The sequence below is a fragment of the Xiphophorus maculatus genome, chromosome 4 (assembly GCF_002775205.1).
Source record: "Xiphophorus maculatus strain JP 163 A chromosome 4, X_maculatus-5.0-male, whole genome shotgun sequence".
NCBI lineage: Eukaryota > Metazoa > Chordata > Actinopteri > Cyprinodontiformes > Poeciliidae > Xiphophorus > Xiphophorus maculatus.
The window spans coordinates 20,713,947-20,855,900 of record NC_036446.1 but is presented as its reverse complement, the minus strand read 5'-3'; the positions used below and the strand labels follow the sequence as shown (position 1 = coordinate 20,855,900).

At 40.0% G+C, this 141,954-nt stretch overlaps 9 protein-coding genes and 1 long non-coding RNA gene across 19 annotated transcripts; 4 read left to right on the top strand and 6 right to left on the bottom strand.

Moving 5' to 3' along the window:
- Positions 1–11,800: 11,800 nt before the first annotated feature.
- Positions 11,801–16,226, bottom strand: LOC102216512 (fibrous sheath CABYR-binding protein-like). Its single transcript, XM_005806765.2, has 2 exons — positions 15,993–16,226; positions 11,801–14,071 (listed from the first exon to the last, which is right to left on the bottom strand). The coding sequence occupies exon 2, from the start codon at positions 14,061–14,063 to the stop codon at positions 12,393–12,395; it is 1,671 nt and encodes a 556-aa protein (XP_005806822.1). The 5' UTR covers positions 14,064–14,071; positions 15,993–16,226; the 3' UTR covers positions 11,801–12,392.
- A 5,081-nt stretch (positions 16,227–21,307) lies between these two features.
- On the top strand, positions 21,308–34,627 carry dync1li2 (dynein cytoplasmic 1 light intermediate chain 2). 3 transcript variants are annotated; one of them, XM_023332547.1, is made up of 13 exons: positions 21,308–21,453; positions 22,203–22,276; positions 22,711–22,827; positions 22,947–23,177; positions 26,730–26,890; positions 27,639–27,732; positions 27,867–28,002; positions 28,161–28,272; positions 28,386–28,445; positions 28,744–28,788; positions 28,862–28,976; positions 29,994–30,119; positions 31,376–34,627. In XM_023332547.1, the coding sequence occupies exons 1-13, from the start codon at positions 21,368–21,370 to the stop codon at positions 31,483–31,485; spliced, it is 1,467 nt and encodes a 488-aa protein (XP_023188315.1). In that variant the 5' UTR covers positions 21,308–21,367; the 3' UTR covers positions 31,486–34,627. The 3 variants fall into 3 exon arrangements, with proteins under 3 accessions (XP_023188315.1, XP_014327138.1, XP_023188314.1); XM_014471652.2 differs by having other exon boundaries at positions 29,991–30,119; positions 31,381–34,627; XM_023332546.1 differs by having other exon boundaries at positions 29,991–30,119.
- Positions 34,628–35,975: 1,348 nt separating this feature from the next.
- On the top strand, positions 35,976–53,822 carry cmtm4 (CKLF like MARVEL transmembrane domain containing 4). Its single transcript, XM_023332517.1, has 4 exons — positions 35,976–36,669; positions 46,097–46,273; positions 52,756–52,854; positions 53,149–53,822. The coding sequence occupies exons 1-4, from the start codon at positions 36,484–36,486 to the stop codon at positions 53,311–53,313; spliced, it is 627 nt and encodes a 208-aa protein (XP_023188285.1). The 5' UTR covers positions 35,976–36,483; the 3' UTR covers positions 53,314–53,822.
- Positions 53,823–55,235: 1,413 nt separating this feature from the next.
- LOC102238058 (CKLF-like MARVEL transmembrane domain-containing protein 3) lies at positions 55,236–63,038 on the bottom strand. The gene is made up of 5 exons (XM_005806763.2): positions 62,786–63,038; positions 59,182–59,337; positions 59,005–59,100; positions 58,435–58,552; positions 55,236–57,383 (listed from the first exon to the last, which is right to left on the bottom strand). Exons 1-5 carry the CDS (start codon positions 62,900–62,902, stop codon positions 57,355–57,357), a joined length of 516 nt encoding a protein of 171 aa, XP_005806820.1. The 5' UTR covers positions 62,903–63,038; the 3' UTR covers positions 55,236–57,354.
- Positions 63,039–63,321: 283 nt separating this feature from the next.
- Positions 63,322–65,913, bottom strand: LOC102237799 (chemokine-like factor). The gene is made up of 4 exons (XM_005806762.2): positions 65,120–65,913; positions 64,632–64,787; positions 64,411–64,506; positions 63,322–64,070 (listed from the first exon to the last, which is right to left on the bottom strand). Exons 1-4 carry the CDS (start codon positions 65,204–65,206, stop codon positions 63,960–63,962), a joined length of 450 nt encoding a protein of 149 aa, XP_005806819.1. The 5' UTR covers positions 65,207–65,913; the 3' UTR covers positions 63,322–63,959.
- A 73-nt stretch (positions 65,914–65,986) lies between these two features.
- galns (galactosamine (N-acetyl)-6-sulfatase) lies at positions 65,987–87,274 on the bottom strand. The gene is made up of 14 exons (XM_023332300.1): positions 87,131–87,274; positions 86,853–86,976; positions 85,857–85,931; positions 85,450–85,552; positions 84,300–84,443; positions 83,515–83,581; positions 82,297–82,424; positions 81,800–81,939; positions 81,598–81,701; positions 78,287–78,429; positions 77,783–77,885; positions 73,099–73,220; positions 67,950–68,067; positions 65,987–67,115 (listed from the first exon to the last, which is right to left on the bottom strand). The coding sequence occupies exons 1-14, from the start codon at positions 87,245–87,247 to the stop codon at positions 67,029–67,031; spliced, it is 1,575 nt and encodes a 524-aa protein (XP_023188068.1). The 5' UTR covers positions 87,248–87,274; the 3' UTR covers positions 65,987–67,028.
- On the top strand, positions 87,231–89,056 carry trappc2l (trafficking protein particle complex 2 like). The gene is made up of 6 exons (XM_005806739.3): positions 87,231–87,323; positions 87,664–87,754; positions 88,017–88,189; positions 88,307–88,394; positions 88,726–88,805; positions 88,894–89,056. The coding sequence occupies exons 2-6, from the start codon at positions 87,722–87,724 to the stop codon at positions 88,937–88,939; spliced, it is 420 nt and encodes a 139-aa protein (XP_005806796.1). The 5' UTR covers positions 87,231–87,323; positions 87,664–87,721; the 3' UTR covers positions 88,940–89,056.
- Positions 89,057–89,081: 25 nt separating this feature from the next.
- Positions 89,082–93,065, bottom strand: pabpn1l (poly(A) binding protein nuclear 1 like, cytoplasmic). Of its 2 annotated transcripts, XM_023332301.1 has the most exons (7): positions 92,882–93,064; positions 92,685–92,781; positions 91,542–91,668; positions 90,982–91,049; positions 90,786–90,892; positions 90,585–90,672; positions 89,082–89,701 (listed from the first exon to the last, which is right to left on the bottom strand). In XM_023332301.1, the coding sequence occupies exons 2-7, from the start codon at positions 92,754–92,756 to the stop codon at positions 89,372–89,374; spliced, it is 792 nt and encodes a 263-aa protein (XP_023188069.1). In that variant the 5' UTR covers positions 92,757–92,781; positions 92,882–93,064; the 3' UTR covers positions 89,082–89,371. The 2 variants fall into 2 exon arrangements, with proteins under 2 accessions (XP_023188069.1, XP_005806795.1); XM_005806738.2 differs by having other exon boundaries at positions 92,685–93,065.
- A 2,196-nt stretch (positions 93,066–95,261) lies between these two features.
- Positions 95,262–138,205, bottom strand: cbfa2t3 (CBFA2/RUNX1 translocation partner 3). 7 transcript variants are annotated; one of them, XM_023331966.1, is made up of 12 exons: positions 137,373–138,205; positions 113,821–113,976; positions 111,247–111,488; positions 111,030–111,119; positions 109,648–109,829; positions 108,052–108,335; positions 106,584–106,669; positions 105,019–105,307; positions 104,479–104,547; positions 103,790–103,843; positions 101,673–101,863; positions 95,262–100,389 (listed from the first exon to the last, which is right to left on the bottom strand). In XM_023331966.1, exons 1-12 carry the CDS (start codon positions 137,578–137,580, stop codon positions 100,012–100,014), a joined length of 2,229 nt encoding a protein of 742 aa, XP_023187734.1. In that variant the 5' UTR covers positions 137,581–138,205; the 3' UTR covers positions 95,262–100,011. The 7 variants fall into 7 exon arrangements, with proteins under 7 accessions (XP_023187734.1, XP_023187737.1, XP_014327146.1 ...); XM_023331969.1 differs by having other exon boundaries at positions 105,172–105,307; XM_014471660.2 differs by lacking the exon at positions 137,373–138,205 and adding an exon at positions 128,443–129,526.
- LOC111608356 lies at positions 114,372–115,603 on the top strand. The gene is made up of 2 exons (XR_002752620.1): positions 114,372–114,735; positions 114,847–115,603. It is a non-coding gene; the product is annotated as an uncharacterized LOC111608356 (long non-coding RNA).
- Positions 138,206–141,954: the final 3,749 nt, after the last annotated feature.

The window sequence follows — 141,954 nt, the reverse complement described above, 5'->3', positions numbered from 1 at the left end:
ATTTGTAATCAGAAAGATGAATTTACAAACATAATAGAGGCTGGGAGGTCTGAGCAGTGCCTGAAGGGATTTCTGTTTCATGAGCCTATTTCACTTGACGAAAATTAAATTAAATTGAAGCCTCTAGCAGAGCCTGCTTCACTTCAACAACACCGACACTAAGTTGGGTGATTGTTTATAATTGCAATTTTTTCCATTTCTCTTCACAGACAAAAACTGTTAACATCGAGGCATCAAGTTAGCTCATGTTTGACGGGATGGGGCATAAAAGTCTAATATTTACATTTCTGTTCTGTACTAAAATGTTCATGGCTGTTTTGTATAAAACAGGCCTTCCAACCCACTAGAGAAAAGTTAATCAGTGACTTGTTGTTGCCAGAGTTTCTGTGACACTTTGAACTGCCGTATTGACTTTAGATCATTCGATTATTTAAAGTCAAAAACTAAACCAATTGTTTGAAGAAAACAGTGCTATTGCAATCTTTTAAAATGTTCTGGGTGTTTTATAACTGTAGTAATACTGAGGGGTAAGCCTCACATATTAAAGGAGGCGTGTATCGCGTGTGTGTGTGTGTGGGCGTGTGTGTGTGTGTGTGTGTGTGTGTGTGTGTGCGTGTGTGTGTGCGTGTGTGTGCGTGTGTGTGTGCGTGTGTGTGTGTGTGTGTGTGTGTGTGTGTGTGTGTGTGTGTGTGTGTGTGTGCGTGTGTGCGTGTGTGTGTGTGTGTGTTCAGAACAAAGCAGAGCGGAGCTGCCAGATCCTCCATGGTGGACATATGGCAAAGCATTAGGCCTGGGGCGTTATGGGGGTGCATGCACAGGGCATTCTGGGTTATATTTATATATATGTGTGTGTTGAGATAAATCTATGAGAAAGTTAAGAAAGGATTAAATATAGCATGCAAGAGTTAGGCGACATAAAAGGGGGCTGAGGCCTTTCATTTGAATCTTTGTCCTTGTTTCTCTAATAATGGGACTTCACCAGGGTCGCTTTTCCTGTGTTTTTTAATCTCCTTTTATGGACACTTCTTTCCAAAAGTAATTATTACTTTGAAAAATTTGATTCACTTTGATGTTTAAGATTTTTTTTTTTAGCATTATTTTGACCAGAAACAATTAAACAATTTGAAGCCAAAAAGAAACCACCTTGTTGTGCTGTATGGTTTGTGTTTGGTATATGAACCAATTAGGATTCCTTTTTATGTCTAATCAGAACTGAACACCATAAAAATGTAGAAAATGTCAGCCTTCAGCAGATGAACACTTACATTGAGTTTTCTGATGCAAGCTGTCACATGACATTGCCCTTCTAAAGCCTGAGTGAGTTACAGCAATTTTACTTTATACACCAATATTTTCCAAATGTGTGGGAAAATATCTTTAGTGTTATTGTTCATTCTTATAGTAGTGGTCATCAAAAAAAGTCATCTCTCATTTGCTGAAAAATATTTCCTATTGTTTATTTAGGAATAACCTTTGATTATCTCTAGTATAAAGTCTAACATACATAGATTAGTCAAACCTCAACAGGATTAACGTACCATATGTTTTTTTATATACATATTTAATCTTTTTAATAATTTATTAAATTTAAAAATAAGCTACACAATTTTTTTTCTTTCTGCATAATAAGCTTTGTCAGGGTGGCTGCTTGCTGTGTTCGTATGTAGAAGAGATAGTGATGGGGGGTTGAGGATAGAAGGAGAAACTCGCCCAAGACCCCATTCATGCAAGAGCCAATACTGCCTGTCACTGTTCTGAATAGATTTCAATCTCTGTTTTCACTTCTTTGTTGCCAGTCTGGAGGATGATCGGTCACACTGCTTCAATGTTCCTTCAGAGAAACGCTCATGCTGGCGAAGTTAGATCAAATGAACACAAAGATCATACAGTGCATCCAGAAAGCATTCACAGCGCTTCACTTTTTCAACATTTTGTCATGTTACAACCTTATTCCAAATTGTATTCAGTTAATTCTACACACAAACTCACATCATGACAATGCTGGTTGTCATATCTACAGTTTAAAGGCTCTGTGCAATACTTTGTTTCTACCCGTCTTCTGGCATGTCTGTCTGTCTGGACTCTTCTCACACAGTATGATAAGTACAGTATATGCCACTGTGTGAAGTCAGCTAGCTGAGCATCATTTTGTAAACATGCAGAAGGAACGTAAGAGGAGACCCTCTGCTTGCTGCTGTCAGCGCATCTTCACTGGAGGTGAAAAATGAGTTGAGCTGCTATGTCCAGTTAGCTCCTCAAATCAGGAGTTTTAACATCTACCTGCCAAAGATACCCTTTCATTCTTCATTAGATTCAGTTGTATGATCAAGCAGTGTAAACAAAGACATTTTTCACTATAACAATGGTACACGGTTGTGTGTGTGACCCAAAATGTAAAAACTGGGATTAAAGAAAACAGTAGCATTTCAAACTGTCATATTGGAGCCACTCTATTTTTCTTGTTAGAATATTGTCATGCGCTGCTCACTTCCTTCTGTTTTCCTTCCTTTTATAGATTATTTGACATTAAGTTTGGTATTTAGTTAATGCTATGCAAACTCTTTATGTAGCTCTTTAAAATCTGGAATTATTCAAGGGATGTAAATTATTTTGTAAGCAGAGTGCATAAAGATGCAGTGGTTCTTGAGAACATTTGTTGATTTGTTGTCGTTCTGGCTGACCTATATTCGTCAACACTGAAACAATTTCGAAGCACTGACATAAGATCGATAAGAGTGATCTGCTGCCTGTAAAGCTGTCTTTCAGTTTCAGCAAAATAAATCAGAGCATGAGCGCTTACTCTAACAAGCAGTCGTCTGAAAGGTTTGCAGGCAGTAGAAATGTTCGATGGCTGTAAACTGCCATGCCTTTAGGTCTCCAGCCTGCTTACATTTTATTCCTAAGATTTCTTAGAAAAAACTAAACTAAAACAGCAACGTAAGGCAAATTTAAAAATCATTAGGTGTAAAAAAGCTGGTGTAAGAAAAAGCCACTCAACTTCTGTCACCTTTCACCTTTCCTGTGCAGCACAAACCCCCAAACAGAAACAAATATAGAGAGAAATGCTTCAAATATCTAAAACTCCTGCAGGTTTCTGGTGAAAGCTGAGCTATCAGTTTCTCTATAAATGTCTTCCTCTTTCCTCTCTGCCAGCTGTAGTTCTGCTCTACAGCGTGTGCAAAAACAGATTTAAACTATTTGTTTTCCCTGCAACCTTCTGTCTGCCTTCCCCCCTACCCGTCACTCAGTCCGTTTTGTCCTTGCCCAATCTCTACTGGCTTAAAAGCGCCAGAGGTCATTTCATTTCGCATATAAATAATTCACCAGGAGCAAAGTGTGGAGGGGCAGCACTAAACAAGAAGAGGCTTTGATTTAGTTTTGTTTGTAACCAAAGGCAAAGTGAAGGTCGTCTGTTCTCGGTGGACATTCCTCGGCGGCCATAGTGCCTGGCACCGAATCAATTTAATATGGGAATTTTATTTCAGCTGCACAGAAATTACATTAGAATGTGTTGTTTTAAGTAGAATGTCGTAAAGTGCTTTCTGTCTGCATTATTAGATTTCCCTTTCCACTGTGAAATGACAAACTCCCATGTCAGAGTCACAGTAGAAAATGTGTTTTCTTTTTTATTTCACCTTTTTATCTATGGTATACACTTTGGAGGGCTCAGGTTGATAGCGCACAGATTAGTTTTTATCTTTATTGTAAGACACAAACATATTCTTAATCAGAAACTCTTCACTCTTTTAATGATTATTTAATTTTTCAATTAGCGCTGAAAACATAAATGTCTTCATGTCAGATTTCAGTAATGAACTCGGTCTTTGTTTTGTCATTAAAACACATTTAGTTTTGCCTTTGAAAAAGTTTCTTTGGTTATCCCTTATGATATTATGAGTTCACTGCTGAATGGAGAACTTAACTTTTGTTTTGAGGGTTTTATTGCTTAATAGTTATTTTAAGCTAGAATCTATTTGTCATAAATGGCAATAAAGGTTTAGTTTGTTGCAATCAGGAAATGTATCTTTAAAGGGACAAAATATTGTGGAGCACAGAAACACCTCAGATAATCTGGTTTTGATCTTTTTATTTTTCAGATTCAGCTTTACTTATTTAAAACAGGGAGAATGCATGCACAGTATTTGCAAGTATGCCAGATTGCAGCCCAAAGCTACTTTCCTTCTGCCTAGCAGGTTGAGCTGAAGACATGACATATATAAATAAGACTGAAATCACAAAATCAACATAAAACAATGAAACAGAAGGTTAAACATCGCTGACACTGACAATAACGGTCACAGGGCAAGTGAAGCCAATGAAGGCCGGACACTTTCACCATTTAAAACATGATCAGTGAACATATTGCCATAGATCAGGGGTGTCAAACTCCAGTCCTCGAGGGCCGCTGTCCTGCAACTTTTAGATGTGCCTCTGCTGCACTACACCTGAATGGAATAATTAGGTCATTAGCAAGGCTCTGGAGAACTGATCTACACAAGGAGGAGGCAATTAAGTCATTTCATTCCAGTGTTTTGTACCTGTGGCACATCTAAAAACTGCAGGACACCGGCCCTTGAGGACTGGAGTTTGACACCCCTGCCATAGATACTGTGCATTTAAAGTGTTTCAGATTTATGCTATACTAAATGTATTGGACATGTGAAAGACCTTCTGCACATATTAAGGATGATCTAAGGACTTCTGCACATTTGGAAAATGCTGAGAGTAGATTAGTCCCTGCCAGTTGTACATATTAAACATTGTCATGTTTAATATGTACAACTAAATATGTACATTTTAGATGTTTATAAAATTATAAATATCCTATAAATTTAGATATTAACTGTTATTGTGTTAAGCACTGAATTTCCAGCTCCATCTATTCAGTGGATAGATGGGAATGTGAAAGTAGTCCCAGTTGGGTGGAGGTAAAAGACAATAGCAATAGTTTTTCATCTTTCGGTATAATGAATTTTTATTTGCTGTCCAGAGAGCCGGAGCTTTAATGCCACTCAAGGTCTGTCTCTGATTGGTTTATCAGGCAGTCAATGACTTCCCTCATCCTAAAAGCCGGCAGTGCTGAGTGAGAACTAAGTGGAAGTTGATTATGTATGAATGAACCTCAGAAGTCTTCAAGAAGCTTCATCAGAACGACGCTTGATCAGCTTGTCAGATTTGTAGTGATACATTTTTTTGTGTGTAAACTATTTTTGTTTCTGTGAGACTTTTGAACATTGTCCTCTATGACGTGGAGGTGTGCTTATAGGCTCTGTAATTATCAAGTAAAGTCCTCTCCAAATCCAAGCTGATTTTTAATCCCTGTCTGTCAGATCAAAACAATGGCTGCTTATTTGTCAACCCAGCTTAAAGATGGGGTGATATAAGTAGGAGTCCAATTGGGTTTGTGAATGAGACAACTACCCGATTTCAGAAATAACCTCACCTGGTTATTTCTTTAGAAACCGAAAAACTTTTTATTGTTTGATCTATGATGGGTTTAATAATATTTTGAGCATTCAATTTCCTAATCATGAACCTTCATTCGTTTTAGTTGCAGTTGTAGCTTAGAGTTTACACTTTTCTCTAAATGAGTTGGTGTCTCTAGCTTGATTAAATTATTAGTAACGTGTGATTATGTTGACTATCAGTTCCAGATTATTTGGCATATAATCATTAGCTGAAATGTTCATTTTTGAGTGAATCCTAAATAAATTTGTAATGCTGAGAAACTTACAAAAATCTTAATTCATTTTATCTGTAATAAATACCCTGCTCGTACAAATATAGTCACACCATTAGTTTCGATTACAGCATTGATTACACCCTGAGTTGTCTTCCAATCTGGATATGAGTGTATGAATATGCTTACACTTATGACTCTAACTATGCTCATGTGTTTCTAGTGTAAAGTGCTTTGAGTGCTTCTAACAACTAGAAGCACTGAACAACATATTAAGCAATGGCTGTAAATACTTACACAAAAGTGATTTCTTGTTTTTTTGCTTTTTAAATACATTTTCAAAATACTCAAAACTTTTTTCAACATTGGGAAACTGGGCTATTGGCATGTCAAATTTTTGAGGAAAGAGATGAATTTAGTACAAATTGGAATAAGCCTGTAGCATAACAAAATGTGGGAAAATGGAAGTGCTATGAATACTTCCTAGATACAATATAGCTGTCCGTTTTCCTTCTCACTCGTGATTTCCAGGTTCAAACGACTCTCTTTGTACAACCATACAGCTACTCCGAGATATGAGAAATACCAGGGAGTTATAAAAGTAATATCTTAAATTGGCAGGGTCTCTAAAGAATAAAGCAGAAAACAAATTCATAATAGAAGTGCTTTGAACAGCATATTGTCCTCCCACGAGTTCAGAGCTGCATTGAAAGGCTGGGCTGGAAATGAAGATATTTTCCACTCTGACCAAAGGATGGGCGCAGAAGATGGATGCCATCTCAGCTTTCATTTTGGAGCTGTGCTCTGTGTACACTGCAACACCGAAAGCTTGCTGATACAACACTTAACTCTGGAAATCTCAGCAGGGGTTGAGCCAAAGTGAAAGGTGAGCTAATGACCACATTGATACTTGCTTTGTTTTGTGATCTCAGCACCAGAGCAGGGCTCTTGGAAAACAAAAGTCTCTGCTAACCCCAAAACTAAGACTGTACTGAAAGCAGTACTCTGCCACAGCAGAGTGGCAGGGTGTTTTGGCTGTTCTTCTCTTTTTTATGATATTTTATTACATTTAGTGAGTAATTTATCAGCACAACCTGCTTCCACAGAGTGTAATGTGTAGTTTCATCCCTGTCTCTCAAGCACACGTTCACGGATGCAGAAAATGGGCCGCTTTAAGTGCTCACTCTCTTCAGCAGCCGCAGCTTCAGCAGAATTTGGACACAAGTGCCTTTGTGTGTGTGTGAGAGAGAGAGTGTGTGTGTGTGTTTGAGAGACAGGGTGTGCATGTGTAAGGAGCTAAAGGTGATGGGATCTCTGGACAGACAAGAAGGAATCAGCATCCATTAGACCAGCGCAGCGGATCAATATTGATTCTGACCACCACCAGGCTCTTTCTAATAGGGTTCTGCTCTCCCTGATACAATGACAGCATTAGCACACATGCCCACATCAATGCATCCAGGGCTCTACTACTGTCAGAAGTAGAGATAAATAGTCTAATTTACAAATTAGTGGAAACATTAAAGCCTTAATGTGTGTAAAAACAGACATGAAGAAAAAAATAGAAAGATTTAAACAGAAATCTCTCTTTTTGCTTCTGTCAGCACAGGAAATGAATTTATTTTTGCAGATCTTAGTGCATCACTTAGTGAATCTCCTGAATGTTTTACAGAGAAGGAAGGAGAGGAACTTCCTGCAGGCGCAATAACAAATGCCACATTTGTGGCATTTGTGTGTTTGTGTAGGAAGGGAAAGAGTCCCCCAAAAAAATGTACAGAGAGTTATTTGTTTTTGGCGATGCCTTGCTTGTGCTCTGCTCTGCCACCCTGTTGTCTCAGTAATAAGTGATAATGTGCTATAATTTAGCTGCCTGACTCTTATTATATCCTAAAGCTGAAATGGTGCACACATCACGTTGGAATATGTGTATTGTTACTTGTCTTTACAATATGCAGTTTTGCATATTTTTTCTAACAGGAACATTTTATTTAATTGAATGAAATTGAATTTAAAAATACTTGATTAATCCCGAAGATAAAATTTGCAACTCATCCAAGATTTTTCATAGAGCTGTTGTAGAGCCTGATGGCCGTGGGCATGTAGGATCTCCTGTAGTGGTCTGTTCTACATCAAAACTTAAGAAGCCTCTGACTGAAGACACTGTTGTTGGATGAAAGTCTCATGTAGGGGACGCTCAGGGTCGTCTGTAATCTTCTTCATGTCTTTGCAGAATAATTTCCAGAGGGTCCAGAGCAGTGCCAAAACAATGCACCAGCTTTCTTTTGCTTAACCTTTCTAAGTCACTGAGTCGGATGCTCTTACACCAACAGAGGCTGGCAGAAGAGATTTCATGCTACACAACATATTTAAAGAAGGTATCTGGCATCTTGCTGCAAACACTGAAGGACCTACATTTTGTTCCTCCACCACCTCTCTGATACTCCTGAAGACTGCAGAGTCATCTGAGTATTTCTGCAGGTGACAGGACTCTGACTTGTGCTGGAAGTCGGAGATGAACCGGATGAAAAGAACAGTGAGAGTACAGTGCCCTGTGGTGCTCACCACCTTAATGAGAGTAAGTTTAGAATGAGTACATGAAATACGTTGGTGACAAATCTATACAGACTGAAAACAACTGTTCTTCATTAAGTTGTCATTTTTGAAGCGTTGTCCTTTTAACAACCACAAAACAGCAGTTTTCTAAATATGAATTTGAAAATTAAAAAAAGCAAAGAAGATAAGATCTCATGATTTTAGTGGGTTTTGCAACATGACTGAATGTGCCTGTATTACCAAAATCATTCATTCACTCTTCTAGATCACTTAATACAAGACCATGTGTATAATTTCTATCTCTGTTTCAAACAAAAAACACGAATGGGTCACAGTAAAATGTTCCAGAGTCAATTTCTGGTGGTATTATAACAAAGTGGAAGTGACTGAGAACAACAGCAAGAAGAGGCGCGTTGCGCACAAAGCACGTTAACTTTCTGTGTCAGTACAGGCCTTCAAACTTCATGTGGTCTTAAGATAAACTCAAACAGCTTGTCGAAAGCTTTTTTTTTATTATTATTGAATTTTAAAGGCTGAGCAGCTGCATCCAGGAGCTCTAAATCCTTCAGCAGACCCGGACATTTTCAACAATTTCCTGCTCCCAGCTTTCTGGTAATAGTTTGCGGATGCCCCCTTCTTGTTCCAGTCTGGCTGTGCACCAGATCACATTGCAAGGTCCATAGAGACATTGATGTGTAAGTCTGGTGTGAGAACATGTTAATAAAGCTAAAGAGGGAGAGCTGGCATTATTCAAAATCGTGTTAATACATGTGGAAGAGGACAGACTAGTGAATATCCTTCACAATGTAAGGTACTGCTTCTTTTGTTGCCTTTAGCTGCATTGGCTACTGGTTATATTCAAGGCTCTGCTTAGACAGACAAATGTAAAGCGCTTAAATTGTGACACACTGTTAAAGATTAAGCCATGTTAAAGAGGAAGAAGTGAATAAGTTGTTTATGAGGAGGACCTAATGGAACGAAAGATCAGAAACCTGTTTTACAAAATAAATAGAATTTTCTGCCTTCGTGTTTGCACAGTAAAAGTTGAGAATTGAGTTGAAAAAGTTGAGAAAAGTTGAGTAAAAGGTGAACTCCAACCCTCTCTTTTATCGACAAATACAACTTGAATCAATAGTTCCGTGCCTTCAAGATTCGACCACACACACGCAAAGTTTGGATTTATTTCACATTTTCTTTCCCCCTTTGCTTCTCCGAAGCATCAGTTGGGGATAACCAAAGCCTTCAGGCTAGTCCTCTCACAGGGAGAGAGAAGCTGAAACACAGTCTGAGCGTTGTGCAGGAGTGTGGCTATAGAGCACATAGTGTCAGGGTAACCAGGCAGTGCAGCTGGCCTTTCACAAACATGCAACTTTAAGGCAGTGTGTAAATCAGGATCCAAAGGACAAGGACTCTGTTCTCCTACACAAACACACACACTATTTCTAAAGAAAATGAAGCCAACTGAACTAAGAAGTGTTGAAATTATACATCTTCAGTAATCAGAAATCTATTTATTCTAAAACAAAAGATGGCAGAATAAGCATATTAGGATTCTATATAGATTTTTGATTGGTGTTCTGTTTTGCTTAAGAATTTTCATTTGTTTTTTTTCTACATTAAATGTTTTACTAAAGGGAACTTGAAACAGCTTATAAAACTAAGCTGTCTCTCTCTTTTCCTATAAAGAATTAAAACTGATATAATCAATATGTTTTAGTATTACGTTCTGCAGCAATTACTTGAAAACAGAATGTGTCTCCAAAAAAATCCTCAAACAATTGATGTACGTGCTTTTAGTTCATGAAAAGTAACTGATTTCAGTTTTAATCATTTCAAAATCAGGATTCTCCGAGTGAAACTCGCAATAAAGTCTTTTTAAAAGCAAAACAGAAAACTTCCCAGGAAGTTGAGCGTCTCTGGCCTCAGACCCTCTCCACAGCATTCCTGTCGTAAGTATGCAGTGCCGCATATTTTTCTATGAAAGAGGAGAGAGCTGGTATGCGGATGGGCCCATTATGGAGCTGCTTATGGGACATTTGTATCATCACTATCAGATCTCTTTGGCAGAGAAAAATCAACACTGTGCCGAGTCTGTTTGGGGTTTTTTCAGAATTGGTATTAATTGGTATTCAACAAGAGATTGAGTAGTTTTAACTATTTTTATTTAACAAGTGTTGAAATGACTCAATCTCATGTTGAAATAACTCTGAAAGACTTAAATTAGCACCAGTTCTGAGAATGACCAAATAGACTCAGTGGCACAGTGTTGAGTTAATGCTGATAAAATTGATGTGCTTACTTTATGGTTCAGTGGGATTTTCAAGGTTGGGTTACAATACTATTTATTATGCTCAAACTCACTGTAAAACTGATTTGTAATTGTTATTTCAATAGATTATTCCGTAAAGGTTTAACACACTGTGGATAAGAAGAAAGTTAAAAAATAGTTGAGCATGTCTTACCGCAAAACAAAGCGCATAATACAGGGGAGATCAGTAATATTCAAACAAAACACTTTAGTCAAATATTACATATCAGTCAACGGGCTAAACACAATTGTGAAGATTAAATAGATTCAGAGTTAGTGTTAAATGGTTAGTTATAAAATCCAAATCAATCAAATTTACACACCACACAGGACGTTTAGGTCACAGAAGTAAGTTATTATACCAAAACATGTTTCAGCTGAGATCATTTGTAGGGGCAAGGCACGACAATATACTGGATTTCGTTACGTCCAAACGCATGATCTTAATTCAGGGTGTGAAACTGTGTATAAAGTGACCTTTTTTTTTAAACTCTATGCTACATCAAAGCCTTTGATCCCCTAAAGTCCCTCCCCATCCCAGCCTCTTCATTCTTTTCTCTGCCTCCTGCATGCATTCCTGCCCCTCCCCCCCTTCTTGAGTTCCCCTTCCCCAGTATGGATCTGTGAAGTGTTAGTATCGTGTGGTTCAGCTATGAGGAATGGCGATGTGACAAAAAAAAAAAAAAAAAACTGGTTTTGCTTCTGAAAATCCAAACATTCTGCTCAGTATGGGCACATCTTTCCGCTTGCTCATTTTTGACATGCAGGTTGCAGAACTCTCTCCCTTCCAGAGGTCTGACAGTCGGTGTAGACAATAATCACCTTAACTCTATCCATTAAGGCATTTATGAGCCACAGTGACAGCAAATGCCAACATGTTGTGTGAAATTACTAGAGGTGTCATCTTCGACATTGCTGCTTGGGCTCTGTCCTTTCAGAGCCCAAGGAAAAACACTGAGCTCATTGCTGCTCAACAGCCTTAAGTAGTCCACAAATAGAAAAAAAACTATTGAAAATTCTGATCTGAACCTCAAACTTCTGATGTTATTTGAGAAATTAATATATAAAATAAACAATAAATACATGTATTGTCATTTGGGTGGTCAGAAAAATAATGTCAAGAACATGTGGTGTTTATGTCACTATTTGGGTGACTTGAAATATATCAAATTCTAAATTGTAAATCTTTTTTTGATTTGGTCTACCAAACCTTTTTGCCTTGTCGCAAGAAATCATGAAATAAAAAATGGAGATCACTGTGGACTACAACAATCAATCTTTTTATTTTCTGTTCTGAACAATCATTTCAAAATTAACAGTCCTTACAAGTACAATTATTATAAAAGGCCAAAACATTTACGTCATGTTGCTTCATATAGCAATAGAAAGGATATATGAAAGTCTAAGTTCAAGAATATGCTACTAATGAATGTTTTTTTCCCCAATCACCCTTATCAGGTAATTAGAAAAATTACCAATTTTTCCAATTGCAGTATTTATTTGTCTCAAACACAAATGTATTCATTCATTCATTAATACCATATTTAATGTGTGTTTTTTGCCATGCTGTCCAGCTCCACTGTCTGTCTGCACCAAAAACACCGACTCAAATCTCTTCGTTGCACTTCCATCTCCATTGCGACATGTTCGTCACTCTCTATAAAGTGGTTGCTTTACATTTTTGGTGACCCAAGAGGGAAAAAAAGCATTTTTTTTTCCTGAGTTACCATTAAAGACAGTGCAGTGGTTAAAGCATTTCAGAAAGCGTAGCTGTCTGTGATTCCTTGGTGGTTTTCTCTCACCATCAAGTGATTGAACTGATTCACAGTGCCGTAACAAGGAGGCTTCAATTTAGACCGCCTGGGTGACCTCAGTGCCGAGACCCTCCACCATGTCTGAGACTGTGTCGGGAACTTCCTGGACATCCCCACAAAGGTTCACATCCTTTTTCAGTTCAAAATCGCGCTGCTCCTCCAAAGGCTTCTCCTCTGACTTTTCGTTCCCATTCACAAATTCTTCTGCATGCGAGGCCACGACATTAGTATTATCGGTGCACTCCCCGTTCACCGCTATAACTGGATCTACCCCGTTCTCCGTGGAGGAAGGGCTTCCTAAATCTCCGTTTTCCATCTTGCTTTTCTTCTCTTGGCCAGGCACCTCTTCCAAGGACGTCTCAGCTGTCTTATCAGATTCCACAGTCATGCTGTTAGCAGACGCAGACTGTGAGATGACAATCTCAGGTACAGGTTCTGCAACTTGTGACTCAATTGGATCATCGGAGCCCGGGGCTTCTGCTGAAGCGGATTCTTCTTCTGCATGATGATTTTCTGCGGAGGCATGCTCTACCACAGCCTCAGATGATTCTGCTTCAACAGTCTCAAGTTCAACAGTGTCAGGTGCTGCCAAAGTTGGTTGGGGTTCAGGCTCTTCTAACTGTTTCTTCTCTTTGAATTGCTCAGGTTCTGGCTCTGTTGTCTCTTTTGACTCTGGTTCTGTTGTTTGTTCTGGCTCAGGCGTTGGTGCTTTCATAGACTCTTCCTCTGTAGTTTGAAGTGTGTGTTGCTCAGGCTCTGGTTGGGAAACTAACTCTGCCACTGGCTCGGCCTCTGGTTCAGGTTCAGGCACTGCAGCAGCAGAAACTCTTTCTACCTCAATTGCTTCTGGCTCAGCCACAGTCTCTTGTGCAGGGCCTAGCTGTTGATCCTCAGACGCTGCCTCTGTGCGGACCTGAGCAGCATCTGGTTGTGGCACAGATCCTAGAGCAACAGGAGGCTCCTCCACTGGGGGCTCTTCAGGTTCAGCCTCAGCTTTCACAGGTTCCTCAGATGGAAAAGATTCTTCCACAGCCACTGGTGGCTTCTCTGTTTCCACTGCTGGAGCAGTTTCAGCTGCAACTGGTTTCTCTGCAGCTGAAGCTGGCTCTTGTTCTGCCAAAGGTGCTTCTTCAGCTGGTGCTTCTACAGGAGCTTGTTTCGCTTGAACTACAGCTTCTACTGGAGTTACTTCCACTGCTGTTACTTTCTGCTCTGTGGCTGCTACTTCCTCTGGTGGAGCAGATTTAGGCTCTTCTGGGACTATTTCAGCCACTGGAGATGCTTTCTCTGGAGATACTCCCTTTTCCTCTCCATCAAGTGCTTTGTTCTCTGATACTGCAACTGGTTTGTCGACAGCTGGAGTTGTTTCCACTGCCACAGCAGCTGGCTCTTCTTTTACTGGAGCTGCTTCTGGTTTTTGCTCCCGAACAGCCTCCTCTTCAGCTGCAGGAGCTTGTTCCTCTGTGTGGGCAGATTTAGGTTCTTCTGGAGGTACTGCAGCCTCTGTTACTGCGGCGTCTGCTGACACTGCAGTTTCCTCTACCACACCATCTTTCCCAGCACTCTCCTCAGCTCCTGTGGGTGGAGCTCCATCTTCCACTTTAGCAGACTCTTCTGCACCAGCACCACTTGCCGGACTCTCGTCTTTTTTGTCTTTGGGGTCGCTCACGTCATATCCTTTCTTCTTCTTGCTCAGTTTGCCTCCCATGGTGACTCCTGAAAGAAGAAATAAGACAAAGGTGTTTTCTCCTTTGGATTTCTTAAAGCGCAACAGCATTTTAGCACGCTTGTTATAAGTAAATTTAAGTTGAAACCAGATGACATTCAGCAACTTTCGTCCCATAAGATGCATCACAATTGTCCAATAGGATATTAAAGTATATCGATTCATCAAGAATATGATGAAGAAATAAAATAAAAGTAACATTTCCTCTTTTTCATCAAAAATGAAAACTTAGTTCCTTTAAATATAAAGGGTGTTTTTTCCACTTCAATAGAGAAGTGTCTTGGCTGGAAGAGAACCAAGAAGTTTAATTAGGAAACGGATCTCTGCCAAAAGGAGCCTGGCTTGAAAACAAATGTTAATGTATGGGAGCCTAAGGGAGGTCAGACAGCTCTGCACTCTCTGCAACCTTTCAGGAATGTCTGGTGAGGGTTGGTGCCAAATAAGTCCATGAGTCTAAGTCGAAAATCTATGATCTACATCCACAAATATTTCTTTCCTCCCATGAAAAATGTAGAAACTACTTAGCGCTTGGTGACCATTCAAATGCTGGCATATCTTGAACAACTGTCCCTTCTGTCTGAGCAGTGAGTCCCTGTTTGTGAATGGGAGCAAATGGGAAAGTTTTTTTTTTAAAGTTAATGTCTCAACACGGTGTTTCCTCTAGAGGAAGTGTATAGTGCAGGGATTGCCACAGAGTGCAGCAAAACCTCCAAAGAGAACAGGAAGTTCAACTTTGTTTTAAGGATAGTGTTTCAGCAAACGTTGAACAAGCAAGTCTGGATGTGAACTAGACAAAAACAAACCGAGTTGCCCATTGGTTCATTTTGTACCACAAAACCAGCAACTGTGTATCATCTTTAAAAGCTAAGTTTCTTATGTTTCAATGTCAGAAATGACAGGAACCACACAGCAGGGGGTGGAAAAAATGGGGAACTGTCCATAGTGCTGTCATAAAGCAATTAAGACTACTAAACTGGAATAAGCTTGTTCAAATATTTACCATATTGAAAACCATTAGTTACGCATAGTTCATATACGTTTCAGTGGATTACAAATCCTGCCGTTTTGGGGTGCACTCCATGTTAAACAAAGCAGTTTGGTGGGTAATCATTTCATCTTGCGTCTTTTCAACATTTAAAAAAAAAAAAAAATTATTCCAATTGATGTTTGGATAATTTTGGTCACTAAATTCAAAATGTAGACCCAGCTCATGTTGGCGAGATAGTCACATGCAAAATACAAATGGAGCCTCAGGCAGTCCATGCCGGCCGGTAACAAAGGATGAGGCCCCCTCCTCACCAGTATAGCTGCTCCCACTTACAAAGGCAGATAATCTGGCAGGGCGTGGAGGGGGGGGAACTCTGGCTTAAACATACTACACTACCATATATAAGCTAAAGCAGGTCTAGCTAGTGAAATTAAAATACGCACTCGCCATGAAATACATGAGGGTTGAAAACCTGTAACAGAGAGGTCTCCATCCCTCCCCCCAACCACTTCAACCCCCCAACCCACCCACCGCCGCTTCCCTCAGCTGCTCTGCCCTTTTTTTTTTTTCCCTTTCTTTTTTTTGTTCACGAGGGTCTGGAAATGCGGGAGCATAAATAATAAACTCAATTGTGTCAACTTTTATTTCAGGTTTGCTTTATTTCTATAAGGTTTGCGGTCGCCTGAACATGTTTGAGGAAGAAGAAAAAAAGCGCAGCTGGAAAGAAGAGGCTCTAATAGGTTCATTGTAACGGTGAAAACTAAGGAAAAAAGATACTGTCTATATACCTTTCTGATTCTCTTTTTCTTCTAACGTTCTTTCTATCTTTCTTTCTTTTCTGTCTGTTTTTCCTTTTGTTTCTATCTTAACATTAAAAAAAAAAAAAAAAAATTAAAAATAAATCCAGTTTCGCAGTGACTGACCTGTGTCTTTTGTTGGGGAACCAGTTGGGCTTCTTGTCCAGTCTCCGGGTGGATGTGATAATGGAGGTAAGCCTTTGGAGTGACAGCTGCAGATTCCGCCCCTCGCTCCTTCTCTATGAGGTGCAGTGCGCTGTTATGGAGGAGTGCCCTCTCTCGCAGTTTTCTGGACATCTGTCGCTATCACAATCCAGCCAACCCCAGGTCCGCTCTGTCTGCAATCTATACCTCCCAGTCTTTAACCCCTCCTTTCCCCTTTCCCTCTCTCTCTCTTATACACACACACACCCACTGCAGCGCATGGTTCCCTTTTTTTTTTTTTTTTTTTTTTGAACAAACACAGGGACTATAACAAAGTGACCACCTCCATTTTCTTTTCTCATACAGCAGGGGTTTTTTCACGCGATCTTGCTTCTTTTTTTTTTTTTCCCCAGCACAAATTAGTCTGGAAATTGTGTTAGTTGTAAATCCCCGGAAGTATTTGTGAAATGTAAATTATGCATGAAATGAATCATGTCAGGAAAAACCCTTGAGGACCTTACCAGACAAAACACAGGCATACTCATGTAAATTACACTTCCCCTGATGCCTTTGGCTTGCCTGTTGTGTAAGAATATAATAATGAATAGAAACAGAAAAAAAAGTGGCATTAGCTAACAACAGCTACAAGATGCTAAGGAATATTCTAATTCTTCCTAAACATTCTTTAAAATAGTTCAAAATGAAATAATAAAAAAGTCCACTGCCACAGTAAGACGCTTTCAATTTAAAAGATCCATATTAGATTGTATTTTTTTTCCCAGATAATAAAAGAAAGGGCTGTATGTTTGTCACAACCATTCTTGTGTTCTTAATCAATTGCACCTCTTTGCTATTTGTCTTCTGTGTGTTAATGGGACAAGCTGTCTGAGGGTGAGACCCTATGAAATTCAACAGCTGACCCTTCCAGATAATTATGTTGTCATCTTTGAAAATGTTGCTTTCCTGCTGCACGCCATGTGACGATGATGATAATCGGTCTTTCGGAAACTGTTGAAGCGACGATCGGCGTTCAAATTAAAACAGGAGACGCTGAAAACACCTCATGTGACCCCATTTAAACTCCTGGAAAATACCTCAGAAAATGCCACAGAGTCTTTCATCTGTCCCAGGACGGGGACTTTTGTGCGCAAACAATGGGAAAAGATCAGCTTTGTCCATAACCACTCACCCATAAGTGTCTGTCTTTTAAGATTTCTTTCAGTGGAACTGGAAGGAAGACAAAACAACCGGGTTAAGGTTTTGATTGGACCAATCAAAACTGCCACGGCTTGTATTTAATCACAGGTAACGGCAGCCAGATACCTGTATTGGTTTAGCTTGGTTATAGATAAATTTCAGGGTCAAACAACTGTAAGACAGTAAAAAGTAAGCATGTTTTATTAGAACTATATTTGCCCTGGTTCAGATGTAAAAGCTACATTTTGACTTAATGACCGAAATGAAAATGCCTTTGAACTTTCCTGAACAAGTGTAAATAAACTAAATAAACTAAACTAAAATAAACTAATAAACTAAATTGATTTAGTTAATATATTACAAATTTTTAATAGATTAGGCATTAAGAAAAAAAAAAGTTTATCCGTCGTTGTGGTTTTGGTTAAACATGTGATGAGTATTTTTGAGCAAACAGCACCCTCTTCTGTTCGAAGGTCAAAACTCTGAATTTGATGTATATTTTATGGGTTAGGGGGGACTCTCCATCTCCCTTTGTTGTCACTTTTGTTTTATTGTATGAATTTTTAATGAATCAACTTTATTGATCTCCTGGAAGTCCTTTGATGGATATCTACTACAAGTACCAGAAAAAGCATGAATATGTGACTGAACAGTGTAAATTTAACTTAAGAAAAATCTTTTTCATTCCCCATAAACAATCAGTTTTTTGGAAATAGAAGTTTTGACAGTTTATGAACATTTCATCTCCTTCAGTGAAGTTGCAGATGGCATGCATTTGTTACTTCAGTGTTTAACATACAACTATCACTTTCACAGAAAGTATCAGTTTTTATTTGACAACTCAGTTTGTATACATTGCACTTATTAAAATACAATGCATCTCGTTTTCAATTTACTCCCTTAACAAGTAAAAAAAAAAAACAAGAAAAAAGATTGATGTTTGTTTTCCCTGCTGACAGCAGGGCTAAACTTTGTCAAAAAGGGCTGAGAAGGCTCACATTCACATGATGCAAAAGCTCTGGAATGCACTCCCATGAGTGCAGCCTCCATCCCAGCCAACCATTCTGCTCCACATAGACAAGACTCAAAAGACGCTAGAGTAGGGTGGGGGCAGGCCTTGGAAAATTAAAGTGTAAAACTCGTCTGTTAGCTGCTCCTGGTTCAGATGGCCCTTACAGTACAATGGAAAAAGGAAAGACAAGTGGAGAAACAGGTGTTTGTTTCTACAAAACACATTATAGGCCCACCAGCAGGATCAGTGTGTGCAGGAATGTGGCAACTTGTTCTGCTTGTGTGCTGTTCCCACCACAAAACAGGGTATTTCCCTAACAAAGAGGTGTATTTCATGATGTTGCATTGAACAGAATGAAGACAAAATACATCTGATTTATGACAAAAGCAAAAATAGATTCATAATAAACACTCCATAAAGGGACCAATGCACCTTTCAGTCATTTACAAGCTCTAAGAAGCATGTATCAGAACAGAACAACGGTAGAGACAATGTGATTTGATAAATTCATGCCACATGTTTAAGATATAAAGAACAAGGACAAATCAGTAGAGTTGTTTTAATGATCAAAAATAACAGCTGTTTGGGGAAGTTTTCAACCTTTAACTATGCACTGAATCATGCATGTCTTGTTTTGAAGTTTTTAAAGATCCTGTCAGGTTTAAAATAAAAGAGTCATTAATATACATGACTTTCATCTGTCAAAGAAAAGAACACGAGGCATATCTTTGCCAACTGTTCCTGAATAAAATAATCATAATTTCTGTCAATATTATTATTTGATTCATCCAATCTTTTATTTAAAAAAAAGACATCTTAAAGTTAATGAAAATTTGGTCTACAGGAATCCTCTTCCTTTCTTTGCGTTCCAAAATGCAGAAACACTGCCATCTGCTTGTTATTTATTGTTTCACAGCAAACAGAGAAGGATCATGCATTAAATTGAAATGAAATAAAACATAAATAATAAAAATTAAAGAAACTTGGTTTAGGGTTGAAATATTCAGTGAGATTCACACATACATGTCCACGCTGTCAACCGCTGCACACACTAAACAAACTCACATACTTACATCACAAATTTATTATCTTTGTTTGGATTTTGGTTATACTTTACGATAGACTATTTCAATCGGCCTATATCTTTATCTGCCCTCATTTTAGTTATGAACCATAAACCGGCCTGTTACAAAAAGAACGCAACAGCTGCTGCTTATCAGAGAATAAAATAATCCCAGTGCTCCTTTAGTTATATATGCACACTGAGAGTAAGATATGTTATTTACTTAGAAAATTAAGTTATCTCAGAGATGAATATGTTTTGGTGCAAAATGTTCAGATCAACTCCAAGACCTTGTGATGATTAGTCCAGTACCAACACGGGCTGAAAAGCCACTCAGAAAGGAAGAAACCATTACTTTAAGGGGGCTGGGAGGGAGGAAATTATTCATAATAGCTGACTTGCAGGTGAACCTTGATATGAGCTTGTCATATGAATAACTTCTCAGTCCAATGTGCCAAAGAATGGTTGTTAACGGCATAATGAGAAGCATTATTGGAAAGAGTAGAAGCTTCTTAAAGAGACAGGGGCATGATTTTTTTTTAAGTCATATTTGATATATAGAGTTTTTTTTTAAACAACTGGAGGTAACATAGTTACTATATTGTGATATAAAATGACAGTATGTGGCTGGAAAATGCATAATACCAACCCTTTAAAAGCAAAATAAAATCCAGATTGCAATATGCACTCAGGGACATAGATGTTCAATTTTGGAGACATGTCTTCTGATTAAATTACATTTTTTTAATCCATAGAGATCACTCTTACATTTGGAGGAAAAGGGGCAACTGTAGCAACCCTGAGAACAGTATCTGATATGGCAGCGTCATGTCACTTGGAGGGACTTGCTGTCGAAGGAACTGGTCTTCTGCTTTTCCATTCAGTGGTCACCACCCACAGCAAATCTTCTGTCTGCAGGAGGAACTGGTGCACTTCACAAAGTTGATGGCATAGGAAGGACAAGGAAATAAATAAGCAAAGTCGCAAAATATCAGTCAAGAAGTTAGACTTTGGGTAGGATTGGACATTTCAAATGCAATGGCCCCAAGAATACTAAAACATTTGTTTCAATTGTGTTTAAGGCAGTAATCTCAAAGGGACAAATTCCTGCAACTTTTAGATGTATGCTTTGTCCTTCACACTTGAAATAATTGGCATAACTGCCTCACTAGCATGCAGTCATTAGCTCTGCTAGTAAGCTAATACTGGAGCCATGAAGACACCTAAAAGGACATCGGCCTTTAAGGACTGGAGCTTCAGACCACTGCTGTAATTACAGCAAAGTGAATCTTTTGGAGTGGCTTTTACAAAGTTTTGATCTCATTCCTGGTTAAATGTATGGGCAGAGCTCAAAAGGTTTGTGTGTGTGTGTGAGCAAGGCGGCCTCCAAACTTCACCCAGTACAGCAGTTTGGTCAGTGGAAGTTGTCCAAAATTCCAGCAAGCTATGACAAGAAGGCTATGAAAAAAACAAAAAAACCACGACACAAGCTACACCGTTTCAAAGATAAGTTGTCAAAATACTATGGAATTGTAAACTTCTAAATATGAAGAAATTAATAAGAAAGATTGCAAAAAATATTAAATAAAAACAATCAAAGTAATACTAACTGGACTGAAACAGGAAAGGTTTAACTTGACAGACAGTGACTGATTAAAGGTGTCTTTTTATGTCGTGCACGTAAATATCTGGTTGCCCTGATTGGCGCCCCAAATATATTTCTGCTCAGGGCCTCATACAACCTTGGGAACATTGAAAAGGTATCCGCCATCAGCTGATTAACATAAATGACATCATTTGTTGGCATATGGCCAAATGCTTATTAAAAGTTTGACCTGACATCTTAAGATGAAACATATACATATGCCTGTTAGTATATCGCAGAAAGTATTTATTCTTTTTTTAATTATTATTCCCTGTTATACTGTTAACTTTTTAAAATAGTGAAAGAAATAGCCGTGCCCTCTTGCTCTCTGTGCGGCGACGCAGTCAACGGATGTAACGTACAGACGGTTAGTTGGATGAAGGCGGTGCTAGCGGTGCCCAAGCAGCAGGGCCTCGCCTTTGTGGGTGTAGAAAGAGAAGATGGCTCCCGTTCTGGAGAAACAGCTCCCGGGTGCAGCCGGACTGGGCGACAATAACAAGGAAGACGAAGAAGGACAAACTCTTTGGCAAGTCGTGCTGTCTTTTAACGACTCCTTGTCAGCACAAGAGCGCCGTGGGACTATCGGAGCCGCGGCGGTTGTGCTTTGTCACTGCCGGTTGCTCCCTCTCACACACCGGCCCGGCTAGCTTTGTAGCAGTAACTTTAGCAGCAGCTGAACCTGAATGCTAACAGACGAGCTAACGTCAGCTAGCATAACTACCGCTACATTTCACCAAACAGGCTTGGCTTTTTTTTCTGATTGTGTGTGTATAGCGAGTGTATTTAGATCGGTCAGGTTTCATAGGTGTTAGTAATATTAAGAGCTTTTATTTAGAGTTTAGCCAGATGGAAGGGCTAGACACTAAATAGCTTCTTTATGAAGGGGACAACTATTGAACAGGAGAATATAAATGTTAGCAAACAAGCCTTAACCAACGAGATTAAGAAAACCTGACAATGTTTTGGGGTAGTATTGGTCAGTGCAGATCATACTAAGGTCTTGTCAGTTTTAATGATTTCGGATTCTTGCCTGCTCTTTTTCAATCTGCTGGTCAGTGGTGATAAATGATCATTTCCTGATTTTATGCTGTCGTGGACTCGTCTCTGGACTCCCGTTCCAGAACAGCTAAAGTGTCAATAAACTGAACTGTTTGTGAAGTCAGCACAGTCATAATTTCAACTATATTTTTTTTAGAAAGATACGGAGCTCTTGTCATTGAACAACATGACAGACATCCAGACCGTCCTGTTTTTGACTCGTTTTCTGTTTTATAGGTCCTCAATACTTAGTGAAGTTTCAACCAGGTCGAGTTCAAAGTTGCCATCAGGAAAAAATATCCTGGTATTTGGTGAGTATTTGTTGTGTCTGATCTTTCTTCTGGGCTGTATTTTCTTTTTTATTGTTGTCAACCCTGAGGTGAGTGCAGATAAAACATCTGAGGTGCTTAGAGCTGAATCACTGCATCTGTAATATCAGACATAACATGACATGGCCTTGTGATGTTTTCTTGGGTGGGGTCATCTATGAATAAGCACTCCTTAATTGTGAAAAAAAATGAGCAAAGATGGTTTTTAACACTGTTATCTATTCAAATGAGACCATGATTTGCATTAAGATTTTCACTCTTGAGTTTTTCATTTCTGCATCAATAAAATATTTTTAACTTAAATTTATGGGACGACGGCGAGTGACAAAACAAATGGAGAATACCAATTGCAAATGGACATATTTACTCTTCCAATACAGCTACTGATTATGATACAATGGTTAAACATCTTGCAGGTGAGGATGGGTCAGGAAAAACAACGCTTATGGCCAAACTACAAGGAGCTGAGCACAACAAGAAGGGGAGAGGACTGGAATATCTTTACTTGAGCGTCCATGATGAAGACCGAGACGGTGAGTTTACATGCTGCGACTTTTCCATACCCCTTCCAGAACAACACAACTCCACAAGCTCACACCCAAAGTATTGGAAAAGTGTTTAAGATTTGTGCTGTTTTTTCTTTTGTCTGTAGACTTGACTCGCTGTAATGTGTGGATCTTGGATGGAGACCTGTACCACAAAGGCCTACTAAAGTTTGCTGTCACACCTCAGTCTCTACCTGACTGCCTGGCTGTGCTCGTTGTGGACATGTCGCGGCCCTGGACCATTATGGAGTCGATGCAGAAGTGGGCCAGTGTGCTTCGTGACCATGTGGACAAGCTAAAGGTTCCTCCGGAGGACATGAGAGAGCTGGAGCAGAGGAGTGAGTTGGCATCTTTCCCCTTCCTATCCCAATAGAATGTAAACATTAAATGTAATGTGTTGTGAAACTGATTGCAAATCCAAATAAGGCATTTTTATGAACAAAACCTTTAGACTGACAAAGGAAACAATAGCAATTAGCTAAAAAAAAATGCAAAATCTATATGAAAAAAATTACATTTTGTTTAGTTTTCTATGGGAATTCTTTCCAATAAGTGAGACAAGCAGCAGTAAAGGTGCCTGAAGCATCCGAGGTTGGGAGCAATGTGAGTGTTGTGTAATGAGAGTAAGGCTTCTTGCTGACTGGGTGCCGAGGGGAGAAAAAAAAGGAAAGCTTGGTAAATGTGCTCTTTGGAAGGCAGATGCTGGATAACATTACACATTGTCATGGCTGATTCTAGGTCATCATCAGAGAGGCCCATGATCCTCAGCTGTGTGTTCCTTGCTGGAGGCGAGTTCTGCAAATCAATGAGTGTGATGCACTCAGATGTTTTCCTATTAATTTTAGATCTGGTCATCTCTCACTTATGAACTGTTCTTTTGTGTTTGGAAAGATTGTTGCTTTTCAGACTCCTTAGTTAAGCCTTTAGGGTTTTGTACAAACATTTGTTTGTTTAAAAAAGTCTCAAACTTGCTATTACTCTAAAGTCTAAAACAATTTCTTACACAAAATGTCTTTTTTTTTTCTTTTAATTACTAAAACTAAAATTCAGATACGTTTTTTGATTTATTTTCTGTGTATTAGATGCTAAAATAATACAACAGCAATGAGGAAGTTGTGTGATAGAAAGAGGAAGCTGTTGAGGGTTTGACCAAACTATACTTAAAGCTAAACATTTTGAATTGGTTCTCATCTCTGTAGTTTCATGAAGAATTTCCTTCAATTCAAATATTTTAATCATAAATGGTCATAAATAGTTACCTTCACATTTAGGTCTTTCATGTTTGATGCCAGTTTCAGGTTTTCATTGAGATTGCTGGTTCTGATTTTGACAGATTATTATTATTTTTTAATTTTGAGCATCCTTAGGGAAGGAAAAACTCATCCTTAATCTCATCCGCTGTAGTTGGTAGATTTTCATCTTGAGCCATAATTTCACGGATAGTGGAGAGTGATGGTATTAGTTTGCGCTGTTGCAGTCTTTGGTGGTACTAATACTGTGGTCAGTTCTTTGACAGTTAAGTTTCAGTGTTTTGTCAGGCCCTTACAGTGTATTTTCTAAAATAAAGCATCATTGTCATGTCAGTAACACAGTGGTGAGACCAAGTTATGCAGGCGGGCCAGCTGAAGTCTGGAAAAGTGTGTCAGTGGCTTTTGTCCAGGCAGTCTTGCACACGTCTTGCATCATGGTTGCCTCCCTTCCCAACAGCAACGTCAAGGAAAGGAAGTAAACTGAGTGGGTTTGAATTCAGTCAGTGGGCCGGATATTCTGACTGCTCTAGAGCCGTGACTGAAAGTAGGTTGGGCTTCTTGGGCCTACTCTTGTCAAATTACAGGATCAGCCTTTTTCTGCAGTACGGTGTTCTAAAACGACAATGTTTTTGCCCAGCTATGCTGATAATGGAGGGATTTTTGCTTCTTAAGAATATTTGAGAATGCTGCATGCACATACTTTCTGGCTGTGCAGTTTTGACAATGCAGATGAGTGTTCTTGTTTTGGTATTTAAATGAGTTACTAAGATTCCTTTAGAGTACAGATGCGTCTTGGCCTCACCTTTGTTTGTTAAACAGATAAGTAGGTCTTGATGGGCAAAGTCTGTCAGTTTGTGCTACCTTCAAATAATACTCGGTGATATAAAGTGAAGTTAAAAACAAAGTAACTATTTCCTTAAGAGTGAAATGAGTGCATGATTCCTGTTGCCTTTAAACCATGACCCATGAAACTTGTGGGTCGTGGTAAAAAGCCATGCACTCTTGATGCAAAATTGTAAATACTATTTATGCATGGTTTCTGGTTGTGTGTAATCCTTAACTCCACGAAGGATTTGCTTAAAGAGTGATTTGAGCACCAGTGCTTGTCTGATGTTCAGAATTCCCTGTTCATAGGAAAAAAGTTTGACCAAAACTGACAAGCTTGTCTGTTTTAATGGGCTCTTCCCAAACTGCATTCTCTAAGCGCCTGAGGAAGTAAGCCAAAGCTTCCTGCTTCATAACCCCCCACATCCCCAAACTCCTGCTGCAGCTTTGAAAATATCTGCACAGCTTTTCCAGCTCGACAGGGGATGAATGTCATTTCTAATTTTCTTCCCCAATTCTCAGTCTGTTATGAGTAGAGCTGTGTGATTTCATGAAAATGTAGATAATATTCACAAAACTTTTTCCAAAAGTCTTGGGGATCATCAAGACCATTTTTGACAAATGTGAGACAGGCCTTCGTGTCTTTGCATTTTTTTCATGCCCACAAGTTTCAGTTCATGATAATCCAATCATTTCATTGATAAAAACAAGCTATCTAAAACATGGTATGTGAAAAAGTACTGATAAAAAGTAATTCCCTCCTAAACCTAAAAAGTGTTTGTTCCACCCTTGGCTGCAACAACTACAATTAGGCAGTAGCGAGAACTGGTTATAAGTCTTTTACACCACTTCTTTCCATAATTATCTTAATTTAGCTGAATTGGGTATGTTTTGAGCATGAATGAACTGTTTAAGGTCATGCCACAACATCACAATCAGATTTTAGTTCAGACCTTCACACACAAACAGCTTCACCTTGGTCTTTCTGTGAGAGTTTTAGATCGTCGTCCTTCTTCACAGCCGAAGTGTTTCTGAACTTAAGGTCACAAACTGATTGTCTGACATTCTCCTTCAGGATTTTCTAGCACAGGTCAGAGTTCATGTTTCCATAAATTGTTGATATTGTTCATGTGCTGAAGATGCTAAGCAGCCTCTAACAGTCACTCTACTATTGCCAAATATGTCAGTATGTTATTTTCTTTTCAGTCTTTTCAGTTCACTCAATATTCTCTCAAAAGTTTTAGGCATTATTAATATATGTTTTTGTAAATCTGAGGTAGACCTTTATGGTGGTTAGTTGGCCAGCAGGTATTTTAATCATTTTAACCAGGGATTTTATTCATGGATTTATCCCTATGGATAAAACTCATTAACATTTACCTCAACTGAAGTAAGAGTCCTGCAGTGCTTTAGATGTTGTTCTGGGTTCTTTAGGGAACGATGTTGGATGAGTTGTTGTCGCACCCCTGTAGTAATTTTAGAGTAATTTTAAGTTTTGCACAATCAAAACATCAGTTTAGGTTCATAGATTGTTAGAAACCACAACAAGTGAGATTAAACTTAGCATTTGTATTTGGTTCTTTGGACAATATCTTAAAATTTAGTCAACTAAGCAAAATATTCATTCAAAGCCAGAACCTTTGAGTGCCCAAAAGAAACTCAGTCCAGTTTTGTGGGCAGCTTATTTCACTGCACGAAATAAAGACGTCAGACTACTGGAACTTTTGTGAGAGTTCAAATAGTTTGTTACTGACTGCTTAATTTCAGTGCTGTGTTCACCAATTTTGTACTTTGTTTCTTTTTTTCCCTCCCAAGTGGTGAAAGCCTTCCAAGAGTACACAGAACCAGAGGACGCCACCCCATCCTCCCCCCGACGGGCCCCGACATCAGGGGAAGACGAAGCTGTTGTGTTACCACTTGGGGACAACACACTCACACACAACTTGGGCATTCCAGTGCTAATAGTTTGCACAAAGGTAAACAACCAGTACAAAAACCCAGGTTTAATAATATGATGGCACTATAAGGTTGTAGCAATCTTATCTTCCAGACCATTTAATTCTGGTTTTAAGCGTCCTTTTCATATCTATGAATGTGATCATTTGTCATAGCCCTCTTCACAGTGTTTATATCTTTTTAAAGATACCGCTTTTATGCTACGTTAAACATTTAGCAAACTTTATATGTTAACTTTCTCCAGGAGTCCTATAAACTGAGGTAGAAAAAAACATTCATTAACACTAAAATTTAATCACCTCTTGTTGAATTATCCTTGCACTAAATGTTGCCATTATGCTTTGTTTTGATAAATTTTCCTACCAGAAAAGACATGTGGTTGCCGCAAGCGGAAAGCAGTGCATACTCCTTTTTATTGGTGTTGCTTTTGTCCCTTTTTTATTGTTGAAAGAAGCCAAATTACTCAAGGGAGGCCAAAAAGAAAATAGACAAAATTATGTGTTGTCTTAGCAGTTAATTTACATTTTTATGTGGTCATTAGGCAACACACTGTTTTTACTTAGAGCTCCCTAATATCTACTTTACATGTATACTGAAGTAGTTACCATCAGGGGAAAATAAGTAACAACAAAACATGTTTTTGAGGCCCTGTGATGTTGGAAGTTGGGTTTTTTGAGGACTAAAGGGAGAACGCCTTTAAAGATTCTGTGTGCTCCACCTCTAATGCTGCTTTTCCTTTTATTTCCATCTCTGTTTAACTTCATTCAGTGTGATGCCATCAGCGTATTAGAGAAGGAGCACGACTTCCGAGACGAGCACTTTGATTTCATCCAGTCCTGTATCAGGCGATTCAGCTTACAGTGTATCCTTGTTGTATTGGTTAATCATACAAATTTCTCAATTGTACACAGTTGTTTTGGGGGTGGTGGATTGTTTTATATGGGACTCTTTATGACACTTTTTTTTGTCATTAGCTTCCCTAACTAAATTCAACAGATGGCGCTGGGCTGATCTACACTTCAGTCAAAGAGGAGAAGAACCTGGATCTGCTTTACAAATACATAGTCCACAAGCTGTATGACTTTCAGTTCGCCACGCCCGCCTTAGTGGTGGAGAAAGATGCAGTGTTCATGTAAGTAAGGCATGTGATTGTTTGCCTGTTGATCACTGTTGTACAGCTGCTCATTTTATCACAGTCATTTAAAGTGAAATTGGATCGTTTGCTACCAAATTCTTTACGCCTCTCATTTTTCTTTCCGCATGTAAACGATCTTCTCCTTTTGTTCTCAGTCCGTCTGGATGGGATAATGAGAAGAAAATTGGGATTTTGCATGAAAACCTCACAACGGTCAGACCGGATGATCCGTTTGAAGATTTCATCACAAAACCTCCAGTACGAAAGGTATGGCAGAGCAAACGCTGGCACAATGACTGGTCAGTCAGGAAAATAAAAGCACTCTGTTATGACATTACAAGATGTCATAACAGATTTTATGACTTTCTTTTTTCTTTTAGTTGGTTCATGACAAAGAGATAAATGCAGAGGACGAGCAGGTATTCCTGATGAAGCAGCAGGTGAGCTTCAGCTCATTCTTTGTATTTGACATTTACATTTTTACTTAAAAATTGCAGCTCGCATTGCATCATGCTCACTTTGTATCCACTCATAATTTTACCATATTTTGTCCTTTGAGTAATGCCACACATACTTCCCTTTTTAAGGACACATAAAGCAGGAAGCAGTTAGGAGAAAAAATATTTTTAAAATGAGTTTCCTCCATTTCTCCCTTCTCTGTCTCACATGAAACAATCATGAATTCAGATGTATCAGTGGTTGTTGGAAGCCATTAATTCCTATTTCTGTTCCCCGCAGTCTTTGCTAGCAAAGCAGCCAGCAACACCAACCAGAGGAGCAACAGTGAGTGTCTGAAAGTCCCACCTATGTTTGCTGTGCTTTTATTTTCCTGACTGACCAACTAATCTCTTTTTAGGAATCTCCTGGAAGGACGATGTCATCGTCCCCCAGGCCGGCGGGTCGTGCTGGCCAACCAAGTGTAACCAGCTCACCAATGGCCTCTGTCAAAAAGCCTGACCCTAATATGAAAGGTTAGTGTGTGGTGTTTATTCCTCATTACTAAAAGAATAATTTTCCTAGAGTTATCGCCATTTTCACAGGATGACAGTGGTAGGAGTTTGTCAGAGGCCTTGAAAAGTGTTGAATTTCTCCAGATTTTTCCTCATAAGTCTTATATTTCCTTTGGCTTTCTAAAATTTGAACATGTTTCCCTGAACAGCAATCAACTGTTTAAAATGTTGTGACCTGGCACAGTATTTGGAGGAATTAAGGTTCTTTAATAAATAGCCCAGTGGGAAGGAATTAATCGCTGCCATTCCTGTAAAACTGTAGAAGAAATCTGCTCATAAAACTCTCTTATTTTTGTTTGAGTAGGAGTCATCTAGCTTTGCAATGAAAAAAAGTCTTTGTTTATCTCATTCGTATTGAATGAAATTCATTTGGAGAGCTGGAAAATGCAACTCACCCCTCAAAAACAAAAATATAGGTCAAAGCCTCAGATTTAGGAAGTTAAAAAATTTCTTTCACATTAGAAACCAGAGATTGTATTTAACAAAATCTGTGTTCAAAGGTGAATCTAAATAGTTATCCAGAACATATGTCCAAGATGCTTGAAACAAAAACACCTGCATAAGTTAAACATATTTGACTGTAGTTACCAAACATGTAACTGAATAAATCAGTCGACTTATTTCCAATAATTCTGGCAGGCCTTAAATTACATGTTTCTTAAAATGTTTTAGTCTTGAATTTTACCAATTAAAAGCTGCAGAATTCCAGTTTTACAATCGTCTGGTTTGATTGTAGAAATCTCTATAGCATTTCTCCTTAGCTTGGAAAATGTCATTTAATATAAATGAAACACAATGGATATATGTTAAAGAAGTAAATGGTCAATATTTGGAATCAAAAATAAACATTTGGTTCAGTTTAACGTTCCAACTTCAAATGGTAATAATGTAACATATAGAAATGTGGAGGATTCTAGCTTTTGTCAGGTCAAAATGTGGAGACTCTGCTGTAATGCAGAAACATTTCTGTTGCAGCAGGGGCTGCTAATGAGGGAGTGCTGGCCAACTTCTTCAACAGTCTGTTGAGTAAAAAGACTGGATCTCCAGGAAGCCCTGGATCTGGAGCAGTCGGAGCTGGAGTGCAAGGATCTGCCAAGAAAACAGGTATAATCCATCACTCCAGTGCTGAACATCTCTTTGCTCTGGTATTTTACTGTTTTTTTTTTTTTAACTTCTCTCACAGTTTGCAGTTGTCACTTTTGAATGTTGACACAATTAAGACTTTTCCACTAAAGAGGTTCCGGTTTTTAACCAGGAATAGCACTTGAGCCACTTTTTAAGCTGGTTTTTCATCTTGTTGATAATAAACTAGAAACTAGAGCAGAGGTGGGTAGAGTAGCCAAAAATTGTAATCTATGAAGAGTAGCACTACTTTCAAGTAGAAGTAAAACATATGGTGTAATAAGAATTCTACAATTTTTTTTTCTAAAGCAAGTAACTCAAGTAGTTGTAACTCTTTGCAGCGTACCTCAGAGACCGAGCCAAGTACCCCAATAATTACCTTAATAGTGGATTATTGGGTTGAATTATTGCTGTGGATTATGGAAAAGTGTACTGAAAACACATCTTCTTCAAATCTCCACTCATTCTGCTGCCTGCCCAAAAAGTGTCTTCACTAAGAAACAGGGAAAAAGCGTGTTTTATTAGCAACATATGACAATACAGTTCAATTAACAAGATATCGTGCTATATGGGATAAAAGGCGTTGACTGGCTTCACAGTATCAGCGGAATGAGGGAATCTTGTTCTGTGAAGCTGTGAGCCGCTCTGCTGTCTGAAGCTTTATGCCTCCAGCCTGAGTCAGATGGTTAAATCAGGACAAATGAAAAGGTGTCAACTTTGACCTGACATCTGACTGCTGAAGAGACAGGCCTGTATCCACAGAAAACATCTGTCACTGGTGTGTGCATGGAAACTAATAAGTCCTGCCCAACTAATCCACCTTTTGTTTTTAAGCCAGTTGAACTCACCAAGTTGCTGTATTTTCAGCCCTCTTCCATTTTATTATTGCTTTTTTTTCCATCTTTCTAAGATAATGGAGTCAAACATTGTGATATGACTAAAGTCACTGCATTACTCCTTGCTGCCTCAGATCATTTGTGTATGTTTTGCTCTAGCTCTGAGCACCGCTAACATCTGAGAGCAACCTGAAAGAAGTAGTGCATGAGTACAAGTTGTGGTTTTTATAAGTTTTGCATGGGTGTTAATGAGTTGCCAATCACTATCATTGTACTGCATCCCCATTCAAACTCTAAATCATCATCTTGCTGATTGTAGAAAATTTGCTTTTGTTTTTCATGAAAACACAGAAGCTACAGGAGATTACTTTTGGGTTTTGTCTCTCTTTCCTTTTTCCCAAGGGCAGAAGCCGGGTTTGACTGACGTCCAGGCCGAGTTGGACCGGATGACTCGCAAGCAAGACTCCGTGGTTTCAGCTAACAACATACCGCCAACAGAGAACGAAGCGTGAAGGCAACAAAACGGCTGCGTCGTCCACTGCGTTAATACTCTGGAAACAATACATGTACATGTGAGCATAAACAGAAAAGAAAAAAAAAATTTGACCAAATTCCCAACGCCTGTATCAGTCAGCACACACTGTCAGTTTCACCAAATGAGCTTCCGTTGCGATCAGACGGTGAGATGGGATGAGCGGTAACACAGACGGGTCTCTTAGTGAGATGAGGAAGTGCCGAAAGGCTTGGCTTTATTTCTGTCTTCTCTTCAACTGTAAATGCTATTTTGTGAGGGATGTCAGCTTTTGGAAATGTGTGCAACTCTCCCCGGCAGCCGGTCCGAGGCGCTGGGCTGCAGGCCTCTCCGTCTCTGGGATAGAACACTGTCCTCGCGGACTTTGAAGAGTGAAAACACACTCGGCCTCGTGGCCCCTGGTTCAGCTTATCTCACGGAAGAATCTTTGGTTGCGATTGGAAAGATATTTAAACATGAAATGTTAGGAAAAGTAATTGAAATACTTGCAAACAAATGTAAAAAAAAAATGTTGGATATGATACTGATGTATTTATACAAAGTTCCTCCTTTTATTTTCTGCACCATTTCTTGGTTTAAGGAAACATTTATCTGTAACATGTTAAAATGTCACTGACATCAAGACACTAATATGACATGTCCACACCGCTGATAGCATATCATTTGCCCTCGCTCATCTCGAAGGATTCTGTAGATATAAAAGCATCACAACAATATTCAGGTTAACTTAATTTTGTACAAAATGCATTTCTGTCCAAATAGTGAAAATAGCTTCTTTGACTAAATGAGACTGGATGGGATTTTTTTTTTGAAGGACTTAGAGGTTGCAGCAGCGTTGCTTCTTTAGGTAAAGGTTTGTATATTTTGGGAAGGGGTTGGGCAGCATCTTTCCTACTATAACTCCTAAGTGCCTCGCACAGTTAGCCGTTTGTGTCGTAGTAGAGGTGCTTGTCTACACTAGAGGAAATGCACTGTAGCACCACTGGTTCTAGGGCTTTTGTTGTTTATTTTGTTTGTTTTTTTGTTTTGTCCCCCAATTAATTTATTTTGTTTCATGTTTTTTTTTTGTTCTTTGTCAGCTTTTGAATTTTTTTTTTTTTTTTCAAAAATAAGCTGTGGCCTCTTTAATAACGTTTAACAGAGTAATTGCCTTCAAGTACACTGGCTGCTTATATCAAAAAGGAAAGCGGTGAGAGCGACTTTGGCTGAAACCACTTTATTGCAGCCAACACACATTCAGTTCTATGCTGTGGTTTGAACAAAACTAAAGATATCTTATTCTTCAGTGTTAGACGGCACTTGTTCTCCTCTGGTTTCACATTTTCTTCACGCTGTACTTTGCATTTCGGTTAAAAACATTCCTGTTTTCTACGTGAAGTCTGTGGAGAAACAAATGCATCCCTGTAGGAAACCTGTTGGTTCACTTGTTTTTTGTTTTTGTTGCTTTGGTGCCCATTTAAATGACGACCTTTTGCCTTCAATGTGCGACCTAGTTCGCTACACTAGGCCCCCCTTGCCTTCACAGGAAAGATCTTAACTTTGCGTGTCCTTAAGGGGTTGCTTGATTGTTTTCTGTCGTTACTGTTTTGAACTTTTACTTGCAGCAGGTAAACTGTACCATATCATAAAGTCAGTAAGTTTGTAGTTTGATACCATAATCCAAAAATGTTAGCGCAACCTCGTTATGCAAGGCCCTGCTTAATCCTATGGATAATATCTAGTGTGGAGTGGCTTTTATAGAAATAGATTGGGGAAAGCAGCCGATTGCTATTCAAGTGAGGTGAAGGGAGGAACGAACCGGTGGGAACTGGAACATGTAACCAAAGATGCTTAGTAGTCTTTACTTTCTGCATTTGTATGACTTCCATTAGATTAACCAGTGGCCTTTTTTCTGCTGCTCCTGCATGAAGCTCTTTCATTCCACTCATCAGACCTGCCTTTCAACTTTTATTAATATTCTGTAAAGTGGTAGAAAAAGCTTCATCTGTCCAACTGCATCTATCATTCTTTTGGGGGGGTTGGTTTAATGGGCTCTACAGTATTTTGTTGCTGTAGGTTAGGGATACATTTTGTAAACCACTTAAGTAACTTTTGGCACACAGGGTTTATCTCTGAATTTACTATTTTCTAAAAGTGTAATGGAAAATTTAAAAAACAAGTATCTACATTGGCCAACAGGCTTGTTTTAGCAGCGTCAAAAATTATCATAGTTATCTACTTTGCATTTACTTTACTAAAGATGAAGCTTTTAAAGTTTTTTCTTCTCTGTAGTTGGACTGAATGAAGCACAATTTGTAATCAACCAGAAGCAGCAGACATGTTTAATAAGCACTTCTCCTTGGACATTTATAGAAGTTCCTTTATCTCTTATTTTTGGTATATCTAAAAATAGGAGTGAATTCCCCTTTCAGATAAACGAATAAGGAAATTGTCAGAATTTGAAAAGGGCAGCATTATTAGTATTATGCAAGAATAATATGGAGTTATAGGACATTTCTTGCAAGTCTGCTGGTAGTTGATAAAATGTACTTGTTTGGATCTTTGCTCAACACTTGCCCTTTGTGCTTACTGTCAAATTAAGCATGTTTTTGTTTTTCTCAATGGTTTTGCCTTTCTGAATTTTCAATTTAAAATGCCTCCGCCCTGACGGACCACCCTGATTTGTTTGGATGACACACAGCCACATCAGCTTAATTTAGGCACTTGGCTGAAATTAAGCCACTTGGTTTCAGTGTCGTGCTTATTCTGTGTTGAAGATCGGATGTCGCTTTGGTCGATTGATTTGAATAAAATACCGAAATTAACTTTTGTACTTGGATGTGAGTGGAAATCAGCTGCCTTGTCACATCCTAACTGAATGGCCTTCAACCACTATTGACTGTCTACATCTATGCGAGACTACGAGCTTCTGCTTCCAGTCCTTTTATATTTAAGATACTGAGACATTTTTAAGCACATGGCCGGCTCTTTTGTGTCTGGAGTAATTCAGAAGGTTGATTGTATATTGTCTTTAACACAATTCTGTAGCCTCTAAGCTGCCATGTGGATCCTAGCTTCTTATGCTGACAAAGATAAGGAAAATGTTTATCAGACCCCTGGCTTCAATAAAACCAAGAATCCTATGTCTCTGTCTGATTTTTTTATTTTTTATTTTCTTATAAAGCTATTGCTTCAAAAGTAATTCTTCAAAATGTGCATCTACAATAGATCATTTGAATGTACATATCCAGTCAAATCTAAGCACATTTTTTATCCGGTGTTAATATTTTTGTATAATGTTTTAACTATAGTTTGTAAACAGTGGGGGAAATAACTTCTTCACATCCTACCAATTTTTCAAATATCCAAAACACGGAGAGGTCTGCAATTGTCAGGTACACCTTAACTGTGTGAGACAGTATCCAAAAATTGTATAAAATCCAAAAATATCTAATTGCATTGTTTTTAAATAACCAATGTGCATTTTATTGCACAAAATAAATTGACCACCTACCAACCAGCAGGTGTTCTGGTTCTCACAGACCTGTTTGTCTTTATTTGTTTTTTCCTGTTTCAACTCGTTCCTCCCTGTATAGATCACTACCGCAGACCCTTCCTGCCCATCAGCATCTACAACAACTCTTTCAAGTACCTTGAATAATATGAGTTGCAACATTTAATTTCCTTTTGGGATCAATAAAACATTTTGAATTTATTTGCTTCTATTTAATCAAATATCTATAATATTTCAAAATGATATGTGGTTTCCTAGATTTTTAAAATTAGATTTAATGTCTAACACTTAAGAATGAAAACTACAGAGCTCTCCAGGTTGTTGTAAGTGGGACAAGTAAATACTTATTTTCCTCTTTGCAAACAAAACTCCACCCCAAAGGACCGATTTTTATTTATGTATACATTTTAAACATGTCGATAATAACGGGGCAGTAAATGTGCAAAGACTGATTTCTTGTTTGACATATGCAGGTATGTTTCACATTTACATGGTATTTTAAAGAAACATTATCGGCGTTCTAGTTTCAGACTTTTAAATTTTGTAGCTTGTAATACCTGCTTTCACCACGAGATGGCAGAAAAGCGCAAGCAAACTGAACTTCAATGAGAAACTTGAGACTATTTAAATTCTTTAAGTGTGGTGTGTTGACAATTGCTTACTTTAACTTATTGGAGAGAAACCAAAATGTACAGAGGAAAATGTAGTTGTTTTCAAGTATTACATGAAATCAACTCTTTGCTTAGTAGGCCCCACAGATACTGCCATTAAACTAGGAGTTACAAAGAATTCAAAGGACAAAGAACTGGGGCAAAAGACTCCAGAATCAAACTGATAGTTTAGTAGAGAGATAATAGTCTGCAGCTATGCTCGGCTCCTTCGACGTGATCCAGACTGAAATGGTTTTACAGGCTGTTTGGGAATAAAACGGGCACTGAGCCTACTCAAGAATGTGCAGATTTTCAGAGGGGCGGGGACAAGCTGGCTTTCCATCCACAGCGAGCAAAGCGGCGACCAAATCATTGCGCGCTTCTGTAATTGACTTAGTTAGGAAGGCAACCGGGATCTCCTAGCATTCTTCAGCACCAAATTTATCGGATGTTTTTCTCGCTTATAAGTGGCACATTATCTGTGACCTGAATAATAACCAACCTCGCCCGGACTAAACGAACACTGGGACTCGAACTAGTGACCCAAGAAATAAGTGCGGCTCTCTCAGCCAGAAGGAGGAAACGCTGCAGCTTGCTTTCCCCTGCGCGTCGTGTTCCAGAGCATCTATCCCAGGATGAGGCAATGATAAGCGGACCTTCTGGTTGGTTCTCTCCGTCCACCTCTAGCCTGCATGAAACAAAGTCTGTTCTTCGCCACACAGCCTGCGCCGCAACGTAAACGCCTGGCGTGCTGTCACCGCCGCCCGTTTTCCCCCTTTTTATGCTGTGAGTAAACAGTTCTGCTGCTAAGGGTCCAGCCTCTCCCGATATCACAATGAGGACCACGGAGGAGACCGAGGGCTTTGACGGCGAGGCCTCCAACACGTCCATGATCTCCGGGGCCAGCAGCCCGTACCAGCCCACCACGGAGCCCGTCCTTTCACGCAACGTTTTGGGGGCGATGAGGTGCGACATGGAGTACCTCATGTCCTACTTCGGGATTTTGAAGGCGGTGGAAGTGGTGAGTTCAAGCAAACGTTGAGCTGCGCCGCTCACAGATGTGTATCTGAATATATCAAACTATGACGCACAACATAAGCCAATAACGCACTGAAGTTGGATGAAACATCCAGCTTTATAGGAATTTTTTTAAGTGTTACTGAAAGAATGCAATGATTCCTTGTCACCTCTCCTAGGAATTATTTAACTCACACATGCGATCAACTCAAAGCTTATTGCCAGAAGAATTTGTGGAATAACAAGAGCACGCAGAAGTAGTTACCCACATCAGGATCACCAGCCCATGAAGAAGCAGAGGTCACTTTGCAGGATCATGGAACTGCATTCCACTGTTAACAATTTCCCCGTTTCTATGTTAGGATTTTATTGTTAGGCTCTCCCTCAATGTTAAGCTGGACTTAGTTTGATAACATTTGGTGGGGAAGCTGTTCGTTAGTGTCACCAGAAATACTTTTGTAGACCAGTATGCTGTAACCAAACGTCTGAACTGTGTTCAGAGGGAACAACAAAGTAAAACGAGTTCTCCCAAAGATCTGATAACTCAGTAGTGGAGGAAATATCTATGAAGGCCTGACCATTTCTCTTCTTCTGGTGCCAGACAATTCGAAACAGCACACACTTGTGCACATAAAGTGTTGTGTGTCCAAAACAGGAAACATGGAGTAGTAATTACCTCAGCCAGTGTTTACCTACAAAACAAGTGACCTAAATAACCAAACGGTTGGTGCAGCCATCTTTTGTTCACTTTTAGAGCTTGGCTTGCAGTAAAACAAAAAAACAACAAAACGCTTAAATTCTCTGGCAGCTTGCTGGAGTGTGCGAGAAAATTACAGAAAGTCTCAGCTGTTGCACACACCTGCGATGTTTACCTTTGTGCATGTGAGAAAGGTAGTATAGGAAGCCATCTGTCATCAGTGTGGGAGAAGTTTGGAGCTTGCTAAGTAGATTTATGCTCAAATACCACCTGATTTTGACTCAGCTGCAGCACAAGACATCAGTTTATTTAGTTTTGCTAGAAACGCTTAAGTGGTAATGGACTGCAACACCAGACAAACAGCATTATTGTTTTTCATGAATATAAACAGGGTCGTGCTTGGATGCATAGTTATTACGTATTGCCCAGAACTGTGCATACATATATATGCAGCAAACATCCTCTCTTACAAGGCAAGCAGGACTTAGGAAGAGCTATGGATTTTTTTTGCATGCCAGACATAATGTCAATATAAACTCATGCACTGAAAGGCAACCATAATAGTTATTTAGCAGTATAAGCCTACACTGAAGTCCAGTCCTTCATTATTGTAAGATAAAGATTGGGGGTATATTTGTTGATGCTTAAAGTTGGATAATCTTGATACGAAAGTTCGGAATGTCAGTTTTAGAATAATAACCTGCTGCCAAAATGATGTAAAGGTGCACTTTCTAGCTTGAAAGGCTTTGCCTGTATCTATAATTCCCTAAATACTTTTAGGTAGATGCAGTTAAACTTACTAATGTCCTAAATGTACTAAAGTTTTCATATCTATGGGGATATTTTACATTTTGTCACATTACAAACAAAAGCTGGGATTTTTCTGTGGCCAACCCAAGAGAATGGTTTATTGAGAAGAGAAGTAAAAATAAGTTTTTACAAATATGGTGTGAGAATTGCAACAATATAGAGTCCTATCTAATTTAACCATCTTTTGTTGCTGTTACAGCTCGTGGTGTCCTGACTATCTTTGCACATCTAATGAATAAATTTTTGGCCTGTTCTTCCTTTCATAATATCTCATGTGTAGTCAGATGGAAATCATCAAAAGTCACGTCCAAAATTTCTCAGCAGGGTTAATGACTGGACTTTGACTAGGAAATTCTAATGCATGGATATACTCTGATATAAACCATTCCGTGGAAGGCCTGGCTATATGCTGATGGTATTTGTTTTTCTGGCATCTAGCATGTTTTCTTGCTGGATTGCACCTTTTTTTAGCCCCATTTGTCTTCCCTTAAACTGTACCCAGCTTCACAGTTCTCACAGCATTATGATGATCATATTTCATGGTGGGCTTGGTGTTGTAAGGATGTTTCCACAACATTGTGTTTTTTCATGCAGGCCAAAAAGTTCTTTTTTATTCACATGAGAATAATCTGTCATATGTTTTCTTTGCCTTCACGTAGCTTTTGGCGAACTGTGGAAGGGGAATCTTTTAGCATTCTTTTAACAAGTCAACAGTCTTACTATTCTCTCATAAAAGACAGACTTACAGAGTGCAGGATTGATACTTGTTCTGTGAATAGGCTGTTTCACTGGATATTAAGTTTTATTCAGGGGTATCAGAGTAAAAGGAGCTGAATACAAAGTTGAAACCCACTTTTATATGTAAAAAACCCCCAAAGTTATTGAAAATAATGAACTGCTTTTCTTCCACTATTGGTTCATCAGGAAAAATAAAATGTATTTAAGCTTGTAATGTGACATAATGTGATAAAATTCTGGGGTTGTGAATACTTTTTAAGGTAGTAGTGCGTATCCTCCTGCTACACTTTTGTCTTCGTTTGTATCAGTGGTTTGTTCCACTGCGATAATGATTTTTCCAGCTGAGGTGGTCATATTTGTCCTCCACCGACAAAGAGAGGACCAATGAAAGTCTTTCAAGATTACACTCAGTATCTCTGAGGAGCCTTACCGACTTCTAGCCAAGCGCTAAAAGCGCCATTGGCCTGTAATTTAAATTCTCTGTGAGCAGTCCAAGGCTACATGATGACCATGTTAGAGCTCGTATCAAACAGTGCAGAAATGGCTGCATGCAATGAAATGCAGGACTGTGATTTGGAAAGAGATCCTTGAGGCTGTGTCATTTGTAAATAGGTAAACTTTATCCAGTTACAAGAGGAAGTCATTACCATCCCCACAGAACAAAATAAAAAGTATTTCTTTACTAGGCATTGTAGAATATGAATCGTGAATCTGCATTATGAATCATAAACTCGTCTGGTTTTTAACCTTTTACACTGAGAAAGGAGTGTGATGGAATACCTTGTCCTCTCCCCATTTCAGTGGCTACTTCCAAGTGACTTGTTTCAAATAAATGTGTATTAGACTCAGACCTTTTAGACAAGGAGTTATAAAAGAAACAAATAAACAAATCAGTTTTTGAAATTAATCAAATAAATATAACTATTGCAATGCAGAGGGAGTTTCAGGGTTTGCAAATTAAAGCCTTTTCCTCATAGCACACAACACCATAAGAATTATTTTTCTTTTGTGCAGAACTTGTAATAATGCTGTATAATAGTGACTACAGACACATCAGAAAACTCATCCTATCACTTGTTTATAGTGCTTTGTTAGATTAATTAATGTTGAGTCAATGGAAAAACCTGTCTTAGTGATATTATGCTAAATTTTTCAAACCTACATTCATACTGTAGAACTATTTCAGTGTTTTATACAATATTTACTGAATGCTAAATACCCCAAGTGTACATCTAGTTGTATTTCAATGCAGCTTACTAGTCCATATCTGGACTGGACTCTTACATTTTCTGAAAATTTCTTGATACAGAGACAAACAGGAGAGGCTCTAGAAGGAGATAATGTGAGCAGCCAAAATTACATTCATGCAGGAACTGACTCTGCTAACATGACAAGCACAATGAAAGATTATCTTGGAATGCTCAATGAGCAATCAGAAAGATTTACTAATAATTTAGCATTTTTCCTTTCACTGGGGTTTCATTGACCAAACCTGGATTTTATGTAGATGCTGCTTTATGAAGCTGACCGGAGAGCATTTGTGTGTATTTGCATATCCCGTTGTGAAACTACAGCATAGGCTGCAGGTCTACAGTAAATAGCCTTTATGAACTTCATGTTCCAGTAGTAAAAATGTCTCAGTTGAATAGCATTGGCAGCACATTAGTAACAATACCTAATTATGATATTAGCTAGGCCCCGTTTTAACCTAACATAATACCACATATAAAAGCAGTGGTGGTACTTGCATCAGTGGGTCCCTGGGGAAGTTCCTTCATTGTACCCCAAGTTACTATACCTCTCAGAATTTGACTATATAAAAGGGTCTATGTTTGATATAGAATGATTCAGATCAGGCTTAAACCCTCTAAGGATGTTAAAGTTTAGACTACTTGACCGTGAAACGATGATGATAGCAATCATTCCTCTCCACGTACTGCACATGCAAATAAGCAACAGAAAACTAATTCAGGAAGCAACTGGCAGCATTTGTGGCGCCCCCTGGCAAAGCCACCCAGGGTGATGAGCCACAGAACTCATACTAAAAATTGCCACTGCACTAACGGCACTGGTTGTCTAGGTTGATGCTCAAACAGCTAAACTAATCAACATGTCATCATGCTAGTCTGGAGCAATTGAAATGCATCTGCACCAAGATGCTCAACAATCCCCTCGACCTCTCTGGTCTTCCTAAATGAATACATGGACTGAACCTGACCCGGGCTGACTGATGTAATCTGACCAGGGTGTGACTAGCGCGGCAGCAGGCCTGTCTTTGTCTTTGGGCTGTGACTGGGTCAACAAGCCAATATTCGCCACGTGTCCCTACACATACTGTTAAGAAACTGAAACCCCTCAGAGCCTGACAGTGCTCCCACTGAGCTGGAGCCCTCATGGCAAAATAGACACCACTGAAAACATTGTTTGAGATCATATTTCCACAAATTCTGATATCATATTGTGGTAAGGTTCTTTTCTGTGGATCTAAAGAAACTATTTACAATGAGAGAGACTTCTCTAGCTATCATTTGGTGAACATTTTATTTTCAGAGGTTGATATATTCCATTAAGACAGTAAACATGCACTGAAACACACTGAATTTACCAGCTTTCGTATCTTCAATAACAGCAGAAGAACATCATCCCAGCCCATCGAGGTGCAGCCTATAACGTAGCTTAGTAAGACCTCTTCATAACAGATGGTGTGTAACAAGAGGATCAGCATCCAATACGTCTATATACACAACTAGTGTGTTTAATCCTACAGATTAGTACATGCCTTCAAGTATAGGAGGCAAGAAGGAGACAGCTGGTGTGGATAATCATGTGTTTATACATGATGAAAGGAAGCTGCATATCAGTGAAGGTCGATATGAAAATCATTATAATATAATTTAGCATGGTCCTTGTACACCTCCTCCACCTCTCCTGCGATCGCCTGACACCTGCTACACAGAGACCTTGTGGAAGCAATATGCTTTCCTCTTGAGACATGACATCATCTCTCAGCTCAAGCAGCTCTCCACTTTTCTTTGCCTGCACTTATGCTGCAGTCACAGACGGATTGCCGTCCAACTACACACACAACTTCAGGCCCGAACAGATGTGCTTAAGAAGCTCTTTATCCTCACAATTGTTGGCTGAGAACGTTTTTCACTTTTTTGCACTGATGGGCATATTACTTATTTTTCTTTTTCTTTTTATTGGTTTAATATACAGTTGCTTCAGAAAAAGGGAAGATTTTGTTAGTGTCATCTTTTAAAAAGTGTGACATTCGATAAACTAAAGTCTCAGTTTTGAAATCTCGGAAACAGTCTTTGAAAATAACAGTGATGAAACATTTTCTTCTTCAACCGTACATAATCTGAGTCTCTTTTTTTAAACCTGGGTGATATAAACAGGTGGTGACAGTCAATGACTGTTTTTCAGATTGGTTGTGTGGCTCACTGCCCGGGATGCCATAGTGTCAGAGAGCAGCATGATCCCTTCACATAGACAGTCTGTTAATTAGGCCTGAATGGACTGGCTGGTGTGTGATTTTCTGATTGCTATTCATAGTTAAACTAAATGGGTATTTCACAGTTTTCAAGCAAATTGAACTGCATGTCAAGTTTAGTTCCAATTTTTTAATTTATGAAATATGAATAAAAAGTAGCTTTTCTTGCTATTAGTACCACCTTAGTTTGTAAGAAGTGTGAGGACCAAGAACTATCATGAAATTGAATGAGTTTTTACAGATCAATTTTTTAGCGTCCTGTTTCCCCCACACATCAATCTCAGGTTTTTTTAAATTTTTTTTATTCCAATTATAAGTTGAAAAAGATAAGCTGTCCACATTCCTAATCTCCCATCTGTGCAATTCCCCCGTTGTGCCTGCTCTGTGGCAAACAGGAAGAGGTTTCCTGTAGATATGCTGCTCTGCAGCACAGCTTGTTGCAAGTCTGAATGTTAATTGTGCTCAGTCAATGCAAAGGTTGCTGCCGGGTTGTCAGTACCAATATCTTATTTATACATACTGTCTTTTCTGTAGTTTGAAGGCTCATTAGTTCCTGTTTGACAATATATTAAACCATAAAGTCATCATCCATATTATCACTCAATCTATAATCTGATGCGGAAGGCTTTTTTAGGATGCAAGACATCATTTTAAGGCCACATATTTCACATTTACACATACTGTAGAGGCATCTAAAATGGCAGTAAAACTAGCAGGAACAACAACTTATGGATCAAAACTACCAAAACTGATCAATTTTGCTTGAGTCTCTATCCATGATTTTGGCAGCTGAGTGTCTGTATAGAAATGTCAGGCTTAGTCATGTGATATTCAAAAATTTCTCCTAAGCCAGTTATCTACTAAAATGTATTTTCTACAACACTTCCAAAGAGAAACATTTACTTGCATATCTTGTATTAGTGATCCCAGCAAATAACAAGAGGAATCCTTCACAACTTATTGACATGTACAACTTAGATTAAATGAATCATTTGCAGCCGTAGCAGAATCTTGCACACACACACACACACACCAAATCAACCTATAACTCAAATTACGTTTATTCAGAGGGAGAAAAATATAGATATTTTTCTTTTATCAAAATGTGGTAATCATCTGCATCCCTACCGTTAATACTGTCCATCGTCCCCTTTGCCAACAGGAGAGCACTTACAGTATTTTCTCCTATAAAAAAGTTGTAACATAAAGAGAGGACTCTTTGTTCATTTTTCTTTGGACAGCCTGTACTCCTTTCATTCTCTCTTTTCATCAGCTCACCCCACAAGGTGAAGGTCTGAAGGCAAAGGTGGGCATAGAACAAAGTCTTTGATTTTGTGCCTGAAATATTCTTGTCTTGTTTTGGTCATGTTTTTTTGTTGTTGTGGTTTTCTCAATCATTATCCAGCTAGAAGACCCAACAATGATCTGTTTCCTATTTTCTGTTTTCTGTCACAAGGTGTCAGATTTTTATAAGAAACCTTCAGATTTCTCAATATGTTTATGACACCATGCTCACAAGGACCTGTTCACAGTTTGATGGAAGGACAGAAATGCTTTTCCCTGGAAAGCCTACCAAGCATTTGTCACATAGATGAATGTAACGGCTGTCAAATACTTCTTTAAAAACTGTGGGCACTGCTAGTGGAAATATGGTGCTTGGTAACACACATCAAACATGTAATACTGTCCAAATATGACAAATTTATAAATAGGTGCAGATAATCCAAATTAGGCCTGTCACGATAACAAATTTTGCTGAGTGATTAATTGTCTCAAAAATTATTGCGATAAACAATAATATTGTTTGAAGACCTTTTTACACTGATTTAATGGAAATGACATAATAATGCATGCGATTTCCTGCCAAAGATAGATACACTTTATTTTCAAAAAAACACTTAACACTGGAACTGATGAACAAAATAAACAAAACAACCAAAAACAATAATAAAATATATTCTCAGTCTCCATTAACAAAATTTTACTTTAATTAAAAACTAAACAACATAAAGCCAAAGTGGAAATAAATACTGCATTCAACCAAAAGAGTGCAAATTATGAAGTCTGTATACTACAGTAATCATTAGATTTAAATAGATTGAAATATTTTAAATAGATTTAAATAGAGAGGATGAGCACATCCGACTACCTGATACGATAGTTCACGCTACACGATTTTTTGCCCCGATTTTTCCCTTATGACAATCTTAGAACTTTGGCCGTTCTAAGATTGTCGCTTGCGATTTTGTAACCGATCATCCTGTAGTGTGTGGTGTGTTACGGTAGATCGTCGTGGCCTCTCCGATCTAAATCAGGGGTTTTCCCCGACTGGGAACCAGAACTCAGCCTGTTGAATGTGACAGGTAACCAATCAGAAAGCACGGATTCCTCTCTATGCTTTCTGAGGGGACATTACGGAGAGGAATCCCAAACGCGCAACCCGAAGTCTAGCGGACTTTGGAGATGATACGTGGAAACAACATTAATGTTTATTCAACATTTTGTGCAAAGAATACAGAAATGACAAGGGGAGGAGTTGGAGCGAAATTGCTACCGCAGTTGATAAACCCGGTAACTTTTCAGCTGTTCTTCCTTAACGTGACATAAATAGGTTCTAATGATTTTCGTTCAGTCAGGACTTTACGCTGACACTAGCCACATGCATTGCAGGTAGATTGTAGTAAAGCATTGATTAATGCCTGGTTTTAAAATTAGTTCACTGGACTTGTAGCCATTATTTTGTGCCCATTATTGGACACCACACGGCAGGAACGAACCGTTATACTTAGGATTTCTGTCGACTAATGTGTGGTCTGTCAGGTTTTGAAAATGGGCCGACAACCTTAAGATCGTGTAGTGTGCGCTGGGCTTTACACTAAGGAAATGAGGGAGGGAGGGTCAGTGGAGAGCACCGGAGTTTAGCTTTTTTCATTCAGTGTCTTCAACAGAAAGAGAAAAAGGGCAGAAGAGACGATAAAGCCGATAATTAAAATGAGGTCGATAGTTGTAATTTATTGTGCGATTAATTGATTTATTGTTTATTGCACAGGCCTAATCCAAATGAAATGTTCTCACATAGATTTAATAGGATTTCAGTGTATGTTAGCTTAGCTGTTTTGGGTCCAAAATATGCATCTTCCTTGCGGCTGTTATGTCTCTTGGTTTTCCTGTATTTTAAAGCTAATCTGTAATCTGTGTGTCTTTTGGGGCTCTGGATGGCATAGAAACTCCTAAAGAGCAGAATTTCTTTCCCATTTTGTGGTTTGTTGATGGAAATTGGCTGCAGTCAGGCGTCCCAGGCTGCCAGCAGCAGCAGCAGCTCTCATGAGAAAAGCTTATGGTAATTTTAGTCTATTCATAGGACTCGCAAGTTTGGGATTCCAGCACAGTCCCATCAAATATTGAACATAAAGTGACCTTCATGCTTTAGACCAGCATTACCGCAAAGAATCTCTTTACTAAAGGTTGATGGAGTCTTGTCTTTCTATTCCAAACATTTGTTCAGCATGGATTTTAATCAAATGTATGTTTGATTTAATGTATGCTAAACATACATTATTATTAGTTTTATGCAAATTTTTCATATCATTTTAATGCCACAAACATTATCCAACACTGTATGCCCTGGATGTTTTTTTTCCCCCCAAACTTAACCATATCCTTTACTTTCTGTTCTTCCGATCTCTGCAGGTCCTGTCACTCATCAGTTTCATCTGCATAGAGACCATCATGATGTGTTCTCCCTGTGGAGGGGTCTACTTATTTGAGTTTGTCAGCTGCAGTGCCTTCGTGGTGACAGGAGTCCTTCTCCTGATCTTCTGCCTCAATCTCCACATCAAGGTTCCTCAGGTCAACTGGAACCTGACGGTACGTACCGAGGTGGGAGTGGGCACCAGTCTGATGGGTTCTGACTGTTAAGGTAGCTCTATTGATTTTATGGTATATATATGTCAGATTTATGTTTAAAGAAGCAGCAAGGCTACTTTCTGTAAATGGTGACGCGAATCCTCTTCGGAGCTGAAGTGTCCTATCATTCAAGCTTCTGCCTCACAGAGCACCGCCCCCCTCAACTGCCCCACTCAGCTCCTTCAGACTAGCCAGCAGCAATTAGCAAACACCTGGTGAAACTGCACATTTGCTGAGCTCATTGTAGGAGCTATTTCTCAGTGCTGGTAAAAATGCTGTTGAAGGGTTAATAGAGGAGTGGTGTTGTGATGACTTCCTGAAGGTGGAGTTTCAGAAAGGGCAGGAGTTTTTAAAGAGACAGAGGCCCAATTTCAATTTCAAGTAAAATTTATTTTAAGTCATATTTGATTTATGGCATTTTTATGACAACATAGGTACTTGATTATGTTATAAAATGGCTGTTTTGTTTGTTTGTTTTGGTCTCATAACTTATGGGAGGATATGCAAGACATTTCACCCATACAGTGCAAAGGCAAGTCTACAAATATTAAGAAAATGTAATCTTCTGACAAACCTAAAAGAAATAAGGATTTTGAAGTATTTTCACAGTAGAAACTGCACTACTCAAGTTTTACTTCTAAGAACGAATCATGTTATTGGAGTCCTGCATGTAGCAAGGCAGTAAGGCTTGATTCTTACAGCAAGCCATTGGTCCAGAGAGCCTGCAGTTTGACTACTTGCTTCGTCAGCTGTAAGCAAATGAGCTGGTTGGTGTTCTCCTGCAGATCCTGGCCGTGTTGCAAAACTGTCTCCAACAGTATTTCCAGGGGTCACACAGCTTACAGCGAATATCGTGGCAATGCAGTGAAATCAGATGTCCAAACCCAACCACAGGTATCAGATTCCTTCGTGGTTTTTCTCGTGTAGTGTTCCACCTCAAACATGAAGAGAAGGTGGGTTTTGGCTTCAGCTCTTTTGGAAGCAGTGCACCAAAGCTCTTTTACAGACTTTTGAGAGGCCACAGTGAATTAAAAAGCGCTGATTTAAGAATTTCTACCCAACATGTTTGACCACTGCAGTGCACATGATCTAAAATCCTCATGTTGAGACTTTTCACTTTTCATTTTCTGTGCCCGGTTCAAATTAATAGCTTAACAATAACAAAACAATAACAAAATTATTGTTTTGTTTGTTTGTTTTTTCTGATCAAAAATTAAACAAATAGGTTCTAAATATGAAAACTACACGAATTGTGTCTCAAACTGAGCAAATTTAAATACTTTACTCTGAAGTGGGCTGACTTGTGGCTGCATTATTATTTAGGAAAAGTGAGGGGAAGAAAATGTGTTGTAGCTTTGTCATTGTTGTAGGTGCTGCTTTCCATATTTCACAAGTTCTGCTGCTACTCCAAACCGTTATGTCACGCGAGCCCAGAAAGCTCAGCTGCACTGCTGAATGTCGGCTCAGCCTCATGCTGAGAATGTCTGCAAAGTTCAAAGCTGCCTCAGTCACATTTGGCCCCTGGGAATTTCACTATGAATGCACATTTCACAGACTTACCCAACAGTTATCCCTCCTGCTTTGCTTCCCTGTTCTCCCAACTACTCTGACAGTAGTCTCGTGTGGTGCTGAGCTGGTGTATGGTTTGGTCGAGGGTTTTAATTGTGCTGCGGGATTTTATTGTTTCAATTTGTCTCTAGTGACAAATTTGTCAGCCAAGAGGGCGGGCCTTGACTGACTCTGACTCCTTCCACAAGGAAATTAATTGAATCTCGGGACTTTCCTGTGAAGTCATTTGATCATTACCAGTGATTATGTTAAACTTAAGGATCTAGCTCTTCAATTCACACCACCTACCTTATTTTATTATTGTTATTTTTTTCAGTTCATAGTCAAAAAAAAGTGCCACACAAAGAAATTCTGTAAAGAAATAGGACAACACTAAAGGAATCAGACACAATTAGAGCAAAAAGGGGGGGCACAGAGAAGGGGAGGTCTCTTTTTAGAAAGAGAGCAGCAGTTTGGATAGTTTGGTTGTTTGTGAAACATAATCTGGTTTTGTTCTGAGAACAGGCAGCAACTAATCAAAATGAATGCATGACTGAACTTTGGACGTTTCAGACCGATGGTCGTGCCACAATGGTTTAGTAGTTGTTTAGGGGTCAAGACCAGTGTCTTTCAGAATGTGTCGCTACTGTTATTGGTCATTTTATAATTATTTTTACATCAAAACAACAAATTAATGCTTGAGTTTGAGTTTCTTTTGTTGCTTTACAGACAATTTAGTCAAAATCTCAGAAATTCTGAAAGTTAAAAGGTTTCTTTAGGAGCTACTGGGAATTTATGGAAATTTGCAAAAATGTATGAAAATAAACAAGTTTGAGTATATCTTTGCAATCACATGCACATAGCACGTTGCATGCCACATTGGTGTTAAGGCCATGAGATGATTTATCAAACCCTGGACTACTGAGTCACATTTTTGAATGCAGAGCACAAGCCTGGGGCTACCTAAAGTGAAGAAAGTTTTGATTATACTCCAGGGTAAATATATATAATGGTATTAATCTTTAATTTATATATGTCACCTTTATGCCTGCCCTAGACAAAATAATATTTAGCAAATTTATTAGAACAGGATACAATTGCACCCATTTTCCGTAATTCCCATAGAAATGTTCTTATTTTTATTATTTCCAAAACTCCCTTAAATTCTCACAGAAGTTTTCCTGACATTTTCCAGAATCTTTCGTCCCTCAGTTATCCTGTCCCCATGTCTGGATAAGTATAGAAACGAATTTTATACAAAATTGAATGTTCAGTTACCTAAACAACAAGATTTTGAATTTCTGTGACATACTAGACTTTCCTTGATTTTTATCTTTGTAACATTCTTATCATTGATATGCCAAATGAACCTTATGTTTTTGTCCATCTAATTGATAGTTCTGTTTTGAGTTACTAATAGGAAAAAAAGCAAATAAACAAATGCTAAAATGAAAAATTATATATACATATCTTCATGAATTTTTGACCCTCATAGATGAGTGAATCTGAACCTGTGATTTCTAAACTGGCTCTCATATAGATGCCAGATCAATCATTGAAACTTTTTATTGACTCATTTCAAAGATCAAAGTGATGTCGCAGATAACAAACTGTGTTTTCAAGAATCTAAAGTTATTGCAGATTTAGCCAATCTTTAACAGAGAATAAAACGTATTATAGATTCTGAAATCAGGTCTGAAAGAAGCAGCCAAATAGCTACCACTATTCGGGAACAGAACCCTATTTTAATATTCATTGTTTAATTGATTTGTAGAATCTGAGGTGAATGTTTCATGTCCAGAATGTTATGAAAAATAACAGACCAGAGTAATATACCAGCTGCTGAAGCAGTGGTATGAAATGACAATGTACAACCTCTGTACACAAGGGGAAGCCACCCTGAGTAATGTTTGGACACCATTCAGCTGAAAAGTTTAAAATGTAAAATGTGCTTACATTGTAGAATATCAAGATGCTCAGTGAGATGAACTGTAAAAAAAAACCCAATCTGTATTTAATTTAACAAATGTTTTATTTAATTTTATATAAACTGTAATAAAAATGCTGTGTTTGGATTTCATTGTTATCAGTCTGTTATCCCAATGTCCAAGATCCAGTCAGATGGTTATTTTTCTTTGCTTGAAAGTTTCCATTAAATAAACACTCAGTGAAGGTTTCTAGTTATTTATAACATCAGTTGTTAATCTGTCAGCAGTCCAGCCCAGACACCACTTTTCTCATGTCTTATTTGCTTTAGTAGAAGTGGAATCCAATAAAGGCGTTCTTGGGTTTGACAGCTGAAGTCCACCACCCAGGCAGACATAAGACACAGAAAAAAAAAAGCCTGCCTTCATCATTTTATTCCTGCACAAGGCTGCCTGGCCCTGTGAGGCTTGCAGAACCTGTCAGGAGAATAGATTTCATAAGCAGCGCTCTGCTGCTGCTGCCATTAGGGTTTCCATAGTTACACTTCAGTGAGTATTTCCACTTTCAAACCTGAGCGCTCACCAGCCACATGCAATGACAGGGAGCTGCTAACAGGAAAGAAAAAAAAAACAAACAGTCCCTTATTTTGTACCTAAGCCAGGTGTATCCTACAAACTCACAAAAAGAAGATTTGTTAGGCTGACTTTGCAGAGATAGACTGATAACCAACCTTTTTCCAGCAGGTCATTATGTCAAACAGAAATGTTCACCAGGCAGGAGGAATACATAAAGTTCTACCACCATGTTAGAATTTTACAAACTCTTTCAGCTGGTGCAGAAACTACTTTTTCTGGGAAAAATCTTGATTATTTCAAAGTATCATGATGTCCATGTCTTCTTGGATATTATTTAAGGCTCAGTTTATTAAAACCACCTTAAAAAAATATTCATACAGCCTGAACTTTTTCATTTTTTTTTAACTTTAGGATATATTAAACTGGCACATTTCTATCATTTTAGCCCATCTAGAGAACTTTTGCCAATCAGCTCAGGCTCAGTCAGGGCTCTGAGGCGTTCACAGATCATCTGTATTTGTACTAACATTATCTTACCCACAGATGAACTCTAGTTGTGACTTCTGAAGGCAATTCATTTTACCAGAACTTATTAATAGAACCATAGAAAATGGGTTTGCAAAAAATGTTGAAAACTGTGTCCCAGTTTCCTTTAAAATCATATGCTGCTGTTTTGGTCACATAAAATGTAAATGAAATTAATTTAAATGTGTTTTGTGTCAAAACGACAAAACCTTCAGAAGCCATATGAATTTGATTTTTAATCAAAATAAAGACCAAGCAAGCCTGCTTGTCTGTGGGAGTAAAAAAACAAAACTGTTAAAGGTTTTTTGTTATTGAAATCTAGCAAAAAGAAAACAAGTGAAAAAAAGCATTTTTCATGCAAAGGTCAACAGCTCTCTTCAGCTTTCATATTTCACAAATTACACGCAAATCAATATGCTGCACCTGCTGACATTGTTGGCTTCATTGACTTTATTAGGTAAAGTAAGTCATTCTAAATTGAGTGAGTCGAGCTAATAATTGTAAAATTCTCTGAAAAATGATGATAAGTTAATCTTTGTTTATTTCAGAACATTTATGAAACAGGCTTTCTTTGTGCTGCTTGAGCTGAACTGATTGAAAAGGGGTTTTCAATTGGCACAAAGGCCAGTCATAAAGTAAATACACAAAAACTGAACCTCAAATAATAAAAGGTGTGAACAAATTTTTCAGCAGATGAAAGCAGGGTGACTGGAAGGGGAATATTTAGGAAGCTACTTCACATCAAATCAGAAGTAGCTGATTATAGATCCAGCAGACAGATGGAAGTGTGTGCTGTTTGAAAGACCTGCTGTGTCGACATTCATGTTGGGCATTCTTTGGTCAAAGGTCTGGATTATAACTCTGTTGCTCATTTACTGTTCCACTTTGCATGTGGGGAAAAAACGACTACTGATTAAACAGCTGATCAGTGGAGCATAAACTGGTTTTCTGTTGTTTTGCCCTTCTGAGCTGTGTGTTTCAGCTGTGAGTTTATGCGCTCATGTACAGCAGAGTCCAGTCACTGTGTGGGACCTTGCCATTGTATAAGCCTTGTTGTGTCACATGACATGAGAGACCGGTCTGTAATGATTTCGATCATGCATCTGATCACAAGATCCGGGAACCCAAGTGTTTCACTATTAACCCTTTCCTGGCTGAAAACAGCAGAGGAGGACCTGAAACAGGAGTGTGTCTGTTAATTTTCCTTTTATGTAAAACAAAAAGGGTGGGGAGCGGAGTATGTGTGCAAAGAGGGTGTGTATGTAAGATGAGATGTTAGGTGGTTTGATGTTTTAGCTGTGTTCTGCTCTCACCTCCTGCTCCTTTTGTTTTCACGGCCATCGTTAGACACCAGGAAGCAGTTTGCTTGGTTGGAAGAGTGAAAGTTTGATAAATGAAGAACATTGTCTGTCTGTCTGTCTAACCAGAGTTCAGACTGATCATGCCGGACAGTAATGGTGAAGGATCTTTCAAACAAGCAAAAGGAATGAAAAGAAGAGAACTGATGAAAAGCATAAGAGAAACAAAATTTTAAAATGCATTGCATCAATTATGGTTGCAAAAGAACTCCTATCTCTTCATTACCAACGTTATTTCATTTTGGGGGCGAGTTTTCAACATAAAACCATAGACACTGAAAACTCACCTTTGACCTCTGTTCATCCAGTTGGTCTGGATGTATTATCATCAGCTCTGCCTTTTATGAAGGAAAACAGGGCTTTGTTAAAAAAAAAATTAGAAAAGCACCTTGGACCTTAGATGAAAAACGTAAATGTTTTAATTTACTGGTGGTGTTTTGTGTCTAAATTTGTGAAAGAAATCCTTTAGATCAGTACTAATAGATGTTGATGTCTGTGTGTCTTCCTTCAGGACCTGGTTAACACTGCTGCCAGCACCTTTTTGTTCTTTCTCTCGTCCCTTCTTCTGGTCTGCATCAACCACAACACAGGAGCTGAAAAAGCAGCAGTAGTAAGTTTCTCGGAAGTTTCTCGGATGAACACACCTTCAGTTGTAAACCTTCACTCACTAAAGGCTAAAAAGTAAAGGTCATTCAGTTTTTGAATAAACAGCTATGTTGCAGAAACATGAGCTCTGTCGTCCAAAAGTTCTCCTTATATTATTAAGGATTATGTTAGCTGCAGGTTTTACAGTGATAGCTTGTTGAAAGGTCAGCAGAGGCCAATTTAGAAGGCTTTAATCACGTAGTTATTTGGTTTCCCATTCAAATTCAGACATTGTTTTCCTGTTTCCACTTGAATGCAGGTCTTCGGCTTCCTGGTGACAGGTGTGTTCGGCCTAAACACCTTCCTGGCGGTACGGAGGTGGCGCCGTGGCAACGGGTGTCAGGGGGCCGCTCAGACCAGCGAGTACATGCGAGCGCGCACGGCATCTCGTGGAGAAATGGAGGCGCGACCTGAGCTCGCGTGAGAGCTCGTAGATAAACTACGCACCGGCAGCTGACAGAGATGGATGCGACTCTGGCCCGTTGAGCATAGTTGGGATTTGGACCTCTGCAGTTCTGATCCCTAAAAAAAGCTTTGTTTAACAGCCAGAGATGGGCCATGCAGTCATTGAGATTCCTTCTCAAATGAAACAGTTTCACAGGAAAAGCTGGACCAGAACTTAAGCCACGAACCACTTCCGTGTCTTGGAAGACACTGGTGACATTTGCAAGTTTTGTCTTTCACTGTGATTGAAGGCAGTGAGTGATAAGTGGTAGAAATATACCTGTGGACCAGGGCTCCACGGACAAGCAGCTCTTTCACCTGCAGTCATCCCTTTATTGTTCCATCCTGCAGCTTTTTGCTTCTTCCTGTGAAAAGACTGGTTGTTGAACATAATATCTGATGAAGTATGACTGTTTTCTTTTTTTTTGGCAGACTTTATAATCACCTTTTAAAATTGTAACCTGAAATCGGTAAAACATTTTGCTGCCAGGAGTCACACAGTGACATTACAGTGGGGGGGGGGGGGGGGGATTCTTGACTTGAAAACCCTGTGAGGTCAGATTTTATGAATGATTAGAAACGTTTGACTTGAAAACTTCAGTAACAACAGAAAGAGAATCTGTTTTAACTTTGTGCTTAGACAACCAAAATTGTTTTTCTAATCTTAGATTTCAATTGACATTAGTTTACTTTTTACTGTTTTGCTATAAAAGTGCATCATAATTATTATTTTTTAAACACATGTATTCCTAGCAACCTCTGGTCCAAAATAATTAATTATCATTTTTGTTTTTCTAAAATTAAAACAATCCGTGAAGATACTTCGACATATCCAGGCTACAAAGTGAATCCAAACCTTACTATGTGATGTGGATCAGTCTCCTCGGGCTGTAAGGTGCATCTCAGGTACAGACGCAGTCTTTTCCTCCTGTGTGATACTCAGAAAGCATCTAAATTTGATCACAGGGTGCCTCGACCTGAATGCTGTGTCTCTCCTTGTTGCGTCTGTTGGAAAGTTGCAGAGCACAAAGTAGAGTTAACATTCCTTTACTGTTATTTTTTGTTGTTGTTGTTGTTGTTCTGGCCAGTGTTTCTCTGGTGATAATGAAGATGTGTCTGGAAAAGTAGCATCATCTCTGCTTTTGAGGATGAAGGAAGCATTTTTTTATTATTGAAGCTGCACCACAATTGGACTACACTTCTGTAAGGTTTAGTTTCCAAAATGACTCAATGGCTCCACCTCCTGGTTTGCATTTGAACTGCGTCTCCTTTGTACGACACCAAGACAACTAAAAAACAGGCAACGTGAGGGACGGAAATCTGTGACATGCTGATGATTTGCCCAGGATCTCAAAGGACGGACAAGGATGGTATGTGACTGTTCGAAATTAGTTTAACGTAAAAGCAGAAATGGCAATATGAATGTTTAATGATATTTTAATGGTTTAATTAACATAATTATTTACTATTGAGATAGTTTTGTGACTGAAGTACATGCATCAAAGACAATCATGTTGCTATTTATGTTTGTAACCTTTATTAGTAAATTTACATTTGAGTAACGCTATAAGCTCATTTAGAGCGACAAAGTTAAACTAGTGTGTTATGCTTTTTAGTTATGAAGCTGGTCATCTATTTGTATATTAAAAACAGCCTGATTACAGCTCATCCTCTCTTTCAGTGTACAACATTGTGCTAGATTATGTCATTAAGAATCTGCAGGATAAAACAAAAAAGATTTCTGATTGTTTCTGGATTCTTTTGCACTTCCTTTTTTTATTTTCATTTGGTGTGGTTCTGGTAAAGGCGCATCCCAGGGCCATTCATGTACAGGTTGGATATTTGTATTGAAAATGTTGGAAGCATCCCTTTCCATTGGTGACTTAAATAAAGCAGCAAATATTGAAAGAGAACCTTTTATTCAGAAGAGTTTGCCTAAAAACAACATTACAGACAAAAGAGTTGATATTCAACAGTTTGTGAAAGCAATAAAACTATGCTATTACTGAAAAAAGTCATTTTCTCTCATCTTAAGAGTACAGAAATCAGTTGAAATTCAATAAAAGCTTTTAATATCTATAATCTTGTCATGAAAAAAAACTGCTGTTAAAAGCAAGTTTGGTAGAAATCTTCCAATATCTTTCAAGCATAAATCAGTATAAAATACAAACGGACAGACAAACAAAATCAGCAACATATTTTCCATCATCAGAGCTGGAACAAGGTTGTAGTGCAGTTTATATCACACAAAACAGTCACTAAGGCACTCTAGTGTATCTCACTGTTTTCTCAATGGTTGCTCTACAGACTTTAGAATCGGACACAGAGAGACATTTTAACAAAGTGTACAAAAAACAAAACATGTCTAAGAAACTTGATTACTCACATGGGTGATATTTCAGCTTATCTGCAACTTCTGCCTTTCCGGCTCTAAAAGGCAGAAGTAGCAGATTAGCTGAAACTGGATCAGCTGATCCGCTGTGTGTATGTACACATGTACTGTACACACAGTGCCCATGAAATGTATTCACCCCCTTGGATGCTTTACCATTTCTAATGCTTTCACAGATCACTCATGATCAACAAAATGTTGCTTTTTGGCAACATTTTGTTACAATAAAGGCCGTTAATGTCAAATTGAAAATTTAGTTATACAAAATAACAATAATTAGAGTAAAAAACATTCAACATGAAATAATTTCATGATTATTCACCCCCTTCAATCTTGTCTGATGACCAAAATAACCAAAGAACATTTTTCCACTTGAGCATGGAGTCTCCTGTTTGCCTTTTGGCGAACTCTAGTTGAGCTTTGTTAGGCGTTTTCTTCAAAAGTGGCTTTCTCATTGCCATTCTCCCTTAAAACTCTGACTGGCGAAGAACCCGAGCAACAATTGTTGTAGGCAGAGTCTCTCCTATTTGCTGAATTAGGTCAGTCACTTTAAAGGGAGTAAGTATTTATGAAACCACTTGTTTTATCCTAAATATATTTATTTAATTATTATTTTTGTAATAATTAGTTTTTGACATTAAATTGTTTTTTTCGTACATATCTCTTTTGAAAATCAAAATTTGTTGATCATGTTTGATTTGCAAAAGCAATCCAAAGGGTATGGGTGAATATTTTTTTATAGAGGCAGGACATCTTTCCTAGGAGCAACTTTCTTCTGATTACATAAAAAAATAACGAATTAGGAATGAATTATATAAAGTCGGATGTACTTTATATAATTAGGAAAATAACGAATTAGGAACATGCAAACAAATATTGACATGACAAAAAACAGGCTCATGTTGAACTCAAATAATAGGAAAAAAACTACCGTACATGCACAATATGATAGTTGTCACCAGCCAACCAAACATAAAGGGTTTTGTTAACCCTGTAGCAATGATTTTTTTCCCGCCAGTCTTTCTCTTTTAGATTTTACTGCAAAAATATTAACCAGGTTTACCAAATTGCTGCAAAGTCTCCACCGCACAAAGCAAAACATAAAGAAAAATCAGGATTGGCTCAGAACATATGCACACTTCTGCATCTCAAAGCAAAAAATTTCCCAAAAATCAATGTTTGTGGTGTATCCTTCTTGTGTTTTAACCGTAGAAATAGTTTCAGAAACTCAACACAGCACCATTTTACGGCTTTATAAGGCATTGGACGGTGTGAATGAATCGAATGCTTCCCTAAAGCAAGCATGGATTAGTAGCAAAGTACAGGTTTGTGAATAAAATAGAACAGGTCACTACTTGCATTATTTTGTAAACCAAATGCAGAGATAATAAGTTTAGAAATGCAACACCAGTTTACAGCACTGTGAGAAATGTGTTACAAAGAAATGGTTTCCAGACCCACAACTTCAGATAAAAGCATATTACTGGTAACCAGCTCCTACAATCCTGTCAGGATTTATGCTTTTCATGTACCAATGAAACATTGTGAAATGATGAAATTCCTGCTGGCCTTCATAGTGGCTTCTCAGCACAGTGGTCACGTTCTTTTGAACACATCTGCTTATGAGCTTCAATCTGAGTCTGAATCTGAGAAGTCATCTAAAAAGCAAAAACAACAAAACAGTCAGGTAAATCCGCATTTGCTTCCTGTGAGGTCAGCTAAGGAAAGAAATGGTACAATACATCCTACTTCATATGCAATACTGCTCAGTAGTGAATTTAAGTATTTAAATTTCCTCTGTACAAACTGGGTTATGAAAACTGGTTAAAATAAAGTCTAAGTTAGAGGGAAGGAAATATGCCTGATGTGCCTCTGGTAGAATCAAAACTAATAATATTTATATTTGATAGATAGTTTAATATCTATACATATAAAAATACAGGAATTTAATAATATGGTCTGGGTTGGCCCTTGAGCTTTTCTGCAACCAAAATTCCATGCAGGTCTGACATAAAACAGAAAATGAAAATGCAGAAAATGTTTAGATCTGTGATTCTGGGGGAATGCATCTCTTCCAAAGCTGATCAGAACTTTTTTTTAACAGTAATCACTTAAAGGTAGTTTGAAGGGTAAAGTGGGTGCCAATTTCTATTGGTCCAGCAGAGAGTAAAACCATACATAAGACAACATTTAATAAATATCTCAGTGTCATAAATGCAGAGTTTACAGTGGTATAAATATGCAAGTCAGCTATAAATAGCTAAGGTAATTAATATAGTAAAGAAACCAATGAAACTGTATTGGGGGACATAAAGTCCAGGACTGTTGTAATATTCTTATCCAGTCATGTACTTCAAATCTGCCCTTGTAGTTGGATTGAATAGTTGTTTTTTTAATAAAGTGCCTTCAGAGAGTTTTTTGTTTTGAGTTGCCACCATATAAAGGTACTTAACTGAATCAAATGTGTCATCATGATTATGACACAAGAACATATTTGGAATTGTTCAGTAAAAATCTTTTGGAAATCAGATGATATTACTTTCAGCTATAGTTCGTATCTAAGAACTACATCTGTATTACATATCTATCTACTTGAACACTGTATGGTAAATGTAACATTATGTATTGTATTCTAATACAACATTTACTTTGTTAATACCAATGTCATATGATTTCATTGCTTTGTTTACCACTGCTTTGTGTTGTTACCTCTCTGTCCTGCAGGCTCTTCATTTGACTCCCCTCTTTGCTTCAGAAATCCAGCAAGCTCATTGAAAATGACATAAAAGTCTAAAGCGAAAACAACAGTGGCGATAAACCCAAAGATCTGCAATGGAAGAACATTAGATATTGTTACAAACCGGTAAAGTTAGAAGTCTGTTAGCATTTGACAAGACCCCCTTTCACAAGATTCGATCACCTTTTGGTCTTCAGGTTTGTGTAAATTTACTGTGAACTCATGTGATTCTGCACACATATGTCTATATTTGTTTTTTGTCACCTGCCACTACGAGGCTCGGCCAAACAGCATCTCAACTTCCTGCCACAAATGTGAAAGTTAACCCAATTTGACATGTTGACATGTTTGACATTTGAAATGTTGCGCAATAGTTTGAAAACTTTCACATGGTTTCACGTTATCTTCTTGATGCTCTCCAGAGATCCTGTCCAAAGCCTGCAGAGACCTTCTACATCCTGGATAATCGTTTAATGTTTGGTACGAAGTGGTCCAAGGTTACAGCAACATCTATTCTGTGCTGGTTTAATGGTAGACCTTACCCCTGCAGCTTTAGAGGAACCATCTGGATATTTGGACACTGCCATTATGGAGATGATGAAAAAGATAATGGAGGATGTCACACACCTAATGAAGTCCTTGAGAGAGAGAGAGAGAAAAATAATAAAACAATCAAAAGCACAAAAGTCCACTAAATTGATAGAATTAACTTCTCTCACCATCAGAGGAAAGCAGAAGCCCTTGAACCTCTCATTGAATTTGGTAGAGTAGGCAAACAAGAAGAAGACAGAAGCCAGGAATGCCAGCAGGGGGACTGTCACAAAGGCTGCTGCTGCTGATGCAGCAAAACACACAAAGGATATGAAGGAAAGTGCCTGTAACGAGGAGAAAATGAATCTCAGTGCTTGCGAAACATACAAGTCAAAAATCTGTATTTCTTCTTATAATTTCTTGTTAAAATCAGAGGCAAGTTTAACAGATTTTTATTTTTTCATCCAAACTAAGCTTTTATCTAATTCAATCTTCTCCGCCTGAGGAAGCGGCAACTATTGGTGCAGCTTGCAGCTGTAGACTCACATCCTGTAGAGAAATCCAACTGCTTAAGTCAATGTTTATACTCAAAAGTTTTGTACACTGAATCCCACCCAGTAGCACAAACACGCATGTGCAAAAATCAAACAGGAACAATGAAAGAGGACGCTTTACAAGGACTTAATCACTTTACAAGCAGACTGAGCCTGTCTTGGCTTTGAAGCTTCGACTCGAGGAGATGGACAGAGGAAAGCAAGTAAATGAAAGCAAGACCAGACACTGTAATCTCAAACGTCCCCGGCCATCTTGTCTTTGTCTTGGGCAGCTGTTTTTGCTCCGACCTGACGGGGGTGGGAAATAAACCAAAACTGTTGCTCCTGTCGAAAACACTTCCAGGGAAAATTAACTGCATGCTTCATTACAAGCCGAGTCATGTTTCATGTTGAGCTCAAACTTTAACTTGTGAGTAAATTGTTACAACAAGAGATTAATACATAATACATTCATGTACATATAGCCAAGTGATAATTATTGCTATTTGTTCAACTGTCGTAACAAAAAAGGCAAAAACGTGTCAAATTTATGGGGTCGTCACTTGGCAGATGGTTACCAACTTTTATAAAATTGGATATTCCGACAAGACAATTGTCCCACACACATCAACACTTCCTTTTGAGGCAGGCAACATTTATGGTCAAAGTGCCATTTGGTAAAGGGCATTTTACCAACTCGTGGTGTATTTGTGTATTTGAACCTGCATGTACAGCATAATTATGAACCTGTAGAGATTTGTGAAAATCTTAAGTAAATTCTCCTGCTTTTATTTATGTCAGCTCTGATATATAATAATTACTGGAAATCAATGTAACAGTCATGCTTATGATGAGTGTGTGTGACGGACAAATGTCAGTTTTTGATCAGAACTGAGAATTAGGCTCATTCTCAGACATAACAAAACATTTTCTTTTACAAACACATCAGAAGCACAATAATTGATTCTGCGTACCCAGACAGGTCGGATGGCATCTGGGAAACCTAATGAAAAAACACAACAGTCCACTTGGTGACACTGTGTCTAATAATGCACGCTCAGCAGGTTATCAGTCAAATGCTGTTGAAAATGGCAGACCTAACATCTGCTTTCACTCAGGCCACTGTTTCTGTGTCAGGAGTTAATGAGGCAAAAAAAACATCACAGTGTAATTTTTAGAGAAGGCTGAATAAAACTCTCAGACAGTTTTCATTAACTACTTAAAGCAAATTGTGAAAAACATAGAAGATGCTCTAGAAATCCAAGTTCAACGACGACATATTGGTCAGAGTTAAAATAGAAAACACATTTCTTCACAGAACAGAACATTCAAATAAAAACTCCTTTGACTTTTCTTAAACTATTTTGAATCCGGGGACCAGAGCGAGCCTGCAGGAGAGACACATTCAATCGCATTCAATACCCTTTAAACACAGGGTAGTTTAAATCACAATTTTAAAGAAGAAAAACTAAAGTAGTCCTTGTTGAACAGTCCAAGATAGATCAGTTCAGCCTGAAGATGTTGTGGCTGGCTGGGTCTTTCAACAGCTAGTCTGCGTAAATGTCACAAATAATCAATCAAACAGCTGCAGCTGATCCAGAATGCTGCTGCTCGCGTTCTCACTAAAACCAGGAAGATAGAGCACATAACACCAGCTTTAAAGTCCCTACACTGGCTCCCTGCTCAAAGAATAGACTTTAAAATACTGTTGTTAGTTTATAAATCACTGAACGGCTTAGCACCACAATACATTAAAGATCTGCTGTTGTTGTATCAACCTTCCAGACCTTTCAGGTCTTTTGGTTCTGGTCTGCTCTGCATCCCCAGAACCAGAACCAAACGAGGAGAAGCAGCTTTCAGCATCTATGCACCACAAATTTGGAACAAACTTCCAGAAAACTGTAAAACAGCTGAAACACTGACCTCTTTTAAATCTCGACTAAAAACCCACCTGTTTAGGATTGTATTTGAAATGTAATCAATTACAAATTTATTGATGGAACCTGACTTAATGCTGTGTTTTGATTGTTTATTCTATCTTGCATTGTGTTTCTGTGTTTGTAATGATGTAAAGCACTTTGAAATGCCTTGCTGCTGAAATGTGCTATACAAATAAAATTTGATTGATTGACTGATTGAAATAAGGAATGGAGAGGCAGAGAAACAGTTTTCTTCTGTTTGAAAAACTTTCAAGTTAATGACAAAAGAAGCACAGAGCACAAATGAGTAAGAAACACTAACCACATTGTACAGACAAGACCCAAGAAAGATCTTTTCAATTTTTCCCCCCAATTTAAAATTACATATGTGTTTAATTTAAAAAAAAATGCCTATAACTTAAAATGACAAGATTTGCTCTTTTCAAACACTAACCACAGACATGTACATTTTGTGAAAAGTTCCAACAAGAACTCATGATTAAATGTGTGCTGTTAGCACATTTGCTGAGCACTAATTTCTTTGAAGATCACCACAATACAAGAACCATAGAGCATCAGAAACCCCTGAAGTATTCACTCCTCTGCAGCAGAAACACAACTGTTCACTTACTCGACTTCCTCTACAGACACATTTCTTTGAAGACAGATGTAGATCACAGCTTCTCTGTGAAGCAGTAGCCTAATGTGTGTGTGTGCGGGTGTGTGGGTGTGTGTGTGTGTGTGTGTGTGATTGCAGTTTGGGCTGCAGAACTTTGCAGACTGTGCTCCAGGCCAAAATGTGAAGGATGTGACTGGGGGGGAGGATGACTGATCTCCAGAAAGCCTGACCAGAGCAGTGTCACATGACACAACATGCTTACAGCACAGCGTGCAGTTCTCACAAGAAGAGCCTAAAATTCAATAATGCTTATGTTCATTTCCTGCCCCACCCATCGCCCCCATCCAACAAAACTGCTTATCAATTCCTGCTTTATTCAAACTCACTTTCAAGATGCTTCCTATGGACTGTTACTCATAAGAGGAAAACAGTTGAAGAATAGATCTATGACGGATTCCGCCCAAAATTAGGTTAGCAATCTCTATCAGTCTGTTTAGTTTACTCACTTCAGCCTGCAGGAAAGTGGAAATAACTTTTTGATTAATTCCTAAATGTGTGGGGGAAACAGCTTTTCTCTCTCTGTGTCTTTCTCTCTCTCTCTGCAAGAACTGCTGCCGCAATAAGTGCCCAAGACGCGCAAACTTGAGCATTCGCAAGTAATAAAGAGCAGTGTTTATTACAGATTTCATTTGCTGGCATGATCGCTCCTCTTATTTCTTACCCCTTCAGCAATCAGCAGCATTCCTTTCCTTGAAGTAGCAAACTCTTTGCTTGGAAGAACCGACATCAGGACGGACTGGCGCGGCTGGCTGGAGTCGGGCGCCTCGATGTCCCCCATTGTTGGAAGATTTAACACTCCCCAAACTGCTGAAGGCTTCAAGTTAAACTACAACGACGGTGTTGGGGCTAAATGAAAAAAAAAAAAGACAAAAAACTGTGCCTGTGCTGGGGGCGTGAGGCTGGGAGGAGGTGGAAACGGAAATAATGACAGCGCGGAAACCGAACTAGAGCTCCAAAAAAAAAAAAAAAAAGAAAGAAAAAAAAGAAAAGCGAAACATCTGTGATCTCCAGATGTGAAACGTGATGCCCGCTGCAGCTGCATGAACACACAGCCCCCAAAAAACACTCAGAGGAAACATAAAGCCCATTAAGTCACGATGGAAATCTTTATTCACACAGTTGAGCAACATTAGGCCACAAAATCAACTTTCAAGACATATACAGAAGTCACTGATAGGACAACTTCAGTTTAGATTGTAGCCATTATGCGCCTGGTAGAGAAAATCATGTGAAAATTCTCATCTGTTTTCCTAAAGAAATGTTTTATATTCTTTAAAAAAAAAAGTCACATTCAAAAATAGGTTCTAGCATTGAAATGCTCCTTTGGGATTTCCTTATTTAGCCACCTTTCACTTAGGACTCTTAGGATTTATTTTATCCGTGTCATTTTCCTCCCCTAACGCCTCTGTCTCATTTATGTTCCCATCAGATTAAAGGGTTCATGTTCATATTTTATACACTTTATTAATATGCAATTATAGGAAGTACACTGACATATTAATAACTTGTTTAAAATAGTAATACTCTTTAGCATATTTCATGCTGCACAAAGTAAAACACGTTTCAATAGGAATAAATGATGAATTTTCTGACAGGTTTCCCTTAGATGATTATATGATATAATTGTGTTCTGTGTGTATTTATTTAAGACTTATTCTGAACAAAATATTTTTTAAATATTACAAAAAATTACTCATATTGGTGTTACATAATGTAGAATATTGGGCCAGAAACATTGAAAAATATATAACGGTCTCTAAATACATTACAGACAAACTCTAGAGCTGATGAGGCTTGTAGCCTCCTTTAATGCTTTTTCAATAACTATGTAGCTTTTACTTATTGCTTTGATTCTGTGTTTCATTTCTTGGTTTGTTGAATGTGATGTTTCTGAAAAGTGTGTAGCTGTCCACAAATAGAAGTCCAGCTGAAATTAGGCTCACCGCCTGTGAATACAGAGCAGATATGAGAAGAGTCGCATTACATATCAACAAATAATGTAACATTTTATCTAATATCACAAACCTGCCGCAGACGGCAAATGAAAATTAATCACATGATGGATCGTGGTACTAATGTTGATTAATGTGCACTTTAAGATAAAGTTGAAGCTATTAAGTCTGAAATCAACAAGCCAATTTCAGAGCCACTCTAAGGTTGAGGTGGGATTTTATTCAAATTCTAGTTAAACTCCTGATTCATAAGCCACCACAGCATCACTATTGTTTATTTTAAATGTGGTTTTCTATTAAATCTTAATTCTGTGTTTACAAAAGCAATCCTCACCCCTCCAACCAGTGCTCCCGTGACAGAGCTTGAAATCAACACCATCAGGCTCAAGACAAGGAAGTAGATCGCTGCAAACACTGAGTTGAAAACATCCTAAAGAATGAAAGAGAAAAAGATGGTTAGCACCCCACCTAAAAATTTTAATCGTTTTTCATATGGTGTCTACAAATGTTACAAAATGCGTAAAGTGCAGTGCTGTGTGGTAAGGTTTCACTCACAACAATAGGCCAAAAGAGGAATGTGATCCTCTTGTTGAGTTTCAGTAGGTACAAAAGCAGCAGAAGTAGAGTGATTAGAAACTCCAACAATGTGGCCGTAAGGTACTTTGGTGTGGAGGCAACAGCGAAACACACAAATGCAACAAACAGGGTTCCCTGAGATAGAAAAGAAAATTGATATATGTGAGAACTTTCAGTGAACTTGAGAGTAGAGAGTACATGTGAGACCTGCAGATGGACTCATTGTTCATCTACAATCTGACAAACAGCTCAGAACTTTTTCAAAAAAATGTTACGCATTTGTGTCAATTTTTTCGACTTAGTCTCTAAAAAGCTTCCAACAAAGTGTACACTCCTGTTAACAAACTGCCTCACAAGCTGTTTCACTTCCTTCTTTTTACATGCGCAGTTCCATACAAGGCCATTTTAACCTTTTCACATCTCCAGCAAAATGCCAAATGTTACAACGGGATACAAAGATATCTCACCATCTCTGCCACTTTGATTATTCCCCTCCTGGATTTGAGAAAAGCAGCATCCACATCTACCGTTTTTTGGTTGTCGTTCTCTGACATGATGGTGTTATTTCATTTGCAACATGACAGTTCCGTCTACTTCCTGTAACATGCAAGTTATAGCTGCTTTGAGCTGGTAAAGGAAATGACTGTTAAAAAAAAATGTGTTTCTTTTCATGAGGTAAAGCTCAAGGATTTGCTGCAGAACGTTGATATGAAGCTTCATAGCGAGGATGGTGGCCTTTTCCCACACACATACTTGTGTCCAAATAATTCAATAGCTAATTCATTTTACACCATTACTGTCATCTGTATAGATTTTCTCTTTGTGGGTATTTTTCTAGCCTGTGTGATTAGCTGCAAATGTTAGCCTTGCTTTTAAAAACTTTATTCTTGTGGTTGTTTGGCAACTGCCTCCTTCTTTACAGTGACAACATGCTCACTATGAAGTAAAGCTGGTTTTAGCAGCACTGACTTTACTTTAAAACTCAGTGCTTTATGGTTCCTACTTTGTTCCCAACAATCCAACCAAAACATCATGTTGGTTGGGGTGACTGAACCTGCTTCCAACGTTTGCCGCTATGTTCTGCTAACTCTTAAATGTCTGACTTTCCTGGTTGCTGTAAATTACTTTGATGAAATTACATCTTAGAGTTCAACATTTACAGTTTCTACTTTTTTCTGCAATATTGTGAATTTTACCAAAGCGGTTTATACAGGCTTTAGAGAAGTTTTTTTTTTTTTTGTCAATAGTGATTCATGACAACTTGCAGAAAGTGTTAGGACCACCAGATCAGTAATTTACAGAAACATAGAACACTCTCCACACAATTTGTCACCTCTGTTATAGTTGAGTAAAAACTTTATCCGTTATTGCAGAAAACAAATTTTGGAAAAAAATAAACCCAACCTAAAAACAATATATATACATACATGCATACATATATACATACGTACAAGACATTGTGCTGCTCTCCGCATGCATTGCTATGGCAGGCCCCAATCAATTTATTGTTTTAATTTTGTTTTTAAAGCATTCTTTAAAAATATATAATACATGCTGTGCAATCACTTGGCTCACAAAACTATTACAAATATTATTGCTGTGAAACACTTTTTCAACAGATGAGAGTTGCACAAAATGGTTGGACAACATTTTGTATTTTTAAATAACGCAAAACAGAAAAATGAAACAATATCCCAATTAACCAGAAAGGACACATAGAGTAAAGTGAATGTGAATAAACAGAAGAAAAAAAAGCAAGTCTGGTTTCAAACCCAAGAATGAATGATTCAAAATACGTTTTTTAACTTGTACTTCATTTGTTTGCCCAAATGAAGTACGAATTATAAACTCTCTGAAGTTCGGAGCTGTTCTCTTCAGGACATGTAAATAGTTACAACAATCAGAAAGCATCATTAGTAAAGTCACAGTTTTGCCCACTTTTATTTACTGATTTTACCTGATAATGGAAAAGTCGATCAAAGAAAGAAAGGACCAGGCTATCAGAGCAGAAAATGAAAAACACCTTCTGTCTAAAGCTGTCTGAGGCATTAGTTCACAACTTCCCACAAAGTCATCATCTTCATACCAAAATAGATTTATTTTCTAGTGCAAAATGTGAAAAATGTCTGACTGAAAAATGTAGGGCAACTGATCCCTTTTTAGGCTCAATCAGCATAAATATATCATCCCTTTCAGCACAATTAATGTTTAGTTCAAGAAGCACCACATTTCCCTTGATTTATTCCCATATCATTTTCTGCAACAATGAATATGAATAATTTGGCAAAGATTTCAAAAATATACTTTAGTAAAAATATTTGTTCATAATACGCTGTAAGGCACATCTTCAAGTTTTGTTTTTCTTGTCCGTGCGTCTCAGTGTGGCCAGTTACACTTCCAGGGTGCAGACGCGGGTGGTTTCAGGCATTTTCCCAACTTTTCACAGCCAGGAGGGGACCAGTTCTGTACAAGGAAACAGTCAGAAACAAACTTATAAAATAATATGTAACCCTAAAGTTATTTCTCTTTAGAAAGACATTCACGTTATTTTAGGATTTAAGAGCAAGCTATTAGCAGAGTTTGCCTGCTGTTCTGTCCAATAACAATTTTAAGGACATCATAGTTTGTGTCTGTGCATTAATATGTACCCTAAGAATGAAAAACTAACTTTAATTTTTCTATAACAAATGGGGATAAGTATAATTACTTTCAAATCTGTTTCTTGTTTACAGATGCAATATTGCACATTTCTGTAGAAACTGGTTTATATTGCAATAGTATAACCAATGTTGACACTGTCATCTACAATTTAGTTGCTTAAAAAAATCAAACAATCTAGAAAACCTTTAAAAGCATTTTTATGTACAAACGAATCTCAATTAAAATGTAATAAATTTAGAATTTGTGTACATAACTTATGCTTATTTGAAAGGATATCTCCAAATTAAGCTCAATTTGCAGTTTATATCATGACAGGAACCTTGTTGTTAATATTCATTCTACGTGACTTGCATAAGAAATTAAGTTTAAAAGATAGAAAAGTTTAAGAAGCTTCCCTTCACTGGCCACAAGGTGGCAGTGCTGTAGCACAAATGAAAAAGAGCGAAGATCTTGGCAGCGTTCATTTTGTAATAAATATTATTTGAAGTGAGATAGAAAATTGAAAATATTGCTTTTAATGTAACTATATATATATAATCAGTGAAAACTACACATGGCACAATCACAGTCCTCTGAATACCTCAGGATTAGAAGTCATATCTGGATGAACTTTACCTGAGTGATGCACAGACTTACCATCACAGCGAGGTCACACATGTTGAGCTGTGGCATACCGGGCACCAGAGTCTTCTGATGCTGCTGCACAACTGCAGAGACACTGCACAGAACCTCCTGGTACTCCTTAGACAAAACACTGCAAGCATATATGATAAGAAATGAGAACAGCAACCAGCAACTGCTGACATTTATTCAATGAAGTGATGAGCGATGCAACAGCCGGGCTTTTCCAGGCCATGATTTCCAGTTTGCGGATTAAATTTTTTCTTTTCCTCCTAAGAGCTAAAACGAAGCAAAAATGTTTTACAGCTTTCATCAATAAAGTCAGAATCTTCGATTCCAGCAAAAATTAAGAAATTAAACAATTATCCTCATTTATACATTAAAGTATAGTTTGGCTGTAAAAAAAGCAAATTGTTAGTATAATTTTTATACATTTATCTTTTGCCATTCAGTCTAAAATAAACAACTGTGTGAAAGTGTGCACAACCATAAACTAAACTCTGTCAAGAAACTTTTGGATTTACTCTCAGCTTGTCGTATTTGTCTGTAATAATCCATCTGTAATCTACATCTTGGCCTGGTAACATTTGCCAACTCTTCTTTCTCCAGACCAATAGGATTTGTGAGGATATCTCTCTTCAAGTCACTGCATAGATTTTCTGTGGGATTCAGTTCGGCACTTTGGTTAGGCCATTCTATAACTTGTGCTGATTAGGGCTCCTGTAATGCTGAAAAATTAAATCCTTCATTCGTTTTCAAGCAGACACCTCAGGAGTTTAGGTTAAAATTAATGGCTCAATTAACAGTTCATGATTTCAGCCTGACAAAAAATGTTGCTCCAGCAGAAAATTATAAGAATTATAACAACAAAAAGAACATTGTGCCTTCATATTCTCTCAAGCATTATGGATATCTTAGTTTTGATGGACTTGATACCTCAGATTAAAAAAAGACAAAAATCAGATTTTCCTAACCTGCCAATCCTTGATCAGAGCTGATCTCTAGTGATTGCTTGTTGCATGTCTAGGACATAAATTTTGAACAGCAAAATATGTATATAAAAAAACAAGCAGACAAAAATCATGGTCAGTACCTCATCCCAGAGCCCCATTTGACACTTCTTCTTTTTTTAATTCAGGAACCAAAACCCAAAGATACCTGATTTGCTCAGATTTCTGAGAAGAACAGATGGCAAAACCAGACATAGGAAAAGTTGTCTGTATTATTTAATCAAATTAAACTCAAATATTAATTGTTACTTTTTTTAAAGGAAGTGAGCATGACAAGCTCTATGGTGTCACACACATGTACATGAATTGAGTTTAATTTTTAGTCCTAATCAGGATACACATCCAAGAGTAGTTTGATCATTTATCTAATATCACACACACACCCCACACCCACTACGCACACACACACATTTAAGGCAGTTTAGCTCATTATATCAGCGATGGGATCAAAGAACTGAAACATAAATGCGTAAACACACACGCTACTCTGGCCAGCTCTGGCAAAGTACACTCAGCAGGGTGAACTATGTAACCCCCATCACATCCCCTGTCTCTCAATTACTGCTGTTGGACACCAGCGAGTGTGAGCACCTCTGTGCATTATTATATTCAGAGTGTAAAACACAGGGGCCCTGAAGGCTTTCAAAGGAACGCTGCTCTCAATAGGACCTGTAGGGTTAATGGGCTGTGTGTGTGTGTGTGCGTGTGTGTGTGTGTGTGTTGGGGGGTGAGGGGGAGTGGGCGTCTGGTGGCGTGACACAGGGATAGACAAATATCAGCAGTGCAATTACACCCCTGATACATTCGCCGGCAGCACCTGTGCCAGCCTTCCATCCATCCCTCCACTGCAGAGTCGAGGCGCTCTGATTGGCCCCTGGGGAACGTGTGCATGTGTGTGAGGTGAAGTGTCAATTAGAGTAATAACCCCGGGCCCTGTCCAGCTCACACCTACCCTCCCCTCTTAGATCTCCCACCGGGTAGCAAGGCTTCCTCCATCAGCAAGCACCTGCTCCTTTTCCTTGATACTCGTTCTTTACTTCGCCTACAATTACTTGGCTGGTAGTGTGCTGACTGCAATTAGTCTCTCTCCTTGTGTGCCACAGAGCATTGTGATTCAAGAGGGAAACAGACTGGTTAAAAAAAAAACAAAAAAAAAAAACTGAAATTGCAGAAGCTTTCTCAAATTCTGTGCTTCTAGCTAATCTGATCTGTGCCTGTGACTTTTCTCTTCTTTTCATTTCTTTCTCCATGTAGGTGAAGGAGATTTCATCAGAACAAGTGGTCAGGCACAGCAGGGGATGGCTTTGAGAAAGTAGCATGGCGTACAAAGTTTTCTGCTGTTTTGTCTATGCAGGGGAAAAACTCACGGCGCGGAACTCTAAATCAAAAACTAATAATATCATTTATTCCTGCGCCCCCTCCGCATACAGCTAATGAAAAGCTCACAGTCAGCACAGCTCATTATCATGATTATAACCCTTAGCTTACTTGTGTAGAGGCAAAATCTGGAATAATAAGCAGGCTCTATGCAAATGCACTCTTTTGATTTATAATGTATGGCGCCCAAGGGGGATGAGGGCATTGCTCAGGTGTGTCACCGCTCTGATTACTGATTTATAACACTACTGCAGGAACACACGCGCACCCCCCCCCATACACACACTCATTTCCAAACAAGCACACAGTAGCAGAAGGTGGGGGAATTGAGGAGACAATCAAATACATCTGTCCTGCCCACCCCTCCCCTCCGCCGTCTTCTCCACCCCGGTGGAAATTGAGCTCTTCAGTGAGGACTATTGATTGGAGACGCGAGAGCTTGGTGGCAGGCAGCAGATGCGGCCAAGCCGACGCAGGGGCAGCCCCTGCGGTGTGGCGGCAGGGATGAGGGAGGGACTCCTGGGACGCGAGCTTGGGTGGGTGGTGAAAAAGTGGGATGTGTTAATCTCAGGGCAGAAGCTCCCAGAAATACTGAGCTGCGGGACTCTGGTCAGCGTCTGCCTCGCACTCCGAACAGATGGCTTATGTCGGGGTTCTCAGGTTCTGGCTGCAGTTACCAGCAGGCCAACAAACTTAAACGACAACATAAACTCTGAGTGATCTTCTGGTTTACGAAATCGTAACTAATGCCACTTTTCTGGTTAATTGGGGAATGTGTTTGTGTGTGTTCTTCGCCGTATCGCGCCTTGCGACAGTAGTGAAGGTATGTGTGCAGACAGGTCCTACATCATCTTAAGTGGCTCTTTAGGTAGTGACAGAGATTAATGATGGCCAGGCAGCCAGTCCAGCTGGAGGACCTAAGAGCACACGGACAGAACACACCCAACCAGGCTGGGGAAGGGCCCCATGGAGGCACCGGGACGTCGGCAGAGAGACGATCTAACATGGGGAAAGCTGGGACTCTCAGGATAGTTTTGGTCGTAATCAAAATCACATTTATTTATTAATCAGTGTGTTTAGGAACACACTAATTGATTTTTCCCAATTTCTGGTTATGTTTTTACGAATGAAACACATGAAAAGTGAAAAAGACACAGAACCTTTTCTTTCTGAGATTAAATTAAGCTAAACTCCAGAATATTTAAGGATTTTTTTGGTCTTGTCATTAAAGTTTTCATTACCAACAGTAAGATTACTGCATCTTTGCAACAATTTGAAAATTTGAAAAAAAATTGAAAATAAGGACAGATATTTCTAAGCTTTGCAACATCTGAGTTCATTGGAAGCACGAATATGTATTTCAAGACAACACGTCATACATACTTAAGGGGAAAAAGTCAAAGCGTGCTAGCCTGAAAACAACATCCCAACAGTGAAGCATGGTGGCAGCATCATGCTGTGTGGGAGTTCTGCTGCAGGAGGGACTGGTGTACTTCACAAAATAGATGACATCAACAGGAAAGTGTACAATTAGGAGGTTTTGAAGCAATATCTGAAGACATCAGCAAGACAGCTAATGCTTGTGTACAAATTAATATTGAAAATAAACAATGATCCTAAACATAGAGTAAATGTGATTTAATTAACCTGAATGAGATTTGTGAGGATATCGCTCTTCAAGTCACTGCATAACTTTGAAAACGAAAAAGAAACAAAATATTAATTCTACAACCCAAAGGAACAAAACAAAAGTTCAAGAAAGCGGCTTAAAAAGTATACGAGATTAAAGAGGTGGTTGAATTTAAACTGCAACCTTGGAGGCAAACTCATGACCTCTCGTTGCAGAAGTAAAAAATAAGCAATGTGTGCACATCTCTGCCAGCACTCAGCACATTACATGGCTGCATATTGATTGGCTCTTGCCTTTCTTTTTTTATTCTTCCAAGTGAATAGCGAGGCTAAAGGATGGACGAATGAAAAACAACATTAATGTTTTATCATCCAATCTCACTGCGGAGCGGAAAGGAGTTCGAGCCGGAAGCAAAGACGGGGAGAGATGAGGCCACAGTCAGAATGTGAAAAGCAGAGAGCATCAGAAGGCAGAAAAGAAAGGTCAGTGTAGGAGGTTTTCATGCCAGGAGGGTGCCAGAAAGCATAAAAAGAATATTCTCCCATCAAAGCGTTCTGAGATTATCTTAATGTATTAGTCATGGTATCAGGCTGAGCCTTTTTCTCTCTTAAAAGATCCCGTTAATAGTCTGCATTGAAAATAAACAGTAAGAGATGACGCTCGTTTATCTTTGCGTCCTTATTTAGTAATAGTCTCAGTCATCCTTGGCGGTTTGTGTGTCCTCTGGCATCAGCGAGTCTTAACTCTCCTCGTGGCTCAGACTGAGACACACAAAACACATTAAACAGCACTTGCTCTCAATTTAGACCTGAACAATTTATCTTGCAATTTTAACCTGCAAGGAGCCCGCCGGAGGAGGCCCGATGGCCAGATAGCAATCTTTAAGGAGCTGTTTGCAATCACAAAGAGGAGGGTGTAATCACGCGCGCTCCGGCTGAGTGGATCAATCCGCCGCCTTCTTTTTCATGCCACTGAATCTCCATTGATCACACACACATTCTGCTCAGCAGCCAAACAACATTTAAACTCCCTACCCCTTTAATCTTTATTTGCTCTCTTTTGCCAAGCTCTTCAGTTCCAAGCTTAAACGGTGCCCTGATCCTTTGACAGGTGACAGGTTTACATTTTATCTTTTGAGACAACTGACCTGAGTGGGTACTTCTCTCCAGGATCCCGCCCCAAATGGAAAATAAGTGGTTGAAGTGTGTGCTCTTTCTGATCATGAGTTGTCACACCTGGAACCTCTTGACCTGGACAGAAATTTATACCCTGCAAAGAAGAAAAAAACAAAGGAGGGTAAGCAAGAAGTGTCTTTATATTTTTCACTGAAGAAGTAAAACTTTCTTGTAATCTTTTAAGATGGATTTAAATGAATAATTCTTCAGTCTTTCTGAGGGAATCATTTAAGGTTTATCATTAGAATTTTCCTTTCAAGTTTTTCCCATTTAATGTTTAGTAGTCATCATATAAAGTGGGGTGAAAACAAAGAAAAAGTCAGACATAAGAAAAATGTTTTATTTGTATTTTTAATAGATTTAGCTAGAAAGACATATGAAGAAACTGTGTCTTTGTGACAAGTTCATGACAACATAGTGCAAAAAGATTATACTTGACTTTAGGAGCTTTTAATGCATGGATAAACTACAATTAGAATAAAAAAAAACATTCTGAAAATGTTCACAACCTGGAATTAAAATGAGAAAAAAGCAGCCAAAAGTCTGATGAAGCATTGCTGTCGCTCATTGACAAGATGACAACAAACTCTAGCTCTTTAAGTGAAATTAAACAATAAAGAAATAGCCAAATAAACTTTCATAAAAGACAGAATTATGCATCTTAAAAATAACTTTATGATATAAAATTAGACCTACAGTTAAAAGGTTGGCTGGAGAGGTTCAAAATTATCACTAATTTTCTCAATATTTTCTTTACTTGCGCAAAAGAACTGCTTTGATTTACCGATTGGAGGCCTAATATTTAAAGTGTGATAAATTCACAATCTGTACTCCAACACTATATCCAGTAAGTTGGACGGACCCTGACAGCTCCTTGCATTTTAACCAGATGTTAGAGCTAAGAGAGAGGTGTGGGGATAATATGACCACAAAAGGAAACAGGGGGATGAGGAAAATGCTAAAGAAAATCCCAAAGAAAATACAGTAATTACCAGATCATGCCTATTCATGCATCAAATGTCCCTAGATTTTATCTTGCTATGCTAAACTCAAGGCAAAGCACATCAAGAAACACATGCTTAAACACCAAAAAGATGGGAGTTTTTTAGTTCTGATTAAAAACAGATCCACAGCGGGGTAATCATCTGGTTCATCCCTTTCTGTGGACAAGGCACTGAGCGCCCCTTTGCTCACAATCAATTGATTCTCGTATGCGTGAGTCTATGATTGAGAGAAATCACTGCTCAGCCTTTAGCACTGTACAGATGAACACACATGGAAATGAGTGAATGCGATTTGTAATCAAAAGGCTTTGAGAGGATAACAAGATGATGAAAGGCCTTGTCATTTACATTAGGTCTTACAGGCACAATGTGCTTGCATGATGTAGAGTTTGCACTTTTGGATTCAAAAATAAATATGAAATCTAACTTGTTCTGACATAAGTAAGACTTTGGTTTGATTGTATAGAACAAAATGCAATGCCTACACACACACACGTACAGAACAGGGGTGCACCGATTTATCGGCCAGTCCATTTCCTTCATTTTGGGAGACCGGTGATCGGCCGATTTTTACATGTGAAGCCGATCTTATCCTCCAATCTTATCTAGCTTGGCAAAGGTCTAAGAATCAACCACTGTTCTCTTTTGCTGTCTGGTGAAAATGGTTTGACTGACAGAGCGGCCCACCAAGTTATGTCTGCTTGCTTATAATTAACAATAGTCATCCCATTATCCCATTGCCAACTCTACAACTTTCTTACTATATTGAACAACATTTCAGACAAAAAAATTGGTATTGGTCAAAATTGGAATCAGCAGGTTAAGCTATTTAAAAGATCAACAATCAGCCAGAAAACTGCAATCGGTGCACCCCTAATACAGAGGTATTTATTACATTGAGTAGGACACTGCATTTTGAAAGTCACATTCATAATTAGTAAAGTAAGCGCAAGAATGGAAAAGAATATCTTACTGCCAGCTTGTGGTCTTTAAACACGGATTATAAATCATCCAGATATCCAAGGGAATCCTTGGTTCTGCTCTAGTATAAAATATTTGACAGAAAATGGCAGATCTTCCCACTTTTGGCTGCAAAACGCTCATAAATTTCAAACAAAGGTCAGCCTGTCTCAAAAGAGCAAACATGAAGTCCGAGGTCAGTCTCTCAGGAGGCAGAAAAGCATGTTTGTGTTTTTTTTCTCCAAAATTCAAATCTTCGAAAAAAGTATTCAAACTTTAAGCTAACGTCTATCCGACGTTCTGTATTTGATCGTTTTCGATATTTTCAATAAACAATTACTTTTCACTGAAAATCTGCAGCAAACTGCAAAGCACTCCGCTGCAAACACCAGCGAGTTTTGCTTCCAGCCACCTGCTACCCTGAGCTGATTACTCATTGTTACACTGTCTATATGCAATATTGTCCTCCAATCTGTTGTGTTATTCATGGAGCGACTGCTGGTGCATCACAAAGGGGTGTTGGAGTCTCTGAAACTCAAGACTTTTTTCCTGCCTCCTCTTCATCTCCGTGCTCCTGCTCCCTGACGCCGTTCTCAGGAGGCTGGCAGTAATCGCAGCCTGATTGAGTCACACTCTCTCCTGCAGAAACCCGCCCCCCTCCCACACCCCCCAGAGAGCTGCCCCCCTGCCTGGAAGCACGAACACAAACACACACTTTCTGATGAGCACTCCTAATATTGAAAAAGCATTCATCTGTAAGGTGCTGTGGCTGCCCCCATCTGGGATCACTCATCGGCGCACCTCAAAATACATACAGAATGGAGAGAAGAAGCAAAAGTGAAGACTGATACCCCACCTACACACACACACACACACACACACACACACGCCTGTGAGCTTCTACCCATTCAGACTTGTCCTGCCTTTTGAAGCCAGCTGCTCAGAAATGCAGAGAAGAGTAAAACAAAAAACAAAAACACAGAATCTCATCCCAGAGGAGCAGCGTGAAAAGCCTGCTCTGTGTATCTGTCTGTCTCTTGTGCCAAAGATATTACAGCAAGAGCTCCATATCTCCCATGACATTAGCAGCACAGATACAGCGAGGCTACTTTCAAACTGAAGCACAGCAGTCGTGACAAGATAAGATGCAGAACCACCCAGGAGTGGGAGGGGGGATTTTTTTAAAAAAAAGGAAAAAGCAACACTTCGAGCATCTATTTTGGGAAAAATCTTACGAATATTGTGGATTAAGCATTCCTTCAATGGGTACTGTACCACAGCATTTATGGCTGATAGTAATTTTTAAGAAACAAAATTGTTTCTCATTAATAAAAAAGTTTTTTTCATCCATTTACGGGCATGAGTCTCATTAATTTTGGGCAATTATTAATGCACTTGAATCATCAACTTAAGTGATTTTTAAGAAGGCGGCGTCATGTATTTTCCAGGCATGTAGTGTCGCTTTATAGCACAGTCAAGTAACGTCACAGGAAAATCTATCAATGAGGAGAAACAGGGCAACCCGATGATACTCAACCCAAAAGTTGACTCGTTGAAACTCGGAGCAGAGCATCCCCTAAATGATTGAGTTCCTCACAAATAAACGTTCTGCTGCTTATATCCAAGGTTTCATTCAGTCATGATCCACATCTCGTAAAACAAGGTGAACATAGATGACTACATAAAAAAAAAATAAATTATCGTTAGTTCTGTAACCTCATAGGGATAAGACACTCCGTCAGTAGGCTTTTTGTGTGAAGCTTGTCTGCGTGTATGGATGGATGTGTGTGGAATATCATTTTTAGTCGATACACACACAGGCACAGTTTAAGGATCCATCCATTATAGCAACAAAGCAAAGTGGACATTTAACTTTCCCCTTGCAGAAATTCAAAACTTGCTCACCGACGCACAAACGTCTGTTTGTGCGTCGGTGAGCTCCTCACCTCTGCATGAGGAGCCACAGCATCTTTGTGCATGTTTTCTTCGCTGCTTTTTATCCCCCCCTCTGCCTCCCACATTCATACGCACAGCAATCGATAGGCAACTCACAGGCAATCAGACGCCATTATTTGTGAAGTTCCACTTCAGTTCACATGAGTTGATAAAGGGGGCTGCTATTGATTCAGCGGCCTTGAAGGAGAGATCAATTTAAGCGTCCGATGGGGCATAAAACAAACTGGATCGCAGGAAAAGCATAGCCAAGGAGGGAGGACAGGAGGACGTGTTTTTTGGGGTTTTTTTTGTAATGGACAGAGCGGAGAGAAAGGGAGACAAAAAAGCATCATATTCTTCTGCTTCTCAGGTGGTAGATTTCCTGCTTCTCCTGATATGTTTGATCCACACTGAGTCGGCGTGACTGTGATGGCGGAAGAACAAGCAGGGGATGGTGGTATGTAAATGGTTTGGGGGGGGCGGACAACAGGGGGTATTTCCACCTGAGATTAAACAAACAAGTCAACTGGTTGATGAACGACGCCAGTTGGCACATGTGGGGGTTCCTCATTAATATTCATTCCTCTCTGATGTACACAGCAGTCAATTGATGAGCCATTGTTGAGATAACATGAGCAACAAGGAAAGTGTTGGTGTGTTTCAGGAAGATTAGGAGCGGCGACGAGACGCAAAGTGACAGAGCAATTTAAGAAGTACGGAGACAGAGAAGGGACATTGCGTTGAAAGGAAGTCTTACATCTTTGAGCTCCTCCAGCGAGTTGCTCCAGGTCCAGTAGTGCGCTTTGTACTGTCCAAGCCTCACAGCCATCATCTCGTTGCCACGGTAAAAGAAAATGGGTCTATTGAGAAAGAAAAGGAGAAACGTAAGGTTCGATTTACACCTTCTTATACACGCTAACAAACTAGACAGAAAGAAAAATATTTCTCTTTTGCATATTTATTATGTCCTAATTCCACTTCTTTCATGTATCTTTAGGTTTATGACTCAAATGGTCATATTCTTTCTTTTAAATATGCAAAAACACAATTCAAAGTCATAGAAAGTCTTCCTCCACATACAGGATCACCAGCAAATGTGCTGTGTCTCCACAAGAATTAGAGCTGACTGTGACAGTTCAGAAGTCTAACAAGAATACCTCTGTCTAGGATCGCCTTTCTGATGATGATGAGCAAAGACAAAGTCAGACAAAGGCTGAGAGAGTCTGGAAGAGTCTGAGCAGGAATCAGTGTTTTTATTCACCTGTTGTCGAGTTGGTGGGAGCCGTTCAACAGCACTGGCGTCAGGTCCAGTCCGTCCAGCATTCGGTCATCTGGGGGGCTGATCCCGGCCAGCGCTAGGCTGGTGGTGAAGAGATCCATGACGTTGGCAGGCTGCAGACTCACCTGCACCGGGACAAAGGAATAAGAAATCTGAGCACAAATCAACAAAACGAGGTCTGACCTGATGTTTCAGGTTGTCTTTCTAAGAATCATAACACATATGAGAAAAACATTAATTATACTGTGATTAATTAATAATACTTGTTCTTTGATAGAGGCAGCAGTTTTGAATCCAACAGAAATCAGAACAAAATCATCATTGAAGTCTCTCATATTTATATAATCTTTATTTAACTATAAAATTGTGCGGCAAACATTTAAAAAACTGAAACAGTGAGAGTTTGTTAATGTATTTATTAAACTGGATAACAAATTCTTTAGTCACTAGATTTCAATGTGGAACCGAAGTTCGATGGAAGAATAAAAAAGAAAATAAATCGCAGCCGCCTGACTCTTCAACACTCATTTCCCTTTACTGTATAATAGACTGTACACAGACACTAACATGCACGTTACAGCATCATCCTATTCATTTCTCAGATGAACTTTATAATTTGTCACTTGTCGACTCAACTCTCTGGAATCAAAAAGAATTTGTGGTAACATTTTATTACTACAAAGGGATGATAGGACGCCCTCATGAAGAAGAAGTGTTGCATTTCTTCAGTTTCCTCTCTAATCTCTACATGCTGGTTTACTATCAAAACTCCAAAATGCATTTCCTTCCATAAATGAGTTTTTGGAGAAGGAGGAAAAAAAGAGGGAAAAAAAAGAAGGAAGAGAGGAGAGGAAGCATGGGATAGGACACGGCCCGGGCAAGCAGGCTGCCGAAGCTGGAGCGAGCTGGTGTTTTATCTCCCTCTCCCAGTCGCTGTGAAAAGCTTTATTTTATTTATAAACTTTGAACTATTTTCAGATAAAATGCCATTTTTTCGCTGTCATCCTTGATCTTCCGTTCCATTCTCTCCTGAGCGAGCCTTAGAGGGAGACGGCACGCTCACAATCAGATAGTGCTATCAGGCCCGTGCAGCTGCAGCGCCATGTGCCGTTGCGCTCCTATCGGCGGCCAGCACACATGCGGACGCACACACAGCGGAGCACTGGCGCGCGCGTGTTTCTCCTAAGCACTGAAATGAATTCCTCTTTTCGTCTGTATCCACAGAAGTAGCCACAGAAAAGGTTCTGCAGCGAGTTCCATGATCTATCTGCACATCCAGACACTCTCTCTGAAAAGCACAAACACCAACAGATTGAATTCTTCACTTCATTTTTCCTTTTTTTCAGATCCTTGCAGAAACATCTGCCATTAAAGGAAACAGCGCGTAAAGGGGGAGAAGCAGCACTGACATTTGGTTGGGAATAACTTGCATAACAAAAACTCAAAGTTTCAAACTTTGAGTGGTGAGACAGATGACCTGTATCAGTCTGTCCTGAACTTTTTTCTTTGTCTCCCCTTTGTCCCCTGTTTGCTTTGTTCAAATCGTCACTTCCTAAACTCTCGTATTTTCATTCTGTCCTTTATTTCTTTGCGGTAACGTTGTCTATCGGAGGACGTAGCACCTTCATCCCCATCTCCACCATCGCATGAATGCGTGTCTGCCACTGATAAACCAACAAAAGGGATTGGGGTGCTTCATGATGTTGCAGGGCCTGACAGCCCACCCACTTCCCCATCCCTGTTCATACAGCCACCGCCACTTATCATCCTCCTCCACCTCCTCCTCCTCAGGAACAAGCAGAATGCTGAATCTGCATCTGCTTCGAGACCAACCCCACCCGCTCATTCCAACACACCCCCTGGAAAACTTCCTGCACACTAATTGATAAGTTTTACCTCTCTTAACTTTCCTCTTCTGACAGGGGAGATAAATCAGTATGCCCTGATTACAAGGGACCTGTTGAAAATCCCCTTTTCATAAAGGCTTTCTTATGTGCCTCCAGCGTTTATCTCCAACAGCTTTCAGGGCTTTCACAAAGCACAGATCAGCAGAGATTTCAAAAGACTACAGAACAAGCAAGAGGCCAACCTTGTGTCTCGTCTGTCCTCCCTCCAAAGCAACAATGCAACAGCGATGAATCCAGATCTGTGGAGTACAGTAGCTCCAACAAAGCAGCTTTGTCATCACAGCCCAGCAGAGCTTCAACATAACTCTTTCAAACCCAAATGTAGCTGGATTCAGAAGCACACACAAATATCTGTTTGCATTGTTCTGCACAAATAGAAGGATTTATAAAGTTATCTATTTAGTAAGTCCGTCTACAAAGTAATTCTCTGTTGCATACGCAGGTTAATCAATAATACAACATCACAGGGGCAACAAAGGTATTGCGAATGCATTGGCATTCAATATGCTGCATCTTCACCAATGCTCTTTCTCTTTTCTTCGCCAGCTACCTATTTTACTTCTTCCCTTGCTTCCTTTCCTGCAGCCCCCTCCCGTCTCCCCGTTTCTTTATCCTGAACGCCTGGCATATTCAGATACTGAAGTCCTCATTACGGCTCAATCCAACCTCAGCAAACACACAAACAGATTAGCCGCTTAAGACGCTCCCAATCCCCCTCTCCCTCACTACTCCGCTGCGCTATCAGGGCCCAGCACAACCCTGTGAGATGAGCCAGGGGCAAGGCTTACTGCAGACTGCAGCCTCCGCTCGCTCCTCCACAAAATCCCTCTGCGTCACAGCCCCGTGTCACAGCTGCCCCTAATACAATTAAAAGTCATTTGCAGAACGCACAGGCTTAGGGGATCACGGTGCGGGTGGGGTGGGCAAGGGGGTTGTATTGGGGAATAGGAAGAGGAAAAAAAAGAGAGAGAAAGAGAGAGTGGGGGCATTTATTTCAGCTAAAAATATTTGAGGGAACAGTTCAAAGAAGGGCCTGCACGCTTTGTAGCTGAAATCACAGTTTTGATAAAAGTACTGTGGTACTCACTCAAAATTAATTGTGGCAGTGGATCAGAGTGTACACATGTAAAGCCCTAAATGACACAGAATAAATCACAACACCCCAAAAATATCAGTTATTTAAAGAAGATTAGTGAAATAATTAGTTATTCTCTCACAACCTGGTTTATAATACGCCTGCCTGCAGCTTCACCGAGAACAATTCTGCTTTCATGGCCAGAAAATTGGGGAGCAAAAACCTTCACACATTGTTTCCAGCTCTTTCCTTACACTCACGACTGCCGGATAGCAGGCTTTAATTTGGCAGAAAGTTGGAGGTGGGCTTACCGCGCCTCCCTTGATGTGCCCAGGCCACCAGGCGATGGCGGGCTCCCTCATGCCCCCCTCAAACGTTGTTTCCTTCCCACAGAGGAACGGCCCGTTGCTGCCACCTGAGGAATCAGAGACATGAAACTGCATGAATCTCATGCTGACACAAATAAGAAGAAATTACTTAAATCTACTTCCAAGTCAAAAAATGTAAACATACTTTCTTGTGGGCCCGACATTAGAGCTGCTCCGTTGTCTGAAGTGAAGAAGACAAAAGTGTTCTCCTCGATGCCCAGATTCTGCAGCAGCGACAAGATCTGACCGATGCTGTAGTCCAGCTCCATGACGGCGTCTCCATAGCTGCAGCACACAGGGCAACACAGTCCTCCTCACCACATGCATTCACTTACTCTATGAAATGAAGCTCAAGTATGTTTGAGCATCTGTTGAAAAGTTGTGTTTAACCTATCAGTAAACCGCAATATCAGAAAACCATGTAATTACAATACTATTCCTAAACATCGCAAAGATGCTACAGGTTACATTAACCCGCATTTTTTATCTACTGTCATGCGCACCGTGCTGACCCAGTAACAGACCACTTATTCAGACAAATATACAATTAGCACGCAGAGTGAGAATGCATAATACTTGTAATATTGTACAGTAGTATTAAAAAGGCGACTGTGATTCATTATCTTGTGCAGCTTTGCCTACCGGCCTCGCTGACTCTTCCCCAGGAAGCTTTTGGAGGCGTAGACCGGGGAGTGAGTGGCATCAGCGGCCCAGTAGAGGAAGAAGGGCTGCTTGGCTTCAGTCTGACGCCGTATGAAGTCCATGCCCTCCTGCAGTGGTGGGAGATTTACTGTCAGTAAAAAGTGCAATTCATATGCTTAGCATTGATGCTGTCGATGCATGCACCTTTTCAAATTTACAAAGTGAATAGTTGTCCCAGCAGCATTTTGAGGCAGTCACGCAGTGAAATGTTTCTCAAGGGGGAAGTTCAATTTTTGGATTATTTTTGTTTCAAATAAGCCAAATTAGTCATTATTTGTAAATCTATTGTTGATGTTTCATAAATTACTTAAGAAAGATAAAAACGATTGTAGTTATACAAGTTGGAGTAAATCACAGATCCGACAAAATTATGTTTATATCATATCTACATTTATTTATTTTTATGCATTAAAAAAATAGTTAACTGCTTAGCTTTTAAAAAGAACTTTTATTTCCATTTTTATTAATAAACTTAAGCTGGAGATTTTTGTGAAACATAACCAAAACAAACCGATTTTAGATCTTTTGAAGATGAGAAGAAGAAACTGTGCAACATGAACCTCATCTTATAAAAGAGTTATAATAATTAAACAACAGAAAACATGTTTTAAAAACAAACATTATATGTCTATTAAGAGACTAAAAGATTGCAGAATATTATGCAGCAAATTTATTGTGCATTCAAACAGATTGTATTGCAGTATGCTGCAGAAGAATTCAAAAATAAGAGTTCAAATTTCAGAACGTGCTTTTTATGTCCAAACACACTGTGCATCTGACACCACTCTAGCTTAAAAGACATGCTCCTAATGTGGAGATAAATTACACCTCTCAAGCATGCAGTGTGCCTCAGCATGCTGCTTTTGATCCTGTTATAGGAACATAAAAGGAGAGACTGATGTAGATTCATTGCAAGAGTGTGAAAAAGTCAATAATCCACCTCCACTGGAGAAAGCAGCGCAACAATAAAACTGCATTTTCTAATTTGTTACAGACAATTTGTTTCTGTGCTTTCATGTTTTGGTCAGAAACAGTCCTCCGTCATGCTGTTTTCTTTTCTTTGAATAGAAGAAAACCTGTATTTCTTTCTACAAAAATGACTCTGATGATCTGAGCCAGAAATTTTGGAAATGAGACGTTAGTAAAGTGTTCACTCACCATCAAATACATCTGAGTGAGGTTTGATTCTCCGGTCCGTAGATCGATCTTAAAGTCCTCAAAGTATCTGTGAAAACAAATGACAGCCATCATCCCAACTAAACAAAGTCTGACCTCTTCTGCTTACAACCTTTTACAACCTGATTTCTTTTCTCTCAATTGAGCACAGGAGCAGATGGGACTTTTAATTTCCTTCTAAAGTGACTTAAACTAGTGCAGGTAATATCATTAAGACAACTAAAGTTAATTTTCGACTTGTTGATGATGTTTGCAGGAATTGTTTTGGGGGGGGGAGACATATGTGCGAAGTCTCAGCAAAGCAGAGCAGCGGGAACTGTTATGAGGCGCTACTGAAGCGTGGAAGCAGTGACAGAAATCTCTCTCTTATGCTTCACTTCCTCCAGGTGTCCTCGCGCAGAGGCGGCGCAACCTGCCGTCTCTCGAGGGCGTGTGTGTCTCTGCGTACGCAGGCGTGTGTGAGTGTGTGCACATTTCTGTCCAGGGCCCAGGTATGCAGCGCTGATTAAACCCACGGCTAAGCGAAAAACACGCCCGGCTGCCGGCTCCAATGACCCTGAATACACATATGGCTGTTTTGGGGAAAACAAATGGGCGGAAAATGGAATACACAGGCCCAGCTGGTACAGAGGAGGAAGTGTAGACGGGGAGGAGGGAGTCACTGAGCTCATCCAGAGGAGCAGACAAACAAAATATACAACTGAGTCAGGTGGGGAAAACACACTTTTATTGAATTTTAGTTTCTGTGCCTGTGTGTGCGACGCTACCTTCCAATCATCTGAGAGTTGTTGTAGACGGGGATGTTGGGTCGGACGCTGATGTTGTAAGGGCCGAAGTGGCAGTTTGGGGAACCGAACCATTCATCAAAACCATGCTCCAGAGGTAAGTACTGCGGCCTGTGGCCCAGATGCCTGCATTAACAAAGAAGGGACAGTCAAATACTGTAAGACGAAAGTGACTAATGACTAACTCAACAGATCACGAAAATTTAACCGTAGTGCATATCATGTAAAGGTCTGTCACAATAATCAATAAATCAATTAGTCGCATGATAACTTAAAACAAACTCAATAATTTCCATTGACATGTTTTTTTTTTCTTTTATCTCTTTTTTCCTCTCTTTCGAAACACTAGATGATAAAAGTCTTCAGTTTGGTGCCTCGGTCTCCACTAGCCCTTTTTTTGAAGTACGATTTTGTTTACGAAGACTTCAAAATTCATTTGATTTGATGTTTTATCTATTTATTTTGGATATTTAAAATGTCTTCCAATTCCAGTGTTACATATTCATTAGAATTTAAAGTTTACTGATGTTTGAGAATGTGTTCTTGGATTATTATGTAGCCATTACCATTAAATTACTTAAAAATGGTCTCAAAATAACAATATTATCGTTTATCACAGTAACTGCTGGAACAATTTATATCGACCAGTAAAATTTGTTATTGTGACAGGTCTAATCATGTACAATATTTCAAGTTGTTTGTGTTTTCAGCTACTGTAATTAAGCTTTTAATCCAACACAAAACATGTAAGGCTTCTGCAATTTGCATGACTTCAAGGTAATTAGTTGCATAATCAAAGATTAGGCAATCATCTGTGGATAGTCTACATATTTGTTATACTTTTCTGTATTTTTGTCATAGTTGATCAGGCTCAGCCAAAATCAGGATTTTAATTTGTATTCTCTCTTTTGTTTCATCCAAAAGTAAAATAGTTACAGTTGAAGAACCAGAAGACATTAGAATTTAGCTTGGTTCATTTTTAGATAAAAATTAGTCAATATGTTGCTAAAAAAAAAAAAAAAATTAAAGTAAAACAACAAGTGAAGGAGGACCAACACATCCAATGCAAATAATACGGTTATTACAATGTTTAAAAAAAAGTAGAAAATGTAGGGAATAATTCAAAACTCACCACTTGCCAACAATCTTGCTGATATAACCGTTTTTCTTTAGCATTTCAGGCAACAAAATCTCATCCTTGGAGATTCCTCCCACAATCTCCTGTGGCGTGTAAGCTACAGGAATAGAAAAAAATTCATAAAAGCTTTTAATCACATGCAAACATATGTGACTAAAACACAGTGGTTTGAAAAGTGTTTCCACCTCACGTTTGATTCATTTCTGCTATTTTGTCACACTTAAATGTTTGAGACACAACTCAGATTGTTTTTGTCTGACATTACATATTGTTTAATGTTTTGAAAGATTTAAGTGTGAGAGAAAAGGGAAAGACAGAAGAAATTGGTCACACAGTCGGTATTTACACAATATAGCAAAAGAGGAACTTGTATGCAGCAAAAAAATATTATGAAAGCTTACCATTCCTGGCGTGAGCATTAGTGGTGTAGAATCCATTCCTCACAGGCAGCCTCCCAGTGAGGAGCGCAGCTCGCGCTGCAGACAAAATGAATATTAGGATTTTTAGCCCTTAATTTGAATGTTCTTATTGTCAACAAATAAATCTGTAAATGGGATTCTCACTAGTTCCTGCTCCAATGTGAACATTGCAATGAAGATTCTTAACATTCAAGAGCAAAAATAGATTAAAAGACTTGAGCTAAGATTCGAATTAAGGGTGCTGTTCAGGTTAACACTGGCATTGTTCAAATTCTGAGTATTGATTCCTGTCGTCCCCAAGCCTAAGGTCACTGTGACACCTGTATGTCCCACATAATATGAATTAGTATATACGTCCACGTAGCCTCATACATCCTCCACTGTCTAACTCATTCAGGTGTTGGTAATGACATTGCCCTTTAGCAGCAGCTGCTCGCAAAATCAAACCATTTACATGCCTGTGGTTGGTCTGCATGTATTAAATTATGTCTTCATCACATAATTTCTTCATAATTCTTCTGGCACCATTAGCAATGAACCATATTTATAGTTCATTACTAATGAACTATAGATGTTATTTCAGAAAGGGGATTTCACAAAGACAAGCAGACAATCTTCTTCACATATTAAAACAAATTAAAACAAAATCACTGAGCTGGTTTGGCAGGCTTTCAGGTCTGTCACATGCTAACCCCATGATGTATTGCTCTATAAATGAAGAATGAGAAGCATTGAACTTCAAAGCAATAAAAAAAAGTGCAACACAATGGTATTATTTATCAACTGTTCACCTGGCATTACACTGGAAAAAGAAAAAAAAAATATCTCTTTCATAATTTCATGCAATCATAGCAGACGGTTCTTTAACCACTGAGACAGACAAAGTTATACTCGTAAACAGAGATATCTATTCGGTTAATCTGAAAAACAAGCACAAATGACTCAGATACTGTATCACCATTGTTTCTGCTGACTCACATGGGGAACAAAGTGGGTTTGCAGTGTAGAAGTTTGTTAAAAGTATCCCCTGAGCTGCCATGGCATCAAGATTGGGGGTCTCTTTGGAGGGCTGACCAAGCACCCCTAAATCCCCCCAGCCCATCTATATAAAAAAAAAAAGAGCAGAGGAAGTCAGCTAAATGTTTACAGAAGAATATGCGCAAAAAAACAAGAAGTCAACACAGAGTTCATAAAGATAAGCCGAAAGATGCATTCATAGCTGGTTTTGTATAATCAGTCACAGATAAGTAACTTACGTCATCCATGAGCAAGATGATAATGTTTGGAGATGAGCCATTTGTCTGCTTTTCTGTCAAGGAACAACATATTGTTACGCTAATGAGAATTAAAGTTGGTGCACACACTGCGCGCATTGCTGGGTTGAAGTCATATGAGCACCAGCATCATCACGGAAGAGGATTGTTGCGTTGGCGTTCATCTGCCAGAGCAGTACGTACCAGAGGAAAGAAACTAAAGTTTACGTCCTTTATAGTTAACTTAGGAATTTAATGCGTTTAAGTTGTAAAGTACTTTATTTTGCTGTATTGATTGGTTAACATAAATACATTCCTTGTTTTGTGCTGCATTTGTTGACAGACACAGAATATATTAATGTAATATTGCTTTAAATGATCTAAATAAAAAAACAGACAATTTATCAACATTTAAATAAGCTGTTAAATATCATTTTATATTCAAATTAAACCCTATAGCTAGCGTGGATGCAACACTCTGAACATGAATCAGATTTTAAAACCCGTTTTCATTAGAAGCTCGTTTTTCGCCTCAGCATTTGAACGCAACTCGTCACGTGACAAAAGCTGTCAGCTCAGGGGAGGAACAAAAACATGGCGGTGTGCATAGCAGTGATCGCTAAAGAGGTACCAATTCTTGTTTAATTTCTTTGCCTGTAGCACTTTTTTCAATTTTACAGGGTTTTCGTAACGTCGTTAGTCGCCTGTATATGATTGTCAGCTTTCTGTCTTTCACCAAAATTAAGTAATGCAACAAAGCTAGTGCTAGCATCGATAATGGCATCCTGTTGTTACTACTTCCCACTCTTGTTTTTTGATACTTGAGCGATTTCTTTCTAAATACTGCTTTATGCAGTTTCATATTTGTCTTTTGATGTTTTCCCCCCAGAACTACCCGCTCTATATACGCAGTGTACCCTGTCAAAATGAGCTGAAATTCCACTACACTGTGCACACCTCTCTGGATGTGGTGGAAGAGAAGGTCTCAGCTGTGGGCAAATCCTTAGCAGACCAGAGGGAGCTCTACCTGGGACTGCTCTATCCAACTGAAGACTATAAAGTGTATCCTCTATTTTTAGACCTCAAATGCTAGCAAAACACTATGCCAAATAAAACGTAGATGATCGGTTAGGTTTTGTGTAGAAACAACAAATGTGTATCCTTGACTGTAAGAAATAGTTATGGGTATGTGACCAACTCCAAGGTGAAATTCGTGATTGTTGTGGACTCTTCCAATACATCATTGCGGGACAATGAAATACGAAGTGTAAGTAAATTTAGTTTTTAAATAGTTTTGACTTTCAGCTAGGAAACATGTTAAGAATGCCAAATTAGTGTTTGACCTGGTTGTGTTAACATTTACAGATGGAACTGGCCTTCTGTAGTTTATTTCCACCAGTCATATGCACTATTCACCTTTAGCCCAGGTCACTCTATTGACTATCTTAATTGAATGGTATTTCAGACCTGTATGCAACTTATACCAGTCATCTTTCCCAATGCATTAATCATACTAAAGGGTTTGGTTTCTTATGTCAAATAGGTAACTGACCTGCAGTTTGCATTTGTCTTTTTTTTTTTAAATACATTTCTTTCAGATGTTTAGAAAACTGCACAACTCATTTACTGATGTAATGTGCAATCCATTCTACAATCCTGGGGACCCCATTCAGTCAAAGTAAGTTAGTTATACATTTACAAACATGTTTCACAGGGTGGGGGGGGAAGGCTTTGAAATGCATTTTAACATTTACCTCATTATCCAGGGCCTTCAATGGTATCGTTTCTGGAATGATGGTACAGACAGGCTGACTTCCATTCCAGTTCACCCTCTCTGTTAAGCATCCACTGTACATATGACCCTCTCTTCTGTTTACATGTTGCCTTTATTCTTGAAAGAAATTGGTAATAAACTCAATTGCTGTTGGATACCAGTGTGTGTCTTTTAGGACACTTTGAGTGTTGAATTATTTTTTATTTATTCATGTAGCAAAGAGCTTGTCAATTACACACAGAGGGGTTATACATTACAAAACAAAACCACAGTTTTTAAAAACAGATGCAACTTGAGGACCGTCACATGCATTCACAGCAACAAACCTATATCGCATCAACCCCAGTCAGCTTTTGTCAGATCTGGCCTAGGATTGACACTGGTCAATCCTAGGCATCACAATACTTAAATTATGCTGGAAAGCATTTAGAGTTTAAAAATCCCTTCCAGCCAGCCAAAATCTGCTAGTGCTAACGCTGCTGAGGGTAGTGTTGTCCACTCGGCGCTGCCCCGAGATCCTCAGATGGTGGCGTAATGAGAAGGAGGCAGGGGTAACGTTTCGTAGTTTGTTCATGGTAGTCCATGTGACCCCACTGTCTCTTTCCCGCTGATGGTCCTCCATAGTAAGGGTGAGGGGACTGGTGCTGCGGTCTTGAAGACTGGTACCGGAATCTGCCTCGGGAACTGTTCTGGTACCTGGGGGGACGGTAGCCACGGCCTCTGCCTCTGGTGTGACCTCCTCTGTGTCCACCCCTGTCCGTGGTGCTGATACCGGGCATGTTGGTTCTCTTAGGCAATACCTGAGAGTCAAATGATAAATTTGTTAAAAGTTCAGTTAATTCTCAAAATATGTTGCACAACATCATTCATCAACTGACTGTAGCTTTTCACACTGACCAATTACATGAAATACACTGTAAATGTCATACTTGTGTAGCTAGAAAGAGAAGTCTTCATTTCATGACTGGGTTCAAGTATTGTGGAAACATTCCAAGATTTCAATTGTTCGAGTATATTTACTCTGTATGGTAACAAAAAAACAAGCTCTGATTTCAGTGGGCAGGAGCACAGCCTAATGCTACATTTCAGATGATGATATAGGCTTTACTTTAAGCTAACTAACCCAAGACATAGATGGTACACAATGCTTGTGTTCAGGCAAACTGCAAATTCATTCTCAGTAAAAACACTGCTTTAAAAACAGAAGTATAAATGGAGGCCAACATTATCAGTTTAACCCAATCTAAAAGAGCAGTATTTAAAAAGATTTTCAGGCCAGACAAAAACATTTACCGTAATTGGGCTGCACTGAAGTCCAGCCTCCAATGAAAGAGGAGACATCAGGGTTATAGTAGATTTCAAGATTACATTCATCTATGGTTCAGCAGCCTACAGCTGAATCCTTTCTAAACATGTTTAAACCAAAGGAAGCTGCCATTTCAAAGCTTTCAATAGTTTAATCCAGGCCTTTGTGAAAATTATCAAATTTTGCCAGTAGCATTCAGTCATCATATAGTCAAGGATGAACAAAAATTTGACCTTCCATCACTGGAGTTATGAGACAGCTCAAAGCTATCTTTAGGTTTGTGCAAGCCAGCAACAATCCCACTGAAGTCTGGGGGAAACGGGTGGAAAGCCAGTGAGCATCTTTCTAAAAGCCGACGTCAGAGTTTATAGATTCACCTTAAGAACCCGTCCTCTGAACACAGTCTCATGCAAACCAATGGCACTCTGCACAGAATCTCGATCAGAGAACTCGATGTAAGCAAAGCTGTAAAAGACAAGAAGGAAAAGCAGACTGTTACACATGGCCTGAATGTTTCCATTGACACAATAATAAAGGGTAAAGAATAGGTGGAAGATATAACAACTAAGTAGTTTCACCCTTTTGGATGGCCCGAGAACCTGTCGCACAGGATGGTAACTCTGTTTACAGGTCCACAGCCATTGAAATGGATCTCCAGCTCATCTGCAGTAGCTCCATAATCTACCTGAAATTTAATCAATGGGTCAAATTAGAATAAAAAAAAATAAATAAATAAAAAAATCATACATGTCCAAAATGGCACACAATCCTTACATTTCCAACATAGATTGATCGGTTGTCGGCATCTATCCTCTCTTCAGGAGTCATACTGTAGAACGGACCTGGGTTTAAAACAAAAAAACAAACATGCTACATGTCTTAATCACCTCTCAGTTTTAGCAAGTAGCCACTTTGAAATGTTGCCAAAAATGCAGAGACAAAAATGTCTTATCTGGTAGCATCTCAGTTCTATTGGAAAAGCAAAACAAAGGGAGACATGAGGAGATGCACAGAGGCAGAAAATAGCCACAGGCAACAAGACGGACACTTCTGGCTCTCTGGAGCTCACTGCTTCGTCTCATTGGGCAGTGATGAGGCACATGTGAACACCGTTGTGACCACAGTGAGGTGTCGCAGGTGTTAGCCAGATGGGGGAAAAAAATGTGGTTACTTTAGCCACCCAGAGGCTGCAATGCTACACACCTGGTCTAAAAGGAAAAAGTTACTTTACAGAGCCCCCCACCCCCAAGAGCATAATATGCATTTAGTTGCATACCAATAACGGCATGAAAAAAAACGCCTTACAGATCAGATGCAAAAGTCATCTTTCTTACCAGGCCGGGGACTGCTGGTCAGGAGCTGCATCTCCTCTGCATCACATCTCTCCTCTTCCTCCTTCAGTTTTTCAGTCTCTTCTTCCATTTCCAGCTCCTGAACCCTGGCCTTGATGGCCAGGAGCTCCTGAAACAAGGAATAGCAAGCATTTCAACCCACAATGGTGTAAGCTGACAATGTACAATTAAGTTGAATGAGTGCATAAAAGTCTGAAGCCAGTAAATTTAGAAATTTGACATTTTCTCATTCTTAAAATCAAAAGTTGTCAGTCCTTCTCTAACAGAGTACTCAATGTTAGCAGGTTGTGGCCTGAACCAGGGAGAAACCCATCTCAAATTAGATACAATTTGAAAAACTCGTCTATTTAAGCCATTTGCTTAGGTTTACACTTCATCCTATTCTGCACGTTTTCTTTTATGATTTCCGTATTCATCTGTGACCCATAATGCTATTTTCCTTTGCAATTATCTCATTTTCTTAAAGTGCTTTCCCAAAAAATAACTCATTCAGAAAAATATGTACAGATGTTTTCAAACATAGCTTGAACAGTCTCTGAGACTTTGATAGCACGATTAATAATTTAATAATATGGGTCAGCGCATTCCCTGAAGAAACCCCCAAACGCTTTAAGAATATTTACAGAGCATTTTAAGACGAGCTGCAAGGTTTGCATCTACATAGCAACTGTATTATTCACCTCAATCCACATCTAATCAATTGCAAGATAGCTGTGCATACTGTGCTGCATTTTACTGGAACATGACTGAATAGGAGGTCTGTGTGCGTCCTTTATTTCTTTCCCCCCTTTTTCATTCCTTGGAGCCTCGCTTTAATAAACACGCACAATGAATACTATTTTTATTGTCATCTTTTCATGTGGGCGAAAGTAAAATGAACCGTAGTGTTAATGAATGAACGGACATTGCAATGAGCAGCAGATAGCTCGTGTTGCGGACAGCTAATGCACCTGCTTGGCCTCTGTTAGCCTAGTGTCCAGCAGCATGAGGCTAGCATGTAGCTCCCACCTCAGCTTTTGACAACAGCGACTCTGCCCGCAATGCGTGCGCGCTTGTGTCGGGAGTGTGGCAATCATGGCGTGACGGCGCCCTTTATGCTCTCCACGCAAAGGCAAGATAACTCACCGGGTCCTCGTTGAAATGCTCACCCATAGGCTCGCCCTCAAGGTAGCGGTACTCCAGATGATTTTCCGCCATGCTCACTGCTCAGACATATTAGTACCTGCAAAAACCAGCTTCAGCTTACCGAAATGGTCACCTACAGAAAAAGAAAAACCTCTTTCACCGGAAGGAAATTTGGTTGGGAGGCTAATAAGCATCACCTGTGTTTGAGGCTCGTCATGACGCGCTGGAGGGACACAGTGGAGGCCACGTGACAGGGATGCAAGAGGAGGAGAATGGGAGAGGGAGGGGAGGAGGGAAAGCTTGCTCCCAGGGCCGTATCCATACCGTCTGAGGCTGGGGCCTGGCGCGGTGGAGAAGACAATACTCTCTTCACTACAGAGGGGTAAGGCTGCAAAATATGTCCTAGTTTCACCTCGATAGCACGCCCATCCCACAAACCGTTCAGTGTCCTGCCCTCCGGGAAAAGATGTAGAAGCCTCTGCTCCCGCACCGCCAGACTCTCCAACAGTTTCATCCATCAGGCTGTGAGGATGCTGAATTCCCTCCCCTCAGCATCAAAGCGGCCAAGAAGATGAAGAAGAAGAAACCCTGAACCTTGCACAACTGCCCTTCCTCCTAACATAGAGGGCAAATTCGGCATTTAAACTCTGCATTTCTGCCATTTTTTTTATCTGTATATCTCCATATACTTATATATAAACATATACATTCTCAGTTGTAAAACTTTTTACGCTATATGTCTAGTTATTGTACATCTATTTATTAATTGTTTAGGATAATTTTAGTTAGACTGTGTCTTTTATTGTTACTCAATGTTAGTAACGCCCTGTCTTGTATCACGGTGGGATAGTGAGAAACGTCATTTCGATTCCCTTGTATGTCTGGACATGTAAGAGGAATTGACAATAAAGCTGATTGATTGATTGATTGATTGATTGATTGATTGATTGATTGATTGATTGGTAGGGTTGTAATATAGCAGAGAGTGGAGGTAAATTGAGGCATTGACCCACCTTCTATATCCAAGATATGGACATTATGCGATGACACATTTTTAATGTGGCTTTTTTTTATTATCTCTTGCTGTGTCGAAGATAAGTAAGTTAATGTTATGCATACATTGTATAATTTTTATTTTTTTACAAAATTTTTGTTTTACTTATGGACGTTATTTGAACAGGGACGCCTTTTTGCACCGGAACAGACAATTCCACTTTAACTTGATGCCATTTCAAACAAGCAACAACTTAACATAAACAGGAAAAATAAAATATGCTGCAAATCTTTCAGAAGAAAAAACGCTGCCATATACAAAAGCACATACGTATATCATACTTTATGCCTCTCTGTGAATTAAAATATGAATGCAGCAGCTACAAAGAATCTTCTTAGAAAGCTGTCATTTCTCTCAGCATCAGCTGGATTCACAATCCAATAAAACTAATTTATCTATAAACTATTTATTAGCATATTAACCCAGTGTCACACATTGTACAGTATCTTCTAATAGTGAACATGGTCCTTGCATTTGTGTTTGGACACATAAATTCAATAGATCTACATTGCTATCCCACCTCTGAACCTCCACTTCCAACTCTGAATGCGGTGCATGGTCCCATTTGGGAAAACCTATACATTTATTTTAAACATACACATTTACACAAAAGAAACATTATTATAAAATAGTGCAGTTATTGAACGCTGAGGTTAGAAATGCATTCATCATCTCTGTTTGTTTTGCATTAAAATGTTTTCATTAGTTTAATTGCTTTGGTTCACACTGGGAAAAGGACTAATAAAGGATTTAACCCCAGGTGATCCACGAAATTCTATTGACTCAGATGAATTAACCACTAAGGTGGACCATGTTGATATACCTTCATTTTGTTCTTTTGCCTCTGGTCAGGAAACTCTTGCAGCTTATTCTTGACACATCATCTGGGCAGAACTTTGTCCTGTGTGTTGTCCGACAATATCAAACATACATTTTCCAGTATGAGGGACCTGTGAGGACTCTCCAAGTATTCTGATCTTGAATTCTTGCGAAGTATGAAATGTCTTGGACAAAAAAAGTGTGTGCATTCTTGTTAACTTAAGTAACAAATAAAAATTCCTTCGTTCTTGCAGAATATACAGTATATTACCTGTAGTTCATAAATATTTTAGAAAAAAACACTTAAGGTTTCTTTGCTATATTGTGGGATGTATTTAGGGAAATTAGTCACCCTCTTAGCTTACCTCCCTTCTTTTTGCAGAAAATGTTTACACTCACAGTTGAAAGATATTTTATAAAGATATTTAATTTTACTTTTGCATTTTGGTTTGTGCTTTTTTTGCGTGCTGTTTCAATGTTTGAAAGACACTCCTTAGACTTTCTCGTATTAAGCTAAATTGAAACTGTGATGTGTTAAGATCTATTGATATCTTACTCCAAAAATGTTAGAGTAAACTGATCTATAATAACCCTACCCCACTGATGACTGAGCTGAATAACAAAGAGAGAGATTTTCTTCTTCTAAAGATGCTGTTTTAGGAATACATCTTCATTTAAAATTAAGAAAAGGAAGGAGAGTGATGGATACATCATTTCATGTTTTAATTACACAGTTACATTGTTCAACACAGACAATAACCTGAATTAGAATGTTTTACAGCTTCACACATCCAACAGAGCGAACAGTTAAAAAGCAGTATTAGCAACAGGGAGAGAAGCATGCAAGAAATAAATACAAATCAGAATTTAATTCCTCTGGCACAGTTTACTTCATCTAAAAAATGGCAACAGGACTGTTGGAAGAGAGAAATGAAACGAAGCGGGAAAGATCTCGAAAGCGCCAACCTTCCCTACAGAAACATGTCTTTTTTTCTGCGTTAATGTATTGCACAGTACAGTATAGAAGGCGTCCCTACACATACAAAAGCATAAACTTCTTTTCACTTCAGTTTATGTGAAGTTTAAAAACAAGATCATTCTGAGCCATGGCTTATTGGGAAACGAGTGCTTTGTCCACTGTTTTGCCACTTCAGCTTTTTAGTCTTCGGAGCCTGTTTCACAGGAAGGACGTGTCACCATCGCACTGGCTGAGCTCTGAAACTTTGCAAGCAGATCTACAGGTTGGGACAAACACCAACCCTGCACTTAGATGTCCTCTCTGAATATGTGTTTTGCCCATATATGAAACATGGTTAAACAGATAAAATGTAGCTGATGTAAAAAAAAATTAGCAGACCCTTGACTAGCAGGGTGGTGATGCGTCTTGACAGAGAAAGTAACAGATATTTGCAATCTGCAGAATGACGACTTGAAGAGGGGTCACGGAGGGGGAGTGTCAGTTTTTTTTTGTTTTTTTTATAAGAAAAACTTAACAACGTGAAGAAGAAAAGATGCAGCTTTTGGTTGTATTTTGGTAATTTGTACACTGTATATTGGTTTTGGCTTTGTTTATCTGAGGGCTTACTCACAGGCAAGGAGGTTCACACAAAGCACTTCAAGAATTGAATGGAACTGTCACCCCATTGTGTTATGATGTGGATGTTTCTATAGACAAACCTGCACAAAAACTGCTGCTTTATTTATTATTTTTTTAAATCAATACATCAATGTTGATTTTCTTGAATGTTTCATTAAAGCTCTGAAGGTTTCAAGTAGTTTGCAGAGAGACATAAAGTTTTTTTGTTGCTGTTTGGTTTTTTTTCTTACTTTCTTTCTTTCTTTTTTGTTTTTTACTAAAAGACAGGCACGCCACCATCCGCAGACAGACACACACTTATCACGTACTCACTTTAACTCTGCAAGGCTTTGTAGCCATAAGAACACACAGTTGGCAGGCTTTTTCTAAAGGAGACGCTGCTGTTGTTTACAGAGAAGCACTGCTCAATATGTAGTCAACAAGCACTTTGATTGCTTGAGTAAGAATTCACATCTGAAACTCAGATGTTTTGTTTGTCGATTGGGCTCTCCTGGACTCTCCTGGTGTGTGTTTTTCAGATATACTTTGGTTGACTGGTTGCCATCTGTCATTACTTGCCATGTTACTGTCTACAATGGCAAACTAGTACTTTGGTCTGTGCTTTTATTGGTTTCAGACAGCAAATGACATGTCATCACTGATTCTGGGGTTGGTTTGGTAAAATGCAGGAATAACTGGATGTGTGTCTACCAATAAATCTCAACAAAAGCTGTTTTTTTTTTCTCCCCTAAAATAAAAATGCAGCTCAGTGAAAATGGATTTTTTTCCCACATCATGAGTAATGACAGCTCCTTTCAGCATGGATTCATTTGATCACCTGCGAACGTGATTGTGTGCCCATGTCTGCTCTCAAGCCATCTGTGTTTTTTAAAGACCAGGTCAGCCTCTCCTGGTGGTGCGCTGTATGCTCACAGGAGGTAGCTCGTGTCAACAGGGGGGATGGAGGGACATGTGGTGGGTCTGACTGACAATTAGACATCAGGGGAGAAGAAAGATGTCACAGAAAAACAACTGAGCTCAACACTACAACACAGTAATTATAAAACACATACATGAATGCTACACATAGATGCAGGGGTACCTTACAGCTTATCTGAATTTTAGCTTTTCCCAAACAGTCCAAAGAAGACCATATATTTCTGTAAAAAAAAAAGTTTTTTTGTTTCTCCAAGTTTGGTCCAAGTGTAAATGAAGCTAGCCATGTAGGGTTTACAATGATCAATATAAAAGGCAATAAGTCCGTATTGGAGAGGCTAAAAGAAGATACTAACATGTGGAATGCGGCGAAGCCGCTCTCTCGATCTGGAAACAAAGGCCTGTTCCACGTCTGCAGCTTATTTCTTAAATCACATGTTTAATAAAACAACAAAGAGATCAAATCGAAAACAGAAAATTAAATTGACTTTTGATGTGAGCTTAACACTGGCGTATCACTTTCCCCTACAATAATGGCCTGTCTTGCAAAACATGTTGATTCAGATTGATCAGAATGATCAGGATCATCACAGTCACTAAAGAAGATCTGACTGAAATAAGCTGATTTCTAATGGATCCTTCACTTTTAACCCCCTGTAACGATTGACTATATTGGGATGTCCCAGACCAAAACAGATAATGTTATGTCGCCTGGTGCAGGCTGGAGTTACTTTACGTCTGTCGCCAGCAGTTTCATGACACTTTGATTCAGCTTGTACGAGTGAAAAACAAATGTACTGTGAGAAAAAGTCATGTTCTGAACTTTAAAGGTTTTTGTTATTTGGCAAACACATTTTTGGACCTTTTTAAATACTATGTACATTCACATTAAGTTACTGATGTTGCTTTAAATATATCTATATGTATCTATATTATATGACACCCTATGGGCAGTTGCTGAGGTTCCATTCAGTAGCTGAATTCTCTTCATATTGCACCTCTGTCCTCTCACTGTCTTACAATGCGAGCAATACAAAATATTCTACAAGAGGGGTTTCATCTCATCAATATAGATACAACAGTTCAAACAATAAGTACAATGTGGGGCTTCCTTTCATAGACAAACATCCTTTCCCTTGCTGTGACTGCTCAACCCAAACTTTGAAGAAAATGAAAGGCAAATAACCCAAAACAAAGTCCTTTTTTTTGGATATACACAAGGGCAGCACATGTGGCATCAGCAATCAGGAGACATTTATGAAAAAAGTGAAAAGAGAAAGAATATCTACAAGTAGGTTCAACCCTCCCCTGCGAGTGCTTTGCAGCTCTGTCCAAAGCAAACCCGAGATTTTGGGGGTAAAACGTGAGTCCACTAGTTTGGGGACGAGCAAAGAAGGGATGAGGGGAGGTAGAAAGAGAGGAGAACAAAGTTTACACCGCCCTGTCGGCTCTTCTGAACTGCGAGTCATGCTTTGGAAAAGGAAGGAGTGAATGTAAAGGTAACAGCAATTCCTCAAAATGTCTCCTCCTTCTGAGCTTTTTGTTTTAAAAAAACAAACAATCAACTTTTAAGCAATCTCCTTGTACGTCTCCATAGTATGCAATGCCTTCTTGAACAATGTCTCCAAACTTGTGTTGAGGTTTTTGGGAGCTCCGTTGCCTTGTTTCTACCTCTGTCTCTTTTGAGGCCATGTAGCATTAATTTTTTCCTATTTCCCTCTTTATGTCCTCGCTACCATTCACAAAAAAACCACACTGTGGCAGGGTTTCCATCAATTTCATCAAGTGTTTCTTGTTGGCAAGTTCACAGCATTGTCCATATTCACTAGTCTGGGCCATCGCTGAGGAGTCGCTGGAGTTTTATCCGGACTGCGGGAGGCAGCTGCAGATCAAAGCAGGTCACAGTTTTGTGTCTTTTGTTTTTTTTAAATCTCGGAGTTGAGATGCTGCTCTGCAGCTCCTCCACGCCTGGTCCTATCAGGGCTCGCTTTTCTGCTCAGGAGGTGATGTTGCTTTGTGTTTGGTTACAGGATGAGTGCTTCTTTCTATCACTTATGTTTCTTTTTTTCACTTTGGCAGTGTAGTAAAAAGGTTTGGATCATGTTATTTGTTTCATCTTTGAATTTATTTGGGTTCATAATGGTGCAGAGAGGTGAGTCCGGTGTAGATTTTCTTGGCTTGCTAGCAAGGTAGTTAGCAGTTTAAAATTAATTTATTTCTCATATCATCATCAGTATCATCATCAGCGCTATTCTTTACTCAGAATATTTGGACTTATCTTTGTTTTCCGTTAAAGCCAGAAAGAAACCTTTAATAAATACTAAGTTGTGTTTCTGAGGAATAAATCGCATCACAGTTCGTATCCTTTCCCACCTTGGTTTTGGAGCAAGGTTATGACTTTTGCTTCTTTATTATGAAACTGCATAATAAAGTTTCATAATAAACAGTCTGCAGAGTTGTCACATCAGGAGACTGTTAGTGCACATTTCAGGGCTGGATGATGTACCTCCACTGGTGCTAAATTAAAGGGGAAATTCTATCAAGTCCTACTTATCTTTCATAAATGCTGCCTGATCACAGCCCCTAACTTCACCACGCCTACACAAATGAGGGTGAATTTTTAATTCAAAGCCTATGTTCTCAGCAAACAAATCTGATATGTTGAAGCAGACGCTGCAAGCTGCACGCTTTGCACCACGTTGAACCTCTGGTTGGAATCTTTCTGCCTGTGGGCCGGTCACCGAAGAGATAGAAAACATTATACATGGTGAGAAAAGCTGTTGGTTGTTAAAGGATTTATCACAGAGCTTGCAAGTAGAGCGTTATGAATAAGGGTAGGAGGAAAGGGAGTTGTGTGCAATGCGGATTCCTCAGTTTGGCTTTTTGTGTGGAGTGTGGGCACTGTCATTTCAGTACGCATGGACGAACAGAGGGCTCAGACGTCAGCGTGAGGTGGCATCCAGGAGGGCAGGGGTCGCTGGGGTTGTGGAGCGAGAGGCACTGCTGGAACTGCTCTCTTTGGGGCTGGCGGAGACGCTCCCGCTGCCGGCGCCTCCCGCAATACTGCTCTGGCCCGCCAGGGAGAGGGGTCCTGGAGGGGTGCTCTCTGAGTGGGTCGGTGGCGCACTGGAGGACACCGAGGAGGTGGAGGAAGGGGTGCCGAGGGGAACGCTGCTGCTCCCCGGCAGCCCCTGCAGGCCCTGACCACAGACGTGGTGGTGTTTCTCCCAGTCTTTGTGTTGGCAGAAGGAGCCGCAGTAGCGAGCTGTGTTGCAGCCGCTGCATGTCTCGCTGGCTTTCCTGCCGCAGTTCCAGCAGCTCTGGGGAGACAGAAATGAGAGACTGGATCAGGGGCCTGCAACATGCAACTCCAGAACCGCAGGTTTTTACCCCTTATGCGCCAGCTTGTACGTTAGACCGAAAAGAAGGAGGAAATCTGCAAATATGTATAGTTCACTTGTTTTAGGAAAGCCTAGTTTTCTCATCTGAGTTTATGAAATATATTTATTGAGTCTCCACCACAGAACGAGAAAGATATTTATCGTAGAGCTGCATTTATTAAATATGTAATTTTTTCACTTATTTAACATAAAAAACAAACAAGTTGAACGTTTCTTAAATTGTTTTCTTCGCCTTTTTTATCCAACTTTCTGGCAAACATTCAATTCAAAATTCAGTAGAAAAATGTTTATTTGCAAACATCTGAATTAAACTGCTGATAGAAAAACCACAATCAGTCAATCAATTTTATTTGATTGTGCGTTACAGTGTAAAACACCAGACATTTTGTACATATGTTAGGAATGACTAGATCTTATGGCTTTAAAACAATTCAAACATTATAATAAATGTGCCAAATGTGTGTTTATGGTGAGAGAAATCATACAAAATAAGTTTAAAACAAAAGAAAATTATTACTTAGATAATAACTGGACTTTAAAACTTTATGTATTTTATGAATTTGACAAATATGGTGTGAATAGTTCTGTGCTTGTATAAAAATACTTGCAATGGCTTAGTGGGATTTTTGATTCCAAACAAACATTAGAACAATATTAGATTGCTGGAGAAATTGATTATAAAGGTTGCAAACCCCTGGATAGGTCAGTTGGTAGGAAGTCTCCTCTGTGTTACATAAAAGTCCATTTCCCTCTTTTACACATTTTTTCCCCAAAAGACACAGAAAGTCCTTATTATACTTTGCTATAATTCGGATCCACAGCTGTTGTTGTAGTGAGTGAGTTTGGTCCAAGGCCAGCTGATCTGCTACCAGCAGGTGGTGGTCAACTGCTCCCTGAAGACATGAACCAGGCACTTTGCCCCAGCCTATCTGAGTCTGTCTACTTGTGTTCATGCAGGAACAGCAACATTTAGTATAAATTAAGCCCAATATAACCACAAGCTCTTAACTTTTTACATTTTTAAACCATAAAACCTCAGATAAGAGGTTTTAATAGATGACAGCATGGAGAGGCTGGCTTATTTCCAGTGTTTCTGTTCAACAGTTACTGACAGATTTTCTTTTTGAATTGAAAGCTGGCCATTTTCAGCACCACTCCTTAAACACAGAAGGTGGATTTGGATAAATATGCTTGACCCTCACCTCGCTGGAGTCTTCCTGCTGGTTGATGACCGTTAGCGCGTCTTCGGAAGCTTGTCTCTTTGCCTCGGCCAGTGCCCTCTCCATTTTGGATCGTTCAGCAGAGATCATCTCGTGAGCCTTCCTCTCTGCGTCTGACACCGCCTTCTGCAGCTCTGACATGGCTTGCCGCTTCACTTCATTCACCGCCTCCTCTGAGGAACACACAAAGAGACAGGGGGCCATTAACGACTGCATCTCACTGCGCCTGCAGTAACACCCTTTCTCTGAAGAAGAACTTCCTTCTTCTTCACTAAATAGATATACACAATCCAAGACATAAAAGTTTTGGCCAAAAAGGTGAAAAGGCCAGATTTCAAAATGAACTGAAAATTGACATTTCATTAAAAAAAAAGCCAATCTGATTTCATTTTCTGATTTGATGACTTTGTTTTAAGATAAGAATAAGCACATAAACTCACAGAAAATATTTGTTTCCTTTATTTATGCTTTTATTATGCTGAAAACCCTAGAAGTTGCATTGACTCCCATTTAAACCATGCCATCAATTTCCCATAAAAGGGGTGTGGCCACTGTACAAGAGTTTTCTTTTGTCTTTTCTTTTTCTTTATTCATCTACCCATCAATGCTGAGCAAGTTCCCTCCACCTGCTGAAGAAAGGCTTGATGCACAGAATGATGCTGCCACCACAATGTGTAACTGTGGAGATGGTTTGTTCAGGATCATGTACGTTATTAGTCTTCCACCACATTCTTTTTAATTTTAGGCCAGAAATTAACATTTTGTCTCATATAAGCAGAGGATCAAGACTGTGCTGCGCTCCTATGTTACGTGAAATTGCAAACTGCAACCGGGACATGATTAATAGTCGTCCTGTCAACTAATTTTCCCACCTGAGCTGAGAGTTATGACCTTTTGGTTGCTTCTCTGATTAATGCCATCCTTGAAAAAGTTGGATATGTATTGCTTTATTTCAGTATTGGTAGGAAGTGCACAAGAAATATAAAGCAAATTAATTCTCACTTTGGTGTGTTGGTCCAGCAACAAGGATTGCCAAATATATCCTGCTCATTAATTGAATGCTTTTTGGACACTTTGTCATCGTCAGATTCCCCCTGCTATTCACACCGTCGAAGACAGCAACATTTTTACAAACAATAAATGTTGCATCTTGCTCTTCCTCCAGATGTGCGATGGGCCTGCCAGGTGTGTTAGACCAACCAAGTAGGAGGTGAGGCTGATGATGTTCTCCCTGCCGCTCCCCATTTCCTCTGCTCCATGTTTGTCTGAGAGGGAGCTCATAAATATCTGTCACTTTTCCTTGCCTATCCTCTCAGCTGTTTCAAACTACTGTGCAGATGCAAAATAAAAATAAAAATACAGGAGAATCCTTATCTAAACCCTGCCATAGGTTTGCATGTGTTCCTACTCTGTGTGGAAAAATATTTACTCTCTTAAACCTTTCTTCTGGTTTTGATTTTTTGCAACACCTAAACGTCTCAGAATATCAAACCGATTTCAAAATCAGAAAGGATCATTACAAAAGGTATTTGTATAAATTATGATTTTATTTATTAATAAAAAAGGCTATCCAGCCTATGTGAGCTTGGGGAAGGTTAAATATTTTTTCACTAAGCTTAATTAAAATAAAAATCAGTATTTAAAAAAAAAAAAATCCTTAACACAAATTCACCCTTCGCAGGGCTTTCTCGCATTCTGCCACACTATATGCATTATTCCAAGCTTCTCAACTATCTGCCTTAATGCATGCACCACTAAGATTAGTTTGCAAATTTAATTAATTCTTATCAAGGAGACTGCATAGCAGATGCTGGGGCAATTAGCACTTAATGGAAAACACGGGGGCAGCAATATTAACGTTTTAATTCCCCAGAGATTTGGCAAGTCCCTAAGATGTGTTATTACTGGCTGCTTTTTCGCACTTCAGATCCTAGATCTCAACCTCAGCCAGACCAAAGACGACATCTTTGGTTTTAATTAAAGGCAAAAAGAGTGCCGCAGCTCAGCGAGACAAAATTACCTGGCTGCAGAGCCGGAGGTGACACATAGGCACACGAACACCGAGAGGTGAGATGCTGGGAGTAAGATGTGCTACTCACCCTGCTTGTTTTGGAGGTGCTTTAGAGCTGGGGAAAGCGGCATGCTTGTAGTACCTGTATGAAAAACAACTGCAATTAAAAGAGCCTTTCCTGCCGGTGAAAATGCAGCACAGTATTTTTGCCGACAGCAGCAGCATCTTCTCCTCCGCAGGGTATTGGAGTATGAGTGCAACATAATAGTGCTGGGACCGAGGTGGAACCGCGGCCGAACCGGATGACTCCTGGGATCGGCTCCGTCTAAAATACAAGGAGCCCATGCAGAGCAGCACTTTCAGCTGCTTCTATTTGGCTACATAAGGAGCCAGAAAAAATCATCAAGGGTTTGTATGTTTAAGCTGTTTGTTTTTGACTTACATAAGTCAGGAATGTAGGGGCAGGTTAGGATGAGGGAGACCAGGTAAGTTCCACCCTGCGCTGTGCTGCGCTGCTGCGACCCAATAAAACCCTGGTGTCTGCATTTTCACTGCAGCTTTAACTGCAGTGGCCTTTCATAGTGGTGACAAATGGAGAGCGTTTAGCCTAAATGACACAGAGGGCCTGCAAGCCTCCAGCCTCATGGACCTGGAGCCACAAGGCCTCTGCTCTGAATGTGTTGGTAGCCATGAAGAGTGATGGTGTGTGTTTTGTTAGCCTGTGTCGGGGGATTGGTCGTGAAGATGGCAGGACGGAGGATGACAGTCCATTCTTACCGGCTTTCCTCCAGATTTCTTCAGGCAGGTATCCTGAGGGAGGCCGGTGCAAGAAGTCTCTGTGGATCTCTGAAACATGAACACAGCCACCCAATCAGCAACATAAAGCATACACAGAAAATGCAAGAATACACATCCATCTACTTATAGTTTGCACATCTGTTTCTGGGACAAAAACAAATCATGTGCGTCAACATTTGGAGATGAACTGAATCCCGTTTTGTTTTCTTTGTTATTTTTTTACCGTTTCAAGGACAGAATACATTTCCAGGGATTACAAACGAATACAAACTTTAATGTGAACGAGGATGCTGTTAACATAAGAGTGCAATCAGTTAGTTAAAAATCCAGCATGCTGCAGGTGGATTTGAATTGCCTCACAGTGTGAGCTCCAATTTGCAAATGTGCTGAAAAACATGATCTTCTAACTGACTTTTTGAGTCTGAATTAGTGTATTACAGCATTTCAGCGTCTCCAATGAGCCCTACCTTGCTGTGAGTGTTTTGCTTTGCCAAACATACCCTGAGAGTGTTTGTCTACCTGTCTGTCTGCCTGTCTGCCTTTCAGCAGCCGAGGAAGTTCCTATGGGCAGTGACTCGCTGCTGCTAGCTGTGTTGGAGGAGGAGTTGTGGTGAGGAGTAGGAGGAGGAGGAAGAGTAGGAGGAGGGAGGCAGTGCTGTCCATTGCTCCCACCTTTTTTCATCTCCTCTACGTCACTGTAGCGGCGGATCCAGTGATTCATCTCCTCACGATCGGCCTCCTGGCAGCGGCGCAGCACCGTCAAGGAGCGTCGCGTCTTCTCTACCATGTCCATGATGCAGTTAAGGAGCTGCAAAGGCAAACACAGAAGAGATGTCAACTACAAAATGCAGTTTATGTTCTTTCAGATGTTATTACTCATCCAATTTTTCCAAAATTGAAAAGCAACGATTTAGAATGAGTGTTGATCTCCAGATCTGAGGCAGTCTAGACATCAGGTTAGAGGCTCGGTTTTGCGTCTAATCTGCTCAAGACCAAACCAATGGAAGACCATTTTCAACACCATTGCTGTTACAATAATAATTTTTGCAGTTAGACGTTTTATAGTTACACTAAAAAAACAACAACAATGTTGCAGCTGTAGTTTCGAATCGTCTCAAGAAAAAATGCAGAGACAAGAATGAGACCAAGACCAAGACTTAGTTCTGAAAATGTGATCTTACTGCTGGTTGGCTCCGATAACACTAATCAGAACTTGGTCAGATAGAAAGTGTATTATCTTAATTAATCTCTAACAGCACATCATATATCAACCAGGCAGCTTGTGTGTTATTATCTGTCTATCTAGTCACTGACTGAGTCCCCGTTGGTGAATTTCAGTGTCTGAGAGAATTACAACAATGATATTGTAACAGCTGGGCTGTTGATGAGAACTTCGAGCTGATTCCTTCCCCCGCTCGGCGCTGTTCCCTGCCAACTCAACAGATTTCCTGTCGTTTTTCCCTCTGTTGTAAACTGTGTCACTCTTCTTTTTTTTTCAAAGTGCCCTGTCTTTTCAGGCTCAGCAAGATCTGCTAAATAGGTTTAGCATAGTTGACATTCAATCCATCTCATTATTCCCATTCTCTCCCACCCTCTCTCTATCTCAGCTCCCTCCCCTCTGAGTTGGCTATATTTATTTCAGTGAAGTGTTTCTAATTTGGCAGGGGTCCAGGCCTGGCCGGTTCCCTCCACGACTGCAGCTCTTGTCTCAGCTGCTCTACCCAGCTGGAGTTGCTCTCTGCTGGGCCCTCAGCTCCATCTGGGGTCCTGTTTCTAACTAACGGAGTATGTGTCTGGGTTTCTAATGTGCACCGTTTTCGCTTTGTGGAGTTTGGTGCTAGGAATCTGGGAAGGTATCCGCCAATTTTCAATTCGCCGCACTGACGCAGACCTCTGTCAGCTGCTAACTCAGGTGGGACGGCGTCTGCTCTGTCTGTCGACAGTTCCTGTTGATGTCATGCGCCCGCCGTACTTAGATTGCTTTAATACTAACTTTAATCGCTTGCTGACTGTTGTGGTTTCCCGACCCATTTATTGTCAGTGAAGGAAAGAGGGTGGTTGGGAATAAGAAGGCTAATACATACATTATCAAGATGTTTCCATTCTTCTGCCCATTCTCGGTCTGTAAGACGGTGATCGATCACCTCCTCTTGGCGAGCTCCGTGCACCGCTGCAACAGGACATCTCCGTTATACTTGCTGTACAATTACAGCTTCGCACAATAGCAATTGTTCATAACTCCTAACTACAGCTTTATTTTAATAAGACAATTCAAAAGCTGGTATTAATTTTGGTTGTTTAGCTCTTTTTCAGTTTGAGGATTTAGCTGAATTAACAAAAACTTAAAATTCAGGCTATTAGATATTTAGATGTAAACGATACAAAATGATTTGTACAGTCTGTACAATATTAGAGGGAATTGCTATTACTGACGTAGACAAACTGTAGAAGTTAAGGCAGACATGTACAGGGATTTCTAAATGCTGCTGTAGGTGGAAAAAAAATCCAGAAGACAGAAATTGTAAATAAGCAAATGTTTCCAGCCAGAAAAACCTATTAACTGCAGATGAGCATGTGGAAACTGGAAAACATTAAAGACCTATGGAAAATATGCCAAGATTTCACCTACTAGACATGTACAAATGAACTTGCTGATGAAACAAAATACAACTGAGTTGAATTTTTAGAGACCCAACAAAAAATAAAACACTACGTGTTGTCAGGCTGCCAGTAACAAGTTTCAACAAGTTTCAACAAGTTTCTACATACGAAATTTATTGAAATTAGTTTTTTGAAGCATGCTTTTGTGTCATCTGTTATTTGTTTGAGGTCCTTTTAATGCCTAACTGATTAACAAGTCGTAGAAATTAACATAAAACATATTCTCCTCAAAATCATAACAGACAGATAACAGACTACAAGAAAATATGATTACATTGAAGTAAGGTCTAAAAGAAATGAGATACAGAAGTTTTTTACCTGCCTACAGTCAAAGTACGTGTTTGGCCAATTCCAGTATTTTAATATGTAGTAAATAATCTGATCTCTAGTGTGCAAAGCACAGTGCTATTACTTATTAAAAAGACAAAATGTAGAAATATAGAAAAACTAAATTCAAACAAAATTGAAACTTGTTTTCATAACTTTTACCAGTATTCAATTTCAATATGAATACTGAATCCATTTCTTAATTTACTTGGTGAAACTTATAATGACTTACACTTTCTAGACAAACTGTTTTGCTTTTTAGCATTTTTTCTTTCTAATTAAAAAGAACCACTCATGGTTGTAACTCCAGTCTAATGACTAAGTAGTAAAACGATGTCAAAAAGAATGACTCTCGTTCCCTATTAGAAAAGCAGATGATCAGCATAAAAGGGCATGTATGGCTTGGGTCCTTTATATAGACACACCGCCACGAGGATTATCCCACTTGCCCGACAACTGGCCTTTGTCCTACTCCCAAACTTCACCAATGTTAACGGAAACTCCTTCTGTCTCAACCACCTAAATGGGAACCAGAAACTCTATGGAGCCATGTGAATGTCCTACCTGTCTGCCGGTGTCTGTCTCGAGAGTCTCTGTGTTCGCTGTGTCTGAAAGCATCCCTGTACTGGTGTGCCAGGGCCATGTCTTCTAGGCGGTAGTGCTGGGGTCCCACTTGGGGGTTGGGCGGATGGGGCAGACCGTTGGGTGGGTGCGTTGGTAGGCCGTTGGGAGGCGGGTGAGCTGGGAGCCCGGTGCTGGGGCTGAAGCGTTGGCTGGGGCTGATAGTGCAGGGCCGCTTTGCCAGGTGCTCCGGGTGCAACCCATCTCTGTCGGAGCTGTCTTTGGTCCTAAACAGATAGACACAGACAAAAGTTGAACTTTGCTTCATTATTTTTACAGAAAACTTCCAGAATGTATGAAGTTCACTTTGAGTGAAAAGAAAAAAAACAAAAACAGTAGATGTGTGTCACAGATTACAGCCTCGAGTAGAAGAACTTTCCTGTTGGAGAAGCTCAAACAAGGAACACAAACATGTTTTCTTTTAAGTCCAACAACTCCCATATGGTGTCCGCCAGCACACACACCCCCACACGCACACACACGCATATAGAGCTGCTTGTTGTTCAGTTACAGTACAGTACAGTACGGCTTCTCTAAAGCTTTTCAGACAGCTGTACGCCATATGTATCTAACAGAACCAAGTCCAACTGTACACCCTGCATCCCATGCTCTTAATCTGAATATCCCTCTGCCTACTCTTTGACTGCAAGTGTCCCTCGCCCCCACCCTGTACTCAGGCTTAAGGGGCTGTGGGGGTTGAAAGCTGTGTATTTGACAGATGTTTGGTCGGACTTGTATACGCCTGTATGCTTGAAAGGAGTGTGTGGTTTTGAGCCATCTGGTCAGTTTAAATGTGAGCGTTGATATTAATCTGTTTAGCTGGAATGGCGATAGCCGGGCATTCGGATGAAAATCACTCTTTACAATCCTGGGGATAAAAAGTGAATAAATGCAATGCGGCGGCCCACATGCAGACACAGATGACGTTTCATGCACGTACGTGCACTGCTCGTGCATGTGTTTGGCCGCAGTGGCTAACAAATGAGAGGAACAGCTGGAAAAATGTTGCCTTCGTGCCCTTCCTCCCCCTCCACTCTGCACGCGGTACATAAGCCAGAGGTCGGGAGGCGGAGGTGTGCAGATTACAGCGGGATTGCACATCCAGCTTTCAACCCCTTGTTCTGGCCTATCCAAAACCGCCAGCCACCGACTTCCCAACACTCTCGCACAGCACGTCACCATCTGGACACATCTTTGACATATGGATGGCTGCTGGGGAATAACACATCACACAGAGAAGTGAAAACAGTGACCAGAAAAGGAGGGTAGTCCTGAGTCGGTCTTGTTTGTATTTTATTGAGTTTAACACAACTGTCTTATTTGCTTCCTGCTTCTCAGAGCTCTCTCTCTATTTTGCCTCTTTCCGTACTCTGTATTTATCCTCCTCCTCCTTCCCAGACAGCTGGCAAAGTCAGGCTGGCATTACGACTGTCCAGACTTCTGCCTCTTGCTCAGAGGATTTATCACTTCCTCCTGCTTGGTATTCAGACAAAAACACTAATGCACTAAGATGGCGCATTCAGGCCCCTAATGTCTCACCTGTCAGGAGTCCTTCTCTTGCCATGCTCGTTCATCTCTAGCATGATCTCCGAGGAGTCGAGAGGCGAGCTAGCGTTGGCGTCCAGGAGGAGCTGCTCGTGCTGAGCCAGATACTGGGCTGGAGTCTGTTTGGCCAGTCTGGCACAGTGGAGCAATTCTCTCTGCAGCAGGGGCAGGTTTGCCTTTAGTGGTTAAAAGAGGAAAGACAGGCATCTCTGCTTAGGCAAGTTGGAAGTTGCAGGAAAGATATAATAAATTTAATCAAATAACCTTTAGAGAAGAGTTAAGTGGACAAGAAGAGAAACTAAAACCTTTGGTGGAACATTAGGTTTATGGGGTCAGGGGCGAGGTTGATGCCAGATTAAGCTAAGGAGGGAGTAAAAAGAGAGAGAGTGATAGATGAAGAGACAGGATGAGATAAGACAGGTACCCTGACACATTCCTCCACCATGTGCCTCGCTCTCTTCGGGTTGTGCTGTTGTGTGTGTTGCGTCTGTGTGTGGGGGGGTTATGTGTGAACGTGTGTGTAACAGCGCTGTCAAACAGTTCTCTCAGACCTGTCGGCTTGATATAACACAGCCTTCGCTGCGATATCCCAGATGTGAAGGATCATCGCACGGCAGGAGGTCCAACACTTTCACACACACTTTCACACCTTTTTTTTAAAAAGATGTATTTGCATCCTACCAGTGATGGCTACAAGTGATGGATTCCTTATATAGAGTCACTGCTTACATATAGGTTTAATTAGGCCAGAGTTTCATTTACGATGCCCTGCTGGTGGGCTTTGTTGGAGGTGGGTCCTCAAATTAAGTTCTGCTTTGGGCCATCTCTACAGTGAGTGAGGTACCATGATTCTTTTCGCATAGGGACCTATTTCTTACATACACACATATATATGTATATATACATAAATATATCAATTAATATGTCAAAGGCCAAATAAGACAATGGTGAATTTACGATGGAAAAAAAAGAAAATAAATGTTTTGTGGAGTTTTGCTGCCCACCCATCATCTTTCATCTCCTTAGATTATTGCATGCAGAGTAGTATCAAAAATGGCAACATGCTAAAAATATGGCGTCAGCTGCAATGACAGCTACTGCTCCGTTAAGAAAACAGTAACAAGGTAAACAACTACTGAAAGTGATGAGGTGTAAACATATTCAGTGTAGAATTTGATTGAAATGCAAGAAAAAGATGTGGAGCTCCTCATCAATACTGATTGAAAAATGTACTCCTGCTGTTTGTTAGTTCTTAGTTCCTCTTTCAGATTTCACTTGGCTTCTTTCAGGTATGAAAGGTATGCTTTCAGACCTTCATTAAATCAGAACTGATGTTCAACACTTGACATAAAAACTAATGATTGATTATATTTTACCTTTAAGAAAGGAATGACAAAAGGCCTCAGTGGGAAGTTAGTGGCCTCGTGAAGTTTGGAGTGAAACTCTTCAATGGTGAGAGTGGAGTTCTGTTTAAAGCAGAAGTAATAGAAACATTAACCTCAGTTAAAATTTTCCACAGGACATTTACTGACATGATAATCAAAGCAATAAAGGAACATTGGGCTGCAATGAACAGATGTTTACATAACCTACCACCAGTCCTAACACAAGGCTGCGCACTCTCTCCCCAATCTCGGGGGATATGTCATTGCCGAACTGCTGCAGCGTGGTTAGGAAGCGCTTTAGTTTGCAGAGTTGCCGGGCGCCACAAGCCGGCGGAAGCTGTTGGTTGGACAAGGAGGCCGTCGAAGACATCGCCGGCCCGTTACTGAAGCCATTGGGAGTCGAAGGAGCACCGTTTAGCGAGGTAGGAGAGTGGCTGCTCCCGTTCAGCACTGCAAAAAAACACACATGGGGGTGAATAACAGTTGCCTGTATGGGGAGTCTGATAGATGTGATGACAGCTGAAGTAATTAAATCACTCTTATACATGGCCGCAATGACACTTGATGCTTAAAACAACCACAGGGATGCAACTTTCTACTACCTTCCCTCAAGCTGCATGTGTGTTTGCAGGAACTTCAGCTGTCTCACAAGTGCTACCATTTGACCCCTTCCAGCCCTTCCATCGGCCCCTGTATTAGCCTGTATTCCACCCTGCTCTTCACTCACTCAGTAGGGCGCAACTATAAGAGGAACTTGTTAAAGAGGTGCCAAAAATAGTCCAGTGGGCTGTGTTACTTTTATTCCAGTAGCAGGTGTGTTGCTAAATCAGGTCTTGCACATGTCCACCAGCTGAAAGTAGATTTGCAGCTTTGGGGTTCAGAATAGTCACACAGCATTCGTACACATATATGATCACACACGTTCACCTCTTAATGCAAGCCCAAACAAACTCGTAAATACCCTGGGAGCAAGCCTGAACTCTTCCCCTCAAACGCTGCTCTTCAATCTGTCACGATTTCTACGTGCGTTTATATGCATATCGGATTATATGATGATTGTATGTCGCATGCTTGTTTTTTTTTTCCCATGAAATCTCATGTAACTAGGATTGAATCATGACTCATGCTAAGCATCAGTTCATTTCTGCTGCAGCATCTCTTTGAAATGCACCTCGTCACCCGGTCCTTGTTCTGGAAGAAGCAGTCTTTAACCTTCAGCTGTTCCCTGTTCTTGTGGTTCTTCTCAGGCATGCTTGTTGCTCTAATCCATGGGTCGAAGGCCTGAACACATATGGACTAACCCATGTGATCCTGGCACTTGTGTTCTGGTTTTAGATGAGGAAGAGTCGTAAGGAGAGAGCCATGCTGCTGACCGCCAGCCGCAACAGGTGAAATAACATGGCCTGACGTTGCTATATAGGGAAGAAAGAACGCCTGATGTCCCTTGTACCAACCCGCCGCCTGACCAGCTGATAAACAATGCACACCAAAAGACACTTGTCCCGCCAGCAAGGGCATTATTTCCACCAAAAGACAGACAAATGCCACGAGAGACACACCTGACACACAAGTGACCAAAACACTTGCTCACTAGAACTGGGAAGGAGCAAATATTTTGGATTCCTTTCACTCAATGCAGATGAACAACCATCAAACTAGGTAAAAGGATTAGCATTAGAGTTGATTGTACGTGACATTTTGCCTGCAACAGAAACTTGACATGTTTAGTATCACTGACTGATTTGTTTCATAATCTGGTTAAAATGGTCGGTACTGGTGTGTAAAATACAGCAAGAAAAATAAAACAAGGCAAAAATAAAACAGGGCAAATACTACAACATATATTTACAAGAAAGAAATGTGTTGTAGTATTTTCCGAAATATATCTAGTAATACTAGATATATTTATTACTATATCTAGTAATAGATATATTTGACAACTTATGGAGAGATAAATACATATAACATGCTTACATCTGACTTTCTATTAAATCAGTTTGTATAATATTTTGGGAAATATTTGAAATAACACACCACTTCCATTACTGGTTGGTTTATTTGAACCAAATGGCTTTCATGCAGCATGATGCAATTTGATCCACTGATCAAATCAATGTAACCTCTGACTTGTACAACTGAAATATTGGACTCATAGAATCACATTTATATCTTACAGTATATTATAAGCAGATTTTAGAAAACTACATGCGAAAGAGCCCAAAGAGGTTTGGTGGTACGATATGATGCTTGGATGAAATCTCAACTGAATGTCACTACCTTTTCATTCCCAATATCATTGGGTAGAAAATGATAAAACAAAACTGAATAAGTTACAAATAAGTAGAAGCAACAATGGCAAGAGAACAATGCAAACACCTCAAAGCAGGACAAAACTTTAAAAATGCTGTTTGTAACAAATGTTGATTTTATGTTTTTGGTCTGTTGTTTTCTGGTTTCAATATCTTTTCCAAAATGTACTCTGGGAAACCTACTTTTAGTTTAATTGTTTGTTCATTATTGTCAGTTCTACTTGCACGGGATTTGATGTTTCATCCCCAGTGAGCTGCCTGCTCTCTGATATATCACCTGTCTCTGTTTTTCTCTCACATCTGCCTGTTTCTAAAGACCTTCTGACTTTTCAAGAAAACATCCATCTAACAGCAGATAAAATAACTCTGGTTTAAGCATCATTCACCCAAATAATTTACAGCACAACAAGGATGGATCACTGGATACGATTTGTAGTACCAACTACGCATCGTTGCACACAAGGGAGTCTTACTTGATTTACTGGTGGCCGGTGTGAATGAGGCGTTGCGACTTGTTGCTTGACTCACAGCCGGGGGTGGAGGAGGCATGGTAGGTGGGGTGGACCTGGGCTGGGTTTTCACATCCGCAGGTGAATCTGGCATTGTTCCAGCCTTCTGCACTCTGCTACCTGCCACATGGAAGAAGAAAAACACATAAACAGGTTAAAAATGGAGCTCCGGTCTTATAAAACCAGAATCTGTGCTGGGAGGAGACAGCTGGTTAAAGAGGAGAGCACTGACATTTTCACCTGCGAGCCATCGATTGTTTCCTTAAACCAAAAAGCCTCATGCAAAGAGCTAAAGGAGATCAATGCAGAGAGTGGAAATGGATCCAAACTTGTATTGTCTTTCTTGTTGGAGATTCATGGGGCCTGAGAGACCCACAGTAACACCTGCTCTCCCTCTCAGCTGCTGCTAACTGAGATCAGCGCTCCTCGCTGCCCCCCTCTTCCCTCACGCTCTCTCCTTCACACATACACAATCCGTGTAGCAATGACATCCCAATCAGTGCACCCCACTAACCCCACCCCACAAGTACCCCACTGTAACCTCCAACCCCCAGACACACACACACACACACACACCGCCTGTCCCTTCTCGTTCCCATGCCTAGACAGCCGGCTTGACAGCCAGTGACAAGTGCAGCTGGATCTGCTGCTGTCCATCACTGAGACTGGCTTTCAGCAGAGTTCTGTCTTACTACCAGAGGCTTCTCTGTCTCCTGCCAGACATGCTGCCAGGACCAAACAAGGCAAGGCCAAGCTCTGCAGCATGAAGGTGGAGGACACTTTCTCGGCTCTGACAGCGGAGAAAATGCAACAACAAGGTGGCCCTGCTGCAGCCACCAGCGCCTTTCAGGCTCCTGGATTGGGTATTATTCTATGCAGGTTGTAGAAAATCACTGTCAAACACAACACAGCATGCATGAACTTAAACTCAATCTGCATCTATCTATGGAGCATTGACTAGTTGATGTTTGTGTCCACCTGTTGGTGCAGCTGCTGGAACCAGATCCTCCTGCATTGCAGACCTGAGCACAGAGTGTGATGACTTTTTCAGCCCCTTGAGAAGGATGGAAAGCAGGTTATGACTCTGCTCCATATACAGAAAAACCAATGGAATAAAGTACATTTTTAATTATGCCCCGGATGGATCAGGGCATACATGGGTGGTTTGCTCACAATAAATGCTGCATATATTTACTAAATGAATATAAACATGTATCATAAAAACTTGTGCAGGGAAGTCATTATTCTAACTTATAAAAACAGATGTGAGCACAGAGTAGACTTAATGGGCCATTTGATGATTCTTCTGCTGAGACACCGTGAGCGAACGCATAAATTTTAAATGCAATTTGTATTTTCTTTTGTTTTTGTCTCTGTGGTAAGGCGTTATCTGTCAAAATAGTGCAAATAATGTCAAACATTCTCTTTTCTTCCTTCTTCTGGACATGCACTACATGTGAATCAATGAACATCTGTTTTTAACATCATTTTAACTGTCTACCATGTGAAAAAATGATGGAAAACTTGCCATTTGTTACCGAGAACCTAACTATATGATCAACAAAAAGTTTTATCCCTACATTGGTAAATAAGTTAGATAGTGCAAAAAAATCTTACTAAAATTGATGTTATCAAAATCTATTTTTGCAATTTCAAAAAAAGCTGGAAAAATCTATTGTTTGCATATACGGAATCAGATTTATAAAGCATTTGTAAGCCATAGAAGAATAAAGCATTTTATTTCTCATTTGTTATGGCTCCTGGTATTTCTCAATTTGTTATTCATGGAAGATTAAAAACAGAAATATGAGATGATATCGTAGGAAAACCAATCAATGGCACATATCAGTAAACCAAGTCAAACTGTTTACAGACATTAAATTCCCTCATTGTTTTCTGTATTTTGTGTCATTGATGATATCACCTTGTGTAGTATAAAATAAAATTACAACCATTTGATTTATGTTCTGTACTTAATTTCTTATCTTTCTGGAGATATACATGCACACCTGAAAATTTTAAACTTGAAACTCAGAACAACACTAAGAGATGGTTGATCATTTTCTCGCTGCCTTCTCTACCACAGGACAAAAAATTTATTTTCCTGTAATATTTTCAAAATGTCACAATCCACATTCGAAAACATCATATAAATGAAAGCATCTGTCATCATTGTCCTCTTTGTGGCTTTAGAGATAATCTCTTGAACCTCTACAAATAAAAGGAGAACCTAAACCCGGCATCAATACCGTTGAGGTAAATGACCTAAAGAGTCCTGACCTTCATGCTGTTTAAATCCTGCGTGTATATATTCCTGTATGAATGTATCCGCTACCATTAAATCACCATCGCACAATTTGTTTTTCATTTCATGTGTTTCTCTAAAGCACCCCCCACCGCCACCATGTCAGTTGGCCTCAGCTCGCAGTAAGCCTATTTCAGAGAGCTTCGCGTAGCAGCATTCAACAGCTGGTGTCTGTATTTAAAGAGCGCCACACTGGAGTATGTTGTACGAGGGCCATTGACACAGTGATCCCCAAGAACACGAGGGGCGCTCGGCTGTTTGGCCCATGCCAGACGCTCTCAACATAAACACGCAAAACAGAGGCAGACGGGGGGCAGCTGCCATAAATAGATGCAACCATTCTTCAATACAGGGTTACATGCAAAAGCAGATGTCCAAGACGGTAGATTTGTCCCACCTTCAGTGGTTTTGTTGTGTTTACAAAGTCAGATTGTGATACCTGTGCCCGTGTTTGTTAGTTTGAATACATACAGTTATACTTGATGAACAAATGATGAGGAGAAAGGAAAGGAAAGGAAAGGAAAAGAAATAGGAAAGGAAAGGATAAGGGGACCATCCTGTCTGTCTGCCCCCACCGTGGGATTATGGACAGCTGTTTAATCTGACCAGCTCCAGAGACAGGACACACATGCACATCATGCTCTGGATTTTACTTTTAATACATTAGGAAGTCTGCTCGGTCTGAAACCCCATCTGTGACCACCTGTGATTCCACCGTGCTATGTGCTGAAGAACAAAAGCCGTATACCAAAACGAGGAGAAGTGAATCACCTGCAGAAGTTGACCTGTTTTGGAGGTTCAGGTGTAGCTATTCGAACACGTACGTCTGAAAGGAGCCACTTTGAAACCAATGCAGGCGAAAATAGATCCACTCAATTCTACTGCCATCTGTCCTAAATACTCCTGCATATTAGGCTGAAAATAAACCAGCGTGGTACAATCATTACCTACCTTGCTGCTGCTGCTGCTGCCTGTGCTTGTTTGTCTGTGTTTCTCAGACTCTGAGAACAGCTGTATGTCTGTACGGTTTGACGTAATCGGGGCTAAAAGATTGCTCACCAAAGAAGCAGTCTGCAGTCTGCGTTCTAAAAATGTTCTCTGTCTTCTGCTCTCCCCTTGTGCCATGATGAAACGAGATGAAAAACAATTCACTGCAAGAGGCACTAAACCACAGAGAGCACGCCGAACAACTGGATGAGCGCAGTTTGGTGGGTTCTTCAAACTTTCTGAAGTCCTTCTGAAATCTTATTAAAGATTTAAAGACACAAGCTCTCATTGGAGCGCCATCAAGATAAACATATGAGTACAAATCGTTTTACATTAGACTGCTCTTCTGAGGATGGATTTAAACTCATTTTACATCTCATTTTGTGTGTGGACTCTATGCAATGTATATGTGTGCATGCCCATATGCATTTCCACTGAAAATACAGCTGCAGCTTATTAGCTCTGGCTAACCGCTGCAGAACAGTTCCCTTAAAACCCCCTCGCCTATTCAATCTCTTGTACTCCACAGAGACTCCGTCGGTGACCACATAGGCCTAAAACTCCATCTCTCTCTCTCTCCGTCTCTTGCTCCCGCCCTCCCACTGTAATTCCCCCAGTCTCCAGGAATGCTGTTGTTTTTAATTTCTCCCAGCTGCTCTGGCTGGCTGCCCAGCCGCCTGCCTTTCCACATCTGTTCCCTATCAGGCCGCTGTGGAGTCCACACAAACAGAGAATAAGCCCCCCTGCCACCCTCCCCCCCCCTAAGGTCTTTGTATCAAAACATTTTGGGATTGTAGCTCTGTCCCTTGGACATGAGACTTATGGGTGCAGAACCGCCCACTTTTTCTTACAGGCAGAAAATGACATTTTTAGGAAAAACAATACAGTTGGCCCAGAACCAAAACACCATCTGACAGCTACAAAGAGCAAAAACAAGCATGCTTTCTACATCTGCCAATGAGTTTTGTGTTTTAAAACATGCCTGCTATCTGACAGCGTTTGGATTCTATCACAGGTGAGTTGGGAATGTGTTTATATCCTTTCATATGTCTGCACAGGAAGCCACTCTTGCAGCAAGATCGAAGACTCTGGTTCATCTTGTGCTGATTTGGAGTTCGGAGTCTTTACAGCCCTCACTAATAACAGGGTGGGAGTCAGACCAGTACTTGCACATGCTTTTAGACGTTTGTCTGTGTAAGTTAATGCATTTCGGCTACTTCACTCCAATCTCTATAACAGGCTGTTCCTGTTGTGGAAAATCAATTTTTTTTGCTCATAAAACATACAAAAAAAAACAAACCCTTACAAGTCTACAAAATGCTGGTGCTTTTGTTAAGGACACAAACACAGACATTTTCCCGTGTTACTTAAGAATCGCTGTGATAGTACACAGAGCCGGCTGAACAAACACGTTGAGCACAAAACAAAGCTGGGGAATGGGAGGACTGGGGTTGCGAGGGTGTGTGTGTGTGTGTGTGTGGGTGTGTGGGGGGGCTTAGGAGGTCATCTGTTCTTCCCACTAAGCACTGAAAAAAACCCATCCTGTCTTTGATCAGATTACAGCAATCAAATCACCGAGAGGTCACCAGCTTTTTCAAGTCAAAAGTATCCAGATCTTCTTTTATTGGTTAAACTGGCAAGAAAAGCTGGACTACCTCGAGGACAAGCGGGGAGGGAATGATGAATCAAAGGCAATTTATCCGGGGCCAGAGGTACTAAGGTTAGAGGAGTTGTATTTCTGTCTCACCAATCTGCAGGGATTCTGTCATACCAAGCTTATATCTGCGAGAGCTGTTGATGTAATTGTATTGAAGTTCTAGCGACCATCTGTTCTCCTTTGGGAGGGCCTGGCTCCTCTTGTCGGCAGTGAAGTGGTTATGTGCAGCATATCACTGCTGCCGACGTGCTCACGGAGAAAAAACTTCCTTTTCAGATTTTCCCAACGGCTGCTAATAAAATCCAGATGCTAGACTGGAGCTGTTTCTGCCTCCCTCCCCACCTCCCTCTCTCCTCCCTCCCTATCTTCTGTCCCTCTTCATGTTTTCTCTTGCTCCCCCCACGCCTCCTCTTTGCTCTCCTGTCCTACGTTGCTAATCATTTATTAGGCTCTTTTCATCTACCTCTCCTCCCATCGCTCTTTCCCTCTCTCACTCCAACCATCCATCTATCCTCGCCTTCTTTTTTTTTTTTTCTCCAGCCACTAAACCCGGAGCCATTCCTAAATAAAGGAAAGTATTTGTGACATTTGGCCGAGGCAAGCCGTGCCAAGAACAACTCCTCAACTAGCCAGACACATCTGGACTTTGTTAGGACTGCGCAGGGCACTGGTACCGACACTGGCTACTCCATCACATGTGTGCACAGAAAATTCCCCATAAGCTTCCATACTGCAAGCTTTCTTATGAAGCTTGTTTTTTTTTTTACATCAGACTGAAAACTGTAATTCTCTCCAGACAAGTTTGCAGCTGCAAGCCCAAAGTCTCGGTTGTACTTGTTAGTGTGTTGTTTACACTTCCCTGGCACTAATATACAGAAAATGCAGTTTAACTGAATAATAGTGCAAGAACATGACTACTAGCATGTATTCTGTGTATGCATGTGAACTACATTTGGGAGCATCCTTGCGTGTGCCTTAGTTCTTAATGTATGTGTGGGTGGGTGTGTGTGTGTGTGTGTGTGCGTGGGTGTGTGTGTGTGTGGGTGTGTGTGTGCGTGTGTGTGTGTGTGTGTGTGGCTCCAGGGCCCCTGTGTGAGAGAAGTTGAACACCTGAACATCAATAACTGTCATGCGGGCCACCTGGGACCCCACAGCCAGCTTGCACCACGGGCGCACAGCCATCACCAGCACAGCTGCCACAGAGCGGGGAGGGGGTGAGGGTAGGGACAGGCAGAGAGAGGAGGGGGGGACATATGGGGGCGGAAACAAGACAGAAACACACATGAGGACATTACTATGTGAGTTTGTTTGCATCTGGGATCAGAGAGACAGACAGACGTAAGAGAAAAGTAGAATTGTAGCTTCTGCTCTGGATGATGGGGAAAAAACTCTCCTTTGTTCCCACTCATTTACATCCTCTCCTCTTAATCTTGTCAGCTGTGAGTCTAATTTTGCCAGCTGAGAGCTCAGCCTCAGGCTGTCATAAACTAACATTTGATCAGACTTTCTGTTCTCCGTTTCTTTTCCTATGAGCTCCATCAGTAGAGACATGCATCATCTTACCATCTAGTGCGGTCTTCATACAGTGGGGTGTGAGACAGTTGTGTAAAAGTGTCTAGGTTCTGGGCTACGTGGCGAAACTTGTTGAATAATGTAAAGGTATGTGAGGTAATAATGATTTAAGAAGCAGAAATCGACCCAGGGGGAAGGTGTTAGGGAAACACCTTCCCCGATTTTCTTTCAATATTCTGACAATAATACTTTTTTTTTACCATTAATTTTGATAAATGTGAAAATACAAAAGATTTGACAACCTCTTCTTACAAGTGATGCGCTACTGATACAATCAAGTTATAATGTAACTAACAAAACTGGTGTGATAATTTACATACATTTTCTTGGTAGGTAATCAAATTCCCACCAGTTTAAAATGTAGTACAATTATGAAGACCATGTAATGTCTAAACTAGAAGTTGTTTAGTTGAAACTGTAATAATTTTTTAAAATCTGTTCTTGCATTTTCTCTTACAAAAACAGATAAGATGTGCCATTTATGGCAATGACTGTTTAAGAGCTCTAAAATTTCGCTAGTTAGCAAGTTTGACCATAGCGTTAGCACTGACGTTAACCGACTTACAGCTGAAATTCTTGCTCCAACACAGAAACTTTCTCAGCGCGAGACATTTTAATTTTTCAGTAAGCTGATATACTAGTTCATAATACAACCCAGATGAATGTATCACGGTTACTGTCTTCAGCTGGACATCAGACACAGCAACTAATAATTGACAGAACCATTCAAAACATTCAGACAAATTCTGTTACAAAATAAAATATTCAAACTTGTTGAAATGCAATTATCTTGAACATTACATTTAAAAACTATTATATCATAGGGACATTTTTATTTTAGAGTAATTATAATATTTAACAAAACATCCTTTTTGATGGTGTAAACATTTTCCTAAACCTTCTGTTTTTCTGTTTTGGAAAGTCTGAACTGCTGATTGCAATTTTCATTGAAACATTTGTGTAAACAAAATTCCACCGTTTAATGATACAAATAATTTTAATGTGGAAAAAGAAAAAAAAGAAAAATGGGACATAAGGTCCTTGAAGGTGGTAGCAGCTCTAAATCCACAAGAAACTTAGAAACTTTATCTATTTATCAAGGAATCATTTAATCCATACACACCATAAAAATATGGTTTCATAATTGTCCAAGCATGTTTGCGGTGAGGGCAGTCCCACCAAACGAGTTCCCCCATCCAAACACCTGCAGCCTGAGCCAACGCCTATTAGCTCATCAGGCTTTTAATTACTCTGTTAATTGCACACAGGCAGCATGAAGGGCAGCCTGGGAATAGGGTAAGGGGAGCCTCCTGAGGACCTAGCCTGACAAGCCTGATAAACAAAGAGGAGTTTCTTTTTTTTTTCTTTCTGCCAGCAGCCACAACAGTGCAGTTCTGGAGGCTGGGAGGAGAAGACAACCAGGAGACAATAGCTGCGAGCGCCTCGTCAGAAGCACAGGGTGATATCACCTCCTGTTCACATCGGCGGGGTCTGCAGGCCGAGGCTGTGGGCTGAGTGAGGAAGGATGGTGGGGGATAGATGAGACAGATAGACTGAGCAAAGAGAGTTGTGCTACATCTGTGAGCCACATCTGGATTACTTCGTATTGGTCACAGGAGAGGCAGCAGGCGGGGGCTGGAGGGGTGGCTGAGCGGAGCAACCGTGGGAAATGTCCCACTGTAAAGTTTTAGGGCATGGGGGCTTACTGTATTTGTGGGAGAGTTTAGAGAGGAGTCTCCACAGAGTGACCCGTCCGTCACAGAGCTCTGCTTCTAACACAAACATCCTCCAAACTGTGCAAGCTGCATCCATACACACACGTAAAACAGCGAGGACGGCTTGAGAAACATTTTCCTCAGGGTTATATGGCTCGTATCCTTCATCCTTAGAACATGCCTGTGTTGATCTTTTCAGCATCTCTCCCAGGCAGCAGATGTCCTCCCTCCATTCCTTCCAGGAGCGATGTTTGAGGAGGTGTGTCCAGGAAACAGTGGCCGATGCGGGCTTCCTGTGTGACAGGTGTGCGATGGAGGCCTGACAGCTGCTGTCCTGTTCTCGCTTTCCCTCCGTTTTATTCCTCTCCCCTGTTCGAGCCAGCTGCAGCGGAGAGAGCGGCTCTGTTTGTTCTTACATCACCGCCGCTGCCTGCTGATTTATGGAGCACAGAAGTCTCAGATTAGACCCTGGCAACACACGCATCACAGCAAACGCAGCATCTTTTCATCTCGTTTCAGACCCCCGACTCTTTGCATGTTGAACCGCTTTGTGTGGCGGTAAAACCTGACACTGAGCTGTCACTAACCGCTAAGACAGGAAAACAAACAGGAGATTAGTCATTCTCCAGCTTGATGTCTTGTATTTCATTTCATTCTGTGTTAAATGTCTGCTCTGTCACTGTGGAGCTGTCAGCGCTGACAAAACTGTCTGCAGCCTGAACTGCTCCCCAGCCTGCCAGCTCTCTCATACCTCTTCATTTGGCCTGCAGGCACACCAACAAAAGTGGCTGACATTAGCCAGGCGTTGGCTGGTAGGGCGCTGTGCATCATCACACAGGATCCCATAGTTTTCACAGCCCCCCCACTCTCCTACACACACACACACACGCACACACACACATACAAACCACTAAGAAATGTGGTGGACTGCAGAGGAGGGGTGGGGTGTATTTAAGTGACAGGTTAGAGAGGAGCTTTGACAGTTTCTCCATTTAGCCTACAGCCTGCTCATGCTGGAAGCTGCCAAAATAAATACCAGCTATTCCTGCAGGACACAATCCGACTACAGGACGCCGCCACCGCCACAAAAAAAACAAAAAAAAAAAAACTCCCCAATAAAAGAGTGAGCTAGGGGAAGAAAGAGGACAACTGATGTACCAATAACATGCCGATTACACAAAATAATTGACTAATTAGCACGGCCCACTGTTATGTCACAGTCAGAAAGTTTACATTGAGCATCCTGCCACAATGAGGAAACTTATCTTTAGTGAATTTTGTTTAAATTTGCTAAATATATGGATCCAAAGGGCATAAAAATGTCACCTAGAAATTGTATGGAAGTCTAAAGTCTTAAATTAAGTTCAAGGTGAATGACAAAGAAAACATACAACTTTATATTGATTCTTTCTGTCAAGAATAAGTAAGTTACGAATCTGTAATATCTGTATCTATTCTCTGTGCCTCGACATATTACTAGATGATATCAGAAAAACATGGTGTTCCGACACTACTGGTAAAAACTGCAGTGGTAATACTGATTATGATGAACCTCTATGTTCTGATTCTTCTTTTGCTTACAGTTCCACAATGTTCCCATGCAGCCCTACTTTGTGTGCAAAATCTGGAGTGAAAACTGGCAAAGTCAGATTGGAAACATCTATTAATCTGACCTACATGTAAATGAAAGACATTTAAAAGTTTAAGTATTGAAGAAGTAATTTTGGTCTTTTACCATCTATTTGATTTTTGCCTACGCTCAGAATTCATATGGATCATTGTTGTGAAGTTTAGACTTTGAAGATGAAAACACAGTGAAGCATACCAGTTGTATATGACACCGGTCCAGTAAAACTCAGTTTTATTTAATTGAACCTGACCATAAGCAGAACCATCTAATGGTTCTAAAGTTGTAATTTTAGTAATAACTTGCTCATCAAAGTGACTGCCACTCTTTGACACATTCGAAAAATCTGTGACCTCTCTTTAGTACAGTGTATGTGTCTGTAAGCTGTTAAAACGTTTAGAGGGACAATACATTTATGTCAAAGGATTCAGTTTGTCTGAATGTGCTTTTTATGTGTGTGTGTGTGTGTGTGTGTGTGTGTGGAGAGAGAGAGAGGAAGGAAGGCTGGAGCCGAGATTAAGGTCTGTGCGACTAACTGGTAACACAACGGCACTCAGTGGCTCAGCTTCCCATTTGAAGAGACGGAACCATCTGTGTGGCACAGGATCTGTTTCCAGGAGATAACGGCATTTTTAATTTTGCAAATAATGTAAGGAGACAAACAGAGCGAACGTGACAGACATGCCTTCCTTCCCACTCTGCGGCTGCACGCTCCACCGTTGCAGCACTTCCTAAGATTTCCAGCGAGAGGACTTCTTTGGAGTGGTCCATGTCCAGTTTTTTTTTTTGTTTTGTTTTGTTTTTGCTTGTTTATCCCCTCGCTTTTGATAAAGGTCTCAGTTGGAGGCAAAAGGGGAAGGGAGGGATTCATTTTGCGAGTTATGGGTGGTGATATGGAGTTCCCTTTTTTTGCTGTTGACCTGTCCTCTTGATTATAACAGAGTCCAGTGCTACTGTAGATTAGCCCAGCTGTTTCCTCAGTCTGACTCCGAGCTGAACACACTTCCTACCGTAAAGTCGGCGGGGCGGGAGGTGAGACGGTGCAGCGAGGAGGCTGAGTAAGAGAAGGCGAAGAAGGTCGAAGGAGGGTCAGAGGTCAGCAGGCATGCGGGGAAGTAAAAGGTGAGGAAAGAGAGCAGGAGGTGAATCTGGCACAAGATGAGGAAGGGAGGAGGAGGATGTGTTTTTCTTAGCCTGCAGCTGTCAGTAGGTGATGTGTTTTAACATTTACTTTTTAGTTTCTTCAGGATTGGTAATCTGGAGAAAGCAGCAGAAATTACGACCGCGTGTGCACTGTGTTCGATCCCACATATCCTGGCAGTGAAAAGTGTAAAGAGAGAAAGAGTGATACTCCTAACACACAATTGTGGCTCTCCGCCCTCTGCTTGGCTCCCACGCTGAGCCGTCAGCGGGCCAAGCATCCAGAGAGTGTGTTTCTCATTCCATCAGATGTTGGGAAGCTGCCTTGGTTCTCGACTCTGGTCTCTGACATTCTCAGTCTCCCCAGAGAGGCTGGGCAGCCTTGTCGCAGTAATATCAAACACATGTGGACCAGGGCAGAGCAGACCAACATACAGCTACACACACACATATGGATGAGGCCCGAGGCAGCCAGAACTTTACTGCTCTCTCAGCAGGAGGCTACATAGCAGGATAACATTAACCACCAGGATCGTCACCTCATATATTGCTACCATATTTACATAAAACAAACAATGTTTTTGATATATCTGTACTGTAAAATCAGACTTAGAAACAACCTGGAGCTCCAGTCCTGCTCAACAATTCATCTCCCTTCTTGTAAAAAACAAAAAAAATACCAATGAAATTATAGTTAACATCTCCAGTCAAACATAACCTATCATCAATGCCTTCCATGGTTTTATGAGTTCACACTCAGACCTGTGGTTTTATGAGTTCAAATAGTGGAAAATGTTTCAACATTCAAAGCACTTCTGTACCCAGCTTTTGGAAATTTCTCTGCAACTCCTTATTTACCAACAAAAAAACAACAGTACATATTTATGCACTGGAGATGACACTGTGTAAACGTCCTGATATCAGCTAATAAGATGAAAATTAATCCGAATAATCCTAATTGCCACAAACACAAACATGAAGTATGCAGTTCTGTCAATCACTTTGTTTTTTCTTTATTTTGGTTTTTTGTTTATAGATTGAATGTGATTGTTTGTTTCACTTGTTCAGACAATGCATACACAAGAGCAAATACGCGACGTGTGCAATTATTGCACAATATTACAAAATATTGCAAGAATGGTATCAGTTGACGCAGATAGATGACCTCTCCACTTCTCTATTTCTCTATTTCCCATCTGTCATTGCAATGCATACACACCTCTCCGTGTGACTATTTTACAAAACACTGTTATCTGTAACATGTGTAGGCATCTACTGTAATGAGACTTCATCCAGCAGGCTAAATATCTTATTAGTATGCAAAGCAGGAGTTGCTGACACTTGGAACATAATGGCCAACATATATCGCATTCCAAACAGTTCTTCGCAATAATAACATTGAGCACACTGATATTGCAATGATGATATTAATGGTGCAGTCCTAAAACACACTGTGTAAGTCTTTGTCAGTAAAGCACCACAGAAGTACTTACTGAAAAGTTTGAAATGTCACTAAACCAGTGAAAAGGATTTGATTGTTTTTGCACAATGAACTAGTTATTATTGCTTGCATAAATGTGACGCAAGAATTCTTTTATAGTATTTTTTTTAGGCAACAATGGCCTAATGGGATCAATCACCTCCTCCTTTGCAATCAACCAACACCCAAAGAGATGACAGCTGAGTGAGGAAGCTGTGGCTTCGTGAGCCAATCAGAAATAGTGGGCTGCCGGAAAAACGTGTAAAAGGTGACAAATATCAAATACAAAGACCATTATATCTGTTTGTTGACTTACACAAACATATGTAAACAAAAGCGCACACAGAACAGGCCTGTTATTTTTGGCTGCTGCTTTCCTTGTTTTGTTCGTGACGGCCCAGGTGTCTGTGCTGTGCTGACCACCTGACCGGCTCAGCGCACGCTCACGCTGCCGCCCACCCAGGGCCATCTGCTCGACTCATTAATTAGGAAGCAGCCGGTTTCACCTGCACTGCCCGCATTCAGATCACAATAATTAACCACACACAAAGCTGGGCTCAACGAGCCCACGCAATCGTACGGTAAACACAAACTGAGCTGGGGTCCAGATTCTGCAGTTGTCAAAAAACAGAGAGTGAAGAAGAGTCTTTTTTTCATTTGAACAGAAACTTTTTAAGTTTTAAAAAATAGTAGTGTTTTCTGTTCTTCAACACCAGATGAATCCTGAAGCGAAATCTGGCAACCCTGGTTCAAATGAATACATAACACAAATTTGTTAAGCTACAGTAGAGGCTCTTCTGACATCCTCCGAAGAAAACAGGTTCCTTATCGCTGGCTGGTGGTATGTTCCCAGTATATAAACACAGAAGACCGTGCACCTGTGGTAGATGGGAAGTGAATAAACACTCTGCAGGCTGGGGGTCATAATGAATGGGCTGCCTTTTAAGAGAGCTCCTCAGTGATGAAGTAGGGACATCTGCCTTTAGCGAGAGGAAGGCTCTGCTGATCAGAGGGAGGAAGAGATGCTCTCTTTGCGGCGATGAAGGGATAATGTGCGGTGAGGCAGGGTGTCTGCACTGCGGTTTCACCTCTGCAACCTCCCCATCCATTCTTCAAGACTATTATCAACTCTTCAATTATTCAGATGATATTTACCAGGGCCAATTATACAGGGTTGTGTCCTGCAGAGAAAATGGCCAGTGTTTTACTGTTGCACTTAGAGGAAGAAGTTTGCTGCTGAAGCTGTTCAAGTAGGGGAGGTGGAGTGAAAGCCTCTATTTGCTGCTTTTGTAGAGTTGCTGTAAACCCTTTGAAATATTTCACAGTTGAAATGTTTCGTCATTTTCTAAGATAAATTTTCAAGTTCTCTCCTCATTAAACGTATCAGCACAGGAATACATGGCAGACTCAACCAGATAGGATTCTAGTCTCACTGTTTTATTTTTCCTACACAGACGCAGCGATGATGCGCACCAACACAAAAAAGGTGGATGGGGCTTTATTGTGGGTCTCACAACAGTTCAGTCCAGAGTAAATGATGCATTTATCCTCTCACACCCATCACCTTTGTGCAGCATGGATGGACACTAAAATCACAGAGAGGAGAGAGGTTTGGTGTCATCACTTTGTCTCAGCATCTCTTTGATGTGCAGCACATACTGCCGGGGTGAAACAACTCATGACCCCCTCTTTTGTCTTTCCCTTTACAGGCTCTCAGAATTTGCTCACAACACTAAAATCAACCCAACAAACAAAAATGTGGTGCCAACATAACATCTGCAAATTACTTATTTCTTTTTAGGTATATTTGCTTCCATTTGTATGGTTGTATTAGTATATCTTTACACCTTCTTTGCTATTTCAGCATATTGAAAATTCATGAAATGCTTAAAAGCACTTTAAGAATGGTATCCCAATTTACACCTTCACATTAACAAGCTTCTTACCAATCCTCAAGTGAACCTAGAAGTTTAAACTTGACCTTTCACAAATTTGAGCTTTCATATATGAAACAGCTTGCATTTAATAGGTTCTAATGAACTGCAGGTCCAATTAAAGTCCTTTGTTTCTTAGCAGTTTGAGTGTGCAGGTTTTTTTACTCACTTTGTGAAGGTCGAGGTCAAGCGGAGCGATAATCCACACCAAATCGCTTCTTAACAGGATTTTATATCGATTCAATCCTCATCGTCTTGGGAAAAAAAAAAAAGTACACTAAAAATGAGTAAAAATTAAAGCCTTTGTTGGGTTATTCCCTTTTTCTAAAAATATATGATGGTATAAAAATGTTTAACTTTCCTTTGGGTGCTCTAATAGGGTCCAGGTTAAATAAGTCTTAGGCTGTGAGGTATTTATCTTCTTAATAAAAGATAAAAGAAAAAATAAGACCAAAACAAGGGCTGTTGGATCCTTAGGAAAACTGCTGTCTTTGGTTTTTCAATCTGAGATATAAATTTATTATTTGTTGAAGCAGAAAAGCTTCTTGTGTTTGCGATGCGACAGAATCAGAACTTGTCCCAGTCGTGTATATTCGCTCCCTGGCACTTTCTGATCATCCCAGACAGATGAGACAACACAGTGTCATTTCTACAGCAGGAACGAGGTCCCGTTTGTTTTTGACATACAAAAAGTAACTAATTTGTCACTCTAAGTCCAAAAAGCCTCACCATGTGAGGTCACATTAAGATGCAGATCCTCAGGGCTGCAGGGTGCGCCTATAATCCCCCCCCTACCCAAACAACTTTACAGTCTTCTTAGCTCACAGTTGAACCCACAGTTCATGGTGTCAGAGGCAAGTTCTCATACATCCAATCCGAGAAAAAAAATATAGTTTTTCTCTTGTTTGTTTCCAGCCTGCGGACAAAGCTGCTCCACCTCCACGTTTCTATGTTCGGTGCTTGTCCTCCTCCTCCGACGCGCCGATCGTCCGTCAGGCTGCGCTCAGATGGTTGTTGTATTAAACCTTCACTTCCAGGAGAAATAAAAAAAGGCTGTCATCGGAGCAGACCAGGAGAAGTCTTTTTTTTCCTCCAGTGCACGGTATTAGGTATTTTTACGACTTGTTATGTCCTCGGTGATGAGTGGAGCTGGCGAGCTCACTGTGCGCAGTAACCGCGGCGCTCTCCTCCTCCTCCTCTCTCTCTGTGTCCTCGCTGTAGCCTTCTGTCTGCGTTTAAACACCATCTGGAGCTCCTAACCCCTCTCTCTCTCTCTCTCTCTCTCTCTCTCTCTCTCTCTCTCTCTCTCTCTCTCTCTCTCTCTCTCTCCCTCCCCCTCTCTCTCTCTCTGTCTCTGTGGGTACCATAAGAAACAAACAAAAAAAAATAGCAACTATTTCACACGAATCCTTTCTAAGCAGAAGAAAGTAATCTCATATTGGTGCAAATCTATTCAAACAATCTCACATCTTCTGAAATACCTTACAAACTGTAATATTTAAACTCTTGCCGGCCTTAAACTTTATATTTAATTGTTTCAATGACCAAAACGAAACAAAAAAAAATGTCTTCACCCAAAAATTTCTAAACTAAATAGAAGTATGCCCGACTTAATCATTTCAGTCTCAGACCCCCACCGAGGGATCGAGAACTGAGTCAAACTATTATCCATTTCACCGTCTGTCGGTGGGGGCCGCTGTTTCCTCATATCAGGGAGAAGGACAGTAGCAGCGTTGTGGAGATTTTATTTACTTTATCTAACTCTTTAATGGGGGCTTTTTGGGAGCAGAATAAATGTAAAAGAATGTGTTTGCGGGCATATGAGTAAACAGTGAATTGTGACATTCTTTTCATGGAGAGTTTCCTCTGTGGTCTGATCTGAAGATGGAGAAAATGTAATCAGTGGTAATCCAGGGCTGGTTATTACACCTTCCACACTGGCATCACATCATCATCTTTTATTGCTTCTTTAAATTAAAGTTGTTGACTCAAGATGGGTATGATTTTCCTTTTATCAGGTTACACGTAACAGCGAGTACTTATAGTTCAGATTTTCTAAGTGATGATTTATGATGCTTTTTATCAGTTGTTCTGCATTTTGTAGAAGACAGATTTATTGTCATGAGTTTGTAGAAAAGAACATAAGCCCTACAAAAGGAGAATAGATGACAGTAAAGGTTTGTTGATTTAAAACAATTCAAACTGAAAATGCTTATATTTGTGGGATATAACGCTTTATTAGTGGGTAATAAATATCTATATTTTCACAAGGACAGCTAAACATTTTTGCTGTGTTTTCATCCACACACCCTCCATGATGACACATTAGCCAAGGCTGATGACTGCATCAATAAGCCTAATTGCAGAGAAGAAGCCAATGTCTGGATTTTGTGGGAGAATGCCGCTTGTGCAACGACATCAATGAGACGCACTTGTGCTTTTTCAAGTTTTGCAGTATCTTTGGAAATCATTCCAGTGAATGAACTCCAGATCAACATAACATGCATTTAGGACATTAATGTGGAAGCTGCCCAGGAGAGAAAATGTCTTTCTTTCTGTCTGTCTATCTATCTCAACTTATTGCTTACAGAGTCACTGGGCTGTAGGTGGGAGCTGAAGCAGGGGACATTCATATAAGAGCAACCAGTCAATCATGGAACAAGACTAAGAAATGACAGACAAGTAGTAATGCATTCATCCCAAAGAGTAACTTAGAGATAATTTTTGCACTATCACTTGCACTGGGTACTCCAGTTCTCTCTGCCATCGTATTTTATGACAGAAGCCCCATCTTCCATCTGTCTATCTGTAAATAACTCTGGTGAGGTGACTGTGGCTTCTGAACTCTGGAAAAAGTGTCGTATTTGCATTCTGCAGTTCAGTGTTTCCTTACATGCTTGCAGATGCATTCGTACTCATTCCTTCCACTGCAAGTAAGGAGACTAATAGAAAGTAATTTTACATAACATCACTTCTGAACAATCCAAAACTATCCCTTTAACTATCTTTGGTCGTCTTAGAAATTATGGATAACATCCTTGTGCAGTAGCTAAAGCATTTAAATAAGCTTTGGGAAAACCAGTATGTTTATACATTGACCAGATAATACATTTTGTATTTGCATGAGAGCAGGAATTATGTATGAATCTGCAGCTTTTTAATAGTTTGAACCTTGACAACACCATAAAAAGTCTTGTTGTGATTACTAAACATAAAACATACCCTGATGTTAATAATGTTCTAACATATTCATCATATATTGTCTCAGTCTTATTTGTTGAAATGGCAGCAAAGACTTTGCCATACACTATGCACAAGTAACGCTTAATATCTCCAAGTCATGTTTAATTGACTGTTTCAGCCTTTTATTGGCATCAAGGTGACTAAATTGCCTGTAAAGGACAATGCACATGAATGCAAAACCTCAGTTAGTCTGCCAAGTTTGCAAACTTTAAAGCAGTAGAACAAAGTAGAAGAAAATCATCTAACAGGCCTCTAGGGTTAAAATTAAAAGGTGTTTTTGAAAACAAGAAAATTTGATGGCAATTTTTTTTTTTTCATTAACACAATAGCGATGTATTTTACTGTTTTAATGCCATGTAGACATTTTATTATTTGTTAAAATTTATATAGCTTGTAAGCAGATAAACAACTCTATTAGTCAGGCAAATAGAAAGACACAAAGAGGGAAAAGGGCAGGTACAGTACATCTGCTGCCGCTATGGTGAGAATCCTCCACCTGTCCGCACTGGTCTGTTAGGCCCTTTGCCCCACCCGCCTGCCCTCTATCAGACACACACACACATACATACACGTACATAGCCATGGAAGGGGGACAGAAGACAAAGCCGACACCCTCCTGACCTCACCTGTGTCTACAGAACAAACAGAACCAGCTTGTAAAGTACACACAGACAGCTGCTGAGCCCCGACACCAGTCACACCAGCCTCCAAAGCGCTGAACACAAACACTCCCTTGATTAGGATCAGTTGCCTGCATCCGCAATGAGAAAAAAAAAATATCTTCAGGTACAAATAGGTTCTGTGAAGAAATTGGTATTTGCTCAAATTGCAATTTCCAATTTCTAATTAAACTGGTGTTTTGATTCTGACTAAACATCTCAAAGCACAACTTACCGTAAAATACATGTCCACTATACCTGTACACAGATGCATGGGCATAACTTAAATCTGCCAGAGTTAAGGTGGGCGATAAACTTCTGGAAGCATAGCTTGTAAGCATTTCAGTAACTGCTCTGGAATAGGGTCAAATGTGAACTAAAAGGTGAACAGTAAAGTCAAAGCCAATTCATAAGGTTCACCTCAAGCATTGTCTTTGTTCATGTAAATTAGTAAATGAACACAAAGTTTTTCTTTCATTTGTCCCAAGGCCTTGTATTCAATATAATGTAAGGACACATACTATGTTGTGGGGACCAACTGCTGCTTATGGGGAGGCTCCATGTGAAGAAGTGCTGTTTTGGTTTTAGAGATTAGGTTTAAGACTAAGGTGTGAATTGAGGTTAGTTCAGGTTTTGCATGTCCTGGTAATGGTGATTTTTGGGGTTTCATAGTCTAAACCAGAGTAAGAGGTTTAGACTATGGAAGTGAATGAAAAATGAATGGAAGTGGATGCAAAGTCCTTGTGAAGATAGAAAGACCTATGTGTGTTTGTCTATCTTCTTAGTATGTCAGAGCGGAGGGCGTTTCCCTTCGTGCAGAATACTGAAAACAGTAGTGTATGTGTGGCCTTGACTGACAGAAAGGTTGGCAATGAGGGCTGCATCCAAATAAAGAATTCCTGTCAAGGTGACAGCTCCAAGATTGACAGGATGCTATTCTCCATGGGAACAGTGTCAGTCAACCTGTCAGCCTCTCTGTAGAGACAGCCTCTTACTCCTCTTAATTTGGCCTTTTGTTGCGCGGTCACCAGGTTACCTCTGACGCTCCATGTGGCCAGCCTGATAAACTGCACAATGAGACACACACAAGGCGAGAACTCACCTCGATGAACTCCCCGCAGCATAATGCTGTGACTGGAAGTCTCTTTGATGGCACTAATGACAAAGGCACCTTTGTCTAGCCTTCGTCTCACTCCTCTATCTCTCTGTCACCTTGCAAACACCTCATCCTCGCCTCCTTTATTATGTTGACAGCATCTCCTGGATGGTTGGGCACTTTCTGAAATGCAAGAACTGACACTGGTCATTGTTCTGCAGTGGGAATGATGATTTGTGTCTGTGTAAATACTGAGTCAGAGTAAAAGGCAGGAGAGACAGAGAGAAGTTTGCAGCATTTCCTCCACTCGCACATTGTAAATCCTTTCCTATTGCAGCAGTCACAGGCTAGTGTGTTGAAAAGAGATAAGGCTCTGAGCTGACTGAAAGGAATGCCAAACTCATTGTGTTCCTGTGCTTCTCTGTCTTCTCCTATCCTTCCCTTTCCTCATTTGTGTAAATTCAACACAAACTATTATGAAACTGCTGTTAACGTCATTGACCGAGGGTCTCATATCATGCCATACTGTATCGTCATCCTGACATAGTGGTTTGATTTGAGTTGAAATCTTTTCTCATGAATCCCATATATCCTGTGAAAATATAGGGTCAGTAATTTAAACTCTGTTCTTTGTAATATTTTACTTAATAAGACGCTGGCCTCTTCCCTTACATCTTAAACATGAGCATGTCACAAAAAAGGAGCACAATAAAAAAAAGAGTGTCTCTGCATTGTGACACAGTGTAGCAGATTATTGACCCACATATTCAAGTACACAAACTGGAATGCTGCTTTTACAAATTTTACTTATGGACCCTTGTGACATTTTCTTTGAAATGGAGCGGTAAAGTGTTGCCTGACTGCAAGACAGGAATTGAAATATCAAAACCTTGAATACAATCATTTTTCACCCATTCCATTAGCACTGAAAGCCACATTTTATTTCTGTATATACAGCTAGCTAGCATGCATCCATCTAGCTTGGAGATGGATGCATGCTCCATCTCCTAGCTAGTTTGTCATTTTACATCAAGAATACTAATTGAATGGGACTAATTGGGCTGGTGAGTCCCTGGATGACTAATATTGACGTATTATTTGATTTAAATATTGGCATGTTAATATACGGAGTACAACCAAATGAGCCATTGAATGTGTACTTTGACCAGGACAAGATGGAGTCAGAGAGAGCTCTAAGCACATGGCCAGATATGACTCGCAGAACTGCAAACTAACGGAGGAGGAAGTGACACCTGATTAGGTCTGGTGTATATTTTAGAACAAGACATTGAACCTGAACTTCCAAGGAAATGGACAGCAAAGCATCCTAAGTGACGATTAGCTGAATGTTAAATGGACTGAATAAATTTAGTGCTTTTTCAGTCATTTCAGTCACTCAAATTACAAGGACGCAGAGTTAGTCAGATCAGAAGGAAGCTTGGAGTTCAGTGTCATGCTCAAGGACACTTTGGAAGGATGGTTGGTCAAAGATAAGATCGAACAGACAGAAAGACAGACAAACAGAAAGATCGACAGACAGACTTTCCCAGGAGACGGGGTGTTCATGTGTGTGCGTGTGTGTATTGGTTGCAGACAGTTGGTGGTACTGGCACTGGAGATAGTGAGCAGAGGGGGATGAGGCACTATATCAAGTTGTGAACATCTGTTCCTCATAGAAACCACAACACTGGTAGTGAGGAAATAAAGAGGATAACTGCTCTCTGTTTCTCTCAGAGACACACACTTTGTTACTACCTTGTCTTGCCAAACACACACACCCCCACGCACACAGCCATCACTTTTATTCTGATTTACTCAACATTTACCTCTTCTGACATCATGATCACTGCACAACTTTTCTCAAAATTTTGTAAAATTCTTTTTCTTTTTTTTCTCTTTTTTTTGATTAGTTTGTTTCAGTCTGGAGATGTAAGGAAATAACCAGTGATTTAGTCAATAAAATGCGAACTGCATTTTCAGGTAATGTGCAAATTTATAAAACGTTGGCAAATTTTGTGCCGTCACTCTGAACATGACAGTTTTATTTATCAGGCTAACTGCAGACCTCGTGACCTGACAAAAGTGTGAGGCAAACCACACGAAGAACAGAAGATAACATAATTCAAACTACCAATAATAAGAGATAAGAGCCATGAGCAACTTGTCTTTACATGCACCTGACAGCTGACCTGTGCTTCTGGAGCAGTCATTTGGCCAGCAGAGACAGATGTAGACAATTGCATAAGTTCCTTTTGGAAGCTGTTCACATTTTTTCACACCAGCTTGACAAAATAATAATACTTGACGATATTGCAAAATATCGTCACGTAGTGTGCAAAAAAACTATGAATGAAAAAAATACCAAGAACTATTGGTTTTAAAAGATGCAGCCTGGAGAAAATTATAATTCTTGTATCTATACCTAAATTATGCAACTTAATCAAGGATCATCAATATTAAGTAAGCTGTTTTGAAAAGCCATTACTGGTGGCACATTTCTTTAGAGAAATGTAAAGAATATCCAATTCATATCTGTAGAGGATTAGGACTGGCATTCAAATTATGAAGTCTATGATACAGGAGACATGAGCCAATGCTTTGTTGAGGATTCTTTTCCAGCTTTTCCATCAAAGTCCCTTGATTTAGTCTGCTTTTCTTGCTCTGCCTCTCTCCCTCTTTCCCTCTCATTGACGTACTTGCTCTATCTGGGCCTTTTGGGAGGGTGTGCTAGTGCTAGGTGGCAGTTCCTTATTGTGGAGTGTTTATACGAGTGTCTATGGTCGTGCATGTGTGTGTGACTCTGTGTGCTGGGTGCGACTGATAAGAACCAGGGAGAAGAGCCAGCGTGCCGACATATTCTTGCCACCGCGGTTATCGCCCGTCGCAGCTGTGCTTTAGCTCTGCGACATCTGCTCCTTCACAGGAAGCCTACGCTGTGGCACACAACACCTCCCAAACACACAAAAACACACTGGCGAGCGCGCACACGCACAAGCAGCGTGCTGTTGCTTCTCCATACAGTGTTAACATGCTGCTCGACTGTACATATCCATCCACATACGTTTAGACATCAGGTAAACTGCTTGAAACAAAAGGCTCATGGTGTTTACGGTCCAAAGTGGACCATTTTGATTTAGCTGCAAATGTGAATGTGTAAGTTGAAATTGTTTGAGCACCAACACCAGAGTTCTGGGTTTTTATCACAGAAATACAGGAGGGATGCTTATGACTAAGCCTAATTATAGAGGCCTTATCACTGCAACGCTCACAAAGCTCATTACTGCCAAAAGACGGGACACGCTGCAGGTAATTCACCACGTTGGGTATTAGTCCTCGCTCTGGCTTACCGTTCCTACATATTTAGAGCCTACAAAATTAGTCTTTTAAAGTCTGATTGTTAATGCATCTCTCTCATCACAACCTTCACTGATTCAAGTCAGGTTTTCATTTATACTTCAAGGCACTTCTTTTCCGTTTCTTCCAGAGTGCCTTTCAAGTGTTCCCCGTCAGTCTGCTGCAAGCTTGCCTTAAAGTTGTACCTCCGGCATTCACCAGGAGCCGTTTACGGCCACTTGGCTGTATGGGCATTAGGAATTCATTGAAGCCGAACTGCGAAACTCCAGAATGGAGTTGTGTTGTCTGCAGCTGTATGGGGAAGCCCAGAGGAAGACCCCCTCCACACACCCATTGCTCTAAAAACACCTCTTTCCCTTTCCTTTCCAGTGCCACAGGATAAATATGCTCCATGGACTTGTTAGCAACATTTGAACTTGACAGACCATGTGAAGTCCAAGATAATAAAGGGCATACCATTGAATTCAATAGCAGTCTATCTCTAAATTGAAGCTTATATTTCACCCAGAGATTTTATGTCTTTCCAAGTTTGATACTAAGGCTTCAATCATCAGTTAGCAGGTTTACCAGTGATATGAAGAAACCTGCCATTGCCCTTACAGAAAAGTCAACACAAACTGATTATCTGCCAATCACTTCGATTTAATGAGCAGACCAGACAGCTGCGGTACCCTCCATCACTCATCGCGGTTACAGCGTAGCCAGTAGATTTCATAAAACAGCTCCTGTAAGAGGACCGGCTCCTACCTTCAGTATATCTGTAAAGACTGCTGGCCACCAGCTTGTGGTCGAGGCTTCCAGGTTGGAGTCTGTGGGCACCGCGCTTCTCCCTCAGCTCCCTGTGGCTGATGAGTGTGACCGTGGGAACACATGGAGTAAAGGTAGGAGCAAAGGAGGACGATGTTGCTCCCAAGTCGTTCCTCTTTTGCCGCTCTAAGTGGACCTCGGCAGACATGCTAGCACTCCTTTCCAGGGTGGTCAGGTTGGAGACTAGCAGATTATTGACCTTCAGGTTTGACCTGCCCAGCAGCAAAGTGGTGTGAGACTTAAAATTGCTATTAGATCTGATAATTTCCCAGTTCAGCTTGTAGTTTCTTGTTTTCCTTCATAATCTTCGCCTTTGAGGCCCCAGGAGACAGTTGTGTGACCTGCTGAACCGCCATGCAAGGACACGGTAGTCTCAACTGTACACGACTCTTCAGATATTAAAAAGAAACAAAGACAGGGGTTTCTTCTTTCCTCCACGTACTTACTGCAGTCTTCGGTCCTGGTTGAATTTCTTCCTGGTGTCTCCTTGTTCTTACTTGCATATAGCTTTTGCTTTCAGCAAATGTAAAACACCTTAGGGTCACTATACCATCCGAAACTTTAACTCTTGTTCCTCCGTCTCAGCAGACCCCTTTACAGGAACATCTCTGAGCTAATTTAAAGGTTTCTTCTTTTCTGCTGGTTCTCTTCCTGCGTGTCTTATATTTTTCAGTAATGCCTGTGTGATGCAATCCAGAACGCGTGTGACTGAATGTCACCAGCCGGTCAGCTTGTCTTGTGGCTCCTGTAGAGGGGCTGTGCTCTCATGTGAACCCTCCTCCTACTCTACCCGCCAGTGCAGCTCAAAAGAGAAGTGTGTGCCTGGATGTTACAGTTTTGTTTTTTTTTCTGTGTTGCAGGGCTGCAGCCTCTAGGGAGGCCAAGCAGCAAGGTTGCTTGTGTTGATAGCAGCAGACAACAGCAGGCAGCAGGACCTGGGCCTCCATGTGGGCTTCCTCTGTCAGGAACCAGCTGTGTCGTCCTGCAGCCACTTCTTCCCCTCCTGCATCCTCCGCTCTAAGGCACCTCACCCTTGCTTCTGTGCACCTTGCCTGGTGGCTCCAAAGAAGCGTTTTTTTGTTCCTTGTAATAAAACAAATCACCCCTCAGTTTGTTGTTTGGGTTTACTTACCCTTTCAACTGTTTAACTGTCTGCTCCATGTCCTACGTTGTTTTTTTGTGCATCATAATTGACCATGTGAAATAAGATATGTTTCACAAAACTGCTAAGAGTACGCAAGAAAATATGAGTAAAATTTCATTAACTGTACACTTACCAAATGTTCTGACCTTTTTCATCCATAATTCAATCAAGTGGCAAAGTGTGCTCAGTACATGAAGACATTTCTATGATTCCTGTTCTGGCACAGGACACAACTTCATTGTTATGACAATAATTTTGGGGTGGGGGTTGTTGTATTGCAAGGTAAATCTACCAGGCACTTGATGATGTGTCAAGAGAGAACTGCAGTCTTTCAATAAATCTTAAATCTGGAAATGAAAAAGGCAAACACAAATGTGAATCCCCCCCGCCCCCCCAAGTAGTGAAAAACTTTGTGATTTCTCACAAGACTTATTGCATGAACAAATGATTTTGTCAAAATTTATGTAGTAAATATAAATCCAAGCAGAAGATGTCAAAGTCAATCTTTAGACAAGAGCATGCTGGTTTACATAGCTTTGCTCAATGGTGTTGAACACATTACAATTCATTTTACTTGGAAATTTAAACAAGAGCCCCAGTTGGTTATCAAATGTTTCCCAAGTTTCCAGCTCATGTCTCTTTGGGAATCACCTTTTTGTTGGTTTTCTATGTGTTGTTTGTTCAGATTGGTATTTTTGATATATTCTTGGAAATGGGAACCAGCTCTGTCTAGGCTGCTATGAAACAAAGTGCTTAAAGATTGAATATAAACTGCCTTAATTCTTTCCCTTCGATTGGGAGCCTTTTTATTTCTGAATGATTCATAACGTCAGAGTTAAAAGATTTAATATAAAAGATGTGATAAAACAAAAACAGCCATGAACTAAGTCAGTCTCACGATAAGTAAAATATAGAAAGAACAGGAATGACTCAGGACTTTTCATACCTCACTTACACACATTTCAGCTTTGTACAACAAAGAAATCCCCATTCATCAAATGCAGTTATTATTTCAAAATACAAAAACAAGGAAGTCAAACTTTGTTCCCCTTGGAATTTTTTTTGTTGTTAATTTATTTGCCTTAGATCCATACAAAACTTAATTCTATCTAACTGGAACTTAGAAGATTGAGCTAATTGCAATTTTATTGCCAAGTTTTTTTTAATTTCAAATATATAGAGACTGATTTTGGATGAGATTTGTCACAATTACATTTGACCAAACAGACCCAAAAATGCATAAAAATCTCAGCAATTCCTGACTTTGATATTGCAAAGAGAAAGAGTGAATAGTGCTCCATGGAGGCATTTTGGATTAAAGTAAGATTTCAGGTTGGTCATAAAAACATCGAGAGCTGAAATTGATTCACAGCATGAGAACATAAAAGAGCTGAGCAGAATAAGTGTCTAAACCTTTACCTGCCTCCCCTTACTCTAAACTATACACAGATATAAGTATTTTTATCTGGACGTTACTATAAGTAGAATTATGATTAAAACATATTTCTGTTGTATTAATATTTGCTTTACTAACTTGAAACCAATGTATTTTTGTTTTCATTCCATCAGAATTTCAGATTGTGTAGCAACAATGCTCCCCAGCAGTGACTCTGTCACAAGTTCTCATTGGTGCTAGGGCTCTGCAGATGAGAGAAGTGAGACGGGATGTGAGCAAACAGATGTGCCAAGCGCCTAGCTGAAACCAACACACAGATGGTCATCAGCAGAGAGGAAGTGAGAGAATCTGATGTGGCTTTCTCAGTATTTGGGCGTAGCGGGGGACAGTGACAGAGAACTGATTTCTCTATAAACCCTCAGAAAGTGCTGTTTACGAAATGGGGGTGGTTTTTAAATGTATTTTTACTTGAAACCATTGGAATTCCCCACCTTTGGTTACAGACATGTGGTATTTATAGGTTATATAGGTTTAATCAAGCTGGATATAAATATGATTGTGAATTAAGATTGCAAATTTCTGTCTCCCTTCTATGTTGAATTGCTTGACATTCTGCTTGGTTTACAAGGAGTAGAAAGTCATAACTTATGGACCACTTTAATTACAACAAAGGCAACACAAAATGCTTAAAAAAAAGATAAAGGCAGTACCAATGAACAACCAAGAAAAACAAAAGAACAGAGTAATCAAAGTCTAATCATTGAAAGCTGTAAATGAGATGACAGAGAAACGTTTAACATTTAGTTAATACACTAAGAAGCTCCTCGTTACCTTTCCAGTAATATCTGATTCCTTCTTAACTCTAAATGTCTCTTAATGCAGAAATGTGTCTCCTTTAGTACAAGGTGAGCAAGATTTTTGCTCATATTCAAGGTCAGTTACAGAGCAAATGTAGTAAAAGTCTGATAGTAACTCAATTTTTTTATCCAATTTTGATTTCTATATTTGAACTCTCCCTTTTGATAAACACAGTTTTGTGCTGTACCTGTTAGAGAAGCCTTTTGCTCCCTTGCTGCTCCTCCCCTTGCCTCCCCTCAGATGTTGGCAGGTATAAAATGAGTTTTTGAGGAGGGAGAGATAATGATTCCCCCATAATCACCAGAGACCAGCTCTGGTTCTGGCAGGTGCTATCACAGCAGCGACCCAGTCGTGCCTTCTCCCTCGAGATAAGGTCAGGGGGGGGAATGATGGGACAGAGGATGGTTGGAGGGAGGAACGGCGAAGGAGAAGGAGAACGGGACAGAGGGGGGCAAAAACGTGAGTTACGGGAGAGCAACTAGCCTCTCCTTATCTCCCCCCAGCGGCTGCCGCTGCTGGCTTCCAGATGCGGCGAGCCAGGGCAGCCGTGTCAGAGAGATCCCTCTATCAGCGACACACAGGCACCCCTCACCAAATACAAACCCAGCAGGAGGACACACCAGGACTTCATTACCGCTTTAAACCTCCAATCAGCATGCAGGAGGGAGGCAAAATAATCTGCAAGTTTGCTGGTGTGTCATAAATCCTGCAGAAATGCATTCAAATCAGTCCTTCTTGTTTCCTGGCTAGGCTATTAATTGTACTGTATTAATTCGCAACAGTGACCGAGTAAGTTTCACTCCTTTGTGAAGGTAAATGCACAAGTTGGTCGGGCTCAAAGCAAGTTTTCACCTTGTGCAGTGAAAGTAGAGCTTGTGAAAGTCAGTGGCTGGGACGGCTGGCGTCTGGTGGTGAGAAGCAGGCATATGGTGGAGCGTCTTGTCCGCCTGTGAGACACCTGGCCACCACTAACTGGATGAACTTTTCAACTGTGCAGCCATTACCAACAGTAGCTGTCTCAGCTAAGACACGTAAGCAGTGATGTGCAGCATTTGGAGAAATATCTCAACGATTACACAGCAGATTGAAACGAAAGTTAAAATCTTCAGCTTTATGTATATTAG

Excerpts from the sequence above, each read along its gene's own strand:
- LOC102238058 (XM_005806763.2), bottom strand. The coding sequence starts at position 62,902 with ATGGGGGACATCGAGGCGCCCGACTCCAGCCAGCCGCGCCAGTCCGTC. Across the intron at positions 59,338-62,785 it reads TGCTGCTGATTGCTGAAGGG|GCACTTTCCTTCATATCCTT; the intron begins GTAAGAAATAAG and ends TCCTCGTTACAG. Across the intron at positions 59,101-59,181 it reads GCTTCTGCTTTCCTCTGATG|GACTTCATTAGGTGTGTGAC; the intron begins GTGAGAGAAGTT and ends CTCTCTCTCAAG.
- dync1li2 (XM_023332546.1), top strand. The coding sequence starts at position 21,368 with ATGGCTCCCGTTCTGGAGAAACAGCTCCCGGGTGCAGCCGGACTGGGC. Across the intron at positions 22,277-22,710 it reads AAAAAATATCCTGGTATTTG|GTGAGGATGGGTCAGGAAAA; the intron begins GTGAGTATTTGT and ends AACATCTTGCAG. Across the intron at positions 23,178-26,729 it reads GAGAGAGCTGGAGCAGAGGA|TGGTGAAAGCCTTCCAAGAG; the intron begins GTGAGTTGGCAT and ends TTCCCTCCCAAG.
- LOC102216512 (XM_005806765.2), bottom strand. The coding sequence starts at position 14,063 with ATGGGAGGCAAACTGAGCAAGAAGAAGAAAGGATATGACGTGAGCGAC.
- LOC102237799 (XM_005806762.2), bottom strand. The coding sequence starts at position 65,206 with ATGTCAGAGAACGACAACCAAAAAACGGTAGATGTGGATGCTGCTTTT. Across the intron at positions 64,507-64,631 it reads TCCTCTTTTGGCCTATTGTT|GATGTTTTCAACTCAGTGTT; the intron begins GTGAGTGAAACC and ends TTCATTCTTTAG. Across the intron at positions 64,071-64,410 it reads CGGGAGCACTGGTTGGAGGG|GCGGTGAGCCTAATTTCAGC; the intron begins GTGAGGATTGCT and ends CTGTATTCACAG.
- cbfa2t3 (XM_023331966.1), bottom strand. The coding sequence starts at position 137,580 with ATGTCTGCCGAGGTCCACTTAGAGCGGCAAAAGAGGAACGACTTGGGA. Across the intron at positions 111,120-111,246 it reads GCCTTGTGTTAGGACTGGTG|AACTCCACTCTCACCATTGA; the intron begins GTAGGTTATGTA and ends TGCTTTAAACAG. Across the intron at positions 106,670-108,051 it reads AGACAGACACCGGCAGACAG|CGGTGCACGGAGCTCGCCAA; the intron begins GTAGGACATTCA and ends GTCCTGTTGCAG.
- galns (XM_023332300.1), bottom strand. The coding sequence starts at position 87,247 with ATGCGCGCAGTGTGTGCACCAACTTTAATTCTCATTAGCGTAACAATA. Across the intron at positions 86,977-87,130 it reads TCATCTTGCTCATGGATGAC|ATGGGCTGGGGGGATTTAGG; the intron begins GTAAGTTACTTA and ends TTTTTTATATAG. Across the intron at positions 78,430-81,597 it reads GGCACATCAAGGGAGGCGCG|GTGAGTCTGCAGCCTGCCAA; the intron begins GTAAGCCCACCT and ends GTCCCGGTGCAG.
- pabpn1l (XM_005806738.2), bottom strand. The coding sequence starts at position 92,756 with ATGGCGGAAAATCATCTGGAGTACCGCTACCTTGAGGGCGAGCCTATG. Across the intron at positions 91,669-92,684 it reads AGCATTTCAACGAGGACCCG|GAGCTCCTGGCCATCAAGGC; the intron begins GTGAGTTATCTT and ends TCCTTGTTTCAG. Across the intron at positions 89,702-90,584 it reads TCAGAGGACGGGTTCTTAAG|GTATTGCCTAAGAGAACCAA; the intron begins GTGAATCTATAA and ends TTTGACTCTCAG.
- trappc2l (XM_005806739.3), top strand. The coding sequence starts at position 87,722 with ATGGCGGTGTGCATAGCAGTGATCGCTAAAGAG. Across the intron at positions 88,395-88,725 it reads GGGACAATGAAATACGAAGT|ATGTTTAGAAAACTGCACAA; the intron begins GTAAGTAAATTT and ends CATTTCTTTCAG. Across the intron at positions 88,806-88,893 it reads GGGGACCCCATTCAGTCAAA|GGCCTTCAATGGTATCGTTT; the intron begins GTAAGTTAGTTA and ends CTCATTATCCAG.
- cmtm4 (XM_023332517.1), top strand. The coding sequence starts at position 36,484 with ATGAGGACCACGGAGGAGACCGAGGGCTTTGACGGCGAGGCCTCCAAC. Across the intron at positions 36,670-46,096 it reads TTTTGAAGGCGGTGGAAGTG|GTCCTGTCACTCATCAGTTT; the intron begins GTGAGTTCAAGC and ends CGATCTCTGCAG. Across the intron at positions 46,274-52,755 it reads AGGTCAACTGGAACCTGACG|GACCTGGTTAACACTGCTGC; the intron begins GTACGTACCGAG and ends GTCTTCCTTCAG.